Here is a 144,179-nt window from a genome sequence, read left to right on the forward strand (position 1 = left end):
AACCTCCTACTTAAAAAAAGTACTATGGAACATCTGAAAGGAACAGATTCATCATGCAAAATTTCTTGTGATCAGTGTGTTTCCATACAACTGTCTTTTATCGCCAAAAAGGGCATGTGCAATGCCGTAATATCTGGGAAAATATCTGTATCATTTACTCCTTCTTTGCTTTCATTTAAATTAGATTTATGTCTATTATTGTCGGGATGGGGGTGGGATGTTTATTTTGGTCTGCCAGATGAAGCTAGTGAGGAATTTGTACAGGTGAAGGCCGGCAATGGGTAAATATTTAGAACCATGTGACAGCACCGATTGGAGTCGGATTAGTTTCTCCTCATGGAAGTGGAGGCCAGGTGAGGTGCTGTGTGAATTTGGTAAAGCACTGAGGCATTCAGTTCTGAAGGCTTATCCAGCAGTATATGATGTTACCTGAGACCTACTTGCCTGAGATGACTGTATTGCCCATACAGCTAGACCGGCAACTTTAGAGGGCACCCTTTAGAGGGTACCATTAATAACCATTAGTTACCATTAATACCATTAATTTGGCTGTTGAATTGGAAGTAGAGATCTAGAGCGTAATGCTCCCCCTCTGAGTATGAAGGCTTGTTGTGTTAGTGGTAACACCAAGTTAGTTAGCGAATAGTGACATTATTTAGTGTTGTGGAAGGACTGTCCTAGGTCCTGGTCAGTTGCTAAGTTGCCCTCGCCTTTCACACTGACAAGATACTACCTTGTTATCATAGCAAATATTCTTTAAGTAAACATAAAATCTTCCACTACATCTAAATGTATAATTTCCAGTACAAGCTGCAGGTGGAGGTCAGATCTAGGTGGGTACTATGGTGATGACTTGTAGATAATGGGGGTAAGATGCAAGATATTGGGAAGTCCTCTCCACTGTAAATGTGATACTGTAAGTAGTCAGTCATTTGTAGTACTGTCTAAGCATTGAAAGTCAGAAAAGAGAATGCATACCCCCTATGAGCACAGCTATACAGGATGCTGCACCTGGGTCAGAGAACATGCAGACCCTGTACGAGAGCAGCTATGGAGGGTGCTGCACCTGGGTCAGCACAGACACCACCTTGGAACCTGTGTATACTGTGGGGGTGCAGGTCCCCATCCTGTTTGCCTTGCAGAGCAGCACTTTCTGCTGGCTGCTAATTAAGGAAGTTCTTATTTTGCATTAAATTAATTCCCTATAGAAATAAGGAGATGCAACATATTCACCAGTCTGGATTATATTTTTATGTTTTGTTTTATTTAGCAGTTGTTTTGCATTTGGAATAGAAATGGGTAGTTTCTTCAAAAATAGAAACTCCTTGCAGTTCTGACTTCTATAGCCTACCTTGGTACAAATTAACACAGATAAAGAAAACAGGGGGAAAAGTGAAAGCACTCAATAAATGCTGAAGTGGTCAGTTAAATGTGTGTGTGTGCGTGCGAGCGGGTTTACCTATCCTTATGGGGACACAATGTCCCCATAACGTGATAAATATCCATTTTTTTTCCCTTATGGGGACCGGTTTCCTGGTCCCCATAAGGGAAAACTCTATTTTATAAAAATTGGTGACTGCTATGAAAAAACTAAAAATGCAAAAACTCTTGTATTTTGTTAGGTTACTTATGGTTATGGTAAGGGCAGGGTGGGGGTTAAGGTTGTCATAGTTAGCGTTAGCATTTACAGTTGGCTGTAATCTTTCCTCCGACACCTCGTTGGTTGGCTGCAGGTCCCCCTGCCTCCCTCCTCCTGCGGTCCCTCCGCCTTCCTTCTCGCCCCCTCCGCCTTCCTTCTCGCCCCCTTCATTGTCCCCTCCGGCACCGGCCTCGCAGTCGCTGAGGATGTTTATTTAGGAATTCAGGCAAACTGAAGTGGAGTGATTGGGCTGGAATCGGAGTTGGGGTCACAAGTCCAGAAGAACCGAAAGCCGGGAGAGTCAATCATACACCAACACAGGAAACGAGGAACAGGAAGAGATGGGCAAGAGCAGGTCAGATAGAAGCGGGCCAGGCAGGATCAGGCAGGCCAGGAACAGGTAGGGCCGGAATCAGACAAGGGAAACGGAGGACAGGGTTATCGTAGTGCTTGATAGTGCACATGAGAAAACAACAATACTTTGCAAAGGGCAGGCAAGTCCAGTTTTTAAAGGTGGGGAGGGTGAAATCTTAATTGGCTTGCCCCATCCCCATGAGATGTGACAGCTCTTAGTCAGTGTCATGATATCACTTATAATGGATTGTTTTTATTTGGTTTTGTTAAGCTGAAACTTAGGTTCTCACCCTGAGTTTGTTAAACTGGCTTTGTGATACATGCTCCCTCTGTTCTATGTGTGTTTTATGAAATACATGAATAATGACTGTTTATATTGCCACTCATCTTGTTTTGTGTATTGATGGGTTAAGGGAAGTCCTGAGTTGAGAAGTTGTTGGCCTTGTTACAGCTCACGACACTCACATGTACCTATATATAGCCGAAAGGTCTGGTGAGGCCTACCTGCATAACAAACTGCTCCACTGCTCCAGATTTCAGCAGAGTCCCAAGTTCCCAAGTCTCACCACTTGCACATCTTGTGAAGAACATGAATACTAATATTAAAGAGGGGTGGCTATAATGGCATTATTAGGGCCATTGTAGGAAAAAAAATGACTAAGCTGTGGCAGGGATGGTAATATTGTGAGAAAAAAACTAATTAATGACTAAAGTCATAAATATACAAGAAAAAACTCTGAAATTCACTGAAATTGCATAGTCATAATTTTGTGAGAAAATACCCAGTAATTCTCTGGATCTTTCAGGATTTTTGTAACCGATTAATCCGCATGTTAGTGTCAGTAGAAAGGTGGCACCTTGAGAGTGGGTTTAATGGACTAGTTAAATATAAACATGAGACAGGAATTTTGATGCCTGACCACACACACACTAACACACACACATACGCACACAGTGACAGACGGAGTGGTGGAAATGAAATGAATCTGCACGTGGTGAAAGGTCATGTGACTGTATCGCAATGAATATAATATCAGACCAAATGGACAACAGAGTTGGCAGTATGGGCACACTGCTGGTCCAGTGTCAGTAGGGTGTGGCAGATAGGCACTGGGTCTGAGCTGACGTCCAAGCTGATCCCACACATGTTAGATTGGAGACCTAGTTGGGCACAGAAGGACCTCAACATGACATAGGCAGTCCATAGACACACGTGCTATGTGTGGATGGCCGTTGTCTTATTGAAAGACTGTACCAGGGGTAAGACATGCGGACGCAGTGTGTCCCTGACAGCACTGTGCCATCAAGGTCTGAATCACTAACAGAGAAGATCTGAAGTCATACCCTATGGCTTCCCACACCATCATGCCAGGAGTAAAACCGGTGTTCCTCTTCACAACATTGGCAGGATTGGTCTTCTCCCCTTGGCGCTGCCATACGCGCACACAACAGTAATGCAGAACCGAGATTCATCGCTGAACATGGTATGATGCCACTCGTCATCAGTCCATGCCTCCCAGTTATGGCACCACTCCAAACGCAGCCGTCTCTGTGCTGGTGTTAATGGCAGCCTATGCATCGGATGGTGAACCTGTAGTCCGGCTGATGCCAGTTGTCGAGACACGGTGTTGGGTGACACGGGGTGTTGTCGAGAGTCCAATACCTGTGTCCGGATGGCAGGTGCAGATGTCATGGGGTTCTGTAATGCTTGACGCACGATACAGCGATCCTCCCTTGGTGTGGTCTGTCTTGGGTGACCTTCATGACATGTATGGGTGCCCTCATGTGCCCATTGGCTCCAACATCATGTGATTGACATCTGCATGCCGGCAATTGCCTGATACGATGCCTCATGCAAACCCACAATGTGACCCCTATCAAACTCCGTCAAGTGCTGGTAATGCTGTCTAATGCATCTACGAGGCGTCCTCAGTGTCTGGTGAGTAGACACACCAGCTCCTTGCAAATCAAGTCACTTACATTCCCATCGCTGGTCTGCACGTGTATCAAATTACATCCAAATTGGATCATTACTTCTGGGTGCTTAACTTTTTTTTGTCACTGAGTATATATCACTGTACGTTGGGTGGGAATATCTCACCAGATCTGCTTTGCACTTTCACATACCAATTAATCGCATTCAGTATACAGATATATAAGCACATGATAATTATATTTAAAATCCTTAGTGATTTCTAATTGTCTCAACTCGACATTAAGTGTCCAAGACATTATGGTTAACAACCTCTGAAAATCAATTTTTGGTTTAGTCAGCACTTTTAAATTAGATTCAGTGCTATTCATTCTGACCCCAGAAATACATTTGACTATGATCGCTGAGGTCTGCATCCTCACATTTCTCAAAATAGAATAATCTATTACCAGGAACTATTCAATATATTTCTTAGCAGGTTTGTTCCTGAGAGGTGGTAGGTGTTATAATGGGGGTGGTTGTGGACTACACCCCCCAACTCTAACCCACTTGTATTTTTGGGAATGACCTGATAGAGAACAGTGACTGATGCAACCAGTGCCATAAAATAATCGATGAGCATCTCTTAATCCCCTCATGTAAGTGCTATATACGGGCATCAATCTGGGTTTCAAATGTTGCACAAAAATCGGAAGCAAAGGGAGGAGAAGTCAGGAGTTAGAAATGGGGCAAGGCAAGCACTAACGGCACTAACGAGCCCCACGCACTAACGGCACTAACGGCACTAACGAGCCCCACGCACTAACGGCACTAACGAGCCCCACGCACTAACGGCACTAACGGCACTAACGAGCCCCACGCACTAACGGCACTAACGAGCCCCACGCACTAACAACACTAACGAGTCCCACGCACTAACGGCACTAACGAGTCCCACGCACTAACGGCACAAACGAGCCCCACGCACTAACGGCACTAACGAGTTCCACGCACTAACGGCACAAACGAGCCCCACGCACTAACGGCACTAACGAGTCCCACGCACTAACAGCGCTAACGAGCCCCACGCACTAACGGCGCTAACGAGTCCCACGCACTAACGAGCCCCACGCACTAACGGCACTAACGAGTCCCACGCACTAACGGCACTAACGAGCCCCACGCACTAACGGCACTAACGAGTCCCACGCACTAACGGCACTAACGAGCCCCACGCACTAACGGCACTAACGAGCCCCTCGCACCAACGGCACTAACAAGCCCCACACACTATATATTTTTAACAGTAATCAGTCATATGTTTCAGAATGATTTCTGCTTCTTTCACTATGGAAATTGTTTCGATAACTTGTTTTGTATCTTTACAGTCTTTGCAAGGGGGTATAAGCAGTCTCACAGTTTGATATCTGGGGTCATTCAGTCATTTTCAGTTGCGCATGCACCTTATCTTATTTGATTTTCTCCACTCAAATAAAATGGGTGACACTGGCTTTTTAAAATTCTCATGAGTCTGAAATCTAATTGCAATTATTTGCATTGATTATGATCAGAATTCTAGCTATAACAATTTTGCTAGTCCAGGGTAGAAAAAAATGGAAATATGAAAGTTTCATAACACTCTTTGTCAAGATTGGGATCTGTGATAATTTTAGCAATCTGGAGTCCGTGCTGTCAGTGAGCTTCAACTAGTGACTACTCTTCCTGTGCAAAACCAATTGACCGGCTTCCCAACAAATATTCAATTATTTCTTTATCATCTTAATGGAGTGAAATGAAACCTCCATTTCTTCCTGACTTTCCTCCATGATCATAATTGATTATAATCTGCTCTGTCTCTGCATTCAAATCATCAACCAAGAGCACTAGGATGTCTTTAGTACTTTTCCTTACAGCCTTAGTCTTCTGTCCAGGCCTAAGCCACCTCTTCCTCTCCTAAGGATTCCTTTCTCCACCTTGTTTTTTACTTGGTACCAGAGGGTGCAGTAAAAGAGAAAATTGAGTGGTGCCTTTAAAAGCGGGTTATCCCTAATGTAAAAATGTCTCGCATAAAAACACACAATATAATATGGCATAGGAAGCGTACTGTTCATCCATTAGTGAAACTGGACCACTTAAAACAAGCATAAGACTTGTTTATGTTTCTGCGACAGCCATTCTCAGTCTCTGCCAAAAGGGTGCTTCTAGTGCGAAGTGGTGGAGATAGAAGAGGTGGAATAAAGCACCAAAATAGCCGACTACCCCACCCTGGGGTTTTCTCCTAGCGATATTCACACAGTAACTCTGCTCCTAGCCCACAGCTAGAGGCACACAGGTTCAACCCACCTAACAGCAACAAAGACGTGCTGCCAGTACATAAATATTGTAGCACTGGTGGGACGCATGTCCCAGTATGCCCCGCGTGCAATTGCAAATAGTCCTTGTTGTGTTGTTGTTCTTAACGTTAATGGTTGCATTACCCTATTGTTGCGCGTGAGTTTGCCTGTGTCTTGTGTGTTTAGCTTGTGTAAATCTCCCACTGTGTGTGCATCTTGCAATTCGCCGTCTGACAACCTTGTGTTTCCCGTCCGTGTCTTTGGTTTGGTGCTCATTGGGTGCCTGTTGTAGTCCTTTTAAGAACTGCTAATAAAGAGCGTGTTTTCCCCGGCAAGTAAGTCTCCATGTCTTTCTCTGCTCCTGCGATGCTTCGGTCCGCCCGATGAGAACTGGTGTCAGACGTGGGAACCTGGAAGCGATCCTGTTGGTGCAGCTGGAGTGGGCGCCGATCACCGTGGTCCGGCAGGCTTGCCCCAGCTTGGCAAACCTCGAGGCGGCAGAGAAGTGACAACACCCCAAGAGAGATGCAAAGCTCATCTGCTGGTGCTGCGGGAGAGAAGGGCAGCAGGCTCGCCACTGCCCAGAAGCTCGCACCAGAGCCTCTGGCAGACGAGCAGGGGACACCGGGGAAAGAGAGGCACCCTCCACTCCATCCAGGACACACCGGACCCGCACAGCGTGCCCTGAAGCCGCTCTGGCCTGCCCGCCAAAACCTCGGCAGAGACGAACGACATTGGCGACCAAGGAGGGCAGGCAACACAATGGACTTCAGGCGCTCACCGGCCGTCAAGGGCTCCCCACTGGTCAGTGACAAGAAGCTGCAGCGTGACTCCAGCTGCGAGCACGACCAGCAGAGGCAGCAGCCGGTGGCAACTGGAAAGGCCAACGCGAGCTTGACGAGCAGTGGGAGCGGGACCATCACAACCGGGAGCAGCGGCGGGAGTCCGTGGAGCAGGAGCATTGGCTAAATGACCAACTGGGAATGTACCCTATCAGCCACCTTCACCCCACCACACTTCCATCCGTCGAAGAAGCATCTCTTCATCTCGGACATGTTTAAATCAGATTTGCTCACAAAGTTGCTAGTGTGACTTCTGGATAAACATAGTTCCCCGATTCAGACACACAAGAGCGATTGCAATACTGCTGCTTCCAGTATTTCCCTCCATTTATATCTGTGAGCTATTGTTTTATCCAATGAACATTTTTAAAAGCCAAAAAAGGAACAGACTCTCCAATACACACCTGGATCAGTGCCTTTGCATCGCCACAACAGAACACCACACCAACTTCCGATCTCTTATATCTTCAGGCTTCTGTAATTAATTTGGGACCTCGGACCTATTTGTTTGTATGCTTAACAAGCTTGTAAGAGAAGGCTGAACAGAAAATGAGTGTGGATCACATGTGTCTCAGTTGCTGTTAAAGGTACCACATAATCTATTTTCATCAGTCCAACCAGATATGCATCCTAACTCCGTAAGGAGGAGTTTAGTCCTTAAGCTGATGAGTGTAAAGACAATAAAAGTCATCGACTAGAAACACTACTCTTCAGGCACATGTGACTATGAACCTCCCAAGCAAACTGAAACTCAAAATCCAGAGAAGGCGGAGGAGTATGTTCTTTCTGTGACAGTGTTCAGCAGCATTTCAATCAATGCATAAATTTCAAGATGCTGCTTAAAGACCCAAAGAATAACTGGATCAGGTACACTGCAAAAAATTAACTTTCAAATTTAAGATAAACTTTCTCTGTTTTGAGGCAAGATGGCCTAAAACTAGCAAAATTAATAAAAAAAATAATAAATTGTCCTTGGTAAGATTGGTAAGATTTCCAAACAACAAGCAAATTAACCTTATTCAAAAGATCTGCTGTTAGTCAGTTTATTAATGAAATTAGAATTTTGTTTAAATATAAGAAAATTATACTTGCTTAGATTTTCATGTTTTGCAGTGTGAGAGGAACAGGAGATGCACACCTAACATTCAGTCTTCCTCTGAGTTGACTTTCTTCGGCACGGGAAGAGCAGCCTGCCCCTTTGTTGGGGCAATTTTTGGCCACCAGCTGTGTCCTCTTGACACGTCTTCTAGTGTAGAAACCATGGTTTCCATCATGGTTACACTTTTCCCCTGCTTGTGTGCAGTGGATTTTCAGTGGGCCTTTGCATCACACCACCCCTCTCCGCCCCCCCCCCCCCCCCCCCAAAAGCATCATGCTGGGACCCCGCATTGGCTCTTGAGGGGGACTCAAGGGGGACAGATCGTGAGGGAAGCCACTGTTCGTGCAAGAGAGACTACCTGCAATCCCATGGGGAGTCCAGGATGACCTGTTCAGTGGTGGATGTCTCCTTTATCTGCTGGAGCAGGGGCTGGCTAGAGAGGAGAGATTGAGAACAAAGTAACCAAAGCATCCAGCCAGTCCCAGGAATGCTTGGGGTGAAGGAAAGTCTAGATGGTTCTCACCTTCCTCTCCTCAGCCAGGAGTGCCGGATGCTGGGTGCTGGCAGGTGCCCGCTGGCAGGTGCCCGCTGGCCCTGGCACAGGCAGGACGGCTGAAGATCTCCAAATCAGTCAGATGGGAAATTGCCATCTATTGCATTCATTATCCTTCAGGACCTGATTGGTGCAACTTCTGCTGGGCCTTTTTGGAGCAGAATCATTATTGCTTATTAAAAGTTTTCTGAGAAAGAGTAGAAAATTTGTTGCTGTAATTGGTAGCAGAAATTATGTCACAGAATAGCACATTTGTGGACTTTCCATGTCTTTCTGTATGAAACAGTAGGTGTTATGTTTTATATAATGTTATCTAGAATAGGTTTGTATTCAATTTACATTCTAACAATTAGCAGTGATAGTATTCGTGGCTCCAATGGTAATGTGCTAATTAACTTCATATTGTCTATGTTCAGTTCTGTATGTGTAGTTTTTGTACTCTGAGTACAGGTCTGGTAAAGAGAATAATTAATTTATGCTTGTTACTTAATGAAGTTCATTTAATCCTGTGTTCGCTTCCTGCAATTTATATCTGGCTTATTATTGATGTAAAAGTTTGAGTATCACAGTAGGTAAGTCAAGTCAGGTCAAGTGAAGTGGGGCTTTATTGTCACACCAACCATGATCAGTACACTTCACACAGTGATGCAAAATAATAATCGGACGTACAAAGGGTGGGGTGGGGTGGGGGGCTTCAACATTTTTGCAACATTGACACATGAAGTAAAACTAAACAATGATGGAATGTTTAGAATGGGTAATGATGTAAGCAGAAGAGCATATAAGTGGTAAGTACTAGTAAATAATTAATAAAATGAAAGATAAATTATGATAAATAATTTTGGAAATAGTGGCAGTAACAGTGCAAATAGCAACGTGACGCTGCTTTCGGGCACATCGTGTCATATCATCAACGAAGGGCGGAGAGGTCCAGGTGATCTTCTCAGCTGCATGCCGGGTCTTGTGGACACAGGCGTAACAGTTAAACCAGACAATAATTAAGCTTTACATATAAAATGTATATTTTATTCCAACCCCACAAAAAAAGGTCAAGGATCATGGGTGTCTAGAGCCTGTACTGAAATCCAGTCTCTTAACTAAAATTATATGTTGTAAATAGTGTTGTATGGTCAGTTTATTTAAATTGTACTGATTTAATGAACATGCATGTAGAATAAAATTACGTCAAACTAATTATCAGTATTGGAAAATATGTAACCCAATGAAAATAAATGATAGACAGACTATGATCATGATTGCATGATCAGAATTTCTTGAGTCTTCTTGCCAAGACAATTTTTGAAAAAAAATGATGAAAGTGAGCGCTTGCTATTGTTGAGTGAGTCAAAGTTATAAACACCTTGACGATTCAATAATAAATTTCAGGTTATAAAGAAGGCTATTTATACATGGTAATCTAGTTTCATTATATTGGTTCTCTTTTGCCAGTGACCACTGAATTATGAACTAACAGAAAATCTGTTTGGACTGTATATTTTCAGCTTCAGTAGTTTTGTTAGCTATATAGTTTTTCAGTGATTGGAAAAAGGAATGTCACATTGTTAGCTATTCACTCTTTTCATTTGCGGGCTTGACTCCCCCCGCTGTTCCCCCCGTGTGAGTTTGCGTCTCCTCCCCGTGTTATGTGAGCCTCCTCCTGCAGTCCAAAGACACGCGGTCAACAGAATTTTTCTAAATCACCCAAGGTGTGCGTTTGTGTCCCATGTGTCCTGGCACCCTGACTGAGAGTAATAGTGAGGAGATGCACAATTAAAACTTCTTTATATTAACCAAAACTTGAGCCTATTATGTTTTTATTTTATAGAACATATCATTGTACAAGAGAGAGTATGATAAGTATGTTTTTGTCAATAAGAAGAAGATTCCCCTACAAATATAGAAACTAAACCTGACTGCAAACATGGATATGAAATGAATCATTATTGATATTATATTATTGAAAATAATGTCATACACTTACATTTTGGTTTGGTAGTTTAAAATGTGCAAAGATCACTGTATATATGTATATACAAGCTAAACATATACACGATTCCATATATATATACATACACACACACACACGGGGTACTATGTCTCAGGCAGTCAAAGTAAATGATGTTCAGTTGATCCTCATGTTGGTTTAAAACATGTTTGTCAAAGTGTGTCAGCTTATCCATTTCAGTACCTCTCCTAAAGTCACCCCAGGATTTGCAGTAACAATCCAATGCACCAGTATTTTTTGACTAAACCACTAACGCACGTTCTTTGGCTAATCAATACTTCATAAAGATATAAAGTTAACTAAGTGAGCTGGTGGTGAAATTTAAGGAATACACGGAATTGCTGGGGTGCCCCTGAGGAGAAGGTTTGGGAACTGAAGTGATGTTCTTCTAGCTATCCAAGAAGATATCAGTAAATTTTTGGAAAGTAGAAGAATAGTTAGTTTTTATTGTGTTACTGTAATTTTGCATACTGTAGTTTTAATTTTCTGAGCAAATATACACTTACTACCCAGATAAATAGCAAACATTTTCTCTGAGTGCCTAAGACTTCTTCCCAGTACTTTATATATGGAACTGTGTATTACACAATGTTTGGGTTTTACAGGAATACAGTAACAGTCAAACGTTTGGACACACCTACCCATAGAAAGGCTTTTTTGTAAGATTCTTGACACTTTAGCATAGTTATAAAAACATAACAAAAGCCATATATGGAATTATGCACTGACCAAAAAGTATTAACCAAAAAAAATCATTTGTTGGGGTGGGGGCAGCTCTGTGGGTTGGGACTCAGAAGGTTGCCAGTTCGAATCCTATGTTCAGCAGATTGATCCCACCACTGGGCCCTTGATAAAGGACCTTAACCCCAGTTGCTCCAGGCACTGGCTGACCCTACTGTCCCCTCTATGCCAGTTCCATGAGGTGGCCTCCTGGGATGCTTCTCCAGCTGTCCTGAAGGAGGACCCACATATGCTGAGCACTCATTGGCCACTTTTCCTTCACTCTCTGGTCAAACTTCTCCAAAACCATTTCTAAAGCATTCAGGTCAGGTGGCCAGGTCATGTGATGCGACAGGTGCCTTGGCGTGTCTGAACTTTTGACTGGTAATGTACGTCCCCAAAAGATTCTCTGAAAAACCAGATCTACATATTTACATAAATTATAAAGGTCCACATAATTCTATAGTAATCCAGAGATTAGTCAAGATATGTGCCTTAAAACGTATTCAATGTACTGTGCAGAAAAGTAACTGTTCCTTTAGTCATGCACTCCATGTTCCTCTCTGCTGTTTATTCCAAAAGAGTCATGTGAAGGGCTGTTGCTTGCTGTCCTGAAGTTTTCATCACCAACATCTTTGTTCTGCAAGGAAAACAAATGCATTGTAAACAGTCTGCAAAGTTATAAGGAACAAAGTACATGCCAAAGCGAGTAACTCGCACCACAGAAAGCAGGCTTCTCTAATCTTCCTGAAAAATCCTTGATTCCATGACCTGGTGAGGTCACCTTATAACACAATCCTTATTGGCCGCCTACCTGCAAGGACCTGTCTGCACACCCCAAGATAGGGGCAGAATGTGTAGGGCAACCTGACCACATGTGTAAGCTGACCAATCAGAGCATGCTGGGCATACGGGGTGGGCCTAAAGCTCTAACAGTGCGTTTTGGATAGAGGGTGAATAGAGATCAGCAGTAAGAGAAAAGTAATGTGCTTTTGGAACACTGAAGGATGTAAATATACATCCAATTGTTTGTTTTGTTTATTTTTGTTTTATCTATTTTGTTTCTTTTATTTATTTGTTATTGTATTGTTTAATCTTTTGTACTGTGTGTTTTTGTCTTGTAAGGTGACCTTGAGAGTTTTGAGAGGCGCCCACTAATAAAATGTATTATTATCAGTTTTAAATCTAGTAGACCCCAAAAATAAAATTATGCACAGTGAAAATGAGCGTAATAGGTCCCTTTAAGATATTACTGCTGAAAGAAGACTGTGCCCATGCAGAAGCTCACCTTCGGTTTATGTCCTTTTTGTCGACCGTTGAGGTAGCCAGACACATCTTCTGTGCTCTTTAAGCTGGTAGATGACGATGGAGTTGGAACAGATGAGCCCTCTTCACTGCTAGACCTCCGGTGGGATACCGTGTTATGCCGTAATGTAGCCCTAGCTACTACCTTGAAGGCATGGGCAGCTGTGCTGCATCTGACCTCCTCAATAGTGTTCCGGGATGGTTTTAAAAGGATGATGTACACTTTGTTGAAGAATATACAGGTCAGTAATCCGAAGCTGGAGGCCAGTATTGCAATGACTTCTACTGCTGACACAAACTTGCCATAAGTGCTTATGTAAGCGGGAATAAAGGAAATCCAGACAATGAAGAAAATTAGCATACTGAAAGTGATGAATTTGGCTTCATTAAAGTTCTCGGGTAGCTTCCGTGACTTGAATGCAAAGAAAAAACAGACTGCAGCAAGAAGGCATGTGTACCCTATAAGGGACCCTAGAGCCATTAGTGATCCTTCATTGCAGGTAATGAAAATGATTTCATCCATGTCATGGTTGCTATAGCTTTCAGGGGGTGCATTGTACAACCAGACCACGCATATCATAATTTGAACCAATGTACACATGAATACTAAAAAAAACTGCAACTTTAAACCCCACCAATTGCGATGCAGGCTGGTTGGAATCTTAGCCTCAAATACAAGAAGTACACGATTTGTCTTTACCAGTATGCATGAGATGCAAAGAACGAAGCTAATCCCGAAAGCAGGCTGCCGTAAACGGCACGTCCAATCTTGAGGCTCCCCAATAAAAATTAAAGAGCTGGAGAAGCAACAGATGAGTGAGAAAAGAAGCAGGTAGGAAAGTTCTCTGTTGGTGGCTTTGACGATTGGGGTGTTGCGATACCTGACAAAAACTCCGAGTACAGAAGATGTCAAGAAAATCCCGAGCATAGCAAACAAAGTCAATGCTATCCCAAATGGTTCTGTCCATGAAAGAAATTCAATGTCCTTAAGAATACAGGACGTGTGATTGTCATTTGACCAGGAGTTGTTTGGGCATTTGGTGCATACACTTGCATCTGAAACAAAAAATTCCAAACATAATATGACATTTTTTAAGTGTAAGAATGTTCAAAGCATTTCAGATCCTGGCGTCTCACCTTTATGGTCACTGTATTCTCCATCTGAACATTCTGTGCATTCAAAGCAACAGGTCGGCATGCTTTCTATAATCCCCTTTCTGGTTCCTGGTTCACAATCTTCACTACAGTTAGAAAAAGGCACCTGATTTATGAATGAGAAAGAGGTGAAGATAACACTAATGATCAGATTGTCACGTCAATAAGCACCCAGAGCGCAGACAAACCCATCAGAAGCCAGACTTCAGGGAACACGGGGTGTAATCGGACGAAAAGGCAGGCAATAAAGCATAGACAATACAATGACCGGACTGGGGAAACAAACGGAAACACGGACTAAATACACAAGACAGGCTGAACATAACAGGCAACAGGTGATTACAATCAGGAAGTAACACGAGGTAATGGGGGGGGCGTGACACACACGAGGATCGGACGAGCCGGACGTGACACAGATCAAATTAACTATTTACCAGTTAAAATCTGTATAAAACAACAAAGCACTCAGATGTTTATTAATTTGAAATGTATTTCAGTAAAATGTCTTGATTAGATGAATGCAAATGTAAGTCCTTAGCGAGGTTTGAAACAGATCTCTGTGGCTGCTGGACTGTAAAGTGCTTAATGAATATAATTTCAACCTCTTTATTATGACCTATCCACAGTTTTATATCCTGAAAGAGATAATCCTTTATTCAAATTAATTGCTATTTTTGTAAGTAAAATGATCTTTTTTTGTCTCACGTCCATTAAATCTAATAGCATGTAGTGTCTCCATCCATCCATTTTCTCTAACCACTTGTCCTATTCCGGGTCGTGAGGGTCCACAGCCTATCAGACGCTATGAGCGGATGGTAGGGAACAGTCCACTGAGTATGCAGCTTCTCTCTAAGTGCAATTTCTAGTTAAAAGACGCTCGCAAGAGTATGATGGAATTAAATGTAAATGCTAAACCTATTAAGTAAAATAGAAGAAAAACTGGAAAAATATACTGTAAAACATTTTGAAAAGAAGAGCTGGATGAATATATATAAATATATTAAAGAAAAAATACATATACATAAAATATTTTTAAATGTTTCACATGACTCATGGATCCAATTTATATTAATATTACTAAAATGAGTCAGTATATCATACCAAATATCAAACATAAAAATCATACAAGCTTTTTAAAGGAACTGAATGTATTTTAAGGTCACACTGCACACAGTTTATGCCGAAAGGGGGGATCGACAAAGCTCTCAAATGGAGGCTGCACATGACCAGTGCTTTGACCAGTGCACCACTTCAGATAACCACATTTCATTTGGAAGGATGGATGACTGATGGAGTTATTGAATTAGGCCAAATCTACATCTTAATGTAATTCAAGCACTGCAAATTTAGTCAAAGATGCTACCCAATAATCATCTTGTCGCCATTTAAAATGCATAAAAACACTGGTCTAAATATTCAATACAAATTAAAAACTTCATGGTAACACTTTACTTGAGGAAACATGAATCATGTTGTAGTACATTGCATTAATGCATTAATTAACCAGTAACTAAGTGTTTGTTTAGTACTGATTCCATGTTCATTCATCATTAATCAATCATGACAGTTTATGCATTTCATGGGGAAACCTATATTAGTTCATGATTTGTTCTTCAGTAGTAAATGAGTTAAGTAATTTTTGCTCTCAAGTGAAGTCCTACCATTATTAACTAATTAGTTATCTGTTAACTAATATAGTGCCTGACTGGAAAACATGAACTGTCATGATTAATGAATGATGCAATGAACAAGCATGAGATCAGTACATAAATAACATTTAGTTATTAGTTAATTAATGCATTAAGTAAGCATGTACTAGTACATTATTCTTGTCCCCTCAAGTAAAGTATGACCAAGTACATTTCATAAAAGTTACTGAGACAACTTTTTTGGCAGTGTGAAAATCTATACAGTTCAAGTTTGTCAGTATAAGTAACACCTTTAGAAACTGGTTTATGATCTGTTGACATTTCATGACTGTCAGGGTTTAAACCAGACCATGTTTATGAATGTAGTAGAAGTGGTTTAAGAATAATAAGCATTTCTGGTAGGTCCTATTTTTGTAATCTTTTTAATTAGTTGGTGCTTGAAATGTGGAGCCCATCATAACTGCAAAATCTGTAATATTATAGGATTTCTTGGTGCCCATAGTCGTACCTGCTTTAGATATCCATTCCATAATATTTTAGATGTATTAATGAAGAGCCGAGCTCCTTTCTTAGCAAGCATGTTGTAATAACCGATCTCTTCAAACACCACACTGCCATCTAGAGGGGACCGATGCCAGTTGATGATTGTGTAGTTCCCGAGTATATCTCCACTCTCGTCAAAGTCTACTTGCTCTCCCATGCTGTTTGTGAAGTTCAAGTGTCTCAGTTGCTTGAGTACCTGGGAAATAACTGGACTGTTATTGAACATAAATAAAAGAGACGAGATAGGTAGCACCCACCTATAATTAGGTAGGATTATTTACTTATAGATTCTTTTTAGTAGATACATTAACATGGAAACTATATTACAACTGCTATATGCAATAATTAAAGAATGTGCATATTGAATAGAATTAAAAAGACCTTTGTAACTCATTACTTGGGAAACTTTTATGTTTTCGTGAATGACCATGTTTACCTGCCATGCTTCCACTTTCTTTATATCGGCACAGGAATTGTTGGTAAATGGTCCATTTCCTGGAGTGCAAGTTAGAATGTCTTGCAGGGCTTGTGCAATGGAATAGACAGCCACATACACATTATAGGAGATGCGTAGATGAGTGTAATCCAAATATGGTGTTTCTACACTTGTAATGTCCTCTTCACCAGTACAAAGAGGCCTGGACCCATTTTTTATGTTATCACGTCTTGGACTGCCTTCCAGATAACAATTAAAAGTCTCTTCCCAGAATTCCCTAACAAACTCATTGTGAGATGACTTCTTTGGTTGCACTTGTTGCAGGAAGTTCTTGAAACCTGGTATCGTACCTGCTCTGAGTGCAAAGCCAATAGTGCCGCCCACAACATGGAAAAACTCGGGTCTTGCAATTAAAGAAGAACTAGCCCAAGCTTCACTGGCTAGCCATATACGGTCAGTAATGTTGCGTTTGACAATCTCTTTGATGAGTGGCTCCATGTCTGGTCCACTAGCGAAAACCGCAATAACTTTGGCGGAAGAGTTCTCAATGCGGTCCACAAGTGCTTGTATGCGCTCCTCCTCAAAGTACTGTGAAATTAACTCATTCAGGTGAATGCAAATGTCTCGTTCTTCCACCTCTTTCTCAAATTTTTCAATACCTGGTCGTCCATAGTCATCATCTGAGGCAACTGCTATGACCCAGTTCCACTGGAAGAAATCGATTATGTCAGCCATGGCAGTGGCCTGGTACTCATCTGTCGGGATGGTCCTCATGAAGGATTTGTACTGGTTTTTGTTGCTGAGAAGGCGGCTTGAAGAAGCGTAGCTGATCTTTACCGTGAAAAAGAGAGTGATCAACGAAAAGGACAACTTCTAATAAAGTTAAAAATAGTTAACGCAAATCAGTTTACATAAAGAACCGGAAACACTCTAACAACATGCCACTAGAATAAAAGACCAATTCCCTATCAGGAATCTGAAAGAAAAAAATAGATTTAACAAGGGTTACTGCGATTGTTGCTACTTCCTCAAACAAGTTTTATTACATGGTGTGCCAACCAAGTCTAAACTAAATTGTGAGAAAAATGTTCTTAAATGAAAATGTGATATGCCATTTGTCAACAATTATTTCAGGTTTGATTGGTTGGTAACGCTTTACTTAAGGCCATGTTTTTTACTAATTTATAAACACATTCATAACAAATAAAACTGCATTCATGAAGCATTATAAACATGGCTATAAATATTTATCAAAAGGCATAACACATTATAGCCATGTTTATTATGCATTATGAATGCTTTATGAGACAACCTATTATGAATGCATTATGAAAGTGCACTGAATGTTCAATGAATGCATTATAAAGGCATTTGAAGGTACAACTAATGCAATGCATTACCAGATAAATTAGGCAGGCAAACATGGTGTCCAAGTTAAGCTATTAGGCTTTAGGTGTATATTCTAAGGTTGAGAGAAAAAAAATCCAAATTTTTCCTAGGGAATAAATTCTGGAGCACTGGAACTTCCAACCGCCATGTATTGACTGACTCAGAACAAACCCATGTTGCATCCTTCGCTTGCACGGCTGCATCCACGAGACTCTTGCTAACCTTTGTTGATGTTGGATAGTATTTAACGTTTTTCAACAAGTGATCAACCATGTTTTTAATGGTCATTTAATTATCAAATATTTGATATATATATATATATATATATATGAAACAGTGATTCTAACCGTTGGGAATTTTACCGTGGTTCACCAGTAGCTGATAGGAGACGCTTATTTCAAATACCCCCCCGCCCCCCAGGGTGGCTCACCATTCAATTAAAATTATACTTCCTCCAGATCATCATGACTCTACTCAGATAGCCATTTATTGCACATGAATGGGTGTATGACAGAATGATATCCATTTTTTGCACTGTTAAGTATCTCAGTGCACATTGTATTTTCATTAAAAGTAAAAACAATTGGCCTTTTGCTTAGCTGGTATATTGATATTTCAAATTATATATGGTGAAAAAGTTGTACTTACCTGTGGGATGTAAAACAGGCCCAAAAGGTTGGCCACAGCTGTAGAAACTCCTGATCCCGTAGCGCCTACAACGGCAATAGTAGAAGGAATATGCTCTGTGCAATTGCAGAACTCATCCAAGTTGAGGGAGTCAATTTTGTTTTGTGCCACAAAGCTAAGAGTAGCCTCCAAGGCCTTAGACACAGTATTGCAAGTGTCAAAGATACGATAGCCGAGAGTGATGTTAGGCAGGAGTTTACTGCTGTTGTTGATCTCCTCGATAGCAAAGATCATTGCTTGCAGCCAACGGAAACCACGGAAGTTATACCTGTCAACCAAAGCATAGAAATAACCTTAGAAAATAAGGAAATTAAAATAAAATACAAATAATAATTAAAATTATATGGACAAAAGTTCTGGGACACCTGGCCATTACACCTACATCAACTTTTATGACGTCACATTCTATAGGCATCAGTATGAAGTTGGTCCCCCCCCCACACACACACACACACACACACACACAAATTTGTTTCCTCACTATGATATGTTACTTTGATATGCTAAAATGTGGGCACATTTTACTGCATAATCTGTTTGTTGCCTAATGAATCACTTTAATTTAGGCCGCTAGACATCTGCATCTGGTTCAGGGTTGCCAACCTTTTGAGACAAGTTTGTACACACATGCACACACATTTACATGTATCTACCCCAACGCTTTTGAGCTAGCTAACTTTAGGTTTGTAATAGAATCATTTGGATTTGCTGTAAGACTTCTTGCATGACCATGGGAGTGTGAAAGTATGAGTGTCATGCCAGATACCAGTTGGTAACGCTACTGCTGGTATGGACAGAGATAGTTTAATAGAATTTTATTGGTTGGACTAGAGTTGCCACAAAATGTTGTGTCCTGTTTTAAACCAAGATTTGAAGCAATTTGTCCCGTATTCGCGATTTGACAGTTCCCACCAAATTTAATTGTATCCCCCCCTGGCACGGTGTATTTTATTGTGAGGTATTCAGGTCACAGGCAGTAATGTTGTAGTCAAGGTGTAGCAGACTATATCTGAACCTGTTGCTAAAGTGCACTCTCAAGCCCTTGCTGAAGAGTACACTAGTTGGTAGATCTGTTATAGTGGGGCATCATGAAGGAGAGACAATCCACTCAACAAAGGGGTTTAATAACATGATAGAACATAAAGGCAGAACCAGAAAATAAAAGGAAAGAGAGTGGTCAAAAACAAAACACGCAGAACAAGAAATAACTAAACAAACCACAAAGAAAACAATCACTAAAACTACAATTAAGACATGTGGGACTGAGGAAGGGGTGTAACATTAAATGACACAGGAACTAACACATAGTAACAACCACAATGATCCAATCAGGAACAGAACAAAAGCAGGCACACCACTAACACACTACAAGAACACTACTAACAAGAGAAGACAAGTAACATGTGAGAAATAAGCAAACTATCCAATCACTAAGGATTCAGGGCAACAAGGAAAAGGTGGGGTATACTACAGTTACCAGGCGCTATAGATGAGGAAACATTAGCAAACACTGAGGGTTTTCTACACAAGGAGAGACTAGGAACAACAAACTAAAGTAAAACAGAATATAACAAGTTTTGTGCAGGGTTAACATAAAACAACATAAAACAAGAAATCTACCAGCACTGCATTCAAAAATAGACGTTTTGCTTATCATCTGAGTTACATTCTATCCAATACGGTATATAGTGGTGGACATTAAGCGATGCATAAGTGTATACCAATACAGCTTCTAAGATTCCTCCATGAGAATCACCAGCTCTCAGAATTGTGGTCACACAATCCCACATTGGTTTGGACATTATTATCACTGTTATTATGTACTGCATTATTATTGTTCTGATTTACAAATTCTACATAAAGCCAAAGCAGATGTAGTTCATAACCTGGGGACTGCCTGTACTGTAGCACCTACAGAAAGAAGTTTCTCAACAGAAGCTTCCTCAGAATTACCTGCTTGCCATAATAAGTCAAAGGCATCAATAGAGAGCTCTCCCAGCAGATGTCATGTGATGCCGTAATTAATGACTTTGCATCAAAAAAGTCCCAGATGGTTCCTTTATAAATGGAAGAGGCGGGGGGGCTCCCAAATAAAGCTATGCCTAGGGGCCCATGATAAAGTACAGCTGACCCTGGATGAGCCCGTGAGAGAAGACATCTGAAATTTCCTGAGAAAATGATACTGTCCAGAGGAGGGCCACTCCAAACATAGTGAATTTTTCACAATTGATTTGTTTTTGTATTTGGTCTGAAAACCAAATTCAGCAGACTCACTCCATATGAAATGCCAAGCACCAAACAAAAAGACAGCAGCTGACTTTGATTTAAAACAGTAAAAGTTGTGGTCATAACAAATTACTATTCAAACTAGCCAAAGCAGTTAATTTTTGAAGTAATATCAGTAATGAATCTATTTTCACAAGACTTGATATACAATGTATAGTCTTTACAAAAGTAAAGGGCATTTTGCTGGTATAGACATTTAACTGAAAGATGAAATCATCTACCTAAGAGTTTATTAGTGTGTTAATGAAAGGAAGGGATGTGAGTAACTGGGCCATCACTGTCATCATCAGCAACTGGGCCATTAGTGTCATAATCAGCAACTGGGCCATTACTGTCATAACCAGCAACTGGGCCATCACTGTCATAACCAGCAACTGGGCCATCACTGTCATCATCAGCAACTGGGCCAATACTGTCATAACCAGCAACTGGGCCATCACTGTCATAACCAGCAACTGGGCCATCACTGTCATCATCAGCAACTGGGCCATTACTGTCATAACCAGCAACTGGGCCATCACTGTCATAACCAGCAACTGGGCCATCACTGTCATCATCAGCAACTGGGCCATTACTGTCATAACCAGCAACTGGGCCATTACTGTCATAATCAGCAAGTGGGCCATCACTGTCATCATCAGCAACTGGCCCATCACTGTCATCATCAGCAACTGGGCCATTACTATCATAATCAGCAACTGGGCCATCACTGTCATCATCAGCAACTGGGCCATCACTGTCATCATCAGCAACTGGGCCATCACTGTCATCATCAGCAACTGGGCCATTACTGTCATAATCAGCAACTGGGCCATAAGAACATAAGACATTTACAAACGAGAGGAAGCCATTTGGCCCATCAAGCTCATTTGAGGAGAACTTAACAAATAGCTCAGAGTTGTTAAATCCTTATCTAGCTCTGACTTAAAGGAACCCAGGGTTTTAGCTTGCGCTACACTAGCAGGAAGACTATTCCATACTCTAACTACACGCTGTGTAAAGAAGTGCTTCCTCAAATTAATTTTAAAATGTTCTCCCGCTAATTTCCATTTATGGCCAGGAGTTCTAGTATTTAAACTAATATTGAAATAGCCATTTGGCTGAACAGCATCCAGACCTGTTACAATCTTATAGACCTGGATCATGTCCCCCCTTAGTCTCCTTTGCTCGAGGCTAAACAGATTCAGCTCAGCTAACCTCTCCTCATAAGACATTCCTCTAAGACCAGGAATCATTCTCGAAGCCCTAAGTTGCACCTTTTCTAAGGCAGCAATGTCCTTCTTAAGGTATGGTGACCAAACCTGCACACAATATTCTAGGTGGGGTCTTAGCAAGGAATTATATAATCGTAGCATCACCTCCCTTGACTTAAATTCCACACACCTAGAGATGTAACCCAACATCCTATTGGTCTTTTTAATTACTTCCCCACACTGGCGAGAGTGGGACATGGAAGCATCAACATACACACTGAGGTCCTTCTCATAATCAGCTACCTTTATTTCAGTGGAACCCATAAAATATCTGTACTTCATATTTCTGCTCCCTGCATGGATTACCTTACATTTATCTATGTTAAATTTCATCTGCCAGGTATCAGCCCAGTCGCTAATTAATTCAAGGTCCCACTGTAGCCTCTGTGCTGCTAGATCAGTATCTGCTACACCACCCAGCCTGGTGTTGTCTGCAGATGTAACCAGTTTACTGTATGTATTCATGTCAATATCATTAATGTAAATCAGGAACAATAGTGGTCCTAAAATTGAACCCTGTGGTACCAGTGACAATCATTTCATGACATGGAATTTTTTGCTATTACCTTACACATTCTGTTGATTCTGGTCGTGTTGCCAAGTCTTGATCTTTGGATGCAATGCCGAAGTGAATTGGAAAAAGTCCTCCCAGGATTATATCCCCCTTCTTCTGAGCCCTTTGGTAGGGGCCGTAAGTAGAGATGGCACCACTGAACCCCAAAAGGATCAGGGAATACAAATAAAATCTCATTGTTAGTTTAATATTCCAAATAACCAATGTTAAATTAAGCAACATTAGAAGTCATCCTTAGAGCTAAACATTAAACAGATGACCAGCGTCTTCCATCCTTCACAGAATTCAGTCATAGGAGTATGACAGGAGCTTATGAGACTTGGGAGCAGTAAAATCCAGCCGTTTCCCTGCTGATGACCAGGTATCCTTTGCCATGTGTCTGGCTTGTCACATCAAATTCACTCTGTTAAAGAAAAAAAGAAAAGGTAAAACAGAGAAACATGGGGAAAACTAAAAATCGCATTAGTAAGCATACTTAGAAATAATAATATCTTATGTCTATCAGAACTGGCCCCCGTGTACATAGTACGCACATCACTGGCACTACAAATCCCAGATTGCAAAGCGATAGCTGGCGCGCTGCCATGTTTTTTTTTCTTCCAAACTTTATTTAGACTTTGGAGGTTTTATACAGACATAAATGGCATGGTACAATTCCAAACAGTTTTGAGCAAACCTATCAGACATTGGACAAGCAACTAAAGGAGATCACATATACAACAATAAAGGATGGGAAATAAAATAACTAAAATGAAGACAAATTAAATAAATGAACATAAGTAAAGCTCACTCTCAATATTCAAGTCTAGACTAAAAACACATTTGTTTAGTCCAGCCTATAGGGACTCTAGTTCTAGCTCTAGCTAACTGCTCACTCCCAGTTAGACCTATAGTGTGAGGTGTAGAGCTGGGTGGGGATCGGTGCCATTGGCTTTGGATGAGCTGAACTGTCAGTCTGTCACTCTAGCTTCACACCCCCTTGTGGAATTGGAGTGCTGACATTTCAGGGACTCCCCATGCCTGCGTTCCCACCTGCCTCTCCCTCCTACTTATGCTGCCATAGCCTTATCTGCTGGAGCTACAGTACATACTGCACTCACCTAACTGTTTGCACTGCCTCTAGTCTTCCCTGCTTTGGCTAATTGCTAATTTTATTTCCCCTGCTCTCGCTGGGGTGTGCTTCCTGGAGACCCCAAATTATCAAGATATCCTGCCTACCCCACTAGCAGCGACATCTCCACTACCAGTAGCGTCTGTCCGGCCTGCTCGCCCTTCTGCCAGTGCCATCTTCCCTGTATGCCCTGCTGCCGTACCACTGTTCATCCTGCCATCTGAAGCAATACCAGCAACTGCCTGCCATCATCTGCCTGCCCCCTGCTTTAACACTGAAATGTTAAAATTGGGACAGTAAGAATTGGGACTTTGCCATTTGGCTTCGTCTGCTGGTCCCGGGAGGATGCCCCCCCCCCACACACATTAATGTGGAATGTCCATAATTTAGATTACTGGCTTCTGAATCCTCCCCCCAAAAGAAAATGGTACGAGTTTTAAATTAAATGATCTATCACACTCTCCTGGTACAACATTAAGTGTAATTCTGTCGCCAGTGCACCCTGTCACCCGGGTGATGGTGTGATTTACGCCTTGCAGCATGACACTAATTATACTGGAAAAATGCATGGTCAGGAATTTCACATTGCAGTGCTCAGTTGAACAGCAGACCCTGGAAAGAAAAGATGAAGCATAGATTTGTATTGTACTGCTGGTTATTTTCTGGTTTTCAGCTTTACCTGGAAAACATTTTGCAATATTTGCCTAACTTTTAATAACTTATCATGATCCTCATCACTCTTAGTTTTTGAAAGAGGCTCCAAATGGCTCATGCTTAACATTTAAACATTAACAGCAGTCACCATGGTTAGTATTACAATGACAAGGATCAAAGGAGAACACTTACAGTGATTTTAAGCCTGTTAAATGGTCAGAAACACGGTGCACATACCTCTTTCTATGTCACACACTCCTCTAATGAATAGTTACAAATTCACCTGAAATATCTCACTAGACTGTGGGGTAAATCCATAAAACCCTAAACACTTATGCGGCTGTACTGTTGCTGTTAAAACAACTGATTTTTGAAAATGTTATTCCAAGTATTACTTTACACTTTATACATTTGATGAAGATAGCAGCAAATTAAACATAACACATTCTATTACATTTGATTATGACATAAGATAAATATTCAACTACTTCATATACATATAACAAAATATTCTGTTAAATAAGAGATAGGGTTTGATGCCTCTTTGTAGAAATAGTCCTTATAATTTTTTTTTCTATGCTCATTTATAATGCTTATTGTTCACAGTTGCCTTTAACAAATTAATTTTTTGGATAGGATGCATCAGTTTTGAAATGCATAGAAACTTAAATAATTATGGATAGCAATGGGAAACCATTAGCGTTAACGTTTCATTAGTGCATATGCTTAAATGTTTTTAGAAAAAAATGATTTTAGAAAAAAAACAAGCAACAAAACCACCAACGCATTTAACCAAATGTTTTATCAACCAAACATGGAAGGGGGGCAGTTGCCCTCTAATTAATCTATTTATTCAAGCTAACAATTCACACCAAGGCATTAACAGCAGTCTGGGTGAATGACACAGTACATTTGCACACTATGGGCCATTTAGAAATATTAAAATGCTGAAAACACTTGTGATCTATTGTTCAGATGTTTCCATCGACCCAGTGTGAAGAGTACAACTTTCTTAAATACATAGAACTGGTTAATGTACTGTATAAGCACAAACAGAGTAGTAAAATGAGCACAGTGCACCATAGCTGTACACATACTTCAAATGTACTATGTGTATAGGCAGTTTTCTCTTCCCCTCAATATGTGCTGTGTTCAGTTAAACTACATGTTAGAGTGCATAAGTGTATCATTATTGCTGACAGGTTTGCATCTGAAGTACATAGCTTACACAAATATGATGCTAATCACAAAACCAAAACGGAAATGCCCCAAATAACATATTTCAAGTGGCACAGCATGTTTGTGTTCAATACACATCAGTTTCTAGTTAGAATATCAGTGGTAATGGTACAGTCATCTTGTCTTGTTCTTCAAAAATACGATGTACAACATCCATCCTTGTGTTCTATGAATAAGTATTCAATGCAGGGTTTGAGTGAATCATCCCAGCAAGCTCAAAGCACAAAGAACTGCTTCTCAGATCATCACAGGGCACAGACCTGTGTACAGTGCATACAATGTAAAGAGATCATTCTAGCTTAACTACATGTTATCAGAAGATTGAAGGAAACTGAGAGAAAAATGGGGAGAAAATGCGATCTCCACACAAAGAGTCAACAGCAAGATTCAAACCCACAACCTTCTGACACCATAGTATTACCTCCCCACAGTGTCTCTCTTCTGTAAAACAATTTATGGCAATTCTGCAAATTCTACATTATATGTCAGTTTTATTTTACAAATGAATGAGTCTTAGAATTCATGAATGCCACCACTAATGAGGCCAATCTTACAGTAAAAAACTGGAAACTGATTTATTTGAAGCCAGAGGATCCACGGTGTAACATGTCATATATTTTATCGCTCACCAAAATGCAGTATTTGCAATATGTTCATGTATGTATGTATAACAGTGGAGAAAGTCTTAACAAAATGCAGAATAAATGCAAGTATTCAAAATGTCGGTTTCACTATAATAATACGCAAAATCAAAATGACGCAGTTTTAAAAAGGCATCTATAAACCATTGCACACAAAGGGATAGCTTAAGATATTTGTTAATTGATTTGACCCATTTAAAAAGTAGAAACCATGAGTAACCCTACATAAGTATCTGCCTTGAAACGTAATTAAATGAGAGATGTCTTACCTTTAAAAATTTGACTTGTGAGTTAACCAACATCTACAAAACTCCAGAAAGTGTTTTAGAAATTTCTGGGTAGAATTCCGGACTTACATTAATTCTTTGCACGATAACGCCTGCCCAACTTCTCTGAGAACTCAGTTACACATTAACGAGAAAAGAGGTCTGAATGATCCTTATTCAACCTTTATTGTACTGCTCTGTACTGATTTGCCTAGTAAGGAGATTTCATAAGCCTAATATTTGTATTATAATAAGCATTTCATCACTGGCATTTCATTCTGAAATGTATTGTATGAAATGCATGAAATATTGAATCATCCAGGGTGAAGAATCATTCATCTTTTATTACTTAAATGCTTCAAAAAAATCTTTAATATTCGCAAAAAAATAATATTTTCTTCACCTATTTCATGGAAATTATCAGGTAGCAGGCAGACAACTTCATAGCTTTAATAAATAATTTGTCAGCAAGATGGGTTCGGGGGGGAGTGCATTTCAGGGGGGTGCACAGCAGTGTCTGGCTGTTCCTGAGTCTCTCATCAATATTTGTCTACCTCAGTCAGAGTGTATGACAGGGTTCCCTAATAAGCGGCCCCTGGCCTGTTAGAGTGGCCTATGAGATCGATCCCTCCCTCTCAGTGCATCGTATGGGGGGCCGTGGCCCATGACTTTGTGTTGCTAAAGGAATTTGACCATTGGGGAGCAAGTATTAGGGAGCCCTGGAATCTGAGCTTGGGCTCATTTCCTTCAACAGTTGCTTTTTTGTACCATGCCAGGTATATCGCCTGTTTAACAGCCATTAAATCCAGCCATTCTGTCCAGCCTAATCTTAGCACTTAGCACGCCCACTTTTCTGCCCAGCAGCCCCTCTGATCAAAGCTGTTTACATTAGCAGAAATGCTAATGGAGCAGTTTTGGTCACCCTTACCACCCATTCCCGTCATGGTATGTATTGTCTGTATATTACGCATGTCACCCAATTGAAACATATGGTAACTAAAACAAACTGAATTCTGTGAATTTTCAGTATTTTTATTTGGAAATTTACAGTTTTCAAAATTGCATCTGTGATGAGTATTGAATGCGCGTAAGGGAGAATTTCAGTTGCATTCTTCATCTCTGCCCAGGATGGTACAGCAAGCTCCTCTTCTTCCTCCTCCTCGTCGCAGGTGTTGGTACCCATACCAAAGCCCTCTGTTACCACCACCATGACGTCCTCGTTGGTATCAGGCTCTCAGCATTACCCTCAGGGAGCTACCCAGCAGTTCTTCACAGGTTCCTTCGAGGCAAAGTAGGCCAATCAAAGTCAAGTAAAAAAAAGAAGAAAAAAGAATTGCTGTATTGTAATTTTAGATGTTTTATTTATGTGTTTGTCTATTTATTCGTTCTTATTTTTTTCTATTTTCATTCTTTTTTTTTTTTTACAAAAACACTGTAAGCGGACTTCTTGATTACTATAAGCAATTTATTTTAACAGTATTTGTATAGGATTGATACTGTCCCAAGCCTTTTGATCCTTATAAGTAGTTGATCACTATAACCATGATCCCTATAAGCGGGTTCTACTTCAATTAGGAAACAAAAACCTCTATGGGTCTATGGTCAACTGGCTGCCTAACCCCTCCAAGGGCATGCTAACATTAGTATACATAACTCTCCTTCTGATTCACAATAAATATTAAAAATTGCACATTTCAGCAGTGTAATTAAAAAACTATATGCTAATAGATGAGCGCTTCATGAAACATTTGCTATAATCCATGACCCCACCAGATGATGCCCTGTGTTGGCTATGGGGCATGCTTTGAGCCTTGTTTTGAACAGAGCACATCAGCTAGTGGGTTGAGAAAATTCAGAAAATGGCTCATGAAGCATCAACCTGACTATCTTACCTAATAGGTAAGGTCATAGACATGTACACATGAAAGACAGAGTGTTCAAGGTTGGACCAAATTGAGTTCAAATTGATAATGGTTCAAATTGAATATTTCAAAAAGTGAGAGTTGTAAACGTGTTTGCAAGAGGATTTCTGGGTAATGGAAAAGACCCTCCGGAGTGCTTTGGAATGCTTAGATGGGGGCATAAGGCACTTATATTTTGGCCCTGCAACTGTTTGTAGATGAGAGAGATGGCATCAGTGTAAATCGTTTAAGCCGTAGAACTTACAAGTGAATGTACGGGGAGAAAATGCACTTGGTGTAAAGCGTTTGGAAACTGTAACTAACCTGTAATCAGATGGAGGGAGAAAAGGTGGGTACTGCAACTTGTCATTTTATTAGACAGGGACATAAGGTGCTCAGTGAAAAGCATTTCGGCCCTATACCTTACCTGTTATCGAACCTGGAGTGACGTCACTAAGCGCCCTGCAGCTTAACATATTACCAGATCAGGACATAAGGCACTTGGCGTGTACCATTTAGACCCTGTAACTTACCAGTTTTTAGACGGAGAGAGAGGGCATCAGTGTAAATATTTTGGCCACTGGAACGTACCAGTTACTAGATGGGGTGACAAGGCCTTAACTGTAATATGTTTGGGCCATTAAACTTGCCTGTTATGAAATGGAGGGAGACAAAGAAGTAAGTGCAAAAGATTTGGGCCCTGGAACTTAGCAGTTTATCAAATGGAGCATAAGGTACTCAGTGTAAAGCATTTTGGTCCTGTAACTTACCTGTTATGCCATGTTCTGCTAGGCACGGACCGGGGAAGCAGGAGAAGGAGATGAGGACTGGAGTAAAAAGGGTTTTAATTGGCACACGATGGGGCATACATGACAGGAATGCTGAAAACAACACAACAATGCAAAGACAGAACTAGGGAAACATACTCTGACGTGGACTTAAATACACAGAACTAATGAAGGCAATTTGAAACAAGTGGTAAATACTGGGAATCCACACGGGGTTAACTAGGGGGGCATGGCACTCAGGAGGATGGGACAAGCGGAGTGTGAAAGAACCCCCCCAAGGCATGCACACTGGGCGCGTGGATGCTCCGTCCCCCGTGGTTCCTGCTCTGCTCCCCGTGGTTCTTGACCGCCCAGCTCCTGCTCTGCTCCCCGTGGCTCCAGACTCTCCGGCTCTGGTTCCCCCAGCTCCTGACTCTGCTCCCGTGGCCCCTGTCCCCGAGGAGGTCCCAGACTATCAGACCATCACTCCTCCTCCCTTAGTGGAGATGGAGGAGGATATCTGCGCAGAGGTCGGGTCCCACCCGCCCTGCCTTCTGGCTCACCTTCGCTTCCTCTGGTTTTGGCTCAGCAGTTACCTGCGGCTCCCCCTGTGACACCTCATCGGGTGCCGTTGGTCCCGCCTTCGACGCCTCGTCGGTCGCCTGCGCCTGGGCCAGCTGTGGCTGCGCCTTCGCCTGCCGAGGATTCACCTCCCTCCTCTAGTGTCCCCTCCATCTTCCTCCTCGCCCCCTCCATCTGTCCCTTTGCCTTCCTCCTCGCTCCCTTCGGTATCCACTCCGGCTCCGGCCTCATGATCGCTGAGGGTCCCTCCTGCTCCGCCCCACGGTCGCCCGTTGCCCCTGAGGCCTCTACGTTTCATCAGCTGGGGTTCTCTCCAGCTCCCTGTTTCCCCCCGCCCTTTGTCTCCTCGCCTCCTCCCTTTGTGCCCCCTGTGTTTGTTCCTCCTCCCTCTGTTTCCCCTGTGTTCACGCCTGGTCCCTTTGTTCCTCCAGTTTTGCATATCAAAGCTAAGGTAACTTGTGTTTCCTCAGCACATCTGCCTCCTATCAAGAGGTTTGAATCCGCAGAACTTCCCATTCAGTCCGCAAACAGACAAACAGACTCAGATCAGCAGACCGGACTGAATTTATTACTAAATCCAAGAAGCATAAATAACAATCACCTCTGATGTGTAACTTTCATTGGCAAATAGGTCTTTTACTGGGTACCCCTCTAGCGCAGGGACATAAGCGGCTGCTTCCCTCGCTTATACAGTACTGTATGTTAATCCGCCTCTGCCCTTGACCTCAAACCGTAAGAGTCTGAGCGATAACCAAGAAATAATTATTAAAAAAAAAAAAAACACATGTGCCACGATTATTAGCACTCCTGCTTTTAATACTTTAATGCACAGCCTCCCTTTGCCAGCATAACAGCTTTGATACCCAGCTTTGATACCCAGCTTTGATACCCAGCCCTACATATTTATCCTCTACTGTGTTATCAAAGATACATTTCATTAAAACCCATTGTTACAATTCATGTATGACATTTTAAAAATAATTATCTTACATGGTTTCTGGAGGTGACTAGAGCAGTATGCTCATATGTTATGCTTATGTATTGTTCCAGAGTTATCACCTAAAATATTTCCTCATATGTAACCCCAACAACACAGCCACATCACAGCTGAATCAGAAGTACAGTAAAGGGAAAGGAAAAGCAAAATGTAATATTTCAGCTGAGGTAGTCTCCAGTATGGTCTTTCATATATGTTCTGGGACAGTTAAAAGAGCCTCTTCTGGGTCCCTGGTGACATCCACATTCTACAACAGCAACCAAGAAGCAAAGTTCATAGGAAAGCAGGTGGATTTCACAGCACAACAACTGCTGGTAGATTCAAAGCCTTATTCAATATCGTGAATTATGGTGACTTCATAGTTTACTCCATAATGAATGAATCAACACCCAATAGAAAAATAACCAAAACATATCTGCCAGAAAGGATTTCCCACGGCTGAATCACATGGGCCCTTGTGGTCACTCCTAGTGGTTTATCATGTTCATCATTTCCCTCAGAGAGTAATAATAATAATAATAACAATAAGAAGAATAATAATAATAATAAGGTCCTGGGTTTGTAATAATTTATGGTGGATACCTTATAGCTTCCAGATTGTTCTTGGTTAATTTCATGCTAAAAGACTCCACCTTCTATATGCACATCTCTGAATCTTTCTATCACTCTCTCTGTACTTATTTTTCCCACCAGTGAACCCCTCCATCTTCTGTTTCAAGCAAAGGAGAAGCTTACTATGGGTCTGTCTCTGTGTGTGTTCACAGCTTCCACATTCAGGAAGATGGACTCCACTTTGCACCCTGCAAACAGGAAAAGAGTTTACAGTGAGGCGCATATGGACACATACAGAGCAAGAGTGTGTAGTAGGGAGTGGGTGGGACGGCATGCAGCTAGGGGGGGGGGGGGTAACGCTACACAAAATTCCAGGTTCGGTTAGACCCTCAGTATTGACGTTATGGTTTGGTACAATTTCGGTACAGAATTTGTTTTGAAATTATGTATTATTAAAATGCAAAAACAAACACAATCAAAAACAGTTGTAACTAAAGTCAATGGTCATAGCTGCTCTTCACAGATCCCTCAAACATCTGGAACAGCAGAACACATATATAAGGGTGCTGTTTATGGATTTTACTTCAGGCAATAAACACAATAATCCCTCATAAACTGGTCAGTAAAATGTGAAATTTAGGCTTTGGGAAGGTCACTGTGTGCTTGGATCCTAGTCTTTTTAAGCAACAGGCCCCAAAATGTCAGCACTGGAGGCCACAGCTCATCAGCGGTGAAGCTGAACACAGGAGCAACGCAGGGTGCTTCCTCAGCTCTGCTCTACTCCAAACTCACACACGACTGCTCCCCCATTCAATAACAATAACCAACATGAGCTCTAACCAACTCAGTCTCAAGTAGCAAAATATTTTCTGTGTTGAACTAATGAATTTAGGTGCCACCTACGTCGAGCAATGCATTCATTCAGTTTACTGTGTGTACCGAACCGAAAATGACGTAAGCGAAGAGCACAAGACCGTTTCAGCCCTAGAGATGATGCTGACTAACCATACGCCACAGGCGTGAGCTTCAGTACTGTGTGAAGAGGGCACTTCAGGTAAGGAAGCTCATCTGAAATAAATACCCAGAAACAGAAGCTGTGAGTTCAGTTTAATTTAGTTGTAATCATTAAGACACTTTTGTTTGACTGTTTTGCTATTAGTCACTTGTGATTGGTACTGAAAAGACATCCTTACCTGAGCTCTTGTCCAGAAAGTAGGCCAGTAGGCAACGCATGACAGCTTGGTGACACACGACCAGCACGTTCTCCTGCCTCTCCAGCTCCATAATCACTGGCTCCAGCCGGTACACTAGGTCCTCATAGGACTGAGAGCACAAACAAGCACAGAAGGTAGAAATCCTCTAATGATTTGCTTGTAATTCCAGCCATGCAGGTAGACACTAGGTAACGTTAGCATTAGGAGTCAACTGATGTGCTTTTTTAGGGCCGATACTGAATATTAGTAAAGGAGACTGATAACCAGTATTTGGAACTGATATACATTTGCAGTAAAAATGAAAATCCTGGTGTCAAAATTTAGAATAACAGAAACACAAACAAAAATCAAATGCCTTTAAGCAAACATTTAATTAGAAGGAAACTTTTCAACATTATGTTAAAAAGTACAGGGAGTTCCCAGCAGCATTTCTTATAAAGCTAACTGAAATTTTTAATGGACAGATAGAGAGACAGACAGATAGCCATGCAGACAGATAGACAGACAGATAGATAGTGACAGATAGAGAGATGGATAGATAGACAGACAGGCAGATATAGAGACAGACAGACAGACAGAGTTGAAATAGCTCCTCAAAGTTTTATGAAGTTTCTCATAGGCCAGTTGTAATTGAGTTATTGTGTTTACATGACATTTGAGTAATGGGGTGACTGACCATACACCAATCTACTAATAACCTTAATCTGGTTATTAAATACATGTAAATGCACTGACTGAGAGTATGACTGGCCCTGCTAAGTGACGTGCAAGAAATACCATTATAGTCTATCAATTTTTTTGCCAAGCATCTAGCTACATTTTGGATCAACTAGTGAACTTTCTGACATTCACTATCACATCCCAGTTCACTCTATGAGACTCAAAATTAGCTTATGTTGTGACAATTGGCTACCTAACACCGGGGCTGCTCCAGTCTGCACATGCCGTCCTCGGTGCACGTCTGTGTTGTTATTACTTGTGACTTGTAACTAATCAGATTGGCGGGGTATTGCTCGAGACCACAGAGTGGTTACTACAGATGGAGGGAGGCGGCTGCATCAGAGCTAAATTAGCACATTTTTAGATTAATTTATTTCATCAGCGATCGGATAAGAAAAAAATAACTGATCGTAAAAATGCTGAATATTGGATACGATAATCAGTCACCCCCTAGTCAGCACTATGTTGTCATAGACGGGTACGACGAGGTCCGACCTTACCTCACCCTTGGGGTAGCGATAGCGATACTTGTCCTGGTCTCTCAGTGCAAACTCTTCTGGGTTGTGATCCTGGATTTCCTCATATGTCAGCTCCTCACACACTCCCTGCGTGCAAGCAGCAAGATGTTACACAAGAGAATATGTACAAGCATGTTAAAGCACAAGCTGCACAGGCAAATATAACTGTCCACATCAATAATATAACTGTCCACATCAATAACATAACTGTCCACATCAATAACATACTGTAACTGTCCACATCAATAACATTACTCTCCACATCAATAACATTACTCTCCACATCAATAATATAACTGTCCACATCAATAACATAACTCTCCACATCAATAATATTACTGTCCACATCAAAAATACTACTCTCCACATCAATAATATAGCTGACCGCATCAATCTCATTGAGAGCCTTCCACTGCTCATAGGGCACACCCAGGGCCTCAGCTGTCTGAATGGTCCTCTTCATGTGGCTGGTCCACACCTTGAGGTCCCGAATACACTGGCTCCGGATGAAGCCCGCAAGGGAACATGCAAACTGTGAGGAAGGGGGTGTGGTGGTGAAAAAAGTAATATTTTACAGTCTCATTTGACACACTCAGTCCACTCACCTCATCCACCCCACCTGTTTGCCCCGAAGAGAGAGGCCTGAGTCTCCCCCAATACGACCCAGCAGATTGAGCTCACTCTCGCCGTGGCGGCACAGGTAGATGGAGCGTGATGTCACGTGTATGTTCATCAAGTAGTACACAATGCGACTTTGGATGTGGTCCTGGACCTGGTTCACTAGGTACCGCAAGCCCACATTGAAGATCTTGATATAAGACAAGTTCCTGTTGGTGGGGGCAAATATACAGCTGCACTAGATACTTGAATAGGTTAAATGGGTCCAAACCCTGATTCTCTGAAGGTGTTTCTCTGAATGTGAGAATCTAAATCATTACTTTGGTAAAGCAGCAAAGACCTGAGTAAAAAAACAAAAACATCACACTTTGTAGCCTTTAATGGTGATAACTGGGCAACAATGCTGCTCTATTTACAAAATATATGATTATATATGAATAATCGGTTTTTATTCAATATTGATTGGACTGTGCTGGTAATCCTGTGTTTTAATGATAGGTCTGGTTCATGTAAGATCTTCTACCAGGTGTCACCTGTCCATTTCTTCATCCAAGGGCACATAGGTCATCTCATAGCACTCGATGCGTTTCAGGAAGTCCTCCAATGCCTCCTCCTTGTCACAGTCCTTGTAGTCAGGGCTGCTAATCTTCACCTGCTGTGCTCCATAACACAACAGAGTCTCTCACAGCGATCCGACCCCCAAACATCAGTTTGCCCTGCATCTGGGTCCCCTGTCCCTGAGCTATCTCATTACAATTGTTCTGTTCTGGTACGATTATTGACCTTTTGTGTGATAAAACCCTACGTTTGGATTCTGTCTTTCTTATTATGGTAGTAAAGCACTATGGATCTCTGCATCTCGACCTCTGCATAATTCATTTAACACTAAAGCCTAATTAAGGCACCTGTTACAAAAGGAACAGAGTAATGTGGGTTTCAAGAGGCTTAAAATATGATCCTCACTAGTGAGTAATATACTGTATAAACCAAGCTGCATGTAGGATAAAGTAGATTTATTATATTACCATTATATTTGCTTCAATAATGTCAGGATCATGACAAATGGATTCCACAAAAAAGACCTGCAAGAACATACCTGTAAGTCAATTCAGGGTTGAAGGAGAGCAGTGACAGTTCATACAAGCATTTGTGCAAAAACCAAACTTTCACTAATATTGCTATTTGAGAATAATGTGTATATATAGTATATATGTATAGATGTACAGTATATATAATTTGTGCATCTGTAATGCAGGCAAATAGAGCTGGTATGTCATGTCACATTTATAGTGTAAGCATATGTCGAAGAATTAAGGCTTCAAAACTTGTGCCAGACACATAGATTTAGATTCACTATCAGTCTCCACCTGGTTTAATTCAAGTGCAACCAGTGAATCCCCAGTTTGATTCTATGTGTAGTGTGTGGCATTGATGGAGGAAATGGGGCTTTTAAACACAAAGTGGGTGGTAGATATATGGCCCACATAATTTAACCTACTGGGAATCGATAAATTAACCAATGCAGTTACACTAGTTGCTTACCTTGTAGCCATTCTCCTTGGCAAAGCTGAGAATGATCTCCCGACGGTCCCGTGTGCTGTTTGTCGCATCAAATACCTGGAACAAAAAGTGCCATTAACATGAACCATTACAACATATCTGCAAAAGGTTGGAAAAAGCTGTCAAATGCTTTTTGAGTTGTCCCGCTAATGGGATCAAATGTCTGAAACTACCTCTGACTTACAGGGAAAATTTGGGGGTTGGTGGCAGGACTGGCACTGCAGCCACTGGGAAAAACTCACACTGGTCCATTTGGACTAGTGTGGTGCTGAGGTATCACTCACCACATGGCTGCACTCAGGTTCTCATCCCTGAGGTGGTGGGTGTGGCAACGTGCTGTAATCAGCGCACTGATCCTTACAGCCCCCACCAAGTAGTGTTACCGCATTGATAATTATTATTGATAAGGGTTGTAACAAAAGTACCGACTTAAGTTGATTATACTTTCTGAGGAACCACACAAGCTAACTACAGCAGACTCCTCCTATTAGATTTGCAAGGAGCATGAAACCCCCATTCAGTGAAAGAGAGACAAAGGAATGATTTTTTCCCCCCATTTTCGTTTTTCCACTGTGAAGGTTTAGTTTGGAAAGCAACAATTTGATTTGGTTTTTTAACTTTAAGTGGGACAATTAAAAACATAATTCAAAATGATCAGATGTGGTCTCTTCATTATTCCAGAGCTGTGTGCATCTTGGATAATTGTGCAGAATGTCATTCAGAATAAAGATACTACAAGAGTAAAAAACAACATTCACTGGCTGAAAATCCAAAATTAGGAAATGACATCTTAATACTATTACTTTTGCAAATCACTTAATATTGGCTCTAATTGACACTCTCCTTAATTGTAAAGTATGCATTTGTGAAGAATTTGAGTAAGAGTGAGTGGGTTTTTTATGTAATTAATTTCAGCAGAAGGCAAAGTCCTGAAAAATGTCTTTTCACTTAAGATTTTTCTCTTTTTCAGCCTGTGGTGTTTTGCTTGTGTGATTTGGCAAATGCAGCCAGTGATTTATTACGTTTATCCTCATTGATACCCTGGCTATTCATTCAAGGTAAGACACGCATCACCTGTGACCAAGCAGAAAGGGAGTACATTCTGAAATGTTGGATTGTTTTTTTTACTGCATGTGATTCTTTCTTATTGATAAACTCACAAACAATAGCAGTTAAAATTGACCATATACACCCCCAATGTAACATAATGGGTTTTCTGCACCATTATTCTCCCACTATGTGTAGCAGAAGTTCTGAAAATGTTTTGAGAGTCTTGCTACTCACTGCTACTTGCCCCAGCTCCAGCATGAAGTAGGCAGAGATGTCCTTCAGGGCTGTCCTTGCGCAAGTTCTGGACACACAAGCAAAACCCACCTATTTCACTATTGAACAGCAGTACTGAGCAAATGCCATGCCAATGGTCCCATTACAGCATGGAACATGCATGGAGAACATGTGGTCACATGCCTTCTGAGCAACATTTTCTGGACCCCCCCCCCCCCTTCAGCAGCGGACCAGAGGATTTTATTTGTCCTTACTTGCGGATAGTCATGGCCTCCTCATTGTCTGGAAGAAAAAACTCATAGGTCTTGTAGGTCTGGACAGCATCTCTGCGGTACTGACCCAGATTGAAGACTGATAAATAAAACAAAGAGAGAAGCCACGCATTGAGGACATTCTCATGGATCTAATATTTTGCTGGCATGCCATTATTGTAGAAAATAATAGCAGGTGAATTCAATAGTTGGTGAATTGAGGGACAGATGCTGCAGTGTAAGACAGATGTCTGTAAGTACTGCCAGGGACAACAGCAACATCCGTGTTACTACTACAACCATTTCACATTCATCCACGTAAAAAACACGTTATCTGAATTCGCTTTGCCATTCTTTGTTTTGCATGAGTCACGATGATGATCCTGTGAGGACGTGGAATAAACAGAGCGACTTCAACCAGGTGGTAGTCACCAGGAAACTCACCAGCATATACAATCCTGTGATTGGAACTGCATATGCAAGTGTATCTTTCTGTAAACTCCAAGTCATAATGATGCATAACAAAAATGTTCTCTTTTTCTTGTCATGCTCTGTCAATTGATAGCTATGACTGTTACATAATTGTGCCTGGTACGGTATACTGAGACTTATAATAAAGCGTAAAATAAAGCGTTTTAAAAAAATGTGTAGTTTGCGGCAATCTGGAAGATTCAAACTTATGTCCACCAGGGAGCAGTATAAACCGGCCCTAACACTCACACTAGAGAAAGTCAGAGAGAGAGTCCTGGAAAATCAAGTAACTTATGTCTCCAGCCTGGAGGATGACTGCCCAGAGGGGACCCTGTCATCTTATCAAATTTTTTGTGCCCCCAAATCTCCTGTGACTCCTTCCCTGCCACATAGCTATTATCATCCATTATACTGCTAAACATATTCGTTTGAAGGCTGTGTTTTTGTTTCACGACAGCTAAGCCAAATTGCTGCATTACTGTCAATTGAAGTGCTCAGCACGTGTAGGCAAGTGCAGACTGACCTTTAGTGGGAACTCCAATCCAGTTGAGGTAGCGGGTGAGTTTCGTGGAGATGTAGGTCTTTCCCCGGGCTGGAAGCCCCACCATCACAATAATAGTGGGGGAGTTGGTGAATTGAGGGACAGATGCTGCAGTGTAAGACAGATGTCTGTAAGTACTGCCAGGGACAACAGCAACATCCGTGTTACTACTACAACCATTTCACATTCATCCACGTAAAAAACACAAGTTATCTGAATTCGCTTTGCCATTCTTTGTTTTGCATGAGTCACGATGATGGTCCTGTGAGGACGTGGAATAAACAGAGCGACTTCAACCAGGTGGTAGTCACCAGGAAACTCACCAGCATATACAATCCTGTGATTGGAACTGCATATGCAAGTGTATCTTTCTGTAAACTCCAAGTCATAATGATGCATAACAAATTCAGCATTCTAGTAGAATCACACAAGGATGGGTAACTTAACTCCCTACTGCAAACATTTTGGCTTTGCATGGTAGCTCATTTAGGACCACTTTTATTATAAAAATGTACCCCTAAATATTTTGTTGCGTCTAGGAAACAATGTGCCACAATGATAGTAAGTCACATAGAAAATGCCAGAAATTCTAGACTACTGATTGATCAATAAATGAAGTAACAAATTATGAAATCATACAATATATTAGGGCTACCCCTCGAAAGCTGATCATTCGAATAGTTAGTCGGAGACCTGTGAGGTGAACATGATTCTTAAAGACAGTTTTTTGTCATTCAGAGTGCATTACAATACCAGAATAATATTTTTATATTCTTCAATACCAGAATAATATTTTTATTTTCTTCAATACCAGAATAATATTTTTATATTCTACTATACCTGAATAATATTTTTATATTCTTCAATACCAGAATAATATTTTTATATTCTAGCTGGGCACTCGCTAATTCGGGTCAGCAAACCAGAAAATATTGTGGGTGCAGGTGAGTCTGGTCAGTGACAAAGCAATGTTCTGGTTAAGTTCTGAATAACTTACATACTGTAAACGTTGCGTCCAGACGACTTTGCCTTATAGGCTCTGAATTGCGTACAACAGGCAAGACTGTGATTATTAGTGTACCTATAGGTGAGCAGACCCGCTGAATTTCAATTAATCTTGGAAGGGAGTTAAATAAAGGATGAAATAATAGATAAAAACCTATCTGCAGCATAGACATTAATTTATTGTAAGCATATCGAGTGACGGACGAGTTTTGGCAACAGGGACCAAAAACTGACGCCCCTGTTTAGCACTAAGCCGTTTTCAGCACCTTACCACAGTAAAGATGGCTCAGCGTCAAAACTCGTCTGTAATAATAATGTAGGACGCAATGTTGAAGCGTTAGAGGAGAGAATAGGTCGCTCTGAACAGAAAACATTAATTACATCTCATCTACCTCTTATTCACCCAGTGAATTCAGGAGCAGGTTAGCAGGATATACACAGCCATAGAATTACATATTACTGCAGTTTTATTTAAATGAAGGTGTGGATTTGACTCCAAAAGATGCATAGACTGTGCTGTACATGGCACGTATAGAACGATGGCAACAATTTAACATGTCAGAATAATGAATATAATTTCAAAGTTATTCACTGATATGGTTGTGCATTGCCTTGTGCTATTATGTGGCCATACTCTGTGTGCTTGGGGATGGTAAACGCAGTGCTCGTCTGCTGTACGGTGGCCCTGAAAGCCCAAAGCATGTCAACATTAACACTATGCAAAAACATTAAGAGAACACAAAAACATCAAGACAAAAAATTAAGCAAATTAAATTTTTAAATGTGTTCTCTTAATCTGTTAATCTCTTAATCTGTTGCGTTTTCTTAATCTGTTGCGGTTTTCAAAGCTCGTGATGTTGCACAGAATCACAGAATCACAGCTACAATCAAACCAGGGTGCTTTCCCCAAAAGACTCATTGCATGGCAAATTGGAAGAGGTGCAGGCCATAATTAACAGGCACTAAAGACTAGGAAACACTAACACAGGAGATACACAGAGCACAAAACAACTAAGGCTGAACACAGGCAGGGAAAACCAGGAAGTAAAACACAACAACCAGAACCAATACTAAAATACTAAAACACAAGAAAACAAATAACATGCAGAATAGAAAACTAATCACAATATGTCCAATGTAGTTGACATGCAGGACATTTCTTAGTCACACGCTCAGCCCATTCAGCTACGTGGCAGCACAGGGGGCTGGAAAACACACTAGGGTGCAAAATCAAAGAGCACAGAAATGGATGGCCAGCAGCACCAGCTGGGCAAACAGGGAAAGGACAGAACAGATCCTGATATATCATTGGTTGAAATGATTCAAAGAACCATATTGTGAAATCAAAGGCTTAAAACTCCCTGAACTCCCTCAGTCTACTCCCACTGGTCCTCACTGGTCACTTAGAAAGGTCAAAATCAGACTCCTATGCCCTTGGCAAGCCTCCCACAGCCGTGTCTGCTGGGCCTGCGGAGGTAAACCACCTACAGGTCCCTGGCCCAGAGGGGTCTGTCAGCAGATTGCTACTACTGAATAGAATACTAAAGAACAGCTGCTTTGCAAAAGGTCTAGTTTGCAGCCTGAATCGTATGAGTCCTCAATATATATATATATTGCAATACAAAAAAATACAATATGATTCTATCATTGTACAAATTTCAATATTTAGTTATGTCACATAGTGGATTTGCAGAATCTGCATTTTGAGGAGACACTTATTTCACATATCCCTTGTGCAGAGAAGCTACGGAAGATGGAAACCACTGTTGCCCACTGCCCACCTCTAGCTGATAAGCAGCAGAAGTGCAATATGTCATTATTTGGGTTATAAACCAACCGAAAAGGGTGAAACCACAAACGCAACAGCCTCAGTACAAATGCTACTATCAGGGACCAACATGTCTAACCTGGTGAAGCTTCGTGTCACTCGCTCACCCTGATTTATATAAGGAGTTTAAAGATCATCATGCACCATAACTGATATAAGATACATGAAAGTGATGTGATTCAGAGGTTATTACATTTAGCCTACATGCGACTGCATTCAAATCCTTTTCCCCAGTGATGCAAAAGTAAGGCTAGGCTAAATGATGAACACAACAAGCACAAAGATAGACATAACATGAGTATATAATCAACGAGGTTTTGTAACCACTAAGGTAGGCTTGAGTGGTATCTAATTTTTCATACAGTAGCACCATGCATTATATCACAGCATGCAATATTTTGATGGTATATTCAAAAGCAGCACTGTTCCGGTATTACGAAGTCTTCGCAATAAAATTTGCGAAGCGGAGTGATCCCTACAATAAAATTCGCCAAAGAGTTCCGAGCCTAATCTGAGGCCAAACTAATACCAAAATCTGTTTATTGAATGGAGTTTAATGTTTTCATGAGTTAAAACTATATTATACAGTAGGATATTTTTGTTGGTTTCATAAATAGCCTGTTTACAGCCTATCGAGGCACCAAAGCTGGTATCAAAATCAAAGTCAAAATTTTAGAATTGGTCCACTTCTACCTCAGGCGCAAAAAAAATAAACTAACTAGGTCTTGTGTGCATGTAATGAGGTTTGATGGTGACCCAAACACTGATCAAGCCCCAAAACACCACAAAATACACAAACAGAAGCACATAAATAATTCAGTTAGAAATCCTTACTGTTTTCTCTCCTAAATGCTACAGCAAGCCCCCAGACATATGTGGATTACAGCACAGTACTGATTTCAAAAACTTTAAACACGCAGCAGCCAACTTGACCGATCCCAAAGTGTATTCACAGTATTGATGGGTGAAGGTGAGTACCAGTGCAAGAGGCTTGGTGGGGGTAGAATCTACCATAGCGGTACTTAGAGCCTTAGTCCATAAGGGGGGGATACAAACTTCACCAAGCAAACTGCCAACCACCTTGCAGCCCTGATCTATGGCATCCAACTCCCATCTAATATTTGTTTGTCACTATGTGGGCAGTAATTACATTGCACACAGGCTGCAGGTTTTGAAAAGAAATCGTGTGTTTTAGAGAATTATGTTAAAGTACCCTGCATCTGTCAACTGCACAGGGTTCTCAATTAGTATTCTGTGAAAATCACTGCATCTCGAAACTTTGACTTCCTTTGGAGCCAATACTGTGAGAGTGAACGGTGAAGACAAAGAGGATCAACGACACTTACACCCCCTTCTCTGCGTCAATGAACGGCTCACCCAGGGCACCCAGATCTTCTGCAGGGGTGTCTGGGTCAGCTCTGGCTGTTCTTTCGACATTTTCTCACCAAGAGGCCGTGGAGAACGGTGTGCTGCGTATGTCCTCTGTCACCAGTCCTTTGAGTAAATTTATGTTCAAGCAAGCGAGGTCAACCAGATAGAGCTGTAGCGGTCCTTGACTGAGTGAACTTTGATCGGATCACCTGACGGTCACTACAAATAACAGCAATCGGGGTGGGGGCGGGGGGGGTAGGTGCATGGGGATACTCATGGATTTAGGGCTGCTTTTTTCTTTAAAAACATAGATATTAGTCTCAGTTTTTGCCTTTCATTCACACTACCCTGGAGTTTTCAACTCATCAGCAAACCAAAGTTTCAGCTGTTCTGAATAAGGGTTGAACTGTTTTTTTTGTCAATGTATCGGAGTGCTGGGTTAGTCAAGCGATACTGTAGAAATCAAGCTTACAGAGTCTCTATCGTGCGATGGAATGTTGGTGGTACATGGTACATGTTTTCTGTTTTTTTTTAAATCTGTTTGTGTGTGTCTGTGTGTATGTGTGCTGTACTGTACTGACACACTTGTTAATTAATCGTAAAGCTGTGTGCAGAGTTTTTTGGATTTAGTCACTGCCCAGGGTAACCAGGTAACCAGTGGTGCGGTTCATCCAATCAATTTGTAACCATGACTGGTTACATTGAACAATATGTTTTTAATTCAATGTAGATTTTTCATTGTAGTCCCGTCAGCAATACATCTGTGCATGATTCAGTTTTGGAACAAATTAAGACACCATTCTATGTTTTTTAAAAAGTCTGCATTCTTAAATCTTGGTTTAATCCCGCTTCTACTGGCAGAAGGCTACACTGCGAGGCAAGCTGCTTCCAGGCTCAAAGTTTCTAAGACAGCAGTACACAGGAACAAAGTGAAGTAGGAGAAACTGGCAAGCAACTTTCTAATGCCAGAGATGACTGTGAACTTCTCTGGCAGTTGAAAGCAACTTAATGTTCACTGTAGCCTTCTGCCAGCATAACCAGGATTAAACCAGGATTTAAAAATGCAGATTCTTAAAAAGTATGGAGTGGTCACTTACTTTTTCCAGAGCTGTACAGAATGTATAGAATATATATACTTCACTCTTACAGACATATGTTTATTCTAGTATTTATATATTTTAACATACATATTCATCCATTTTCACTCACATTCATGCACATGCAATCAACGGATACATATGTTATTATAAATAATATGTCTATGTAAGAAGAAAATGTCTCTGTGTGAAGAAAACAATTGTATGGGAGAAACGCATATATGTATGTGTAAATTTTTTTTAGAATGTGGTGATCAGTGATCATTGCCAACACACCACAGCACACAAAGGAATGGATCCTCTGTATTTAACCCATATGTGACATCGTGACATAGCAGGGGGCAGCTAATTCAGCGCCCGGGGAGTAGCTCTTAGGGGCGGTACCTTGCTGGCGCATGTATTGCAGCAAGCCACTGGGGTCCTGAGAAATATGTTATCAACCCCTGAAAGAGTCATATTCTTGTCCTCATCCCTTGAGCGGCAGAGGACAGGTTCATCTGCACCTACCGTCACTCAGAGCACGGGGGTAAGGAGATCAGGGACCTTTTCAGACCTGGGAACTCCCAGGTGGCTTCGACAAGCCGAGCATGATCAGAAGTCCAGACTGGAGGATTACAGCAGCCTCTGTGAGATCAGACTCCGCAGCACTTTGGAAACTGGAAAAAGGTACGAGCAACATACATGGCAACTTTACTGTAAGCTGTCAATCACCTAAATTAGGGGTCTAACAGTCCTCAGAATTCACACGTTACAAACCTTGGTATTGGATTCACGCTTTGGTTTTGGTCTCATTAAATTAATATATTCTTCTACGTGAATGACTTGTACATACCCTCGCTTATCTTTTCCCTGCTCCTCTCAGTTGTGTTGGGATATAGTAAACATGGGAGAATATATATCTTAATAAAAGTAACCCCCCAATTCATCAATCAGGTTCATGTAATGAAACATTGCTTTATTTGCTATTTGCACAAGTATGAGTACAGGTACACTGGAATGCTTCGTCTTGCATATCCCGTCTTTCTCTACTTTGAGACAAACATACTCATATATATTCAGTTGAGAGTGAAGCTGAGGGTCTGAGCACAAGGTCAGGCCATTTATCCAGCAGCCCTGGAGCATTCTGGGAGGTTAAGGGCCTTGATATGCTGAATTTGTGGAGATTAATTGTGTTGTCATTGTTTTTGTCTCTTTTTTTTGGCAACAGCAGTTGATCGTCATTTTTATTTTCATATTCCTGGTAATATTCTAGCATGACTATGGTGACATTTATTTATAATTTATTTAGGCTCTTTAATATAGAAGAGCATTAGTGACACCTAAAAGGAAAAACAATTATAAAACATTTTGTGATTAAAGGTCCCCACACACACACACACACACACACACACACACACACACACACACACACACACACACACACACACACACACACACACACACACACACGCACACACACACACACACACACACACACACACACACACTTAGGGAACCGCTGTGCAGGGAGAAGCTATCTGTAGAATTCAGCTTCTACCTCTGGAAACTTTAAACTCAAAGCTTTTGACTTCAACTTAATATATAAAACTTTTTTCCTTTTAGGTTGCCCTAAAACACTTCCATACTTTTTAGAAATTGAGTATAATCGAAGTACTGAATTTGCACAATTATATATGACTTTTTAAATTACACATTTTTTAATCATTCCGTGGCATCCATTCCTGTGTTTTAAGCTCATATTTCTGTTGTTCACACCCTCTATCCATCTTTTCTGATAAAATACAAGGTATTTGATTAATTTCTTTTGAAGTGCATTTGCATGTTTAGCAGGTCACAAACTCATAGAGATCCTTCGGGTTTTTAAACAGGTGATGTTCAGTCTGATGGTTGCTGAGCACTTTGTACTGAATCCTTAAAGCAGGAGCAGAAGTCATTGCTCCGACTACTTGTTGGTGGTTAGAAAAGAACTCAGAGTTATGAGAAATAAAGAAATATGAGAAATTGGGATAAATAAAGTCGAAATTCTGAGTAATGAAGTTGCAAACTCTTTTTTTTTTTAATGTGACAGAAATGGGTTTCATTAGGATGTCTAAAAGTAAGATGCTTCGTAATTTTGTGTGTGTGTATGGAAGTGAGACATTTACAAAACCCTCACTACTATTATTTTATTTGGAAGAGAGTCTGCAGTTCTGCAGCTATAGTGGCAGGGGAGAGTATGTCAATGTATAGCAGATAGTTTAATACACAATAACATGGAGACAGAAAGGCATACAGACCACTGCACAAAAAAAGGTGAAAGAGAAAAAAATCTGAGAATAATAAAGCAAATTCCTGATGTGTCAATACAGCATTAAGGACAAAAATACCCATAAGGAAAGTGTCTTCTATTATCTATGGCTAAATAGTCAGATGTCCCTTTTATATACATTAAATTTGTAGTATTTGCCTACTGAGCTCATATTTTTTACCACATTTTTGATAGTCTGATATAAAAGAAATATTTTAATCCATCCTATATCTATACAGTATCAAACTTGGCGGTTGTGTTATTAAAAATATCGCTCAGTGAATTTGTCCTACATTGATACACAGAAAATTAAATGCCAATATCTACAATAAGGATCCATAAAATAAAGTGATTGTTCTGAATCTTTTTATATAAGTATATAGTCTAAATTAAACCCGGTCGTATCAGCTAAAACATATTTTGAATGCAAGTTTTGAAACGTAGGACAGGTACAAAAACATTCAAGATTGTTCTTACTTTACAATGGTAAACACAGATATTTTCTAATAAGACATACTGTGATTTTCAAGACACTTAAATGGCAGATAGTATTTAAAAGAAATACACCACTTTAAGACATCCAATCTATAACCAACAATCTTTAAACTACATTGTCTCTATACTCATATTGAACATGTTTCAGGTCTCCATGTGTCAGTCTGTACTGCAGCTCTCACATCTTCTTTGTCCAGCACTACAGGCTACATTCTTGCAATTAAGACATATTTTTTCTTCAGTCACCTCCATTGAATGTTGCCTTTGTAATGGATTCCGATTTGATTCTCGCACTTTCCTAATCGTGGTTTTCAAGATTTAAAGAAAGGCAATATAGATATGAAAGTATTATGAGTAAAAATGGAGGGGAGGAGAGAGAGAACAAGACTCATTTGCATTTCTACTACTTGATGAACGTCAGGAAGTCTACAGCCCTGCTTGGAAGGGATTAGCTTTACTGGGAGGCATAATGTAATTTAAGCAATTAACGGCAATTTTACACAGGCCTGCCATGCCTGTAATGATTACAAACGTCCACAGTAAAAACTCAGGAGTGAATTACCTTATGTATTTCAGTGAACATGGACCTCTTTCAGTAATAGTAGTCCAGTCTTTTTTTTGTGAGACAGAAACAGCATTTATCTGCTAAATAGGTAGCTTGAATGGCTACTGAGGATTCCACATAAAACAACCTGCAGCTACAACCTCTCCTGCATCAAGCTATTCTGTAGACACAGAGAAGTACAACACTACTGAGCACCCCGATTACTCTGTTATGGTCGGAGGGGGGAAAAAGTCATGTTTTTGTGTTTGATTAGTATGTTAAAGCATTGTTATAGGTCACTCAAAAATGAAAATTCTTCCCCATACGCTTTAGATGCCTTAACTCTGACGTTAACATCTGGATGGAATTAGTTTTATCTCCACTATCTTTGGTAATTTGGGGACATTACACACGTTTTTTGATCCAGTCCAAACCGGCCTTTCGAATCACTTTGCGAATTAAATACCGAACCTCACTGGGTAAAACTAATCCCTTCTGAATAGGGCTTATGAATTATTTCCAGAATACAACCCTCTGCATGTGGCATGTACATCAGCATATCTTTCCGTCACCGCAATTACGCACAGGCGTCAGTGCAGTGACTGATTGCCACCCTATATCAGTAAGACTCGCAGTCCATGAAGACAATGTCAGTCCCGGTTGAATTAGAAAGTGCCCCAAAGCTGATGTATAAGTCACCATTTCCACCAAGTTTTTGTATGAGTGCAACAGTTAGTGTATTTGCGGGTTGGGTCAGTGTGTTGGCATGCAGGTGTGTTGGACTGTGGATAGCTACTCTATTTGGTCCCATACACTTAGTCCAGAATTCCAGTGACAGAGCTAGGAGCAGCTTGGGTAGCGGGCGGCTCAGCTGATTGGCTGACAGGGGCGGGAGGATCTGTCACACTGCTTTGTGCCTCAAGGCCTGAGTCATCTGTGTGACCGTCCACCTGGATGACTTCAGCAAGTCCAGTCAGACTACCTTCACTTCCCACCTTGCTCTCCACACACAGGGAGCGCTGACTCAGCGTCCTTTTCTCTTCGATGTCGCTGCGAGTGGGAAAATGTTGGTGAGAGAGAGCAACAGCACTAAAGGGAGGCCGATTAAATAACTTGAAGGGACTGAAAAATACAGAAGCTAGAATCAGAAGCATAGTGAGAAGGAAGAGGAAAGGAAGGGAGTCAGGGAGGTACAAACGCTAAGCGAAAGCAGAGGGTGAGTGAACAGAGGAACCACTGTGATAATGGAGGTGTTTAGGGGTGATGGCTTCCTAAAAGCACAGACTCACTAGCAACGCAATTCATACCTGTCAAGAGATCTGCAAACAGTGCGAGAGCATTGGAGGAAAGAAAGAGAGTGTAAGTCTGCACATTTATTACTACTTCAATGAATTATATTAAATAAAATGATTTATCTAATTTCCCAACCCAGTCCTCAGGGAACCCCGGCCAGTCCACGTTTTTGCTTCCTCCCAGCTCCCAGCCAATCAGGGACAGCCGATACCTGGTACAGGTGCGCTGGGAGCTGCGAGGAAGCAAAAACGTGGACTGTCCGGGGTTCCCTGAAGACTGGGTTAGGAAACACTGATCTAATGCCCTATAATTTTGTTGACTTGTAACAAAACATTTGATAATCCTCAGGCTGCATATTTATTAGGGCTGCACATTATATCGTTTCAGCATTGTCATCGCGATGATAATCACATTGCATTTGTCAGCACTGGTTTGTGTCTGTTGACACAACTCGCGGCAATACCACCAACTAATCTGACACACTATATTGGTAGATAACCTTCCATTTAGTGTATTTATGGTTATTTAATCTCCTTTTTTGTTTTATAAATATCACAATACTGCCCCAGCCCTAATATTTATTTTAGAGCTTTACATTTCTAATTGCTAGATTATGCATATTCATCCAGTCGTCCATCTTATCCAGTACAGTGTGTCATGGGTATCTATGGTTGTGTGTGTGTATATATACACACACCCCCAAATATGGTGTACAATCATATCAATAGTCATAACACACCGGTACTCCCCAAACTGCTCATCCTTCATAGGGCGGGCCTCAGAGTCCACTTGACATTCTTCCTTATCTTTGACTGAAAGAGAGATGGAGAAGGAGATAAGATGAAGGAAAACCTGCAAAGTTAGCATTACAGGTAAGTTTAAGGCTGTATGTTAGGGTAAAGGTTGCCTACTGTCTACACCCTTTGTAGCTGTGCGAGCTGAAACTCACCCGGCCGGCTCAGTGGCATGTCATTGGCTTAGCAATGCAGCCATGAAGGCATGGAGTGATTTTATGTGGCTGTGATACCTGAATACTTGCCCCCTTTGGTCCTTTTGATGATGCAGAGAATAATCAGTACCAGCAGCAGCACAACAATGACACTGATGAGTCCGATGAACCAGCCCTGAGTGACAAAAGCCTCCCGAACCGGTATCATCCCTTCAGACAGGAGAAAGAGACAAAGATATTTATGACACATTCTTTGAAGATACATACATCCAGCGGTAGACATTTCAGATCCAGAAAGTAAACATCCAGACCAAGATTATATTTCAACCAACCAGTTGAGCATAAACAGTCACAGTCACAAAGCACTCAATGGGTTGCAATGGGAAATATACTTGTACTGTTTACAAATCAGCGCATACTATACTGTGCAAAAGTCTTAATAAAGAAAAATTTTAAAGCTAATTTTCTGGGTAGCAAGTCTACAATTTGTCAGAAAAGAAAACACAATTTAACATTAGAATGTGTGCAAATCAATAGCAACACGAAAAAAAGTTACAAGAATTTCTTCTCTTCCAAAAAGTTACTGATATCGTATCGGACGATTGGAAGAACACCGCTTCAGTTCCCAAACCTCCATCCTGGGGCACCCCAGCCATACCACGTAAATTTCACTACCAGCTCAATTAATTCATTAGTTACATAATTCAATGACTGATTAGCCAAATATGGTGTGCCATTGGTCAAGTCACAAAATATATATTAGTGTATTGGATGGTTGCTGCAAATCCTGGAGTGACTTTAAGGGAATTTGAAATGGATAAGGTTTCACTTTGACACATAAAATCATAGCTTCATACTTCATATACTTCAAGCTTCATATACTTCAAGCTTTTGCACAGAACCATATGTCCAGACTTTTGACTGGCGAATCTCTAGTGATGCTGTGATATAGTCCAAAAACTGTACTGATGAAGACTCTCAATTTCCTTTTTGTATGTGACAATGTGGTAATATTCTGTCTGTATTTGCATGATAAACTCAATGATAAACTCACTATACATTACTATGAGGTTCCCATCGCATCGCTTCTAGCGTAACAGGTTTATTATAATATAGTATTTCTTTGTATATTAGCTGATATCTGTGTAAAACAAAGCAGTGTTAGTGTATGATGAATAGACAAATATATAAATCATGTTAAAGGTGTAAGCAAATATTAGTACTGAGGGACATAATGCCACTGAAAATGTAAAGAATTTCAGAAACATCAGTATATAAAATTATATCAGATTTATATTTGCAGAAAGTGCTTAACATTTTAATCATCCAGAGTCATCCAGAGAATATAAAAATGCATGCAAATATTTTGCTTCCATCACAGCATGGATTTTTTTAATTTATAAAGAATAAGATAAAAATTCTAATGTTTTTTAAAAAATTTTAGACGTTTACCATTTACTCAAAAAGTAAACTACCCCAGTGATGGCTGACCACTCTGAAATTTAAGAAGGACTTTGAGCGAGTACCTTCTCCCTGGGTCTGAATAACCGTGTCCCAGAAAGTTTTATTGCTGATGAAGAGTAGACGGTATTTGCATCCAGGCTCCAAACCCTGCAGCTGGTAGAAGCGTTGTGTGGAGTTCAGCGTCTCGGACCGAGTCCACTTAATGTTAGCTAAACATAAAAATTAAAAGACAGCACACAAGCCCACCTTTAGCACAGGAGTTCATTTACATTATCGGAAGGCACCACATGGGCATGCTTCATGCTTCATGCTTCACGACCGTGCGGAGCAGCAACATGGAATTCCCCTCTCACTTCACTTTCGCAGCATCTCACCGTTCTTGTTGATGTAATGGATGTAAAAGGCAACATTCCGGTGTCTATCCCCCGACACCCAGCTGATATTGGCGTATGTTCGACCAGCAGATATGCTGATGTTAGTGGGAGGACCTGGAAGGTGGAAATAAGGGCACAGCAGAGAATGTTTAAACTATACACAGTGACAACAAGCAATGTCAATGATGTTCGGGAGTTTGGATGGCTTACAATGCTCGCGTTATGTGGTGATAAACAGCTTAACTTACTATAAACTCCTCTGGATATTGTTTACTTTAGACTAATTATTAAAGGTATATGCATACTGTACATCAAATGATATGATACAAAATGCTGTGGACTTAATTTGTTGGATTTAGTGACTTTTTCTATGGTTTTACAAAATTACTTCCAAATCATACAAAACATTCAGATCTGAATAAACTAAACAAAAAAAGAATAACATCAGTCCCAGTATATCATTTTCTTCTACTTTTGATGGACTAAATATTTTACCTTTCAATGTATAATATTCAATAGTATTTACTTCTGATTTTCTTCATTTTTAGTTATAAATTCTTTTAAAAAATAGTAAAGTATGGAAAATTGTGACAATTTTCCTCCATGTCATAAAATGTGCAAATATGAAATAGTCCTCATGAAATTTTACTTAAAGACAGACTTAAGGAACAGTTCTCGTTCATAACCTGGGGACTGTTTGCACATAAATATGTTTTGAATGAAAGTTGAATTATTGGGCTAAAAAATATTAGTGATCTTAAAAAACACCCAATATTGTTAAATATAATGTGTCCTGCTGTTTTACAACATCTTACAAGGAAACGACTTCAGTGGCTTATATTCATACCTCCATCCAGCATGGTAGCCCCCTCCTTAATGATAACCTCTCCTTTTCCTGCCATGGTTTGCCCCCGGAGATAGAACCGGTACCGGCTCTGAGGGTCCAGTTTGTGCAACATGATGTGAGTAGCTGTATGGTTGTTAATGGTCTCGCTGTGCATGGTGCCGTCCTCGTTGTCTGAAACTGCCACACAAGTGAGAGGAACACACTTACTATAGTTTACCACATGATTGGCTAAGGAAAATATTGTATACTTACCATACTCATTTCTGGTTGGTTGTATCACACCTCACACAGGTGACACCGAGAGATAATCTAAGTGAGTGGCTGGCAGACAGTGACTGACTCAGTAACTGACAGTAATTGAAAGGAAAGGTTCAGATTGTTCAAGGGATTCAACCTCATGGGGACACAGAAGTATTAAGAGGCAGTCTGGCAGCAGTGCTTACTTTTTTGGTACTGCAGGAAGTATCCAATCAAGATTCCATTAGGGTGGGCTGGTGGTGTCCAATGGAGGGTCAGCTCTGTGTCCGAGGGGCTGTCCAGGTGTAGGGATGTGGGCGGACTGGGCACTGGAGGTGCATAGGCACCTGTTAGTTAATAGCTGACCGGGCCACAACACAACAGAAGGATGATGCCCCTTTTTGTACTTATATATATATAATCCTCCCCCCCCCCCCCCCAAATCCCCTTCTCACCTCCTTCCGGGGTGTGGAAGTTTATGGGCTCTGAATGTGGCCCCTCCCCCTTGCTGTTGAAAGCGCTCACGGAAGTGGTGTAATGGGAGAACGGCTGCAGGCCCCCAAGCACCTTGTGCTCCTCACTGGCCCCGGTTTTCACTGTCACCACATTCTCCTTGTCCATCTCTCGTTTTCCCCGACGCTCTCGCCCACTCCTAGAGCCCAGTCTCCTCAGATGGACCTGCAAATGGGGGCAAGACATTATGGGTTTGGATCAACAAAAACAAAGGAAATGTAAATTTTACTTTAAAAATATTTAGAAGCCTCCATTAATGGCACATATATGTTTTCGTGACTCAAAATTCTTAGATGATTTTATAAAGCAGCTTTTGGAAGCTGACGCAGCAGAACGTGAGCTCTAGGATGGTTCCACAGACACCCCCTGATTCCCCTCCTGTACCTTGTAGCCCAGCAGATGCCCTCTTACAGACTGTGTGTTCACAGGTGCCCACTTCACCTTGACTGCAGTGCTATTCATCACTTCCACCCCAACACCAAGGGGCGCCTCCAAGGGAACTAAGGATGAGGACACAATGAGGAGAAGAGCATGAAAAAAAGGAGAAAGAAGGATCTATTTGGCTGTGAGAATTCCATGTGCTGAATGGTCACAATTAAGGTTGGGGGCATTCATAAATTGAACTGACAATTCATGGTAAATTCCTATTTACTTCCTGGAGTTGGAATTGAAATTGGACTTGCTCCATGCTATAAAGAAAAAGAATTGGAAATGAATTGGAATTACAGGAAACAGAACTGAATTCCACTAAATTCCAAGAAAATCTATATCTAAGAGGTTGACTTGATTTGGCAAATGTTATACATGCAATATTAAGTATTTTTTTAAGGTAGATGCTACAGATATGTTTGATCATAATTTATATATTACAAGTTATGGAAGACAGTTAATCAAATAACCTTTTTTTTGTTGTGAAAATGTGAATCATGCATTGTTCACACTGGCTTTTTGAATTTATGGGTTCCCAAGTTATCTAAGCCTCCTGTGCCATGATGAGGAGTCTCATCCTCTCCATTACTGGACACAATCAGAACCAGTTCCTTTCCTTGGTCAAACTCGCATCTCAATTTCTAGCCATTCTACCTCATCTGCACCTGAAGTATGCATTTTCAGAGTTGGTGGGAAGATACAGTACAGATATTGAGGTTAGACAAGATATTGAGGTACGACAGATCTTAGTGATGTGAAATTTCTGCAGGTAATGATGATTTTATGCAATAAGTGAAAATATATGAATATGAATGAAGGTATATCATCAATAAAAGGACATTAATGAATCAGTACAAATTTTAAGGTTTGAGGCATCATGGATTACAGAAGCAAGAAAGACAGTACGGATTTTGTCCACTTTATGTAGTGACGCCAACATATTTATCATTTGCAATTTTTTTATGCTCTGTTTTTTATTTTACATTACACAAACTATTCTTTTATTTGTAAGATAGCATTAACATTTGATTGTATTCAGGAAGGGAAATACTACTTGTAATTTGAGATACATCTTAAGTTTTGCTATGTCACCATTTATTTCTGTAATAAAAGTATTTCATCAAATCCAGGGTAAGAGTTACAGGGTAGAGAAAAAATGACAAAACTAACCAAAAATTCATCAAAAATACACATCTCATCATACAAACTGATTGTTTATTGTGGGTTACTGTCGTGATACGTGCTGCTACTGCTGCCATGTTCCCATTTGGCCAGCAGGGGTCTCTAGTAGTGGCCAAAACACTACTCTAGTGTTTTCTATTAGTGTTCACATTCAAAAACCTAAATTTGGCAAATGACTCCAAAAACACAAGCCTGACAATCGCTGAAAGAGCACTTTACATGAAAGATGGTAAGATTTTGAAGCATAAGCCCTCAATATAATAAATACTGCAAATTATAGTATTTTTATCCTATACAGTACATACCTTTCGTCTGGCAATTTCATTAAAAGTAATTAAACCAGGAAAGATCAGCACGAACGGTTTGATTTTAGCTTTGAATTCTGAGGTTCTCTGCAATATCATAAACGAAACACTTGTGTTGTTTACATCCAGGAAAGAACATTATGGTTCTCAAGTAAAAATATTTGCTCAAACTAATCTAGCATTTGGATATCGAAATACTGCATGTCTTTATTTGAGAAATAATAACAGGTCATTAAAATTAACGCAAAGCATTAGGTGATACATTTCTCCTAGTTTTAAACATATAAAAAGAAGTAAAAAATATACCAAAAGATGGATAACTTACCATCTTCCCCAGAGTACCCAATTTCAGGGTCAGGATCTGGGGCCTCCCCAAAGTCATTGATGGCCTGCACTTTTATGTCAAAGGGGGTGAAGGTGCCAACATCTGGGACAATGAAGGGTGGCATACTGGTGTAATTATGGTGCCACTGTGGCCCCTGACCAACTGTACGTCTCCACATCACCCTGTACTTGAAGCCAGGGCCATTGAAGGTCTGTGGGTCCATTTCCTGCAGAGACAAGTGCAAAGAAGCATCCTGTAACCAAAGGGCTACAAAAGTATCTGTCAAGGTACAGATTCACTTAAATATACGCAGGCGAGTTTCATAACAAACATCTGCAGATAAAAATCTGAATGTTCTGTGGTTTCTCTCGATGTTTGAATTTAGGAAACATTCACAGACCTAACAGCCACCAATGCATCAATAGTACAGGTTTCAGTATAGTACAGAGCAAGCATGGTATATATGCCATGTTTGGTATATATACTGTATGTATTCAGTACGCCCTCTCTATCCACAGGGGTTTGTTTAATTTTGTCTTGCTGTCAGCTAGTTATGTTTTTCTCTTTATTGCTTTTTTATCTGTTAGTCACTTATTTTATCTTCTGTTTTAAATTATATATTTTTGCGGTTTAGCCTCTTTTTATCTGTTTAAATGTTTGTCTTACCTCACATAACTCTGTTGTGCAGTACTTTGGTTATCACTTTCTGTCTTTCAAATGTGCTATATTGCTATGAAGATGACTTTACTCAACTTGACTTGGGTCCAGGACACCCATGGATATCAAAATCCTGCAGATGCTCAAGTCCCTCATGTAAAATGTGTAGTATTTGCAAATAGCCTACACACCTCTTCCTGTATTTTAATAAACTCTACATTCCATATAATACCTAATACAATGTAAATAGTAGTTATACCGTATCATTTAGGAATAATGACAAGAAAAAAAAGTTTGTACATATTCATACAGATGCATAGTACGCAACAGCAACAACATAACATTTCCTTTCTTTCAGCATTTCAAGAATTAACCTGAAACAGAAATACATAAAACACAGACTATTTATAATACAGGCAGAGGTTTCTGGATTTTTTTTTTCTTTGAATATTTTCAATCTGTGATTGGTTGAATCCACAGAAGCGGGACCCAGGGATATAGTCAACTGTGTATTCTAAAAGAAATATTTTATTTGTGTAAAAGACAAATATGATGAGGCCTTGAGAGTTATACAGATCAGCGATATTTTTGCTCAGGTAATAGTTAAAGTACTTTTGAGGACTTACCTCCCATGTGATCACCAAGATGTCAGGGTCAACGGACTCACTCCTAACATCCTCTGGGTTCATGTCTGGTGCTATGAGGAGGAAACAGGGTAGGTCAGTCTGATTAATGAAAAGCGATTAATTATACCCCAGTACTCTGCCATTGTGCGCAGGTTCTAGCTCTACGGTAAGTGATGGTGTACAGGGGCAGGAGGTGCTGTGGTAGATCCTGAAGGTCTCCAGTTTGAATTCCAAGAAGAAGAAACTGGAATTTAACATAAATTGTAAAATATCCTGCTGTGAAAACTGCAATATTTTTGATGACATATTAGCTGCACTACAGTGTACAAGAAAATAAGGGTGGTCTGTGTCAAACTAACCAAATAACACTATATAATACATAGAGAATAAAAGCACAGTATACTGCAGGCACAACAGTATAAGGGAGTAATACCAGTTTAATCGCAAGGAACTGCCACTGACTGTACTGGAGGATGCACAGGTCTTACCAGCAGGGGGAGTTCTGTGAATGTCAGTTAGAACGGTAGGTTTGCTCTTTCCCACTTCATTGACGGCCGTGACCCGGAAGCGGTAAGTGCCAAAGGGCCTCAGCGGAATGTAGGCTTGATCCATCTCCCCGGAGACACGAATAGCCTCTATCCACTCTCCCTTTCCAAACTGCTCCTCCTCATATTCCACCATAAACTCTGAATCGATAAACAAGGATGAAGCCATGTGGCATCGTTACAAAGGTTAGCCTTTTGATGGTGATACACAGAGCAACTGGCAAAGAGCAACTTATCTGCATCTGGATGACTGCAAAAGATTGCCCATTGCCTGACAACATTGCTGAAAAATCTGCCCTGTGTATTGTCACCCTTTGTCTTAGACACAGAAACAGAAGGTCTACTTACCCAGGGTCTACATAGAACGTTAACGAATAAACAGTGTTTCTGGTGGCCAGAGGTGAAGCAAGACTCTTACCAAGAACAGGGCTGTTGTGGTCATCGCCTGGTTTCCAACTGAGCGTCAGGCCACGATCTGTTATATCCAACATTATCAGATGCAAGGGAGGATCTGGTTTGTCTGTGGGCACAGCAAATATCAGGGATCAGCAGGGTTGGGTAAAAGTATCACCAAGTGTAGACTTTCTCAAGCAATTACTGCTACATAGTAGCACCTAAAATTTGTCATTAGAGATATATGGGATTCCTTGTGTAGGAGTGAATCATCTCCTACCGATGATGATGATGGAGCCACTGGCGTGGGCCATGTCCAGACGAGTTATTACGTTACAGGTGTACATTCCCTCATCCTCATGTTGAATGTGAGACACTATGAGGGTGGAACCATCCACTGTATACCTGAAATTAATGTTATAGTTTTTTAATCATTTAATTCAGAGTAGATGCTTTAGTCAGGAACAATATCCAACCACAATGACATACATGTCAAATACCATGTAAACAAAAAAAACAACTGAAATAATACTACTTACCGTTTATGGAGACTCTTTAAACATACATCTAATTGCATATGCTTTGTATGAGAACCGATGAACATTTAAAGAAAGCCTACAAATTTATCCCAAAAGTCATTACCTCTAATTGAAAAATATAAATACATCACAGTAAAAGTGACATACATTTTCTTCTTAGAAAACACGGTAAGACAGGAGCAAGGAATGACCCAGAATGGGGCACCCCCCATCACTGGAGCAGGTGGGGATTAAGAGCCTCGCTTAAGGGTTCAGTGGCAGTCATGTGGTCACAGACACAGTGTCCTGACATGCTAAACCACAGTCATGCGGTCACAGACACTGTGTCCTGACATGCTAAACCACAGTCATGCGGTCACAGACACTGTGTCCTGACATGCTAAACCACAGACCACCTTCTTTGCCAAAGACTACAGGAGAGATTTTGTTTCCCTGTCATTGGAGGTTGTATGACCAGGTTCCCATGTGACTATGTGACACTAATCTCAGCTCTCCGATTGACTATGCTGAGATACGACACAAGAAGTCAATGACTTCTAAGGAAATGTTTAGCTTCTGAACAGAAAAAATATTCAGTATTGCAGATAACAGATACCAGATTTCTAATATTTATTCCAGATAACTTAGATTGCAATTTAAAATGAAAATTTCCTTGCTAAAATATGTATACAGTATAAAATTGCAATTAAAATGTAGAATTTTAACTGCTTGGCTAAGAGGTATATTGTACCTAAACTATAGATTTTATAGTGTTAATTTTAAAGTCATAAAACATTATTATTCGTTGTATTGCATTCATGCATTTTTTTAACAAAATGTGAGCATATCGTGAGGATATCTATCTATCTATCTATCTATCTATCATATCAGTATAGCTATTTCAGAGTTATTTTGTTCTTTATAAATCCCCTTCACTCTTACTCTCCATGAAGATATGTAGCCCTCTTTTTTCACTGTTTTTAAAGCTGAAAAAAACACACAGGGATCATACAAACAACAAGGAATCCATGGCCTACTTGTCATCAGAGGGAGAATCGAAAATCTTCTGCCCATTCTTCCTCCACTGAAAGACAGGTGGCATCAGCTTGCTGTCCACCTGAGCTTGGCAGTTCAACACGGCCATATCTCCATGCTGAACACGGAGCGATTCCGGTGGAGACACTATCACTGTTTTATCTAATAATGAAATTGATGTTAGTTAATTTGCTTATAATAAAATGTGACTAATATGTGTATGTTTAGGAAACCCATCCGCAGTGGAGCTAATTCCAGTGTGCATTTAAGATCAATATTCATGGACGTCACTCACTCAAAACCTCGAGATTGGCAGTTATAGACAGGTTTGTACTGAGCACAGAGCAGATGTAGGTAGCTTGGTCCTCCTTGGAGACTTTTGTGATCTGTAGGGAACCACTGGCCAATAGGGATGCCCTGGGATCACTCAGCAACATGTCAGAGCTCTCACTCTCCCTGCGTGGCCATAAATCACAATGAAAACCAGCATCACTGCTCTTCCTCAGGCCACACCTCTGCAAGTATTAGCATCCAGGGCTTTGGCAAGAATCATAATCACGTTCAGTTACTCATTGACTTTAGAAATATCATGCATTTACTGAACATTTAACTGTTTAACTGTGGGTTTCCATGAATTGTAAATATAATTCAGCTGAGAAACAAATAAAAAGGAGCTGGAAAGGGGTGCACTGGATTTATATCAAGACAAAATGGGAGCATCACTGCGAAATGAAATGTAACACAATAATCGTTTTACCTCGGTTATTTTCTTTTGATAATCGTTGGAAGCCAAAATTGTAATTGAAATTAAAATTCAATTAATCGCCCAGCTCTAGTAACTGCAACATAACCCAGCACTGCGCAGAAAATTCACTCACCATGTGACTCTGGGTTTGGGAGAGCCAAAAGACTCACAGTTGAGCTGAGCTGTCTGTCCCTCCGTCACACTGTAAGACAGTCCGTCATCTGTGAGAATCTGAGGGGGCAGCTCTGGGAAGGAGAAGGATATCCAGGGACATTTTTAATACTTGCCATTACATAAACATATAAAAAACTGCAAATATACCACCTAGCAAAAAAAACATATAAATAGCAAAAAAATGTATGCAAAACTTAATGTAAGATAGCTTAAAGAATCTTGCGGAGCCCTAGAGTCAAACAATCACAGCGGAGAAAAAAATTAATTTCTACAAAGCTGAAAGATGACATTCTTGTGACCTTGTGGAGAATTAGTGAGTGCTTACCAATGACGTAGATATAGGCATTGAGGAGTGCAGTGCCGTGAGTGTTGGAGGCAGCACACTGGTATATGGCAGTGTCAGTGGGCTGCACATCTTCCAAGATCAGGGTGCCCCCCTCCACACTGCGCCTGGGGTCCAGCTCCACGCCTGCAGGCACACAGCTGGTAGCCTCTTATCACAGCCGTAAGGGGCCAGAACACTACTAGGTGTGTGTGACAGCGCGTGATTTCACACAGTACTGTTCTGCACTGACCTGAGGTAGGGACTCCATTGAGGCTCCATGTGATGCTGGGGGTGGGGATCCCTTCTGCCTGGCAGTGCAGCCTCACAGTTTCTCCGGGGGCATAAATTTGGCTCTCGGGCTGTTTTATCCAATATGGGGCAGCTGCATTATAAAGGACAGGCATGAATGGCTGTGCATTGGAAAGCAGTGATTCCCAACCTAATCACAAGTCTCCCACTGCCTCCATCACTGTCATCAGCAGTGGCCATAGCTGTGAAACTCAATGCAATGATAGCATTTCACTCACATCAAAGAAGAGTGTTACAGTATATCGCACATTTACCTAACAGTGTCATATCACATGCCACACACATCCAGAACTTTAGAACCACAGAGCAGTATTCAGGCAAGAAAGTGATAGAAAAGCATATAAATATTACACACAGGGGTGCTGGGCAAACCAATTTTGCAGAGAAGCACCATCTCAAACACACAGTAAGCATAAAAATACACAGGTTCAGATATTAATGTTCTTGAAACTTTATATAACTATTATACATTCAAATAATGATGGACAGTGTAATTTGTATGGGCAAACCAGCAAGCTGAGTTGGTCTACCATCCACCTTGCTGTTGTGTTATCTAACTAACATTAACATAAATTCAGCTTCACCGTATGCCTGCCTAGCACACTGATCACACAGCTACTCAAGGAAACACGTCCCTGATATATTTTGACAGTCTTAGGCTAATGCCGCATATGTCTGTGGGACAACATCACAGATTCTATTCAGTTGATATTCTTATACTTGCAGTGGCACGTTTACTTGGCTAGCAGTTGTAAAACCTAAAGATAGCTAACCTGGTTTACTGCCGCTGGGATGTGAGTCGCCAGTGTCATGATGTGACAACTCATTGATGATGTGCAAGATGAGAATGATGAGGGATGGGGATAAAGAGGCGTGATCTGACGGAGGAAGCTCACTTATTGGCCATATTACCCTGACTGCAATGTAGTCAATGTAGGTACATTTTGGTTTACTGAATAATTAATTTATATGTTACATTTTTACAAAATCTTGGGTAGGCACATGCCTGCCTAAATCGATTGCCACAACACCACTAATTACACATCTCTGTCTATATTCATTCATTCAGGAGATATTGGTACAGCTCTCGTTATTTCTGGTTTGCAGCAAACGTATCGTGTGATAGTCTGCAGGTCCTGGGCCTCGTACCTTCCACGGTGATGGTGTAGCTGTGCATGGCTACGCCTTGGCTGTTGGAAGCTGTGCACTGGTACTCCCCATCATCACTCTCTGAGACATTAGTGAAGAGCAGCAGCCGATTGAAGTTCTGCTTGGAGATGCGCGACTCAGACAGAGCTCCATCTTTCCTCACCCATTGGATAGTGGGAGTGGGGCTGAAAACAGATGCAGAGCGTCACACTATCCACACCAAGGAACAAGGAAACGAGGGTGAATTCTGTTTGTACATTGTGAACCCAGAGGTGAGGGATAATCCGACTTCCTCCCTCCATGCCGGGCATGAGGGGCACATGAGGGGCACATGAGGGGCACATGAGGGGCACCCACACTCACAGGCCCTCTGCAATGCACTCAAGCTCCAGCTTCTTGCCACGGAGGGCCAGGTGGGTGCTGTGGGAGTTCGTGGGAAGCAGCAAGTGAGGTCTCCGGTTTCGCACTACTGAGTTTGCTGCATCCAGAAGGAGGGAGAGGAACAGAAAGGAGAGGAACAGAAAGGAGAGGAACAAAAAGGAGAGGAACGGAGAGCAGGAAATCAAGGTCAGGAGAAATCCTCTACCCTTATCCGCCACAAGCACACACACAGGGCACTTAGAGCTTTTTGCTACTGAATGGGTGTGACTAAGCGTGAGGATCACTCACTGGTGGTGACAATGAGGGAAATAGGCTCCTTGGGCAGGATAGTTCTGGCGCTGATATACTGGGCGTGGCAGATGTAGTCATTGCGGCTATCATCAGCTTTCACATTGGCGAAGTAGAGGTTTCCATCTTGACCCTGAGTCACACGGGCACTTTGCTCTATGTGGCGCATATCTGGAGTCAAGAAGCATATGAGCACCAGTAGGAGGTTAGAACACAGCCCACATAACAGCACACTTCTGATATGCAAAGGAATCAGTTAAGTAAGATGCAGAGATGGTCCATCCATCCATACATTTTCCATAACTGTCCTATTCAGGGTCACAGGGGGTTCACACCCTATGGGGCACACAACCATTGCAGGGCACACTCACACACCATTCACACTCACACACCATTCACTCACACACCATTCACACTCACACACCATTCACACTCACACACCATTCACACTTACACACCATTCACTCAAACACCATTCACACTTACACACCATTCACACTTACACACCATTCACACTTACACACCATTCACTCACATATGCACACCAATGGGCAATTTAGTAACTCCAACCAAATTTTTGGACTGTGGGGGGAAACCCGAGTACCTGGAGGAAACCCCATGGAGACACGTGAAGAACATGGAGGACATGGAGGTGTGAGGCGACAGTGCTAACCACCTCCTAGCCCCACCTGCTAGCACACCTCCCCTCCCAGCCTAGACAGCCTTACAGAGCAAAATTCAAGCAGTAATCGGAGACTCACTCTTGTCCATCCAGTGAATGTTTGGGGGCACAGTGCTGAGGGGAGGGTTACAGTTCAGAACTGCACTGTCCCCCTCCTCAGCTTTCTTCCTGATCTTCTTCTCTTTCACATGCATTGGGGCATCTGAAATGGTGAAAACTCCGATTCATACACCAGACAGCAGCACACCGTACCTGAATGTCCCACAATGCTACACACAAATACTGGTTATATGACACCTACAAAAGCCTTTACACTCTGCCGGAAATCTGAAGCATTAAAGAATGTTATCATCACATGGAAAACTGTGTATATATGATTAAGAGATAAGGTGTGTGAACCTAAGTTAGAAACATGACGCAAATGGGAGGATAATTGAAGGAAACAGAACAAGAGAGGTGGTGTCCAATAAACATTTAAATCTATCCCATGTTTGACAGAAATACTTCATATTGTGGAGAGATGGGACAAACCTCTAAGCTGAAATACAAAGAAAAACAACATTCATACATACATACACCAAAAGCTCATGTCAACTATACAGCGTAACAGAGGCAACTTCAGAATTTGGCATGTATTTACAGGAGAATGTGAGTATATGTCTGTGATCTGAAGCTTTTTAGACAATGAGTCAAAACATGAAGAACCGAAAGCACAGGTGCAAATGTGACATGCAGTTGAACTAAGTTGTTCCCCCAGGACATCTAAGAGATATCAATGAACTTTACAGAACATTATAGAAACAGTTCTATAAAGAATTATGTATAAAAATACATCCTAAGCATTTTACAGCTTTGATCTGGACCTATAGGAAACCATTGAGATTGAGGTTATTGCTGCTCAATTAAGAAATGCACTTTTTTGCAGCCTGTCAGCAGTTAAACTGTGTATTTGAGAAAGACATGAAAAAGTAGCATATAGTTTAACGTTTTTTAATCCAACTGTGACCATTATTATGACTTAAAGATCTGTTCAGGTAAAATTTTAGAAACTTTATTTTATGTAAATTAAATAGTTAAAAAAAACGACAAATATTTTTCTCACTCTGTTTTTCATTCACTTATTGATCCCATTGGAATTTATGACTCTACTAAGATGGCAGAATGACTTCACTTCACCTCTGAGGTAACTGTTGCTAGGGAAACAGGTTAAAAGAGTGGAAAATATGCAAGTACAAAGATGTACTGTATCTAATGATATAGACTGGATTGTTATGATGGTAAGGTCAGTGCATGTATATAGCCTTCAAATGTTTTTGTGTAAATAACAGTAGGCCTAATTGTTTTTAGAAAAAAATTGTACTAGAAAGTGTTACACAACAATAAGGCCTTATACTTAATTGTACTCAGGGTACAGTTTCACATAACTATAATGGAAAACAAAATGAGAAATTGAGAAAGGGTTTCTGAACCACTAATTCAACGGCCCAGTAGCAGGGTACAGAACTGTTTGGTCCATAATGGGCACGCAAACCCGATTGCCAACCAGGAAAATTCCAGAGTCGGTAAAATTTACTGAAGGAATAGGGCTGGGCGATATAAATGATATATATCGACTTATTGTCATATAAAATCAGGTTCTGAATATATTTAAGGGCAATTCGAAGGGAATTTTAAGCTAAAGTGAAGCCCCGATGTACAGAAACAATGACAGTAATTATTGATATCGACTGATATGAACATTGTGATAAAATATTTTGCCACATCACCTAAATCGTCCCCCCCCCCCCGCACCCGTTGGCCACCAAAATAATATATGATGAATAGTCAGCCGTGTGGTTGGAAAGGTTGGGAAACCCTTGCCTTAAGACACTGCTTCTAAGCTATGAAGTGTTCTGCGTTCCCAGTCTTTATGATGTGAAACCATAATGTCAGCACAGTACAGTGTGGTCTTTCAGCAAAGCTGCTCCTTCAATTTACTAGTAACTAGAAGGAAAACTCCCTCTCTTCATATCAATTAATGTACAAGACATAAATAATATATAAACATAAATAATATATACTGTATGTAAGCTTGTTTCGTATATATATGCGTGTGTGAGTAAAGGTTAATGTACGATAATGTACAAGCCGCGCCTTATACGTTTTTAAATGCACGGCTGCAGAGGTGAAGAACCAGCCCGAGGCAGAGCTGAAGATGACGGCAGTTTCCTACATAACGAATAATGCACAACTTGGAGTGCATTACCCACCTTATACTATAGTCACCTAAACTGGTGTTTGTACTTTAAGATATTATTTTCACATTTATCAGCCAAAATGCGTTTATTACTAGGACTACTATTTCGGCTCGAGTGACATTTTCTTTTGGTGAAAATGTATCTTGGTGATTTTCCGGGCCAGCATTACATGTGCAGTTATAGAAAATTAATCAACACCCTTCAGATTCAAGAATGTGACAGCCATGGTGTGTGTGTGTGTGTGTATATATATATATATATATATATAATAACTCACTTTCTATTATTATCTGCGCTTCGTTAGAGACGGCGGTGCCGAGGCTGTTAAAGGCATAGCAGCTGTATTTGCCCTCATACTGGCTGATGGGGTCATTCCCAGAAGCAAAAAATGATCCAGAATTCGGTGATGTCGTCAACTGGGGATCGCTGGTGGGGTCAAACTCCTCCCCATCCTTCACCCAACGGAAACTACAAAGGAAGGAGAGACAGGAAAAACCGAGAGATACGAGTGTCTGCGTTAACGTTATAATTTTACATCTCATACATTTGTGATTAGGCAGTTCATTCGTTAATTTATTATTAGCCTGCTCATTAGTTCCTTTTCAGAGTAGAATATAGAATCTTTGGTCGCACAATGAGACACAAAGGTCACATGTTCAATGTGGTCCATTCAGACATTCTTGGAGCTTTAAGAACATGATGGTGGCGGTTTGGCCAAGCTGTGTGGCAGAGGATGCCTGACCTGGGCCGCGGATTCCCAGTTGCCTCACAGGTCAGGTTGATGTCTTCAGGTGCGAATGCGGTCAGTGACTCAGGCTGTACTGTTATTATGGGAGGCTGCTTGACTGTAGAGAGAATGGGAAGTTTGACCCACTGTTACTGCCCTTTGGTCTGAACATCATCCAGACAGAGAAAGGAAACTGCAACAACACTGGATAAAAAAACTCATTTCCCATTGGGTAAATTTTTCTCCCACCCTGGTGTGAACCTGCCATTTACTGTACTCACTACACGCACACAATTTCTGATGACTGTGTGAACCACTGCGGTCACTTAGGAGCTCCGTCATCATAAACTGATGGAAAAATAATTAGCTGCGGTATTTGAAATGAGCCCATCAGGGCTAAGGGAAGATGAGCTGAAAAGGCATGGGCAGGAGAGGATGGAGTGGATAAACACGACAAGGTTCTGCCACGGGATAATTTGTAGCAGGAGAGAATAGCAGAGACACAGCATCTACACTGGCAACTGGGCAGCCAATCAGCTAATACCTGTATCTGTTTGACACATCTACTATACGTCACTATGAATACAGATAAAATGGATGACTCATGATTTAGTCTAATGTGTGTTTGCCTGTGCATAAGGGTACTTGATTTACTATTCGCAGGTCCTACGTGCTTATGTTTGCATAGAGCTTTGTTTTCCATTCCAGTTCGTTGTCCTCTGTGCCAAATAAAAACACAACCTCCTCAGGTAGCTTTGCCATGTTGCTAACAGAAGAGTGTCAGCCGTGTCTGCATGCGATGGCTGAGGTGGACTGACTGGTGGTCAGGAGAAACTAATTTCAAATCAGAGAAGCTGGGGGGGGGACAAGGGATATTCAAACGGAGAAGGCAAATGCGAGAGTGAGACAGGGAGCTGTCAGCCAAGGAGATTAAAGAAAAAGAGGGAGGAAAAGATTGAGGCAAACTAATGAGTGTTTCTCTTTAATGGAGATAACATGCTGGTTCTCACAACTGATCAAATTTATTTTCCCTGCCACAGGCACTTCAGCATTATTGTTATCACAGGAGTTCAATTTTTTTCTCCAATATCTCATCGCCCTGGGATGATATTCCTGGTTTCTACTGAAAACAAGCTTTGGGAAAAGGGGAAGAAACACCTGAGACTTGCCAAAAGAGTAATGAAATAAAAAGAAACCCACCAAGGCAGTAGGTATCGCTGTACGCTGTGCAGAACTGCTGCATGATACCATGTTAATGAAAATACTGAAAAGTCTCTGTTGTTAAGGGGCATAAAGCTAAGTCATAAAATACTGTCATATTTAATAAAATGGGGAAAAGTTAAAACACTTACATTCACTTATTTGGTCTATTAGTCCAGCATGAAGCAGAAAAAGCAAGAATGTTACTCTAAATAAACAAGGGAAAATGCACTCTCAGACTTTTGCATCTCACAAACACACATGCATGCATACGAATGCATGCATGCATATACTGTATAGAGACTTATACACACAGATATACACAAATTCATGAAGCTAAACCGTAAATATAGAGATACACTAGTGGCCAAAATTGTGGAAACACTTCCATTTTTTAGAGATTGTAGAACTTTATTCCAGTAACTTCAGTTAATTATTTAATTGTTCAATGTATGATATTTTAACGTTCTTTGATTGTTTATGAACATTACCAGTGATATCCGTTTAGTAATTTTGAAAGCGTAATGCCAAAAATGCTAGGTGTTTCCACAATTATATAGTATATATAGTATATATGCACCTTTTAAGACATACACAGAGTTAAAACATGATGCATAGAAAGCAACTGTAAAACTCAACAGGTTACAAATTAGAAGTATTTGACATGGTTGAATTAATATTGTGTTATATGATATATACATTGTACATCAATAGACAGCTGTATATGATTATTACAGGGTTACTGACCATGACACTCATGCAGAAATATCTACATCATTACTAAACACAGTAAAACCTATGGAGCCACAAACATAACTGGTATATCCATGAACACTGTCATCAGTATATTGTGATTGATATTTGTCCAAATGAGGTTCCTATGACCACACCTTCTTTTCAGGGTCTACTGTACGGATCTGGAATTCCCTGCTGAGGCTCCATTCCACACATGCAGGTAATTTTATTAAGCACTAGGTAAAGGTGCCTTTGACTAAGACAGTTACAAATTTGTTTCCCCTAATCAGTGAAGATCTCCAAGACGTGGGGTGTGTGTGTGTGAGAGAGAGACAATGGGATAAAGGGGAAGGATTACACACCTAAGAAGAGGTATACACCACTGTATGACACATAACACAGCACTGCACTATTATATAACACCCCGACTACTTCATAAAATAATAAAAGAAGACAGTGCTAAAACTGGCAGTGAAACCAGCAACTTACATTTAGCAGGGATATGCATCACAGCCTGGCCTGGTTCCAAGGCAAGTGACAGGAGAAGGAGAAGCAAGCCTAGTGGGAAGGGGACGCACTGTCCCCTTCTGCCAGCTTGGTGACACTGTGCGGAGGGCATTGCTCACTATTCCATCAAAGCAGCACCCACTCGAATGCTCAGTGACAGGCAGCCAACATACAAAAAAAAAAAAATCCCACGATTCCTCCTGAGCACAGGTAGAATGAGGTCAGCTGCTGAACACTGATTAAGGGTACGGCACGTCTGCCTGGTCACTGCGAGCAGCCCGGCCTGGTCACTGCGAGCAGCCCGGCCTGGTCACTGCGAGCACCCCCTGCTCCCAGCCCTGGAATCCGCTGCTCACTGTCTCTTTCTTCGCCACTCTTGCTTTTCTTCTCTCACATATGCACCCTGCTGCTGGATTGTCTTGCTCTGGAAGAGAAGAAAATGAGAGAGTATGGGAGTGGTGGGGAGGGGCGATAAGGAGAAGAGGGAAGAGGGAGTCCTTAAGAGAACAACAGAAGCATAAAACGAGAACAGATACAGTCATATCTGAATAAAATTAAAGAAAGCAATAACATCAACTGTCAACAAGAAATGAAAAGATCCAGATCACTCAAGCTAAATAGTATTATAAGTAGTATAGTATTACTACAGGAGGAGTATTCAATTGAACGCAATAAAATACAGCTAGAACAATCAGGACCATGATGTTGAGAGTCTTCTGGACTGTTATGTTACGTACCAATGAAATTGCTAAATGACCAAGCAGGGCAGCCGCCTACTGACAATAGTCTTCAGTGACACAGGATCACATGCTTAAATTGTTGACATGTCTAATATCCCAGAGTGGAAAAATAGATGCTGTTTTTGAAAAAAATTCAGGGTTTGCTAACAGGGAGGAAATTGATAGAATAGGAGGCAAGATTTCCTTCCAACTTTTGTTTTTATTTTTTACAAGCTTGCAGTTACTGCAGCCTGCTCAGGAAGAGCCCTGGCATTAAACCCCAGCATCCTGGCACAGAAGTCCGACCTTGAAGGGGCAGAGAAAATGTGAGAGAAGGATACTGAGTGAAAATAGGATGAGAGTCAACACTTAGTGTGATTTTTTTTCCCCAGTTATTTTTGCACACTTTCAGCAAATTTACAACAAATTTTGATTTTCTTTATATATTTGCCAAAGCACAGATGAGATGTGAAAAATAATGAGTGAGTAATATAGGAAACTCTTAAAAAAAGAATTGTACTGCTCTGTCATAATCAGGGCATCAGCAACTATATCCAGCACAAAAGACCTGCAAAGACCAAGGCAACTCTATAGACTCAGACTCATCTCTCCCTCATGACACTGGAGCATCTGGTAGATGATGGAACTTGACGACTGCATCAGTAATAAAGTCCTCAATTTAATGTCATGCCCAGTATTCCAATCAGTAGATTAAATCTGTTCCACTGTCCCTCCCTCTCTGTCTATACCGCTCCACCCCCCAGACTAACAATATCTGGAAAACAACCCACAGCCGATAAGGGGTTTTCCCAGAATGGCCGCAGTGACTAACTGCCGATGAGCTTGTTTATGAACCGCAGACCAGAGAAAGCAAAGAAAGTTTCAAGGGCAGCTTTTCACAGGCTCTGTGCACGTGTGCCTGTGTGCTGTATGTGTGAAAGAACATGAACACAAAGGAAAAAAAAGCATGAAGAACAGAGATCCCTCCCCCCAAATTAGCACAACTGTGGCATGCCAAATCTATGGGATGCCCCCCCCCCCCACACAAGCACCATTCTATCCCTTGCCCTTTGCCAAAGAGGATGGCACACTCATCACTTAGTCCACGGTTCTCCAGCCAGGAGATCAACCAAGTGCATTTGTACCAGATGGGTGATGGAGAAGTAAAAAAAAAAAAGAAAAAAAAAAGGCTTAACAAACAATCTGTGGTAAACATGTGATAAAAAATAATGACAAATATGAGAAAAGCAGAGGAGCCAAACATAGACTTGCCCCCAGGGGGAGATTGTGGCTGCTAAAACAATGTTTCCCAACCTGATCCTCAGAGACCCCTAGATAATCCATGTTTTGCTGCCTCCCAGCTCCCTACCAGACAGTCCACATTTTCCCTCCCTCCCAGCTCCCGGCAGGGAGCAGAAACGTAGACTGTCTAGGGGTCTCCAAGGACCGGGTTGGGAAGCTCTGATGTAAAATACCCAAGAGCCCAAGGCTAACGAGAGTCACCTTAGATCTTCTCTTTGCATTTAAAACGGTGCACTCTTTTATGCGCAGATGTGTGTATATTTGCATCCTGTCATCTTGGTACCTTGAATAATTCATTTGCCCCCCTCCAGCTGAGAGGATGTGCAAGAGACGAGGGAAGGGAAGGGAAGCAGGGGCGGAGGGTGAAAGATTAAACATGTTTATGCCTCTCCATCTCTCCCAAGCCTGCAAAGAGTCCTTCCATCGTTGAAGGAAAAAGAAAGTCAGACAAGGGCAGAACCAGGCAGATCACAACAGACAAAGTGGCTGGATACAGGCTGGAAAAAGACGAGTCCAGATGGATCAAGAAAAAATAGAGTGACTCAAAAGACAGTCAATGAGAGAGGCTTTAAATCACAGACCCCATGCAGAGTTAATTATTTATAGCCACCATCTCCCTCTCTTAAATTTAATAATACTAAGATTCATTATTCAAATTCACTCATCAATTTGAGGTGTTACGATCAAGGATGCTGGTTTAACCATAAATCAGCTCAACAATACCTCCACCTTCCTTGGTATCTGCATCTCTGCACGGCTGCTCCCGTGCTTCATTTGCTAGACTGATTTTGTGACCCAACTCTTGTAGAAGAAGAAAAGAAAAAAACTACTACTCAATCGAGCCTTCTCTCTTACTGTACTTAAACAGTTGTTGAAACTCTTGAGAGTAATTCAGCTTGAGAATAATCAGCAAAAAAAAGCAGTGTCACCGTCCACCAAGTGAAGAAATTCACGAGCTTATATACTTCATGCTCCAGTTTCCCAAAAGGGCATAACATTTGTGATTGGTCATTACTTCAAGAGGTACATCACTTATGTTTGGTTGTCGTGGTTACCCCTAGACACCCCACCCGACAGTCATCACATGATTTAACTCCTCTTCCACATACAATTCTTATCACCCACATTCTGCACTGCCTGACCTCTTTCATTTTCCACACTCCACATTTGTCACAAAACCCGCCTTTATTCACCCCGTCGCTCAATATTATTGCTGCTACTGTTATCTTAAGCTTATATGCTTATATGTCCCTTATGCATACAGATTCTTCTCCATTAGCACAGTTTATCGTATTGCAATACGTGATTAAAAGCATAGCTTCTTCCTCTCACAACAGGTGCTTTCTTTTAAACCTCGACCCCTTTTCTCATCACCCTCAAGTACACTTTCCTTAGCCTCAGCAGATTATTCTGATCTCAGCAGGCTCGAGGTCTACCCTAGGGTTGCCAACTTGGGTCAGCTGACTGGCATGAGATTTTCAAATCGAGACAAGTCTGCTCACATGTATGTAACAGTTCTGTTACTTTGTAAATAGTATGTTGGGTTTGTGGACTACCCCAATAGTTTTGATGTAGCTAATTTCCAGTTTATAATGGAATAATATAAATTTGCCGTAAGATTTCGTGGCTGAGCATGAGAGTGAAAGCGTGAGTGTCACACCAGATGTGTGAGAGCTGGCAACTCTAATACCCACAAGTCTCCTTTTATACATCTGCTCGTTTATCTGCAGTCCTCATCTGCAATTTGTGTTAAATAGGAATAGGTGAGCTTGACCGTCTATAATTTCCACATGTATCTGTATTAGGCAAAACTTAGGAAACAACAATTAAATACAAAATACCACCCTTTTGTAGGCAATTAAATGAGGGAAAAAAATACATGTGAAAATGAGTAAAACCATGAACATGAACAAAATTATTGCATAAACATCCCCCCAAAAAAGCAGAGATCTAAAATCAAGTGAGGGTATACTGGTGAAAAAGGAGAGAGTCGGTGCCGCTCTTTATAAAAGGTAATTGATGATGATAAAGTTATATTTGTTATTTTCCAAATGGAGGAAGGACATCAGGCCTTTTAACTAAATATTCAAGATGGAGGCTTAAGGTCATTCCAATGAAGTAATAAACATCTGCGGATTAAAAGAGAAGCAAATGCAATGACGTCACACTGTAGCCTTCATATCAGTTAAGTGCTACAGTCCCAGATGCCCAGTGGAGTAGAAGGGAGAGTCCAGCAGAGAGAGGGAGGAAGTGGGGAGAGATGGAGAAGGAGGATAAATTAATTTATTTGGAGAAACAGCAGTATTGCCAATATGCACTAAAGAGATGGACAGGTGACTGGAGCGGAGATAAGATGGGGTGATTTCGATACAGACAGGTCAATAAAATGGTACTTTTATGTCTGCAGATGCAGAGAAGGTCATTCTGAAGTTACATTACTCACTACTCAGAAAGCCCAAAGTTGAACATACCTGCTCCTCCAGTTATAGATGCTTTGTTTTTAAGAAAGTCCTGTGTAATTTAGTGAATTGCTGTCATATTTTTTCTTTCTCCCTCCCCATCTTCTGTGTCTGTGCTGTGCAACAGTGAGGATTATTTATTTATTGATGCTTTTGCCCTCTGGACATAATAAACATAGAGGAAAAGGAAAAAAAACTCAAGTGCTGAATTATTAAAATGGAGGCATGGACTTGTTAAGATGACTGACTGTGGGATTATGGGAAAAGGGTGTGTAAGGGTGGAGAAACAGACAGGGCAAGCAGACACCCAAAATCATGCAGATTTTCCTGACAGTTCATTTGACAGCTGAATCTGAAAAGAGATTGGGATTTCCTTATTTTAGTCACTCAGTGCAGTTATTAACAAAACATGTGAAAAGACTGGAGCCTGACATCAGTGCCGCGGTCACGTATCAGACTGTCTGAACGGCAGCCTTGTTAGTACAGCCAGCAGCTAGTCAACCCACTGTAATGATGAAGAGAAGCGCTGTGCATCTTAGCTTGCCGACCCGCCTCGCATGCAAGTCAACCGACATGCAAGAAGGAAGCCAATCAGAAACCGACATGCAATCAGGAAGCCAATCAGAAACCGACATGCAAGAAGGAAGCCAATCAGAAACTCACTCTTTTCATCCCTGCTTCTTTATACAGAAAACTAGAAAACTGGAAATTCTGAGGAGAGATTGCATTTATTTTTCTTTGCAAAAGGTACCAATAAACCAAAAATTAAAAACATTATAAATAATTAATATCAATCTGTCCATTAACCCTCAAAATCTAATCAACTAGTATATCAAGAATCACAATTTAAAAATTAAACCTTAAAACTCAGTACACCCGAACACTGAAAGACACTTCAATAATTCAAAAACAAATATATAAAAAAAAATTTAAAAACCCACAAACTAATACAAATCTTTTGAAGTAAAGCACTAAAACACTCATTGGTGGGATGCTAATGAGAGAAGCTTTTGTTAACATGAGATATATAGTCACGAGTCAGAAAACACATGACTAGTACGTTATTCAGTCAGGCACGAATGTCCCTGTCACACAGGCAGTCACACACTAACATGCACACTGCACACTGCACACTGTGGGGAGGACAATGACGCTGTCGCAGGCACACAGTCATCTTATGAAGACTCAAATATAGGATATTAACTTGAGAAAATAAGAGCAATCATGACATCATGAAATTGGGTGTAAAAGCTTTTATTGCCTTGGTGCACCCCCTCCCCCACCACGCCTGCTTCCTTGTGTGCCTCATCCAGCTTTGACCTTGCTGCTTCCTTTTCATGTTCCACAATCGCTCCCTGTGTTAATGGCTTCTTCAGGCAGAAGAGGGAACCTATGCTGGACAGCAGGGGTTGGGGGTAGGTTTACTGGACAGTGTCTAATGCTCTACTGGGCAGCGGCTTCCTCACAACCCATCTGAGAGGAAGAACGAGGTGACAGCTCACGAAGCACAGCAATTAGGGCTCGATTGCGGTCGACACATGAGCCTTAAAGGAGGACATCGTCAGACCCGTCTTTACCCTCAGCCCCAAGACAATCCTCTGTGACCTTATGCTGGGCAGGTGGTTCTCTGTCAATATCAAGAACTGAATTTGAGTTCCTCCCTAAGTGGAGGAGGGCACTGCATTGTGTGGCCACCCTGCTTCGGAGAAATGACAGCGCAGTTGGGTCTGATCCAATGAAGGCAATGTTCCCTTCAGCGGACAGAAAATCCCATAAGTTAAACATGAGGGTTGAAGCATCCAAAAAGACACTCAAGAAATACGCCTTTTTACTGTAATAAAAAAAAAAAGAACAAGGCTTTCTGCTTGACTGGCAAGAAACTGTTCCCCTATATTCCCCCCAGGCTTACCCCTCCCAGCAGTGCTTGCCTTATTTCCACATCCTTCATATTCTGATTCAGGCTTCAGCCACCAGGAAAGAGTCACCTAGCAGCCGGTGAAGGGGGGGTTCTGGTAGACAAGGGCATGCCTGGTGAGGAGGCCAGCAAGGGCCACGTGGCCTACATCTGGCGAAGCATTGCGGACCACAGAGCAACATCTTGAAAATTACAGCATTATATCATTTACTAAGAGAAGGCAGGTGCATGTAAAAAAAATTCAAAAAAAAAAAAGCCATCGGCACTACAGCACATGTGAGGGTTGTGCTATTTTCAGGATTTATGGCTCGTACCCCAATCCAATCATGAACTGGAATTTGAGCTGAATTGCCCACACTGGAGATTGAAATGCAATGTGAATTGGAATTGCGGGAAGAATTTTATTCATTTCTATTCAAAGAAATTCCTATGTTGTTTGTTTGCAATGAATGTCATTTAAGCTGGCAAATAGAATAGAAAAGATTAGAATGGTACTGTACGAACCCCCTGGGCAAATTCTGCTTTCTCCTACCCCGTCCTGCTCTCAGTGAGACACCCACGAGAGCAAGCTTGGGGATCACAGTGAAGGGCAGCCAGCATGTGGCACCCATGGAGCTGGGGGCTGAAGGCTGTGCTCAAGGACCCATAGACATGTGACTAATCTGCTGAGGCTGGGCTTGATCCACCACCCATCCAGAGAGCCTGGACAGCCACACACGTAATTATACGTGTACTGAGATTGTACACTCCTCAAAAAAAATTAAAGGAACACTTTTTAATCAGAGTATAGCATCAAGTCAATTAAACTTCTGGGATATTGATCTGGTCAGTTAAGTAGCAGAGGGGGTTGTTAATCAGTTCCAGCTGCTTTGGTGTTAATGAAATTAACAACATTTGCACTAGAGGGGCAACATTGAGACGACCCCCAAACAGGAATGGTGTAACAGGTGGAGGCCACTGACATTTTTCCCTCCTCATCTTTTCTGACAGTTTTTTTCACTTATTTTTGCATTTAGCTCTGGTCATTGTCACTACTGGTAGCATGAGGTGATACCTGGACCCTACAGAGGTTGCACAGGTAATTCAACTTCTCCAGGATGGCGCATCTACACGCATCATTGCCAGAAGGTTTGCTATGTCTCCCAGCACAGTCTCAAGGGCATGGAGGAGAATCCAGGAGACAGGTAGTTACTCTAGGAAAGCTGGACAGGGCTGTAGAAGGTCCTTAACCCACCAGCAGGACCAGTATCTGCTCCTTTGCGCAAGGAGGAACAGCCTGGAACTGCCAAAGCCCCACAGAATGACCTCCAGCAGGCCACTGGTATGACTGTCTCTGAGCAAACAGACTTCATGAGGATGACCTAAAGGGCCTCCAGTGAGCCCAGTGCTCAATGCCCAGCACTGTGGAGCTCGATTGGCATCTTCCATAGAATACCAGAATTGGCAGGTCCACCACTGGTTTTTCATAGATGATAGCAGGTTCACCCTGAGCACATGTGACAGACGTGAAAGGGTCTGGTGAAGCCACGGAGAACTTTATGCTGCCTGTGACATTGTTCAGCATGACCAGTTTAGTGGTGGGTCAGTGATGGTCTGGGGAGGCATATCCATGGAGGGACACAATGCCCGGTCTCATGTGGTGAGAGTATGCAGGCAGTTCCTGGAGGATTAAGGAATTCATTGACTGGCCCCCATAACCTAAATCCAATAGAACACCCTCTGGGACATTATGTTTGGTCCATCCGACGCCGCCAGGTTGCACCTCAGATGGTCCTGGAGCTCAGTGATGCCCTGGTCCAGATCTGGGAGGAGATCCCCCAGCACACCATCCGGCGTCTCATTAGGAGCAGCCCCGACATTGTCAGGCATGCATACAAGCATGTGGGGGTCATATGAACTACTGAGTACGATTTTGAGTTGCTGCAATGAAATATCGGCAAAATGGACCAGCCTGCGGCATCATTTTTTCCACTTTGATCTTTGGGGTTTCTTTGAATTCAGCCCTCTGTAGGTTGATAATTTTCATTTCCATCAAATGATGTGGCATCCTTTCATTCCTAACACATTACCCAGTCCATATCAGTATAGATATCCAGCATGACTTTTCCCCATTGAGATCTGATGTGTTTTCAAAGTGTTCCTTTAATTTTTTGAGCAGTGTGTGTATGTCTATATATATATACTGTATATAGACACACACGAGTGGGTAAAGTGTACTTCATATGTGCATGATTGTACATAACTTTTAGCCTATGCTATCAATATACATTTGTTTTATGTAGACCTGCTAAGTCCTTTTCCTTGGGCACATAGTTATTGCCTTGCATATTGAACTGTTTATGTGTGTTTCCATTGGCTGCAGTGGTACCTGCAAGGCGCAGGTTGGCCAATAGCGTCCCGCGGGCCACACCCAGCCCACCTAGAAGAATATTTGGCCTCCTGAAAGAGGTTTTCCTTTTTAGTTTTCCTTTAAAAAAATTAAAGATAGTATCTCTATCTCAGAAAACCTATCAGGTGAGGATAAATGTTTATTAATATTATTAATTTTAAAAACATCATTTGTAAAAAAAAATAATATTCAAATAAAACCGTGGCTGAAACTCATTACAAACCCCACTGTATGGTTTGAGTCATGTGTCAAATGTATTATCTTTCCTTGTTATTATTACCAGATTACCAGTTTGTTTTTTTATATTCTTTAACATGAAATGCAAATGAAAGTATACGTATAAAAAATAAATCCTTTAGTTCATATAGCTGTAGCTGCTCATATTTATTTTCCTATGTACAATAAGTTTTGTCTTTTAATTCAACTATAGCACTGTAGCAAAAAGAACATCTGTGCCAAATGCAGTTTTGCTTTTACTGCAACACATGATTAATTGTTTTATTAATTAGATTGCAATGTTCTGGCCTGAAATTTTTTCTGGCTACGCCGAAGATTCTCTTAACAGGTGCAGTGGAAGCTGCGCTAGCAAGGAATTTACAGGCAAGTTGTTCTAGCTTAGCGAAGTTGGTTTTGTTCCCTGTCCAGTGCTAAACGCAGTTCACGCAGGTATACAGTGACATAATGTGAAGCTTTGGTGACAGAGACTAGTTTTTCAATGTAAGAAAAGAGGACACTATTGTTAAAAGATGAACCTACAATATGTATATAAATTTTTCTGAACTTGGATTATAATTCTTCCCATGGTTTTCAACTGCAATTCAAATCCAATTCAGATTCATAAATATTCAATGTTCAATTCAATTCTGTATGGTGCACAACCCTGGTACCTGACATTCAGTTATATTTTCTAGGTTGTGCTTTATTTAGTCACACATTTACTGCTTGGCACATGGAAATTCTTGAAATCCTCACTATTGACCTACAGACCACTAAATTAACTGTTCTTGCTCCATGCTGTTGTAAAACATTCAAAGAAAATAGGAATTATAAGTACATCTATTCAGCATCTGTAATTAACCCATGAGATCTCTGATATAGAACCTTGTTATCATCACTGTCAGAATGCAAATCAGGTTTTTCAGAGTATTAAGCACTCCACAATTCAGACACGCTGCCTCTTGTTCGCCGTCCAGAGACCCCCCTGTGCAGAGATCCATTAATGCGGACAAAAGGAACACTGAAGGCAGCTGGAGACACTTAAGTCAAACCATTTACCTCAGAAAATCCTGCTAATGTCAACTGAGTTACTCAGTGCAGAGACACTTGTTGCCGCACCTCTGTCTCCACATCACTGTCTAACAAATGGCAACACACACCATGTATAACCGCATGGATGTTACTGCTGTCTTCTCACTCTGGTCTTCAAAGCGGGAGATGGAAAGGCCAGTGTTTGTGTTGAAAGCATCAGCTCTCTGGACTACTCTGATAGCTCATTAGCTCTTGATGACTTGCTTGCATGCATGCAAGATACCAGAGAGAGACAAGCCTACGGTTTCGATGCAAGAATCACAAGGATATGATAATATGTGAGTAGATGTATCAATATGTTTCTGTGTATTCTCTGTGAGTTTGTGTGTGTCAGAGTGTGTCTGCACAGTGAGTACAAGCATAAGGTGCCAATGGTTCTCTCTCTGCCTGCCTACCTCCTTTCCCTTGTCTCCATGGCAACTCCTGACACCCGCAGCACATAGCAATATTTCTCCCCTCCCCCATCGCCTGTGTGCTGCTTGCTCTCCCGTTCTCTTCTAGCACATCTGTGCCTTCTACCTCTATTTTTCTATTTCTTGTTTTTCTAAATCTTATCCGTGATCGAAATTCGACCCTTTTGTTTTTTTTGAGATGGGTAAAACAAAAAAGCACGAGAGCCCCAAAGCACGAGAGCGCCGTGGTGATCGCACGGCTTCTTTTTTAGCTCACAGCCTCCTCATGTCAGCATACTGGTACCACCACTCCTATGCTGTGTTTGCATTATGCATTAGATACAGTAAAGAAATTATCACTTGAAACATGTGCGGACAGACACGCATAGCAAACACACCATTACTGGTGACAATGTTCACTGGGACACTGCTTGTCCGTATGCTATAAATCTCGCAGGCATAAGAGGGTCAGCCGGGCTTGTGGTGGGGGTCGGCCTCAGAGCTCCTCCCCTGCCTGGCCAGTCTCCATTAAAGCTCCACAGTGATATCCAGTGAATTTTCGACACATTTATCTCTCCGAGTTATATCAGTCATCATCTCACCAGGCAATAAGAAGGAAATATGAAACTCAAAAATTAACAAATAATATTACGGAAAATGTCATGAGTGTCGGCAGATCATAACATTAGTGAAGATATTCGCAGGCTGGGCAGGAACATGGGAAACGATCTGGCATCCAAGAGCGAAGACCAAAGACTAAACACAAATTTGATATGAATCAATAGTCTCGCCCATCTATACATCTGTCCATCTCAATCTTTGATGTGGGGACATATGCAGCATTTCTATCTGCCTCACAATATCGGGTGTTAATTATATTCAAAGCGGGTAAAAGGTGCCTCTCTTTGACCTGAGCAGTAATTCCTCCAGACGTTCTCCACAGAATGGAACAAACCATTTAACCATCTCCCCTGGATCAACCTCCCTCTCTCTCACCCACTCCATTTGCACCTCTCCTTCCCAAAGGTGGTGCAGCTACACACACACGCTCGTTTACCCCTCTCTTCCTCTCTGCTGTAGATCAGCTCTTGGAGTCTGAGAAGAAGGGTGGGGCCAGGTTTCCTACTGAGACAAGAGAAGATGGCGCATCACAGCCATAAACCCCGCCCTCTGCAGGGTAAATGTCACCCTGCTGACAGGGAACTAAGATGACTGCATACACCGTCCTACCTACATGCAAACACACTGGTATGACAAACGAGAAACAATCAACTTTTAATTTATTTTATTATTCTAATTAATAGCTGAAAATTGGTGACTTTTTCATGACTGTCTTTATAGCGTTGCTTTCACAAATCCCCAAGCAAAGCAGCAATTTGAATTTACACACACACACAAAAACACACTTACATCTCAAGGGGGAAATGTGTCAACACAGATGGCAGAAAGACTGAGGTAGCAGTGGATGGTTTCCCAAATCAGTTAAGGGGATTGGACTGGCTGAACATACATCTGATTGAATGAGTCTGTTTGATTTGAGGAGCAGTTTGCCTCTGTAATGCAATTTGTCCCAGGCAGGATAGCCTTCGTTCACATCCCACATCAACAAGTCTGACCCACTCAATACCCTGTTGGTGGGGATTAACCAAAGACTATGTGCTAGTGGTCCACAAATTCCTAGGTATATTGGATCATTATTGCAAATACTGGGGACTTTCGGAGAGGATTTGAGCTGATATGCATTGACAGACATCATATCATAGTTTTACACAAGCATGAAGCCAATTTAAAGAAGGTTTCAGACTACTGGCAATCTGTGCAGACCAGACTCACCAAATTCATCCCAAGAGCTTGGGTGCAAGAGGCGTACGCCAGTAAGTCTCAAAGAACCCAAGGGTATCACAGGATCTACAGGCAGCTCTTGCCAGAGTCAATGTGAAAGGGCAGGACTCAACCATAAGAAGGAGACAGAAATTTGTTCCACATGGGAGGTCAGAACACAATAAGTCTCTGCTCTCGAAAATTAATGTCAACGCACGATTGAAGTTTGCCAATATACATCAGCATGAAGTAAAGACACTTTGGAAACAATGTGTTGTGGACAGATTAGTCAAAGGCGGAGTTTGTTTGGACACAATTCCGGATGTCATATTGGGTGAAACAAAAATGGCATTTGAGAGTAAGAAGCTTGAAATGTCATAGAAGAACTTGAAAAAAGCCATACAAGAAACCCCGCCTTCACAGTTAAAGCAATTCTTCATGGAGGAATGGGCAAAAAAATCTCTACAGAAGAATTTATGAATCTGTAAATTAATTCATCACACAGACAGATAGATGATTTGAGCTTTTCTTTCACACCTGCAGCCAAACAGAAGCACTGTATTCCCGTAAATTTAAGGATGTATTTGGCCACTGTGCCTGTGATCAGAGAGCTGCCAGTTCGATTTCCAGGGTGAGCAGAGCCTAGAATAGAACCTGTGTGACCCGGTGTGTGTTTGCCTCAAAAACCAACAGAAGGACAAGTCAGAGGGTGAAATTCAGGATAACACTGGTAGCTCTCTCTCCGTCGTAAGATCCTCCTTAAAAGGGTAAAACTGCAGTGTGTACGTACACTGTTCCAGAATTTTGAAAAGCTTCATTAAAAGCGGCTTTTGAAGTTGGAATATTCTACCAGCCACAAGGTGCGAATCCACAGGCACAGATTCTGATCCCACTCCTTTGGTCCCAAAATCTATTTCTATCTCTTTCTTATGAGCAAATATGGTATAAAGTTGGCAAAATAAAAACAAGGCTTTACCATTTATATGAAACATATGCCTCCTAGCCATCTAACTAATTACACCATTTATCATGATGCCCAGATCTGTCTGCTATTCTCGTCAATGGCTTTCCCCATCTCTCATCGAAGTCAAGCTCTTTCTCTACCGGCTCCAAACACCTGTCTTGGTTTCTTATTTGCTCAGTCTCCCTTCTGCTATGTGGTTAGCTGCATTTTTTCCCTTTCTGTGTCATTAGTTGATCCCTCTCACCCATACATAGACACTCAGCCTATTCTGTATGGCTGGTCTTGAATAAATCACACCATTTTCAAGACAGTTCAAATTTCCATATTGTCTCAACCAGTGAACTAGCTGATTGTTAACGATAGTATTTCAAGCTGTACCAGTGTGGGTTAAAAAGTCACAGTGACAGATGGCAGAGGGGTAACAGAAATCAGAGCTCCTGAACTCATTCACTCAGTGAGCGCTGATTAGCTCAAACAGACCCCCCAATAGGAGAGCAAGACAGCAGTTTGTTGGGAGCAGCCAGCTTGTTGTTTAATGAGTGTAACATGCAGGCATACAGACCCAACAACACAGAGACAGACACACAGACCCAACAACACAGAGAGCCTGATGGACAGAGACAGACACACAGACCCAACAACACAGAGAACCTGATGGACAGAGACAGACACATAGACCCAACAACACAGAGAGCCTGATGGACAGAGACAGACACACAGACCCAACAACACAGAGAGCCTGATGGACAGAGACAGACACACAGACCCAACAACACAGAGAGCCTGATGGACAGAGACAGACACACAGACCCAACAACACAGAGAACCTGATGGACAGAGACAGACACACAGACCCAACAACACAGAGAGCCTGATGGACAGAGACAGACACATAGACCCAACAACACAGAGAGCCTGATGGACAGAGACAGACACACAGACCCAACAACACAGAGAGCCTGATGGACAGAGACAGACACACACCCAAAATCACAGAGAGTCCGATGGACAGAGACAGACTGCACTCTCTCTTCACCCATAATTAAGAAGCAGGTTTTCTGATCACCAGTATCAACTTAGAGGAACAAGGTGGCAGAGATGGTGGAGTGATACCACGACAATGACCACACCCAGAATATCCGAATAACAAAGGGGGAGGCATGTGACTCAGTGGGCTAAGCCTCTGTGCCTGTGATCGGAAGGTTGCTGATTCAAGCCCGGCTTTGCCACATTAGTCACGTCTGTGGGCCCTTGAGCACGACCCTCATCCCCTGGGCGGCACCGGCACCGTGGCAGGTGGCTGCCCGTTTCTTCCAAGCTTGCTCTCACCTACATGTGTGTCAAGAAGAGCAAGATGGGGGAGGCAGAAAGAGAATTCCCCTATGGGGAACTATGAAAGTGAAAGAATTCTCCAGTGGAAACTGTCTGCAGTTTCAGGATCCTCTGCCTTCAGATCTGAGTGGGGCTGATGTGGACAAAGGACACTGGATCAATCCTCATGAAAGCATGTTACTGCCTGTAGTCCCTGAGACAGTTAAGCCAGTGAAGGATATACAAGGTCACACTTACCAGCTTTAATTTATCAGCTGCAATACCACTGAAAGTGTCCTTACCAGCAGTTTTACAGTATAGTATAGTAGACAGAAGACTGCACTAAAATATCATTCATAAACAGGATATACCTCAATTGCTGCTGGAACTAAGCACAAAATATATCATTGGACACAAGGTACCCCAGGCTCAAGTTGTTCTAACTCTTGGTGTCTGATAGGTGAATTGGTGAATTTAGTATTCAGTAACAGAATACTGAATACTAAATTCAACAATACTGTAGGACCTTGTAACTCGAATGTCTCTTAATGCGACCAGCGGACGTCAAACAGGCCTGTCCAATTTTTTTCGATTTGTACCTCGACCGATATCCTGGTACTCAACCGCTCCTGCTAAAACTTTTATAGGTCGAGATGCGAACGGGTCAGTCAGAAAAACATCTAGCCACCCAAAAACTCGGAAGACGACAAAACAAAACAGACCTGATAAAACTTGCATGGCTCGAGGTGCGTCTCCCCTTCCAAACAATAACCTCACCATCCCTCTTCCTCTCCACCTGCCACTTCCAGTATGCCATCAGCTCACCTCAATACAGGTAAAGTGCACATATTGATTGTTAATGCTTTTTAATCATTAGGTAGGTAGATAGGTTTAAACAGACAATTCTTTGGGGGTATGGAGCAGATGAAAATCATTTATATTATTTCTTACGGAGAAATTCGACTTGGACCTTGACCAAATCGCAACTCGACCAGCCTTCTGGAACGAATTAAGTTCATGTTCCAAGGTACCACTGTAGTTCCTTCCCTAAGCCATTCACATCATTAATAGATAATTCTGGATAACAGCAATAGTACTTGCAGCAGCAATTTATGTGAATCATAATGTCATTTATTTCATTTTAATGGTCTTTCAGATGGGTGTAGTTACATTCCAATGCACTTGAACGACATGGTCAATCAAACATTTTTGTGCATAAATTGTGTAGCAGTCTCCAATCTAGATAAAACTGATATGAAACATGCCATCATCATTGGTTGGTCTTCCTATCTAAATGGGCACCATCCATTCATTTCTATGGAAAAAACCCGAATCCCAATCACGACATCCTTAACCCATCCTACCCATCCCTAACCTTAACCATAAGTAATCAACCCAAATACAAGACTTTTGGCATTTTTACTTTTTTGATTGCATTCACAGATTTTTTATAAAACTGAGGTTATCCAAATGGGGACCTCAAAAGATGTCCCCAAAAGTAGGGAAATGTCAGGTTTTACTACACTTTAGGGACAATTTGGTCTATGTGATCTATGCAAACCCACACACACCTGTCATCATATCTTTGTGGGTTCCGCTCATTCATTTATATGGGAAAATTGCTAATGCTAACTATGACAACCTCAACTCCTACCCAGTCCTAACCAAACTGGTCCCCATAAGGTAAAAAAAAATATTTATCACGTTGTGGGGACATATTCTCTGCCCTCCCACACTCACCTGTCAGTCAGCAAGTCAGTAAAACGGTAGCATCACGAACTCTCTTAAACTGTATGCTGTTTATAACACATACTGTACTGATCCCATCTCACTCACTTTTTAATTCATTCACAGAGCTCATCCTACCTCTCTCTCTCTCTCTGACAGTGTGATGGGCTGTGATGCACACCTCATAGTCACACATACATACAGGAAACCCGCATGCAGACACCATGTGACATATATCTTGCATAGTACTACTTGTGTTACACCTTAATCCGCTGTATTGCCCAAGCACAAAAGATACATACGTGTATACTTGTCAATAACACTCTCTTACTGTGTGGATCTGAAGTAGAGCACATTTCCTTTTGAGGTGGAAACATTTCAAGATGCTATCAGTTGGCATTCTCTCCCACACATACTTATTGCTACTATTGTGTCATTGGGTTGGTCACAACTATCATATAGCAGTAAAGAACTGAGTGGAAACTGGAGCACATCATTAAATGGAGAACAGTTCAAACACCAGGCCTGTAACGGTTCCTACCCTCTACCTACTGTGACCACACAAATACAGTGCAACATAATGAAGCACATATAGTTTTAATCCATGCATATTTCAATAGGGTGGTTTCACAATAACATTATACTTCTAAACTGATTAAAATCACTTAAACGCTAATCGGTCAGTAGATAGAGTGTGGCTACATTTGTTGTACATGAAAATGCTGTTTTGCTGTCCAACATCAGCTATAGGTAGATGAGGAACCCAACAAACCGACATGAACATCTCCATCGCAGCCCCACAGCTAATCATTTCTCTTTGTTGGCTTAGACCTCGCCTGCGGCCTTGCTGCAGGTCGCTGCATTGCACCAAGCCAGATTGAGGGGGGGCAGGTGGGCAGATGCTGGCAGACTGGCAAGCACAGTGGTGCCAGAGCAAATGGGGCTATATGCAGGCATGTCATATCATGCCCTGCACCCCTCACCCGCCTGTGTCACATTAACGAGCTGTTCCAGGCTACAGCAGCTAGCCTGAGGCTAAACGGTGAAGCGGATTGACAGCAGTGAAGGAACTGCCATGGGACATTGAAGGATGTCCTAACATATGCACAACCTTTCAACCCCCTTTCAATTTCCTCCCTTGCAGGGTGAGGGCATGGGATTCTTAGGAGTCAAGTGAACTAGGAATTTAAGAGCAAATTTTAAAAACTCAGTCCATTTTCTTGTTGTTTTTGAGAAGAGCCATTGACCTAAAGTCAGGCTTCCACATCGTATGTTACAGTATTCAAGACCAAAACTGATTCAGTCCAACAAGGAACTTCCATTAAATTTCCAAGACTTGCTAAATCCACAGAATTTCTCCTGAATAACTGCGAATGAGTTTTGGAAATTTGCTCTTCAATTATTTGTGCTCATTCAATCCACCTGTCTTTTATTCATGACTAAAAGTACAAATTGATGTCTTTAATTCTGTCTCGTGAAGACCCAGACAGGACATTCTGGAAGACATCAAATATGAACGCAAGAGGGGTATTTGAAGACTGAATTTCATTGTACAATAAACGCATGACCCCATTAGCTAATACCTATAATCTGGAAACGGGAAGATACCGTTTTATTCTGCACACCATTCCTATATTGTATGGTTCACAGTCCCAACGGGAACAATTTTCACACCTCCACTACTCTCCACACAGGACATGCTCTCTCTCCACAGCCTGGTTTCACCCTCTTTGCCTTCTGTGGGCATTTTATTCTGCAACAGCCCAACACATCCTGCTCTCACACACTTCTACAGACCAAGACGCTGGCATCCACACTAAAACCTCTTCCCATCCCATAAACCCGTTTAATACATATGCTCTCACAATCTATGGTGCTTTTGAGAAGAACTGAAAGGGCTGAAATGGAAGCAGGCAGTGAGGCTGGAAGAGAGAGAGAGCACATAAACAGGAAACAGACTGTATAGCTGGTCAGATATTAAAGGCCAGTGCTGTACAGAAAAGCCTTTTGTTTCACACCAAGAATGAATCCTGTTGCATGTCTCATACTCAAGATCAGAAAACCACATTCAGCATTCACATACAGCGTTATGATATAAAAAAATATAGTTTCTGAACGAGCATCTTAGAACACATTTAATTGTATATAAAACATTCAAATAGAAAAAAAATGTTTTAAGATTTTAATAATTACTGTAATTTGTAAATACTGTATACTTTTCAAATAACCCTTTTCTTCAGGAAAAGAGAGCTATTGTTTTTATTCAACCAGCAGATGAATCAATCAACGCAATCAAAGATACTACACCTCATCCACAGGTAATAAAGAAGACTCTACCCTTAAATGCACGTAATAAAATAGCACAATTCAATAATTGATGTAATATCCAGACACAAATACAGAAATGGAAAAAATATATATGTATGTAATATATATATATATGTATAATATATATATATATATGTATAATATATATATATATATATATATAGAGAGAGAGAGAGAGAGAGAGAGAGAGAGAGAGAGAAAGAGAAAGCATATGGTGTTTTGTCTTACCTTGCAGGCTAAACAGCGATGGTCTGCAATCAGCTCCCTCTCCAACCTCAGCAGCACCTTGAGTCTTCCTCCTGCTTCCCTGATTCTCCTTATTCTTCTTAGAGGAATAGATTGCAGCCTCTGTGCGATATTGATGGTGTACCAACAGAAAAACACGCCCTCTCTGAGCCGCTCTCGCTTCCTCCCTCCTTCACTCTGATTCGCTGATGGCCAGTGGTGACGTCACTCCTCTCTCCTGCTGCTCCTCATTACCTCTTGGCCCCACCCCTCCCAGCTCCCTCACCACCTTATTAGGACTCTGCAGACAGTATTTCTGCTTGACTGGAATAACACGATAAGCATCAGGTCTTGTTATTGCAGAACCTTCATGACGATCCAGCACACATTCATTTTTCTATCCATCATGCATATGCATACACATACACACACACACACACACACAGGTACAAATGTATTTTATAATGTGTGTGTTTGCATGCGCGTGTGTTTGTTCATGATGGATACAAACATGAATGCACGCTGCATCATCATAAATGTTCTGCAATATATACAAACATATTGACATGCGATATTTAACAAATCTGCAATTATTTTCTACTCAGATATTTCTGAAGTGTCAATTTTTTAGGCTCAGTCTTGTTCTTTACATTTTCACATAAATTGCTATTGTAGTCACTGGCTCCCAATGGGATGCTAGACACAAATGTTTGGTGCTTTATGTTATTGCAAAGGTATCACTAATTTAAAAGTACCCAATGAGACTGCTTGTCAATGAATTCTGTACTTCAGAATAGCTTTTGGGTTTTAATTTATTGCTGTGTGTTATGTGTGTGTGAATATATGTATGTGTGTATATGTGCGTATGTATATATATATATATATATATTTTTTTTTTTTTTTCTCTCTCTCTCACACACACACACTTACTTCTAAATATCAAGCCTCTTAAAAGTTCTCTCTAATATTAGACTTTTAGAACATATAATTTACAAAATATACTCCTGAGACCCCACCCATTCATTAATGTTCAATGTAGTGGACATTTTGTTTTTGAATCTATCTTTTCACTGATTTAAGGAAATATATGTATTCCTGTTGTACACTAAAGAGGACATGCTGTGAAATTAAAAACAAAAATACATTTGAAAAAATCTAAATAGTAAGATGTCTTATTTCCTCCAAAGACGAATAACCTACAATTGAAGGACACTTTTTTCCTTGGGACTCGGTAGGATATAGTTGCAGAAGTGCAAGTCATAAATGCATCTGCAAAATTGAATTTGGTAACTAGCAAATTAAGCTTTCAGCAGATTACTGAAGTTTTCTTTAGGGTGAGAGCATTGTTTCACTGCACAACGCCTTGTATTTGCAGGCAGTTGCAGTTAAGATATCCACTGACTAATGTTTACAAAAATGCAGAGGAAGCACGTGCTCATAGTGCAGTGAGAACGACATGGCTTTGTGGTGCATGCACTGGACTGGAGACCCACCAGCCTCACTGCTTCTCTCACCCTCGTCACAGATGCTCTGGTTCGGAGGACTGCTTGTGGATTAATTAGCAAAGAACAACAGTCTGTCCCAGATGTTCATAATGCATGGAGGAAGTGTCAGGCACTGGGTCAGATTCCCAGCATGCAGAACCGTGGCTGCAGTGGCTGCATGGCCGATGACCTCCTCCAGGTCCCTGTGAGACAAACAGTGTGTTCTCCTGGCCGCGGACGACGCACAGCTCTCGAGACACTAAAACCTGGCCAGCGGCCATTTCAGCTGAGAAATAAGCCTGGAAACAAAACAGGGAACTTCATTATTAAAAAAGGACATAAATAGACACTCAGGGAAGGAAAGGAAAAGCCCATGGGGTCTCCTGTGCACATATTAGGTGAGGACAGGAGTCTGTGTGAATATTCAGTGGTTCATAATTCTGCATCATCACTTAGAAAAAGATACAAAATACCTAATATTGGTTGATAGAGGGACATTGCCCTCACTCCAGAGTTGCATATCTTCCTCCACTGACTTGTGTCCTGCCTCCAGAGTTGCATATCTACCTCATTAGCAAGTTAAATTAAATTCCTGAGAAATGTAATCAGCCAGTGTCTCATTCCAGCCTTTTATTCCTCTTGTATTTCTTTGCTGTTAGTCTAACTCTCTTTCTATAGAGTGGTGTAATAGATATAATTCATTTACACCTGAAGGGAGTTTAGCATAGGCGGGTCGATCGGGATGCTACCGCAGTGCTCTCTCAGTGATGTTCCGTATCTCCCACCAGAACCTCTGCCGCTTTTGTCCTCTGCTTGCTTCCCATTGCATCTGCTCCAGGTCCATCTCCATTCAGCAGTCAAGCCTTTTATCTCATTTAACGTAGCTTAATGCTCCCCGATTAGTGCCTTCCTTTTTCCAAACCACACCCATCATAATCACAGCAATTTTTTTTCTCAACAAGCAGTCTCTCAGCTATGGATTTCATTGGTCTGCTGGTAACACTTTACTTGAGGGGGCATTAATACTTCAGTAGTAATTCAGTTACTACTGAAGTACAAATCATGAGCAAATAGAGTAGCTACTTCACATAAAAGATGAGTCGTATCAACGGTATTTCACTTGTGTTATTCGTGACTTGCTCCTTCAGTAGTTCACAAAGGTTTATAACATAAATAGTAACAAATATAATAACTGTTTAGGATTTTATATGGATCACAATTAATTGATGATGAACAAACATGAGTTTATGGTTAATTAATACATAAACAGCATAATACTGATTTTGCCCCTTCAAGTACAGCATGATAGGTGTGCCTTCCTTCCTTTCTGTTTTTTCATTCCGACAAGTAATTCCATTTAACAGTGACTCAGCATGGACTAATGGGAACACAGTTTGGACACATCTCAATAATAAATAAGGACAAAGGGCTGGAGCTGGAGAAGGGGGGGGGGGTGTTAGAGAAAGCGACAAAAAAACAAGGAGCAACTGGGGAGGGAAATGCGGAGGGGGGAGAAACATGAAGCAAAGGCAGCAAGCGAAGAGAGTGAGAAATGAAGAATAATAAACAAGAAGGGAAGAGCACAGAGTCAGGAAAGTGCTGACAGCAAGACGGAGCAAGGCAGAGCAAGACGGAGCAAGGCAGAGCAAGGCAGAGCAAGCCAGTCTCGGCGTGGGTCCACACGAAACGAGATGGAGCTCAGCAAGAGGCGAGAGAGGAGGGGAGACAGAGGGTGCCAGTGAACTAGGAACACCTCCACTAGGTATGGTTCTGAGCCTAGCTGAACATCACTGCACAAGACGATCCGATGTGCTGAACAGGGATCCAACCTGCAGGGCAGTGGGTGGTGCTGGGGGGGGATTAAATTAATAGACAAAAGTCTTTATTTGACCTTATGCCTGTGAAGGGAGGCTCTTGGACATCAGTGTGGTGGTAGGGGGGGCGATATGCATTTTTCAGACTGTGCTGAAAACAGTGAGGATGCAACAAAGCCAGAGGTGCTGAGAGAGAGAGAGAGAGAGAGAGACCCAAGCCTATTTTTATCCAACTGATGACATGAACTGCAATAGTGTTCTCAAGGAAGATATGAGGTCTGCCACATTCACAGGGCACTTACATGCAAATATAGCTGGATCGCATTTTCCCACCCAGAGCAGCAGAGGTGTTTAACCCCCCCCCCCCCCCGCATCCATAACCCAGGCAGTGTAAGACACAATGCAGCGTCAAGCACAATGAAATCACACAGTTCACTCCAGCATCAGATGCCCTTAGTGTCATTACACATGTGCTCACATGGGTGGAAGCCGGCATGTGGCCTGACGCCACTAATGAGTCATGCTTTGGCAAAGACATGCTCAGATAAAGTTTTAAATAAAAATTGATATGCATCATTGATAAATGAGCCCACAGTTTCCTCATCTATACAGAAGCATCTGCTCTAGCCAGCAAATGCTAAATAAATTAAACAGGCACCGTGCGGCTTTCAAAGCTGTTCAGAACTGCTGTACGGCATGATTATTTTCTGTAGGTACAATGACACTCCAAACAGACGCGATCCTGTCTACTGAATGATTCCAAGGCTGCCAGACAAGTTAACCAATTAGGAAACTGGTACATTTCTACATCTGCATTTCTGTTAAGCCCCACAGAAAGTGGAAGGGGCGGGGGGGGTGAACTGCGAGTCAGGCAGACAGAAAATAATGTTCTTATTTTATCACAATATATTTTGTGTCATTGCATTAACTCTTTTACTCCCTGCTTGTGAGCGTGTGGGTGGTAGTTGAGGCCTAGCCCACGTGTGGAGTCTTCAACGATAATTCAAAAGTATAATTTCAGACCACCTGGAAAGATTCCCCAGACTGATAAACATTCCCCTTTAACTCCTGAGAACTAAGGAATGTTATATATGCCGTCAGCTATCATGGTTAGCAAACTGATCTTTAACGTTTCTTTGGGTTTTAAAAACTTTATACAAACCAGGAAAAAGGCAGGCAGAGATCAAATACAGAGAACCCTGAATAAAACAGTTAACCACTTTCACAAACTATCATCGAAAATAAAATGATTAAACCAATTACACTAACTAAGCTTTGGCAGTCCCACTGCAGCCTGGTGCCAAAAGTATATTGAACCTCACTGCCCTTTGTCAGCTGTCTTCTCTGTCTCTAAAAGTCCTAATACATTGATTTACACAGGGAGCTCAAATGCATCCACAGTTTATTAAGCTAATAGCTCTCTGGCAGTTCTGCATCACTTCTGCTACATTACTGAATGAAGCTCAGGGAAGGTATTAAAAGTGTTCCCCGTGTCTACTTGTATTTTACATTATTCACCCGTTTTAAATCTTTTTCATTGGTAAAGCCCCCCTACCCCACAAAAATAAATGTAAGCAATTTGTATGGAAAATAGAAATTGCAACAATGTACTTTTGGAAGCCATGGATATAAACACTGCTAGTGACATTCTTCATTCAACAACTGTGCCTAATTATTGATTGGTTTTGTCAAATATGTACCCATTAGACACATTACCATAGTGCTCCTTAGAGGATATTTTACAGAATGCTAATTAAAAAATTAGTGAGGGTCAAACAAAGCAGCCTAACAATTTCTATCCTTTTTTCTATGCATTTCCAGTACAGTCGACCCTTCTGCATTATGACTTTTCCCATCGTAGTTTTTATATATTACAGAATTGGAATAAGAAATTAAACGAGAACGTTTGCCTAATCATCCAAAAGAGCATCTGTGAGGTCAGGCACTGATGTTGAACATGAAGGCCTGGCTCACATTCTCCGTTCTAGTTCATCGCAAAGGTGTTCCATGGGATTGTCAGGGCTCTGTGCAGGCAAGTCAAATTATTTCACACCAAACTCACCCAACCATGTCTTAATGGACCTTGCTTTGTGCATTGGGACACAGTCATGCTGGAACAGAAAAGGCCCTTCCCCAAATTGTGCCTACAAATTTGGAAGCATAGAATTGTCCAAAATGTCATGGTATGCATATCAAGACATATTGGACAACTGCATTTTACCTTTCTATCATTTTTGGGGTATTGGTTGATAGTGTGAAGGTGAAATTTAGAGAAGTGAAGAAAACAGCAGGAAACATCTGGTGATCGCCTGCAAGGGGCATCAGTCATAAAAGAATATAAATTGTCTGGCATTTTGTGCCTTGGGAGCTTCTCCCTTCTGCTGCATTCTGGGGGACCCCTATGCGCGTATACTTGGAATAAAACCAAACCTTTCCTACATACTGGTGTCAAGAGTTTTATTTTGTCTGTCTAGGTCTCTTAGTTTCTAGTGGTTGGTGATGGTGGGGATCTACCTAAATACAGGTAAACTAACAAACTCAATTTATAAATAAAATTTCTGAATCTGCATTTTTTTTCCCAGATTTGAATACTTTATATATTTTTAAGATTCATCATCTCATCCCATTGCCAGATAGTGGAAAGTTCACCCAAATCTGACTGTATAAGGTATCTGTCACTGCTACTAAAGATCATTGACATTTAAAAGTAAATTCAGGTTTCTGACTAAAATATCCCTCTTCATTTGGCTCTTAGTGTTCCATAGTCAGTCATTGTATGCTCTCCAGTTTAATTATGCATTTATATAATACATGTCTGCCTTAGAGCATATGATCACTCTACCATCGATGGTATTAAAACTCATGACCTTCTGGACACGGGACGAGATCCATATTCTGCTGAGCTAAGCACCACCTGATCACAGAACTAAGAATTACGTATTCTACCATCATATTCTGGGGACATTACCTACACACACAGATCAGCCAAAACCCTACGACCCAATAGCCTCTCCCATACAAAGCAAGTAATGTCAACAGTGGTCCACAGAACCACTGGCAACAGCGTGTTAGGCAGTCGAGACTCAATGCAAGATGTGCTATCCTGTCTGGTGTCAACCTTTGCTTCTTGCTTTTCCTTCTCTGGCCTTTTATGTCCCTAAATAGCAGACTTATCCTGAGGCACTGAACACCCTCGAATGCAAATACAGCTGGAATTTGTGACTTCAAGTATAGCGAACTGGATGGTATCGTGCTTTAAACCTTATGGAGTCTGAGGCCTATCGGCCATTGTTGAGGTAGTCTGACATGCCTTGACATTTATAGATATTTCACTTTAAAACATTTATCCCAAAGTGCTAAATATGGATTTATTCAGCACAAACTCAGTACCAATAACCTAAACCACACAAGTCTGTTCTCCCATGCTCTTAATGCAAAGAAGCACGTAGAGTGTTGAAGGCAAAAGACACTTGCGTACATTCTGCCACTGATTAAGCGCTTTTAATTGCATTTTTTGCTATGCATTCTGCAGGGCTGTATTTAGTCAGGTGGCTCAACATGGCCGAACAATATTGCAGTGGTCAGATAGCCAAATATGTAACAAAACCTTTTTATTATACATTTAGAAGTAAATCTTACAATCCACAACGCAGGTGAATAATTCATCGAATTATATCAAAATTATATACGACAAGAGTATATAGAAATATATTACCATTAGGCAGGATTCAAGTGACTTGTCAACACACCAGGTAGGTGAATCAATTAGACGTAATGACTGGTCCATTAAAATAATAATAATAATGAAAATTAGTTTAAAAATAAAAAAAAAAACGATGGAAGTAGGGTGCCCTCGCTAACCTAAGCAACAGAGAAAGTACCTTCACTGCAGTTAGAGTGGGACAGACAGTCACTCTCATCTTGATGTACTTCATTTGAGCAACACTGAATGCCTCATATATTTCCTGGTAGATCGAGAAACGCTCCGCTTTGAACTAATATGGGACGCCATTTGTCCCAATTTTCGTACCCGCACACTACACAAACTAGAAGAGGGGCCCCCAAAGATCTACCTAATCAAGACATTCACCTAACTGGAAACCATTCCACACATAATGGAGTACATGTGTGGGTTTTGAGTGGCAATGACTAACAATTGGTTTGGAATAATATATCGCAGCTTATGCTGTAGAATATATGTTTCATTTGGACTACGAAGTTAAGCACATTAGAATGCATCGCTGATAAAATACTAAACATTCAGTTCATGCTACTAATAACATTTACACTATATCTATTTTTAAGGCATATATGCTTGTTTACAGAGTTGTTCAGAATGAAGGGGGGTGGGGAAGCTGAAATATACGGAGCTATTCTTAAACACAGCATTCTCATAAATTACCGATTAGATATTGCCAATTTGATAAAGTAACTGAAGAAATTAATGTATTTATTATACGGTCTATAGTGGATAGACCATTTGACAGACAAACATTTTATCTAGTTTTACTTTATCTGATAATAAAACTGCTGCAGTACTGCTTACTTGGGAAAAATGGTTGAGGGATCATCAAATAAGACCTATAAAATGACAATAACAATGTCATTGCTCTGCCCAAAATTCAAACTTGATTTCGTTTTTGTCAAAGAATTCTCGTGTTTGTGACAATGACCAAACATAAGTGCAAATAGACTACCACCATGATTTCATTTTCAAAATGATTAAATGTCAAAATGTAAACGAAATGGTCCATGTTCCACATTTTCCTTCTTGCCAAAATCACCGGAGGGCATAACCCTTTTCCTGCTCGATGTATCAATTATACTTCCTGCATGGCCGCAATGGATGTGATCACGCTGGTGAAGAGAATATGCACAACTCGATAGCACACGGCTTTTAAGTGCTGTTTTGACTTAAGTGCTTCACAGGAGAATAGATGCCATAGTCTATGAGTTCATGTGTGTGTTTCCAGGGATGAATTGGCATGTTTTGCAGAACACACCCCTACCTGGTGCCCCATATTCCTGGCATAGTTGGCAGGGCCCCAAATTATCTTGATCAAGATAAACGGTTATGTAGACATGCAAGTCATGTGAATACGTCAAATCTAAAAGATACTAACAAAATGAAAGACATTTGCTACTAAATAATGTTCATGGCTTGGAAGAAGTTGTCCAAGTGGTCAAAAACAGACAAATGGACACTTGCATTGTTTTGATCCATCTTCAGTGTTTGTTGTGTTGTGTGGAAATGAGGATTATACCGTATTGTGATGACCATGCCCAGTTTCAATCCAGAGCATCCATATCAAACCCATAACCTCAGGCCCTCTGCATCTCTGGTCCAGCACAACCTGCTAAAATACAGTGCTTACCTCCCATAATTAATCCCTACTGATAAACTGACAGTCAGACTTATGCCAAGGTAAGCATACTTGGTGATCGGAGTCAGGAAATTCTCCATGAATGGACATTCTTTCACACAGAAGCTTGATTCGAAAAAAAAAACTTGCGGCCAGAGCACATTGCAACCCTTAAACACAGCAGGGTTCATTGATCAAGCAGCAGTGCATATGTACAATGATAATCAACAAGTGTGAACTGATAGTCACCAAGTTGGTTATGGCAACTGAGACAAGATTAATGGGTGATTAAATGGGTCAACTACTACTAAGGTCAGAAACACTGCAGCAAAAGCCAAGTCATCGCTTATCACCATACAAGAATAATAAATCTACATGTCAAGAGCTATGTCAACTGCAAGACACCTTTGGACCAAGTGCTTGCAGAATGACTAGCAATAATGTTTAATGCATAAGATTCTGCAGTATATCTTGCTATATGCCCTGGAATAGAATAAAAAATTTTGGTCTAATGGAATTTTAAGTGAACTCATAGCCTCATGGGACACATTTAAACAAAGAACATTGTGCATATTTTGAAATGTTTATCAAATGTCTCTGTGGTGCAACATCACCTGTTAAACTTGTTCCAAACAGAGCGCTGAAATTTTTTAAATGCTCCGGGAATGATCAGTGAACATAGTATGGTAGAACATTTTATAAATCCTGTGGAACACAGTGTAACTTAACAAGGGTTCACATACTAATTGTACTGGGGACTATTTCATGACGAATTAATGCATTCTTTCCAGTACTAAAATGTTTCATGCATGTAATGTTCAGTTTTTTTTTTTTCTTCAAACTGACTTTCCAATGCAGCATAAAAAAGTAAAGCCTAAAGCAATGAGATCATGAACACACTCCCATCATTCCAAAAATATATATTTGCACTCCATCAGTGAAGGAAATGGAAAAATTGGGTAAAGTCAAGAACGCCTGCTGCGTAAACCCAGCAGATACACATTTACGTGGAAGTAACATCCACAGGAATCATATGCCTAACATTGAGGAAGGATCATCGGAATTAGATACAAATTTATATAATATGATCCTAATGCATGACAACGAAACCAAGGAATACCTGTGAAAACCCCGCAAATTAATGAACAATGGTTTAGCTGTGCTTAGTGAATTAGTGAAGTTCAACAGTGCCATCATTAAGCAGAGGGTGACCCAAACACTTAGACTAATTCCAACCAAGCTGATCAAATGACATCTACTCAAATATTAGTTCTGCTCAAATAAGCAATATAGACATTTTATTACACTGTTTTTGGTACCTTTCCTCAATGTAAAAGGCACACTTCTTCAAAAGATTGCCATTTCGAAAAGTCTCCAGATTTTAAGAGGTACATCGGATTATTTTACTAACTGACAGAATATTTTGTCAGAAAGAAATGTCAGGCATACCTGTCCTGAATTGATTTTTCTATTTGGTGTTGTAATCACTGATGAATTTAACTTGTGTCAAACTCGAAACTTAAAACTGCACATGCATTTACAGTAAACAGCTTGTCACAATGACTGTTAAATGCATTTCAAAAACATGACATACAGGGGGAAAAAAAACATTTTCTCAATTTTATTTATTCTTGAAGTAATTATTTAATACAGCCCCCTTCTCCCAGCATGTTAAGACCCAAGACAAGCTCCAAAATGTACAACCCACCTACCCTCCATTCTGTAGCTGTGAGAAGGGCTGTAGACTAGGACTCCAATCTGCAACAATCAGACTTCTGACCAGGACTTCTCCATCCTCCTCCATCACACATTTCCTTATCGCCTTCAAAAATGCCCAGAACTTTCCCCATATGGGTGCAGTTTGATGAGTCTCTCCATTTATTTACTCTCTTCAGATAAAAGCTCCCCCCCGAAAGCATTTCCTATTTTCAAGGCAAGTCACTTCAATGTTTCAAATTTGCAAAAGGAAAAAAAAAATTACAAAGGCTATTTTTCTCCAAAAGTTTTATAACCAGCCCATTCACACACACAAACCCCCTTTGCTACTTTATACAACCAGAAGAAAAATTAAACTTAAGTACATTAAACTCCCCCAAACCTTTTGCAGAGAAACAAACGGAGTGGGAAGGTGGTGGGGGGGGGGGGGGGGGGGGGGGGGGATACATTTTAACATTAGTCCAAGTTTTATCATGTTCTCTCTTCGCAGGTTTGCAATTTTACTGAGGGAGAGAAAAAGCAGACACAGAATTTGCTAAATTGTTTTGCGCGTCAGTATGTAGCTCTGTGTCTACAAGGCAAAAATACATGTTCGGCAATCTGCTGCACTTCCTCTTATCTGACCAGTTTGCCACTTGTAGGTATGTGCACCCCCCCCCCCCCCCCGAAGACGTGTCCGCCTTTACCTCCCTTCTGAGTGTGCATGTATTTTAATCTGTCTCTGTACAATATTAGGCGAGTCTTAGCCAGTCCGACGCCCAAAGGAAGTCCTTTACTCGGGGGCGCCAGTGTTAGAGGTTCAGTGTGTCTCAGAATCTGGAACGGTCTGTATATGTGAAAGTGCTGGTGCCTAGGCCAACCCGAAGCCCTCCGAGCACTCCTGAATGGCCAACAGGAGCATGTGTCTTAATTTCTCGTAGCTTTCGTAGGCCGGTAAGTCCAGCTGGTTAAAGCTGCAGGAGAGGGAAGAAAAAGGTGTCAAAACGATGACTGTCAGTAAGCAAGTCCCAGGATGGGCCCTGCCGAGATACCCTTGGGCAAGGTGACTAACTTAAACTGTTCAAATAAAGCATCCAGCTGAAAAAAAGCACAAAAACCAGGTTGCTTTGTGGTAAGAGGGTAATCACAGCAAAAACAGGTACTCAAATGCAACATAAAAACAACAAAGGTGAAATATACTTTTTTTGCTTTGCAGAATTGCAAATTAGTATTCTGGTTGCACACTGTACTATGCTTTCCTTATATCGGTGTATATTTGGTATATAGCTTTATAAAACTTGATGGGGTACTGGGGGCAATACCAGCACCTTTGTGTAAAAACTAAACAAAAGCAAGTTGTGTGTGACTGACCAGGTGTGAGCAGAGGGCAGGCGGTCTGTGGAGCGGTCATCTCGGTGGATCTGGAACTTCTGGATGCCATTCATGCCTTCCAGGGCAGCAAAGCCCTGTAGGGGCACCTTGGACGTGCCCGTCACGAACTGCAGAAACTTGGCCCGGTCTGCTTGGTCGAAGGACCTCAGGGCCCGCCAGAACCACTGGATCTGAAACGGATAGTGAGACTGGCTCAGAAGAGAAAATACTAAAAGGCAAATTATTTCAGCAAGATGGTCACACTGAGATTTAACAGACATCTTTAGATCTTGGATATGATCTTAGCCAAGTCTGGGCAACCACACACATTTTTTTTTTTTACACTGACATCCTTGGAATACTGTTAGGTTACACAATGCTCTCCAAAGATATGGTCTGACATTACTGCAATTCAGAAAATTCCAAAAGGTACAACAGACTGACAAGGAGGGGGGTGATATCCTAAACAAAGACAGGAAAGATGCTGGAATACAGAAGAGCAGAAAACATACTTCATCACACCACTTTGCCAAAAGGTTTATGTGACGGATGCTTTCATTCAAAGCGATGTGCAACCGGAAAAGCAAGTTTCGCCAGTCTGGGGCTAAAGGCCTTGCTCAGGGGCTCAACAGTGAAATACTGACCATGGAATTCAAACCACTGACTTTCTGGTTCATGGACACAGAAGCCTAACTTGCAGCGCCACACACCGCCCCAAGAAAAGAGTGGGCGAGCCCAAGGTTTGAACCTGGGATTTTCCATACAAAGGTACACAAACACACAACCAAGAGAGCATAACATGACCCACAGGCATAACATGCTTTAGAGAGAAACTTCTGGGACATTCGACGTATCAAAGAGGTATAGAAGATGGCTAGTACCTGTATGGAGCTAGACTGGTATTTGTGGTACTCCGTGTTGGCTTTGAGATCATCTATGTCGATTGTGGGCAGACCCGATATGAGCAGCTCCAGCTCCTGCTCCGTGAAGATGGAGATGAGCCGTTTGGGGATGATCTCATAGAAGCCTTCCAGGAAGGCAGCCAACTGCTTCCGAATTGCCCCTGAGAGGCAGAAGGAAAATTAAGATGCACACAGTCAACTCATAGAGAAGGTCAGAGGAAAAAGGAAAGAAAAATCACTGCGCACGGTGTTGAGGACTGCAGCAACTTTCTTGGCTCACCTGTCATTTTCATTTGGCAAACCAGATGCACATATTCCTTTTTGTTCTCTTCTGTCACTAGGATGTTGGCTCCATTGGGCTTCAGGTCCCTCACTTCACACACCCCAAACTCTTGGACCTAAAGCAAATAAAGGGATTAATAAGGGGATTCGGCGAAGCCTCCTCTTCATGCTACACGTCTGGCACACATTGTCCCCCCCAAACTCTCGTCATCTGCGTCTCATTCCCAGTCACCTCAGGTTTTCTTTTTGATGAGTTTGATGGAAATTGTCCTGCATCCAACAATTAACTTGCTTAAGGCCCTGACATAGGGAAACAATGGCGCTGAAAAAACTGGGTGACAGAGCCAGTTCAATCTGTCTCATCCACATAACTATGACAACAGCAAGTATATATAGAGGTTCAATAAGAGGCCCTAGGATAGATCCACAATTAATGAGTGTGCACCTTCATTTATAACTGCCGATTTCAACTGCCTTTTAGGTATGCCTTAAAGCACAAGACGGTTCCAGTGAGGCTCACCCAAGACTCCAGCCTATCCAGGAGTATTTTGTGATCAATTTGTGTCAAATGCTGAACTTAGATCTAATAAAACCAGGACTGATACTTTGCCTGAATCAATGTTTAGCTGGATGTCATTCAGAACTTTGATAAGAGCTGTCTTGGTGCTATGGTGAATGCGGAAGCCTGACTGAAGTCTGTTGAAAGCCACTCTCAGTAATCTGTAGCAGTTCTGGCAACATGAAGAATGCAAGGAACGGGGAGCCATTCTTCCTTTTACCGAGATACAAGCTCCACTAAAATTAATAAAGCTTCCTGCTATGATAAACGGAGAATGTGTACTTGAATTTCTAGTCCCAGGCAGAAAATCAATTTTGGCTTTTTGATTTTAAAAAAGCAGTTAAAGTGCAGAAAAAATTTTCAACTAGACAAAAGTTCAAGGCATGAAAATGAGAAGTTAGAAGCAGCACAAAAATACAGGAATGGCGGCATGTTGCTGAGCAATCTCCTTATTGAAAATACTGTATATCAGTTTAGTGCTAAGTGCGGAGTTTTTGAGTAATCCTAATGTAGAGAGTATTAATGTTAAAAAAAAAAAGGTGTCAAGATGATCATCTCATTGTTAGCTGAATATGTTGGTATCACAACAGAAAGGCAGACACTAAATTAGCTGAGCCTGGAGGGCTGGTGGAGTGAGGAGTGTTTTGTTCAGTACACATTCCATGGAAGGGCTCCACATAACTGAAAGGCCTGAGGTTTGGGAGGTAGCCCAGACTGGGGGTGATGTGGTTTTGGATCCTTCCCATTGTGAACTTCAAGCCTGAGTGAAAGTTCCTTCATTTGAGATTGTGATACTTGCTTAAGAGTGCATTTGATGAACTTGCAGCTCACATCTAAGGAAGAGAGATATGCAACACTGGCAGAGTTGAACTGGAGGGTGGAGGTGTGGATGGAGCGTCAGATTGAAAAGGAGGCGGCTCGAGCTGGACGCAATGAAGGTTGCTACAGTTACAGTTGTATGGATGATTGTTTTAATGAATTTGGGCACACTGCATCTCCTATGCAGTGGTGTGATAATGCTTTGCTTTACTTGCAGGTTTGTTGGGAAGGCAAAGGAAAGCCTGTGCTGCTCTGTCACAGGATAACTGCAGTATGAAGCTGTTGTAAACAGCTTTTGCTGAGTTCAGGAGAAAGGGGACTTTGATAAATGGTATGACACCAGTAAAGTGACAGACCTTGCATATCTTTGGGAGCTGATCCCCTTCGAGAAATTTAAGAATTCTTTGTCTGACTATATGAGGTCATCTTAATGAACTAAGCAAGCTCATTATATCATGCTGCTGCATTAGCAGATTAATTTAGTTTAACTCACAATGCGTTTACATTTTCACCCATGGCATCCCAATATGGTAAACGGATGGTAACAATCCAGTGCACCATACTTGAAAGCCAAGCGCATCTTCTACTATCATAGGGTAGTTCATCTAATCGTCGATTGTTTCAATCTAAGGAAACAGCAATGATACTGCACACAGACTTACTGAAGATGCAGTGGACATAAAATCTAAGCCCAACCCAAGTCACGTGGAATTTCTGTAATAAGGGTTTGTTTCTAAATCAGGCAAAAAGGCAGAGCAGATTTTGGTAAGTAGTGTACAACACTGGTGTAATTCAAGGTTTCATTTGCTCTGACATGGCAAAGATACTTTTTAAAGTTATTTTGTTGAGGATGTCATGTTTTTGCACATAGGGAACCTAGCTGTCTCAAAGTCATACCTTCGGTACTGTGTTGGCACAACAGTCTATCATATAATCAGCATGATGACCAACTGTCAAGGCACCTAGGAATTATCAAGTGTGACAATGGCCAAGATGCGAACTGCACGGCCAGCAGGAAGGTCACGACCCCCTAGAACGAGGGCCTCCGATCCAGGGGAATCATGCAGGGCTGGACTACAATAATGCCCACAGCTGCTGCCACCTCCTTGAAGCAGATGTCATATTTAAAGGGGGGGGGGGGGCTGGGCATGATGCTGCCTAAAGCTCTGGCTGTGGCAATAGCATATCGAAATTGTATCCCAGACCTCTGCCCTGTAAGTTGAGAAAGGGTCCAGATTGGGGACCAAAACCTGTCTGTTGGGTTGTGGTTTTTCCTCTCACCTTATTTCTCCATGTTTCTCACAGACCAACCTTACTGGGCACCAGGAATTGCCTACCCTTCCGGCACCCATAGCTCCAGTCTTCCCAGTGCAAGAAATACCGATAGCAAGTGAAGACCCTAAAGAGCGGTAGAAACCAGTGGCACTGGTTCTGAAGCAGTCACTGAAGGAAGATAATGGCGCTTTCAAACAGCCCATTACTTACTTTCTTTTGGTTCCACTGGGCTTCTGCTGCCTTACTTCATATACCTCAAACAATGGCAAATCAAGGGAGTAACCAGGGAATTCAGAGAAAACGTCCATGTCAGGTTATGTATTGTTTTCACTCTAAAGCAAGGATTACTCCTGAGCCCGACAACCTTCGATAGTGTCTGCACAGCTGAAAATCGACTGTTCAGCAATTGCAGAACCCAAAACAGTGGCAAAGCAATAGAGCTGTGTGATTGATGGAGAGCTACTGCACATAGAGATATCGGGATACAAAGATTACAATTCATTTACCTGTGGAACAACCCTGTAAATACTGTACAGATCATCCTGCTACTACACGATTATCACATCGTAAATCTGTTCTAACACGACTGAATTATTAGTACCCAAGTCCAATACAACAGGAATCGCATTTGCATTTACGCGATTTTCAGGTTGGAGAGAAAAGCACTATATGGACTACAATGCGATATAGTCTTAATGAGACACACTACTTCAGCGGTGGCCAATCTTATCCGCAAAGGGCCGGTGTGTATGCAGGTTTTTAGGATAACCTTTAGGTCAGCTGTTCAAACCCAGATGTGAGGACTCTTCAGCCAATCAGTCCTCTAATTAGTAATCTAATTAGGGAGCTGCAGCAAAAACCCGCATACACACCGTTCCTTTGCGGATAAGATTGGATACCGCTGAACTACTTGCATGCAAAAGCAGCAAACCAAGTGACGAATAGTGATGTCTGATTTGTGAACGAATCATTCTATTGAACTGTGTCTTTTCAGTAAATCAGTCAAACCAGTTTTCAAATATAAAAGAATCTAACATTTAGTACATCCACGCAGTGCACAAGTCAAAGTCTTAAGTTGTACAAGTTTAAAATTTTGAAAAATCATATGAAAACCTTTTCCTATCTCATATCTGCTTTTTGTATACTGTCTGTAGCCATGTTGCCTTCAGTGCCCAACCACCGTAATCCTGTGGGTTGGTACAGTGTGCATGCCCAGTCACATGGTGACTGTCAGTGCCCCACCACATACCGTAATCCCAGTGTGCATGCCCAGTCACATGGTGACTGTCAGTGCCCCACCACATACCGTAATCCCAGTGTGCATGCCTGATCGCATGGTGACTGTCAGTGCCCCACCACATACCGTAATCCCAGTGTGCATGCCTGATCGCATGGTGACTGTCAGTGCCCCACCACATACCGTAATCCCAGTGTGCATGCCCGGTCGCATGGTGACTGTCAGTGCCCCACCACATACCGTAATCCTGTGGGTTGGTACAGTGTGCATGCCCAGTCACATGGTGACTGTCAGTGCCCCACCACATACCGTAATCCCAGTGTGCATGCCCGGTCGCATGGTGACTGTCAGTGCCCCACCACATACCGTAATCCTGTGGGTTGGTACAGTGTGCATGCCCGGTCGCATGGTGACTGTCAGTGCCCCACCACATACCGTAATCCCAGTGTGCATGCCCGGTCGCATGGTGACTGTCAGTGCCCCACCACATACCGTAATCCTGCGGGTTGGTACAGTGTGCATGCCCGGTCGCATGGTGACTGTCAGTGCCCCACCACTCCCAACTCCAAGCAATCGACAAGTTATCAAGTTCAGCATGTTCGGTTGAAGGGTTTACTAGGCAATTCTCACAAGCCTCATAAACCCATAGGAGATGTGTATGATAATTTATTAATGTATAATTTCTTATATAAATGCATATAATTGGGCCATTCCACCAAACGGGTGCCACTTGTGTCCCCAGGACATTATATGTTTAAATATGCATGAAAAGTAGCTTTATAATACATGCTATTATCAAGCAAAGTGTCCTCCACAATGTCCTCATTGCAAATTTAACAAACAATGTAAAACATTAATGAAAACTACCTAGAACGCTGAAGAGTGTCACCTGTCACTGCTCACTAGTGCAACACTTCACCATGAAATATGAGTAAAAACCTTCAAAAGTCTTATCCTGTTGAAAGTATTTCACATTTATGCTTTAAATACATTTTCCTTATATTAAAATTAATATGCTAATTAAAATATACATTTTACTAGTGCCCCCAGGTTTTCACTTAGTCCCGTTACCCGAATACATTTCTGCCCCTAAAAAAAATTTGACACATTCCATGTGTCATGGTCAACTGCAACTTCCATCATCTCAGTGCCCAGAAGACCACAAGAAAACCAAAAGTTCTCTCTCTGATAACATTGTGTGTCTGAGGTGGTTGAACTCAACGCTCAGTCCTGTTAAAATTATTTCTTGGATTTATTAAAAAAAATATTTCTGGTAAGTTACTGTTATGTACTCAATAGTATTACACTATCAGGTTTTATGACATGTGGCTATGGTTCATGAACTTACTAATGTTATGATAAAACTCAGTCCTGTTACTTTCTGCCCTGTTACTCAGATTGAGAAAAATAAAACTTGCACATATATATAGTGATTTTTTCCCCCAGAAACATATATTTTGTGACCATGTGACTAATCATTTCTTTAAAATAACCACTTTATTGAGGGGGGTCACAAAAGAAGTAGCTGATATGATTTTCAAATGATATTTAAACAATTTACTCAATGTTTTGGTAAAGAAATTGAGAAATATGCAACCATGTTCCAAAAATGAGATGTTACCTGAGACTGACTAGTGCACATTTTAAATAGTGACATATGTTACTAGATTCAATGTAGAAAAAGATGAAAAAATGGAAGCTTAGTTTTGAAGATTTATAACAAGCAAATGGCACCAATTCGGTGGAATCACCTAGTTACATTATTGTTGATGGTTATCACTGTTTTTATTACTTAATTTTTTTTGGTGTAAGTTACTAAGCTTTGGTCTTTCATTCCCCTAACCCTGTTTTCCCCATTGGATATGCATATTTCAATACACCATTTTAGTGAACACAAGGTTTTTCAGGAACACTTTAGTTAGGATGGATGGACTTTAGTAGTAGCAAGACTGACTATACTAATTCGCATACATGTAGATCTGACTGCCAGACTTTTTTTCTACGCCAAGAATGAGTGGGTTACTTTTCCTTTTTTGCTACCTCTGAGGTCTTTAGAAAACAGCTTGCATCAGGGATCATAACACAAGAACAAGACTGAGGTATATCTATGTAAAGCCCAGGAGTGAGGAGTGTCGGGTGAAGTGGACAGAAGGCAGGGGGGAGATGTCTTTAGTGAACAGGCCATGGTACCTCTGTGCTGAAGGTCAGTTCGTAACCCAGGGTGGAAACATCATTCTCCAGCAGGTAGACCAGACCCTGATAGAAGTGGTAATCCTCACTCTCCATGTCCGTGTACCTGGAAAAACATAATTCAGGCATTATGCATGCTAACCTATAAACAAAATGTTGGCACATTCACAATGGAAGTGTACTGACATTCCAGTGCATATGAATCAAGTAGTACTGCTAAAACTGTTCGTAATATAGAAAATCAGCGCTCTTGTGGTTAAGGATTCTGGTCTTTATATCCCCATTAAGACAACAAACTGACAGGAGAAACAAAGAAGAGTGGAATATGGCATCCTTGATTGACCTGTTGAGGTGGTAGGCAAATTGCACAGGGCCCATATGGTCAGGTACGATGTCTTTAATGTGTCCCAGCACTTCATGACAGAGTCAGTGCTACTAAGCAGCGATAATTAAGGCAGCCCACTTTCTTCTTCGTGGGGACAGGGATAATAGTGTTTAAGATACCATTTAAAATCAAGTAATATCTGAATCAACAAATTGTAGCACTGAAAAGTGCATCGTCGTACATTAACAATGTTCATGGTAAGGCACAACAACGCATCTATTTTCTTAGTGGACTGAGATCTTCTGACCAAGCAGCCTGATCTTTTTACCCCACATCCATTAATGCATGCATTGCATGCTCTGAGCACTAAGTTCTGGCTCAAAACCAAAGACTGCAGACACTGCATTTGCTCTGAGATTGCGGGCAGGCAGCTTGAGCAGCGTTTCTCCAGGGCTGCCGGAAGGGCCTGATAAGAATTGTGTGCAGTATTTACTCAGAACCCCTGGGTGATAAACAGGAAATATTATTAGGTTAATGCTTTCAAACAATTTCCATGGACACACAAGAGCTGCAGAGTTCTGAGTAAAATGTAAATCATGATTTTTTTCACAACTAAACAACTGCCTATCTTTATAACACTAATGCAGAGATGTGCAATATATCGGTTAACATTGGTATTGCCTGACACTCATTAACAAAACTGACATTGGCGTGTCAGATGTGTCAGTCTGGGCCAACTTCATTAATATTCAGTAAGCAGCACAAGGAGTAAAGATTATTAAAATAATGGAGATTATTGCCCTGGTCCATCAGTCATTTGCAGTAGTGGAGGACAAGGGGATTCGTACAAGGGGTCTCAAAATGCTGTTCTGCAACGTGTTTATAATTCATTATTAAATCTAACCCACAGACTGATCTTGGTTTTCACAGAATAAATAAAATTAACTTCATTCCTTTAAATCAGATAAAATCGGCAAGCTTGGTGAATTTCACCACCAGCAACCAACCCCGAGTATCAGCGTCTGTGATATTATAAAGATAACAGTTATTGGTATCGTTCAAAATTGCTACATCAGTGCACCACTAATATGGTAATTTCTAACATGTGACTGTTACATGAACTTTGTGGAAGAGTAAGGACGCTCCAAGTTTTCAACAAATAACTCATTTCCAAATGCAAGATATGCTAAAGATGCCAAACTTAAACCAAACTAAAACCAAACTTAAACCTAGTCTGCTCTTTATGTATTCCCGTTTCTCTGCCCCCTCTTCCTGTCATATGGTGTAACACAGCCCTGTTATTCAATGTTACAGCTGAGAAAAGGGGAGTGCTTAGTGTCATGTAGTGGATCTCCTGCAAATGCAAGCACGGCAGAATCCGTGTCATGCGAGAATGAGCTTACATAGGGGTACGAATAGAGATCATAATTCAGCCCTGTAACAGCAAAAATGTCATACAGAAAGTGTACTGTGGCAGAAAAAAAGGTACGGAAAAATTGCTCTAGAATGAAATCACACAGGGGTATGAATCTGGATCGTTATTCAAAACCCATTAATCATGCAACCCTACTCAGCAGGTCTTAAAATTCATTCATTCCACAATCGTTCTTGTTAAACACAACGGGCTATGTAAAAGATGTTTAGGAAAAAATGTATTCCCAGGATGCCTCATAACCCCTCCCCCCATCTAATCCCTACTCCTCCCAAAAGCCCCGATACCCTCTCCCCACCTCTCCAAAAATCATTATTAAAGCCCAATTGTGTGACTTGTCCCAATGCAAAAGTTCACAATCTCTGTGTCTGTCCTTTAATGTGTCCCCACACAGATTGTTTCAAAGTAACACATATAGATATACAGTACTGTGCAAAAGTCTTAGGCAGTCCAAAGAAATGTTTAAAGCTGTTTATCTGGGTAGCAAGTGTACTTTGGCTTAGAACAAAAAACACAATTTAACATGCAAATTAAGAGTAACACAATAAAAACTAGTCATTTCTTCAGTTTTCTAAAAAGTTACTGATATCTAGTTGGATGGCTAGATGAACACCGCGTCAGCTTCCAAACCTCTCCTCAGGGACACCTCAGCCGCTCCATGAGTTTGTTAAATTTCAGCAACAGCTCAATTAAATAAATACTGGGGTGATTTTAGCAGAGGTTCTGAAATGGCTAAGCTGACACACTTTGACAGGCAAAATATCAGTTTTACACCAACGCGAGGATAATCTAAACATCATTTTCTTTGCCTGCCTAAGACTTTTGCACCGTACTGTAGAAGTTTTTTGTGAATTGCATGGAATATTGTGCAATCTACAGCTGCTTTGCCAATTGGAAATACTATGTGGCACTACTTCAATTTTGGTGAGATCTGTATCAAAATAAAATTTCGCTCCATATCCATAAAACGTTTTTGTGAAGTGGTAATAAAGTCCATCATACATTTTGAGTTCAGGTTCACAAGGCCAAGTGTCTTCTGTGGTTACCATTCCCTCTGCTGCCACTAAGGGGTGCTGCATTAATTTTGGTGCTATTTGTCTCAAAATTCAATCAGTTCCAGACCTTCTCCTACCCAAAGGTTCTGTCAAGTTTTGAAAAACACCTGTCAAATACTTAGAATTATTGTGCTGATACGTTAAGTGTCTGCTGTGGTGGACAGGTCCAAAAACCATATGCACGCAACAAATGCTATTTTCTGATTGATTGGTAGGTGGCTAGTAACCAACTCAACTGGGACAGCTATGAACTTGGTGGAAAACTCCTCTTCGTATGCCTGCGTCTCGTACAGTAATTATATATAACGGGGCACCTCAGTTATCCCTTCTCAGAGTGAGAAACACAAGGTGTGGCGTGTGAGCGTGTGAACTGGTTGAAATACGTGTGTCTCACAGTCAATGCCCTGATTGAGAGCCCTGATCTTACTTATACTACCTGCGACGTTTATAATTCATAAGTAAATCTGGACAGCAGATGGATCTTCCATTTTCCACAGAATAAGAAATAATGTAACGTTATCCTGCTAATAAGCGCTGGCACGTTGCTCCGCCGACACCGGCTGGAGACGCATGCAAAAGGTACTCAATTGTATTGAAGTACACAAAAAAAAACAACAACAACAACAACAACAACAACTACATCATCTACTTTGTCTTTTTTTTCTTCACTTCCATGCAACTTCCACTTTAGCCCCAGTGCTTGTGGTCAAGAAATTTATTCGGCAAATTTATTACTGCAAGCGTTAAGATAATTTATTTTTCAATCCTCGGTAGGATTGGAGCATTTCGGTTGGTAACACAACCCTACCTATTACGATATTTAGACGTTTAACATATACTTACGTACCGTTACGAATTTGCACAACTGCACTTTCATTTTAGAAGATATATATTGGATAACTGCATTAATGCAAGTCAAAAAAACAGCTAAAGACTGAGCACTTTCTGTACCTGACACTCTTTCCCAGGATGTGCTTGTAGAAACTGCGTGTGAAGTAGCACTCGAGCAGCCGGTTGTCATACACAGCCTTGGCGACTACACGTCCCACGAACTTGAAGTAACTGAGGTGGTTGGGGTTGCAGTGGGATGATGGATTAATGGTGTAGGTCACTCTGTCTCCAGGAGAGGTACGGAAGAGCGCGTACATAGGATTGAACATCTCCCTGGAGATGATCATATACCACTCTCGCAGTAGTCCGCCGGCATCCTGACCCTCCTCTCCCTCGAATACGATATAGCTGGAAGACATGGTAAGAGTTACCCTCAACAAGCACTCAAGGCAGTACCATCAGTACACAGTCAAAATGCAGATGAACATTCCTGCGTATTTAGTGAAGTGTGCATGAGAGAATGTGTAATTCAGAATTAACTCACAGTCTGTTCTTCATCTCCTCTGGGCTCTTGCGGTGCAGCTCCCGATAGGAGTCCTCAAACACGTGGTCCCTACGCACATGCACCGCCATGTCCTCCTTCCGCAAGCCCTCATCCAGACGCTCCAGCTCCTGGCGGAAATACCTGGGGCAGAAAGACGCATGACAGGATGCGTTAGGCACAGTTCAACTAGTATGCATACATGAGTGGAGACAGACTGGGTGAAGGGTGGGGTCATACTTGCGCTTGACGTCAAAGTCTAAGATGCGGATATAGTCAACAAGCACGGCAAAGGGACCGTCTGCCAGGTGTGTGGTGGACTGGCGGAGGATCTGGTTCAGCACAGTGCGGTGAGTCTCTGTCAAACAGGAAAGACTGTGAGCACTGCGAGATGGGGCTGAATACAGTGGGGAAATACACAACACAACATTAACGACCTCCAAATGAAGCGGAGGAGTGTGCACTGACTCACCGGCAAAACGCAAGAACTTCTGCGTGTCGGAAGGCAGGTTGGCAGAGATATGCATGGAGGATGGCTCGCGGGAGAAGAAGGGGTCTAGGGAGGAGGGTGTCGCTGGCGTGAGCGGCGCTGGGGATAAGGGCGGAGGCTCATCCTTGATGTGGGACAGCTGGCTCTCCCGCGTGTCTCGCACCGGCGGCTTGCTCTCCCGCTCAGTGGCATGCACCAGGAAAAAAGCTTCCACCGCTGGCTGCAAAACTGCAGGGGCAAGACAGTAGCACAAAAACCAGCATTCATGACATCAGCTATCAGTCTGTTCATCGTTACTATAAACATTATATTACCGCTATGAGAACGTTTATCCGGCTTCCCCTGGCATAGTGAGTTATAGTATGGAACTCCGTACCCAGCACAGCATGTTGGTCATGAGACTCCTCCAGCTCCTTCAGGCACTCGCCGAGCATGTCCCACAGCTCATCCAGGAGAAGCTGCTCACTCAGCAGAGGCAGATCTGGCAACTTCTCCTCATGTTCCAACTGACTGCTTGCTTCTCCACCTACAGAAACATTCGCAGCAATGATACGAAATGAAGATCCATACTGACTGCATGCCACCATTTTTAAAAGGAAGGAGGGGGAAAAAAAATAATGACAGGCATTTGGGCAAAATGCCAAAAGTAGAGGTGCCCACAGCCTCACCCAGTGCCTGTGCTTCCTGGCCCAGGGGGGACGGCTGATCCACATCCATCGGGGAGTCATCTCTCTGAGTCGGAGGAACCTCTGATACAGCTGGGACGTCCGACTGGAGAAGGGGAGAGATGGAGACAGATGGGGCCAGGGATCGGAAGAGAGAGCACGAATAAAAGAATGGGAGAAATAAAAACAGAGTTGAAGTTAGGAAACACACATACAATAAAAGGGGTTTCTGAGGGGAGTGGGAAAACCCCCAAATGACTGACTGCCATGCTCCAATAAGCTAGCAAGAGAAAGGAGTATGGAGGGGGAAGGGGGGCAGCTGCAAGCAACACAAAGTCAACCGGGCAGAGAGAGAGAGAGAGAGCGAGAGAGAGAGAGAGAGATAGACAGACAGAAAAAGCCAGTAGCATGTTCACAACTGAGTCAGTCAGCCAGGAGAGCATGATGTATGTATGTGCGAGTATGTTATGCAAGACTGTACAAGGGCAGGCTGCATGTGAGCAAATGCAGAAATGTATGCAGCATAACTTTCTTCCTTGGATCAGCAATAACAAGGTGAACCCTGATGTCAGATTCCAGCTGGCTTCGAAGGGGGGGTACAAAGTGCAAAGTCATGGCTGGTTCTAATGGCGCTTTTCCACTGCCACCAGGAACCTAGCTGGACCCGACTCGTACTGCGAAGTGACGGTTTTCCGTCAAAGTATGTGAGCCGTACCCGCGCTGTACCCGCGCTGTACCCGAGCTGACAAGGCCCTGCTTAGTAGAAGAGCCAAAAGCGTGACCAAACTGAGTCGGCTGCGTTACCACTGGACGAAATGCATGGAGATACTGATCTGAGTTGATAAACAAGGATTATCTGAAGAAAATATGTTCTCCATATTATTCATTATTAGTAATATCGCACATCGCGTTGAGTTCCCAAAAATTCGGAACTTGAAAATTTCCAACCTACTTTAAAAAAAAAAAAAAGTTCTGCAGAACTGAAAGGAATGGATTAATAATGCAAATTTACACAATCGAATGATAATTGCGCTAGTGTTTGTGATATTTCCCGTGTTATGCAAGCATCAGACATGCCAACGGAAATTAGCACAGTAAAAATAAATAATCTGCACGTGGAAAATTATGATGTATACTGTGTGAACAGTAAATAAGCATCTCTTTTACAGTTCTGTGTCATTGTGGCTCTTCAAATCTGGCAATGTCTTTACCGAACCGACCCTTCTTCAGTGGAACCAAGCTGTAAGTAATCTCTCTGAGGTACGGCTCGGGTACCTGGTTGGTTCCTGTATGCCGGTGGAAAAGCGCCATTAAGTGCCCTCCCGACACCTCCCTACAAACGTGACTGCACTACTGTAGCATTTTTCAGCTCAATGACAGAAAACACATTTATATATTAAAAAATAAGAGATAGTACTTATGAGGACAAAATGTGCCATGGTCAAAGTTTCACACACAATCATAGGCAGGGGCCGGGACTGAGTATGATGTGTAATGCTGGTTAACGCCCATGCTAACCGTAGCAATGCTGGCCGTGCTGGCAGGGGTGACGCTGGCTGGGGCCGTGCTTGGGGGATGGGGGGCAGCAGCGGCGGCGGCGGCAGAGGATGATGGGGGGGCCTGTTGCTGTAGCCGGCGTGCCCGCTGCCCCTCCCTCACCATCTGGATGATGGCGTCCGCTTCAGCCTCCAGCTGCCGTACTGCCGCCTGGATGCTACTGGCTGAGCCCAGGCTTGAGGAGCCCAGACTGGAGGGGCCTGCGAGGGCGGGCGGATGGAAAAGGGTCACCAGACAGATCCCCCCAGCATGCAGAACAAATGAGGGGTGTCCCCATTCAGAAGCCGAGGGTTTACGCATTTCCTCCTGCCACAGATATGTACATAATTCAGAGACAAAATATTACGTTGCTGCAATAATTAAAAATATACTCAGAAACTAGACAGACGCTCCAGACCCACAGTTAGTAGTTGGGGTTTTAATCAGAATTGTTGCAGAAGCTTCAATGTATGAGCATGACCCTCAGAGGGGGCAGGTAACTTATGTTTTTTATATTTTTAATTAATTTAACCTTTATTGTCCCTCATGGGGAAATTCTTTTTACGCCTCCATCAACTTGCTCTTTGTAGAACAAGCTGTCTGCGAAGGACAGCCACCTATTTGCATTTATTTAATATACTTAGCAGGCATCTACAACCAGAACAAAAAAAAAAACTGCATTCGTTGCCTTTTCAAAGGCAGAGATAGGGGGTCTGCGACAGCTACTTAACCATCCCCTGTAAAAGCGACAGAGTCCGGCCACTGAGGACTCACCCAGCCGGCCGGTCTGCTTGGCCTTCTTGTTGGCACGGCGTGTGTCCTCCCGCAGCTGGATGATCACCTGCAGCACGCGCAGGAAGAACTTCTGCGTGGAAGTCTTGGAAGTCAGGGAGCTCATGGAAGGGAGCTGCAGCTCCCGGCCTCCTAGCGTGCGCTTCTGGGCTGCGACGATGACCACGCTCTCCGCCCCATCGAACCTGCGGTCCCGCCAAGTGAGGGCATTGCGGGAGACAGCAGGTATAGTTATAACAGTGGAATGTAACTGATGCACTTATACACTACTAGCTGCTAAACCACACTGACCCACGCACTGATTGTCAAACTTCACCCTAACCCTAACCCTCACCTGCTGGTCATCTTCCCCTTGAGGCGTGCCGAGTGGGACGGGTCATCAGGCATGGCCTCCGGCGAGTGGCTGTCTGTTTGGGCTCTTCTCTGCTGCTCCAAGTTGTACTCCCGCAACTCAGCCAGCAGCGTGCCTGTAAAAGAAAACACAAGTCAGAAGACTGATCGATCAAGGACAGATAAGAAGTCACTGTCTAAGGGACGGTATCACAGGAAACACCGGTAATTGGTATGAACTTCCGCTCGCAGCTCAATTATGTTTTTTCTGCAAAGAAAACAGAGATTGTCCTGAAAGAGATACATCTATCTCTTTAGCTACTGACTGTTGGATCAGTGTTTCCCATCCAGTCCACTGGGACCCCCCAGACGGTCCATATTTCTGCTCCCAACACCCTACCAGGGAGCAAAAATGTGGACCATCTGGAGGTCCCAGAGGACTGGATGGGAAACACCATTAGAGAATCAAAAGACCAGAGGAAAAAGATGAAAAGAAAGGTGAAGGCTGAAGGGCAGCAAAGGGAAGACATTCAGATCCAGGGCAACAATGCAAACTCACCGATCTGCTTGCATAGTGTGTAGCCCAACTGACGTGCTCCACTTAGCAGCAGTCTAAGCACCGTGTCCCGTGTGGATGCATCCCCTCTGGATAACTGCAGGAGGATGTTGGCGGCATCCTCCAAACCCTCTTCCGAGCAAGAGTGCGAGGTCAATACCTGGGGAAGGATGGCGACAACATTCGGTTGACAAGGTCCAGTAAGGAAGCAAACTTATAGGAGCAAACACTGGGCCAGATGACACATTTACGTCAGCGTGGGACTGTGGGTCCACACTAAGCCAAAAAGCCCAGTAACTGGCACCTAAAGTAGAAGCTTTGGCAGCAGCCTCAGATTACAGGGCAAAGAGGCCACAGTATGAAGACTCACCTCCACAGACAGCTGCAGCTGTTTCTCAGTCAAACCAGTGGAGGCCAGCTTACTGTCACTTTCTACACTGTTCACAGACACTCGTGGCTTCACTGCTGAAACAGAACACCACAGCCATCAGAATGCACCAAATTTATTACCAAGTACTCAAACTGAAGTACTCAATTACTCAAATTGAAGTACTCAAGTACTCAAACTGAAAACAATTTACACCTAAAATATGCCTAAACATGGGAACTTTATTGATGAGCACTGACTCATGGCTGATCTGTAAGCAGCACTACAACCCATAAAACAAGATGGTTTAAGATGACTCCACCCAGCTGAACATGCCTGATACACAACCAGCTATTAAGCCAAGGTGCTGAAGACATCTAGACTGCAGTTCAGCAGCTTTTTAACAGGGCTGGATCAAGGAAGAGATAGATATTATGATTATACTGGCCCCAGCGGGGATCAAACTCTCCACATACCAGCAGATGAACCTGTGGTAGAGGTAGAGGCAGATGGAGCGGCATTCGCAGAGAGCTGCGCCGAAGTCTGCCCCGTGCCAGGACCTGAGGAGACTGGCTGTGCCGTAGCCGGGGCGGCCGTACCCGGGGTGGGCGCGGGGGCGCCCGCTGCTGGAGGAGCCTCGGTTGCCTTGTTGTCAGGGAGCGCGATAGAAATGAGCGAGAGTAAGCGCAGCAGCTTCTCTGTCAACAGGGAGCTCCGGCGAATCACCGGATGGGACAGCATATTCATCAGCTGCCCCAAGGGTGACGCCTCTAAACTACCCTGGGCCCCCTCTGCCTCTCCAGCGCCCCCTGGAGGCACAGTCTTCATTGAAGCCTTGCCCTTACGGCTCACGTTCATGTTGTCGAGCTTCACCAGCAGATCCCAAAAGTCTGTGGAGATGCCCAGGGACTGGGGTATGGATGAGCTAGTGGCAGAACAGGCAGCCATGGAGTTGCTATTGGATGTAGGGCCAGAGCAGGTGACTGTCTGGGGAGTGCCGAGGCACCGGCCGCCTCCGCTCCCTGACCCCGAAGAGGACCCAGTGCACAAACGAGTGTCCAGCTCAGAGGACGAGGAAGAGGACAAGTCTTTACATCGTTGTTGAGTGAAGTGGCTGGGGAAGACCTGCAAAAGAAAAAGATACAATTCTCATAAATCCTGCATAGAAGCTCATGCATGCAGCAGTGTTTTCAAACTCCCACTCACCTTGGCCAACTGGATGAGCGTGTCGAGTACATGTCTGCACACCACTGGGGCGGCCTGCGGATGGATGTGTACCGTGGAGCCCCCGCCCGCACAGGCCACTCCTCCCCCTCCGCCCCCCATGCCGGACGCACTTCCTCCGGTACCAGCTGGGTGGCGCTCCGAGTGCTTGCGGCCCACAGCGCGCTGAATCTGAAAGATGTTGGTGCGGCAGCCTAAGGCTGCGTCCATGGAGACCGACAGCCAGGAGAGCTGCCCAGAGCTGCGTGCCTCCATCCGGTTCAACAAGTCCAAGGAGGACGACGTGGAGGGGGAAAGCGATGAGGAGGACGACGATGAAGATGACGAAGAACCCGAAGACAGCGGGGCACCTTTGCCGGCGGCCGAGCCCAGAGCACGCTTGCCTCTGGCTTCGTCGCCGTGGGGCGAGCGGGCCATCTCCACGCACAGCTCACTCTCACTGCTGCGCTGCAGGATAGACAGCAGGCTGCGAATGACCCAGCCACGAGTCTGCGAGTGGTAGCACAGGTTCCGCAGCACGCGGTGCAGCCGGCTGGTGTTCAGCTTAGGCTCGTCCACGAACAGCAGCACCAAGAGGCAGGAGAGCGCCTCGTGGTCCAGCAGGAGCCTCCCCCGAAGGCGCAGCAAGGAGTCCACGTTGGAGCTTGATGGACTGAGGGAGGGGAGGAAGACGGAAAAACCATTTAGTGTTTACACACCCTCTGTAATGCCTCATTTCCACCAACCGGAGCTGGGCTGGTTCTCGTTTGGTGCCTTTTGAGAACCTGCCCGCATTTCCACCAGTTCCAAAAAAGAACGGAACAGAAATATTACATAGGCGGAAGGGAGAATAAAGTAAAGGTTCATATTTATTCCATTTTTTCCGTTGTGTTTCAGATTTTAAGTTTCTTTAAAACAGCTGAACTGGGAAAAAAAAAAAACTTCAGAGTAGCCTGTATCCACTACAGTCTCCATAAAGGCTCCCCTGTCTGTGTTTGTTATTCTCTCTCGCTGTTTTACTGCTGTCCCTTTAAGGATTGTGCAATAAACGACTAAAAAATTTAATCTTGCTATCCCACACCATGATCTCTTCGCCACTCGGGTGCCACAATAATTTATTTATTCATCCTGCAACATATTTATAATTTATTAAATGTGGCCAATCTATTGTTTTCCACAGAATAAAAAACAATGCAACCATATTCTGCTAATAAGCTGGCAAGTTGTTTCACTGCTGGCACTGGTGATATAAAAACTATATGGGTTATAGATTGAATATTTTGGGTATACAGAAGATCTGTGTGTGAGAACTAACGTTACGGTTCCAAACTCTGGTTCCTGCTTTTCTGTGGTGCTGTGCCGGAGCTGGTTTTTCCTGGCCTAGGGCCATTTTTTTGTGGTGGAAACACACGGAACTAGTTCTGGATTGGGACAAAGTCCGGCATTGGCTCTGGCACCGCGCTGGGGGAAGCGAGGCATGGGTGTACATATGCAGCACCATCTGATACTGAGCAGCCTGTGTATTACAGACAAGGAGACTAATTTTAACTGGCCATCTGAAACAGAACATTGACATCAAATCACTTTTGAAGTCTCCCATCCATCTGAGCACTCCATCCCCAAACCATGTGGACAATTTTGCTATTCAGTTCCTTTCCTCTGTCAGCTCAAATGTCACAGACCCATTACCTGAAACAACCTCAATTTATCTGAGAGTTGTACTTCCTGACCTCCATTACTCGCTTCCTCTGAAGCTTTCAAAACCCTGAGCCAGCATATCGTAACACACTCACCCTGTCCCAACCAATAACCGCTTTTGCCAGTTCTCGTCAGTCATAACCAGTTTGCTCCCATGTGCTACAGCTGATCAACCTGAACTTCCAACTTGTGACAGCACTGTTAAAATGCAGTGGACTCTCACCGGTTGTGGTTAGCTGTGCCACCCATCTGGAAGGCCCCGCCCCTCTGCACAGCCAGGCGGGTGTACTGGACACCACGGTTTGCTCCCAGCCGGCTGTTAAAGGCAGGTGAGCGCAAGATGGCCGAGAGGGCGGAGGACGAGCTATGACCGAAGAGTCGTTCGTGCATCAGCTGGCGATGTCGGGCTTCCTGCTCACGCCTCAACGCAGCAGCCTCTGCCGCAATGTCAGGTGGCATCACAGCCAGCACGCTGTCCTCCATATCCTCCAACACGCTGCGCCGCAGCTCAGAGGGCAAGGTCTGGATGAAGGTGACAGGGTCCAGGGGCTGGTCGCCCTGTGCCGGCTGCTGGGAGAGTTCTCGTCGTTGCTGCTCGGCGCGCTGCTGTGCCAGCACCTGCAGGTCAAACCCACAACCCATCAAGCATTAACCAACTACTCCAGTTTGCGCAGCTAACTCCTCGATGCAGACGGATTTCTACACCTTATGAGCACAAAGCTACTGTTTCACCTTCTACTAATCATGGAGGTTCACCCGACAGCAGAAGCACCAAACCCTATACTAAGCTCGGTCTTGGGTTACCCAGGAAGTCCCAGATATACTGACCTCTTCTTGAATAGCAGGAGGCAAGGCAGCCAAGAACTCTGGGCTGACCTCAGTGACCCCGGGACTGCCCCCGAGCACGGCCGCTGTGGATGTGGGCAGTGCCGGGGCAGCGGGGGGCCGGGAAGGAGGCCTGATACCCAGCTGGTTCTGAAGAACCTCCCGGCGGATGTCTTCTGGAAGAGCAGCCAGGAAAGATGGGTCTACCCCTTCAGGTAGACTGATTCCTAGAGAAGAAACAAGAGACCAGCAACATGAGGACATAGACAGATGGTTTAAGGTGGGAAAGCAGCCAGTTTTCTGGCAGCGGGAGACTAACCAGCAAGAGGGTCCTCTTCCTCATTGCTGGTGGAAGGCAGCGGCTCTTCCTCAATGGCCTGGGCTTGGCCGTCTCCACTGTTACTCTGAGGTACTGCCTCACTGGGAGAGGACACTGCAGCTCTGTTGATGGAGAGCAGATTACAGTCACAGAAATTGCTTCCCGCTCTGCTGGATTTACCCATCAGTCATTTTTCTGTGAGTATCAGGAAGGAAAAGGCAGATGGTCCCGCCAGCTCCACCTTCTTTTCACACATGAAGTACGTGGTGCTAGAGCTGAGTGCTAAATGGGAGGAGCTGGCAAGCCTCAGTCTTGGCAGCCAGCATATAACTGTCCCGATCTCCCTTGCACTGCAGCGGGGTTTTCGGTTTGCGGAGAAAAACTCCAGACTGAGTCCAGAACAAAGCAGAGCCACTTCGGGAGGGGGGGGGGGGGGGGGAGGTTAGCAAGACAGACAACCCTGTTACCACATTTTACATATCAGTCCTTGTTCATAAATTAAACACTCCGAGCTTTTTAAAGACCTGCTTTGTGATTAGTCATAGTTATTTTTAAATCCTTGACGACTCACCCTGCCTCCCTCTCTGTCTGCCTGTCAGCCTGAGCTCCATCCTGACATGCCGGCAGCTCCTGGGCCGCAAGGTCGGCCTGGGCTGTGCTGGACGCAGGCTCTTCCTGCATGGCCGACGCAGGGCTGCTCGTGTCCATCGGTGAGCCCTCCCTGTGGGAGGCACCAGCTGCTAGGGGCTCGGAGCTCTCCACCCTCTCCGGGCTGAGGGAGGCTGATGGACAAAGAGGGCAGAAGTGAGGACAGGAATCGGGAACATGAATTAAAATTAACATTCCAAGATGGGGGAAAATGGATTCAGTCCCACAACACAGTAGTACCAATATCGTTCTACTACTTGTTTCTAAATTTGCCCAGTTAATATATAATAAATTCCTGTTAAACAACAAAACATCTTCACCTATGAATCACCTGCCCTTTGCATAGCCATTGGCTAAGGAAGCCCAAGCATTTCACTTTCACCCCCCCAGCACCATTAAAATCTAATGAGGGCTTTGCAAAAAAATTAGGTTTCACTTCTAATGCGTATTTACGGCAATTATATTCTTTATAAATGTGATTTCTTTCTTTTGTAGGAGACAATATAATAAAGCAGTGCTTAGTCCTTCACGTGTCGTTCTTCCAAAAAAAAGGATGTCTTCTTAAAAAGGCGTGTTTATTTCAAAGCAATTAGTCAAATTTTTTGCTATTGATCCAACCGTACTGTACGCATCCTAAAAGAACGACACATGAAGCACAGATGAACCAGTTCTTGGGGGGGGGGGGGGTTAGAAACTTGAAAGATTTCTGACGTGATGATGCATGTACCAGAGATTCACATACAGCAAAGTTCATGACAAGATGACATGGTGATGCCATAGGATTATGGCTTTTGTATGAATGAGGATGATTGACTTGCCATGCGTACCGATGGTGGGGGCCGGAGACATCTCCATCTGAGAGGCTTCTACTTCACAGCTGGGCCTGTCCGGCGCAGACACCTCGGGCAGGTCGGCCCTGGCAAGTGCCACCAGTGAATTGGCGTGCGGCTCAGCCAGCAGCAGCTCCGTCATTGGCTGGTGCACCTGCTGGTTCACCGCAGCCTCCAGGGAGACCAGGGCCGGCTCGTGGGAGGGACCAGAGGTGGTGGGTGTGGCCTCTCCTGACGGCGGCGCGGTGAGGAAGCCCTCGGTCGAGCGGGGCGGATCCAGGCACGAGGAAACCCCGCACTGGGGCTGCTCAGCTTCTGAGACGGTGACATCACAAAGAAAATTAATTAAGAGAATGAGACTGAAGAGGGGGAAGTGTGTTTGTGTTTTTGCTCTAGTAAAAGCAGCATTAAACCATTTTTATAGGAGGGTAAATAAATGCGGCAGTGGGTGAAATGAGGAAGGCAGTAAGTTGTATAGTTATCTCCAGTGAGGGGCACAACATCCCAGTCCCCAACAACAACACAACTTACTACCTCACCCCAGCACAGACCAGAATGTCCCAGCCGAATTCTTACAGACTGCTCAGCAAGACACAAAAACACTTATGTACTTTAAATACCGCACACATAAAATATTAACAGGAAAAAAAAGTCACCAATTTCCATAAGAAAAAAGCACTTAATTCAAGCAGGTTAGAAACTGCAATCTTGCATAACAGTGTTCATAACAGCTCCCACAAAAGCGCAGGAGAAGCACTCGTGCTCAGCAGCTCCCACAGACTTACGAGGATGTGCAGTTACCGTGGGAAAGACAGTAGACTGTATAGTTATCTCCCAGATCTGGTATGATCCTAAAACTATACAAACTACTACCTCAGCCCACAGTATGCAACGTGACACAGAAGGGCGCCGCACGTCCGGGATCGCCTCCATTTCCACTGCTCTATGAGAGAAACGGCGGCTGTGCCCACAAAAAGGAGCACCTGAGATCACTCCACAAAAGTAACATTTATTTCTTTATTCTTCAGCCTTTTAAGACTCTTCACTTTCAGCTTTAAAACAAAACATGAAGCAGCCAGAAGACGAGCGGTCATACCAGCCGATCGTCCTGCACCATTAACGGCTCTCAGCGCTGAACCCTGCAGAGAAAAAGAGGACCGTCAGGGCTGGGGGTCATGACCTCCACTGTGTGCCCCTTACACTCGGCTGGACGCAGCCCACCCCCCCACCTGCAGACTCTGCTCATGGCCTTCCTCTGTTCCAGTCCCGGTCTTATCGTTCTGCTTGGCCTCCTCCTCTTCGACCAGTTGCCGCCGCCTCTTTTCTCTTCGCTCCTCAAGCTCCTCGTCCCGCAAGCTCTCCAAGTGCTGAAGAATGGGCACCTTCACCACTGGACACAGGATGACGGTAAATGGCATTACATTAGTAAACAAATGTACCCTATTCACGTCATAGACATTCGCAGATTTATTATGAAAACCTGCTGCCTCGTGGACTCACCAGCCACACAGTCATGCATGCTCTCGGCATCCAGGACCTTACATTCATCCGTCCATCGGGTCAAGGCTGTGGGTATACTGGAGAGTGTGCCTTAGAAAGAGGCAGGAAGTGAGATCACAGCCAAGCAGGGGCACTTTTATTAAGGAAAGTACTAGGTTTCCTTCAGAAGTACAGGCACCTATATAGCATCCCACTACCAGCTTACCTGCCTGCCCTCCAGTGCTGCTTTGCTCATGAAAGAAATCGTCCAGCAGCTCGTCATCGGAGCGTGCGATGATGTGCACGTCCTCGTTGCCCACCAGCAGACGGGCACGGCCACGGGACTGCAGGGGCAGCGAGCTGGACAGCTGCAGGATGTCTGCGGCTGCACTGGGGCCCAGGAGCCTACGGCACAGGAGCAAAGGCACACTGCTCAACATCTCTGCATCTGCTCTGCATCTCTGCATCTGCTCTGCATCTCTGCATCTGCTCTACACTATACAACACACAGCTTTCACAAGAGTTACTCTGTTTATTAACCAACACAGACCCAAAGCTGGGGATGGACCGAGCAAGTGACCATTAACATAAGCTGACCTCTGCAAGATGAGAGGAGGGTTGGGCTGCCGGTTGCCGGGGTAATGTACGTGGATGGTGTGGCCAGTGTTGGCCGTGAGCTGCCGCAGAGTGCGCTGGCTCCGCCCCACACCCTGCGTCAGGCGGCCACTGGCCCCCGTGCCCCCGAGGGTGAGCGAGCCGTGGTCTGCGTGCCGCACCATCAAGGGATGGGAGCTGGGGATGTTGCCCGGGGAGGGAGGGATGTCAGCTGGGGGAGAGGAGAAAACGTCGATGTGAGACCCATCGAGAGAAGGGAAGGGGTTACAGTCCATCCGATCAGTTCACGGATCCCATTAAAATGTGCCCATAAAAATGAGCCGTCAGAAATAGCTAATTACATAAATATTTAAAAAGTGACCAACTGCAGTCAGGGTAATCAAAGTGAAGAAACGCACCTGTTGTAGAAAACATGTTATCAAATTCTATGATGAGGTCATCATCACGATCAAATCGCTCAAAACGAATATGAGGGGCGCTATTGATGTCGGGATAGTCTTCATCCAGCTCCATCTCAGAGCCTTCGTCATCATCATCCTCATCGCCCTCTTCATCATCCTATAAAGAATTTATTTATTTTATTTTATTAATATAAATTCTCTGTCAAATTTAACACGTGCGAATAATTTACTCAGCACCAACCTGATCATCCTCTTCCTCCTCCTCCTCCTCTTCCTCCTCCTCCTCATCCTGGCTATCTTCATCTTCATTGCTGCCACTGGAGTCTTCCTCCTGCGTGTGTTCCTCATCTTCAGGCTCGAGGATGTTCATGGAGTCTGAGGCGGGAGAAACCCCAAAAAATGTTTAAAAAGCTGCAGCATTCATATTTGCAATGAACACAAAAGAACGTTGCACATAAAAAGCAGAGAACAGACAAACAGCTACAAACTCAGCGCACAGGCACACACACACACTCGCAGACACACACGAACAAACAGACACACTCGCAGACACACACATACACGTGCAGACACACGTGCAGACACACACAAAAACACATTCACATATACCTTCTCTGTTCGCCTGCAGTGTTGATGCCTGGCTCAGGTTTGATGGGGCCTCATCCATCAGCACATCCTCCTGAGATTCGTCCTCGCCAGTCCGTCCCACTGAGAAAGTGGCACGATATAGAGTGTATCAGATTCGGGTAACTCGGGAGAAGAGGGGCACTCCACATGTGACCTTCCCATTTCCTGAGCGGAGCCTTACCGATGATGGTACTGTTGAGAGTTCCTGCATCTCTCTCCAACAGCTCATCTATCAAGTCGACCAGCTCATTCTCCACCTACACACAGCGTAAATGGAAGAACGACCGTTGGGACTCCTCGGTTCCAAAAGCACTCTGTCTAAGCTTTGGCAATATGATATGTACTTCATTTCTTCTGCATTATGACATGAGAAACTCCGTGCGTCAGGGAAGTAGTTAGCCCTGCTGAACGTTTAGCATATTGGGATCCTGAGAGTTAATTGCTTTTATATTCTAGAGATGGGTTTGTCACCCTTTCCAACCACAAGGCCCGGCTATTCACGATTTATCATGCCGGTGGGGGTCCCCCTCCACAAATTTTGCCGACCCATTGGTATATTTCGCAAATTTTCCTGAGCTGTGATTAGGTCACTGTGGCAGCAAATTACAGAACAAACTGTTTTCCAGCCACACTTAAAATGCTTCAATATGCAGCTTTACAATGTTACATTATACTAAAACATCTTGACAAATCCACACCAGCTGCACCTGCATCTCCTGGGTGCTGAGCACCTCTGGCTGCCCTGCAATGACCACGGTGTCACCCTCAGTCTCCCCATCCATGAGGTCGCCATCTGTCCCTTGAACAGGGGCAGTGCCCTCCACTGGCTCTGCCTCTCCAGTATCACCTAGAAATGAAGTGGGAGACAGGTAGAGAAGATGGATGGATGGATGTGTGGATGGTTTAATGGTGCAGTATGTGGATGCTTCCCAGCACATAAAAGCGTACGTGTGTGTGCCTGTGGGCCCATGCCTTACCTGGCTCCTGTGTGGCACTGTTACTGTCCCTGGCTGTGCCCACTACTTCGTGCTCCGTCTTGCTCTTGCTGGAGTTGCCCTTACCCCCAAAAATACTGCTGGGCTGGTTCACAATTCGGGACAAGGTCTCCAGAGGTTTTAATGCTGCATTCACTGTGTTGGCCATGTTGGGACTGGTGCAGGGTGGAAGACACATTATTCAGAATAAAAAGACAAGAAACAAATCTGTCAAGTTTAAACATCATGGTGCCTAATGCTTCAGTAAAGCCACATTCAGAGGGATCCAGAATGAAGACACACACAGGATGGAACAAAATGCCCTGAACAGGGCACATACAGTGGCTGGAGAAAGTATTCAGCCCCCAACATGCATCACATTCTGTCGCCTCTGATTCTGAAGTTCAAATGAATCGCATTAGTTTTCCCCACTGATCTCCGAAGCCTTGAGAGCTGCGGCAAATCAAAAGGAACTCCAACACCTTCAATACACTACAAAAAATATGTATCAAATTAAAGGACTGATACCCTTAGTAAATTCAGCACAAACGTGCTCACAAGATCTTGTTCATGGATCAACCATCACCAAAGTATTCCATAAAAAGGACCTTTACAGGAGTGTGGAAAGCAAGAAGTGCTTGCTGAAAAGAAAAATGCCATATGTTTGCCCACAAATTTACAAAACGTCACCTGGAGGACACTGCAAAGATTTGGCAGGTCTCGATGAGCTAAAAATTAAACTCCTTGGTCTGAACACTAAGTGGTACGTGCGGCGCATATCAATCGCTGCACCCCAGCCAGGTAACACTATGCTGACTGAAGTATGGCAGTGGTAGCTTCATGTTTTGGGGATGTGTTTCAGCAGCTGCAACTGGAAATCTCATCAGGACTGATGGGGAGAAGTCATGAATGAAAGCCTGTGCTCCCGTGCTCAAACACTGAAACCGGGGAGATCTGCCTTTCAACAGGACAATGATCCGAAACATAAACAAAGCAACACAGGACTCGAAAAATAATAATAATATCCTTGAATGGCTCGGTCAAACTCCAGACTTTTATCCCATTGAAGAACTGTGGCAAGACCTCAAAATTGCTGTTCATGGCCATTCCCCAACTAACCTTTGTAAGGCAAAGCAATTTTACAAGGAGGGACAGGCAAATATTGCTCCATGACAGTTTGTGAAACTAAGACTTTTTTATTATGAAGTTCACTTAACACTATGCCAGTAACCAGGGCCTATGGTAAACACATGGACAGAAAATCAGATTGAACAAGAAAAAGGCTAAAAACGTCATAATTAGAAATTGTTTTGCCTCTATGGAGCAATCTAAATAAGATGCTTAAGATAATTTTTTGATAAATCTAAAACTTTACTAAAAACCTCAGTTAAAGAGCCAGGAAAATAACTACACCCAAGGGATTTTTAATTATAAAAATATAATTTTCATTACAAAAATATAGCATTATAAAATGATTAGTTTTAATTATTTTGTTACGCTGTGGGTATATTCTCTGTACAGAATACTGCGGAAATAAATGAAATTTTCAGCTTAATGCGTCACAGTCCCTGATTTTGAGACTTTAGGGGGCTGAATATTATTTCCAGTCGCTGCATATGCGAGGACAGAATCGGTACCTGGAGAGGTCGAGGCTGTGGGGCACACGTGCCAGGTCGTTCACCAAGCCCTTCTTCAGAAAGAGGCGGATGATGTTGTTCACGCCGTTGTGCTGCGTCTTAGCGGCGGCGGTGCTGTAGAAGCTGGAGCTGGAGGGGCAGGACTCCATGATTGTGCTTATGATGCACATTACAGCCTGGAGCCTGTGATGGAGATGGAAACCAGACGTTATGGCACCTAACGCTTGACTGACACACACTTCTGGCAGATTCCTAGCCTTGCATGTACAGTGCTGGGCAAAAGTTTTAGGCAAAGGAAAAAGTTTAAAGCTACTTATCTTGGTAGTAAGTGTGTATTTGTTCAGGAAAAACAACTTATTATAACATATGCAAAGTTACAAAAGGAATTTCTTCTGTTCTCAAAAAAATGCTACCAATATCTTGGATAACTAGAACAACTCTTCAGTTCCCAAACATCCCCTCAGGGACACTTTAGCCATTGCATGTATTTGTGAAATTCCACCACCAGGTCACCTAATGTAATTAGCTAAATAACTGAGGTAATGATTGGCCAAAGTACACTAGGGGTCGAGTCGCAAAATATACTGATGAATATACTAATGGTTGCTGCACATACTAAGGTTTCTTTAGAATAGGTGTTGAAATAGCTAAGCTGACACTTCAACAGACATCATTTTAGACCAACATGAAGATCATTTAAACATTTTCCTTAGCTGCCTAAAACTTCTGCACAGTACTGGAAGTTCTGTCTATAAAGGAGAAGTGTTTTTCATATACCGGTATAAACAGCTATACAGCAGTACACAGAATTTCAGCACAACATAAGAGCATCCCTGTGACAGACAGAGATGGGGACAGAGGACACAGATGGCAGCCTCACCTAGCATGCTTCTCTGTGCTCTCCGTCATGGCCAGAGCGCGGCTGAGCGCTGCCTTCACCTCATTGACCAGGGCTACCTGGGCATCCGTGCCTGTGCCAGCAGCCGCCAGACTGGCCAGGAAGAGCCGCGCCAGAGCCGGGGTGTCCTTGTCTTCGGAGCTTTGGGTGTTAGGCAGTAGGTGGTCCAGCACGAAGGCCAACACGCTGCAGTCCTGTCATGGGGGGGGGGGGGGGGGTTGCGTTATTCAGGGCACACAGAAAGTAGCCAGAAACTAGAAAAGATGCTGTCAGACATGGAGGAGCACAGATGTTATGAAATAGTGAGAAAGCCTTTCGTAAGTCAGTAAGTAATTGCTTAAGAGAGGAATTAAAGATTTTATGAATAAAATATTAAACTATCATAGTTCAAACCGACAAGATCTGTTTAGGAGTTAAACTGACCTTCGCACTAATATTGAAGTAACACTTGAACACAGCTTATAATATATTTATTTGTTGAAATTCAAGACATTGGCCATGTGTCAATCTTTGCCGATATTTCAACTGCAACTTCAACAGCAGCACAGCTAACGACATAAATACTGAAATAATGGAGATGATTATATTGGATGTCCAGTCATTTCTGTAGCGGACGAGGAGGGGTTTTGCTGGCTCATTAACCAGTTATAAGGAGTCTCAAAGCACTGGACTGCAACATGTTTATAGTTATTAATTATTAAATCTCCCCCACAGATCAATATTCTTTTTGCCACAACATAAGAAACAATGTAACCTGATGCTGTTAATCTGTGCCAGCATGTCTCACCACCAGCAACCCCCCCTCCCCCCAACTTCGGGGGTGAGTGCAGAGGAGATTCAGGCCATGTCACCAGTTTCACTGGATCTGCACCAGTTCCTTCAGGTGCCACCACTGACCAGGACTAGAGCTAAATAACACGATCAAATTCCCCCACAATACAATTCGTCAGGCGGGTGGGGCAAGTTTGCCACATTTTTCAGAATGCAAATACCTCTCCTTAAATCCTTAGCCCAACTGGCTACCAGAATACTACTGGAAAAATGATCAGAGTGGGGATACCAGCAACGAAAAAAAATAAAAACACACAAATATGGTGGGAATACAAAAATACAGCAGACAACGTAAGAGCAAGCCACAAGAGAGGGGGAGAAAAAGGACAGCGAGAGCCATAAGAGAAAGGAGAAAGAGAAAGGAGAGAGAGAGAGCTGCACCTCCTTGATGAGCTCAGACTGGCCGGCAGTGTAGCTGTAGGACGCGATGAGTGTGGCGATGCCCACGTAGGAGCGCACGAGCTCAGCCAGAAGCCGCAGGATGCTGGAGGTGGGCATCAGGGGCTTGCTGGCCTTGCCCTTAGTGCCCCGGCCATCGTCTGAGGGAGAACCGCGCTCGCTCTCACGCTCCTTCCTGCCCTCCCGTGCCTCCTCTGGAGTGGAAGCTAAAAAATAAAACACATGGAAACTAGTGAATGACAGGCTAGATGTCACCTTTGGGGATTTTAAGCGTTACAGCTTCATTTGAATGACAAATAGAACCTCACAACAGAGCGGAGCTAGAGGGCAGGCATTGTACACTGAGGAGGGGGGGGGAAGATTACTGTGAACCAATGAAGGTTGCTTACCCTCCCCCTGGGGAGTACCCGACTGGGACGACTCCGCCGCACCTCCATCTGCCGCAAACACCTGGCTCTGAAGATAGGGAGAGCAGAGACCCATAAAAACCCTGCCCCCTGAGTGCATATGCGCTCACACACGCTTACTGCAGCCCAGCGCAGCCGCAGACACTCACATTGATGTTGAAGGCGGTCTGTGAGTCAAAGTCACTGCCCTGCCGCGTCAGGCGGTAATGCTGGTACACGTCATCGCCGACATCCTGCAGGATCTGGCTGAGGTCTTGGCTCCCAGGTGTTGCCGTCAGCCGGCTCTCCGTTCTCTCTGCTGGACGGACAGGAGTGAAATGGATTTAGCGAGACAAATTAATCTGAAACTCAAGAAATCTCCCCCATTCTTCAAAGCAAGGAAAATCGCTGCAGCTTCACCTTCCTCTGGAGCATGGTAGGCAGCCAGGGCATTCAGCATGTCATAGATGACCTCCCTAATAGGATCAGGGATGGGGGGCAAGGGCGAGAGCTTCAGGGTGGTGGTCTTCACGAGCTGGACAGCATTCGGCCCCTTGATCCGCAGGTTCTCGAACTCATCATCAGAGGCTAGGTGAGGAGACAGCACAAAATGTCGGCTTAACGTCGTCAGAGACAAAACTTACACTCTCGGCTTAGCCTAATGTTTTCTAACTTCCAGTACTCCTTGATCAGGTGGATAGTTCAGGTCCAGAAAGTAAAAACCCATACCACAATTTTATTTAAACCAACCAGTTGAGTATAAAGAGTCACTGTCACAGAGTACTCAACTGATTGGTTGAAATAAAATCTGGATTTTCACTTTCTACACTTGGATTATCCACCTCTATCCTTGATTAACTTAAGGTATTTGGCATGTCTTGCTGGAATAGGAAATTGGTAGAGTGTGTAGTTCTGCAATTTAGAACTTATTTGCCCACGCCCAGATTAAATCCTATGGTCGCCAAAAGAACCATATTAGCACTGGGCCCTTTTGATTGGCTGTTAGCCGTAATTGCTGCGTGACCCTGCACTGACTATAGGATTTCATCTGCACAATGACAAAGACTTTATTATGACTAGAACTGAATGCAACACAGTAAGCAAACCGTAAGTTTCTTCCCTACTTTTTAATGTTCAGTTGAGTCACTGGAGAATTGTGACGACATGCAGAATAAGCATGTTTGCACAGACTGAGCAAAGAAAGAATTGCACAAATTGTTAATGCTAGGAGAGGATCTCTCACCAGTTCCTGTGCCCCTGGGTGCCGGCAGCGCAATACGCATGCAGCTGGTCGCCGTGTCCGTGAAGCACTCAGGACTGCGGCAGGCTGCCGGTCCGAGAACACGCAGGATATAGTTGATCTCTCGTGAGCCAAGGCTACCAGACACCACACCCGAGGTCGTGCTGCCAGCGCCGCTCGTCACCGCAGAGCGCACCACCTGGGGGGGAAGGCATGACGCCGATGACTCACCTGGGTACTAAGGCCACATATCAATTTGCATTTACAAAACCTGAGTAACATTCACTCAGATTTTTCCCCTTTATAGTAAATGATACTGCCATATCACATCTTTCCTTTTGCATAAATATAAATATTTTAAATCTATCACTGCCAGAAACCATTTCACAATAAAAACAAAGACCTTTTATTTGGTTTGCTTGATTTTGTCAGAGGTGGATAGTTCAGGCCCAGAAAGTAGAAATCCAGACCAAGACTTTATTTCGACCAACCAGCTGACTCACAGTCAGATCACACAGCTGGCTTGTGGTCTACTTTCTTGAAAATCTTGGTCTACTTTCTGGACCTGAACTCTCCACCCCTGCTTTCTGGACAGAAGTGTGTGAGGCCACACCTTCTCCATGGTGTGGCGGAGTGTGGCCGGGTCCTCGATGATGTGGCGGAAGAGCAGCGTGACCAGCGGGGTGAAGCCGCTGAAGCCGGAGCTCTGTGTGAGGCCCAGGATCATGCGTGTGCTGCGCAGCTCAGCGAAGGTCATGGCGTGACGGTGGGCGCGCGTCAGTCGCAGGCAGAGCCGCAGCGTGGCGTGCAGAGTGTCCGGGTCCACCGGCACGCCGATCATGCTGACGCAGGCGCGAATCAGCACGGTGATCATGTCTTCGGACAGGCCCTGGATGGCCGGCTCCAGCGCGGCGGCGGGATCCCGACTCGGAGGGGGAGGCCCACCGAGGGCAAGCGGCCCAGGAGTCATGGGGTCCTTTTGGTCTGGGGCAGCTTCTTTGGTGGCTGACATCTCAATGGCAAAAGACGATGACTCTAGACAATGGAAGATTAGTCATGTCAGAAGTGACAGCAGTTTCTGTTTACCACAGCTTAGCACTCCTGACAAATGAGTTCTTCACATAGGATTGATCTGTTCCGTTTCCGTGCTGTGAGACTCGCAGCCTGGTGTTTTGTGATTGTGTGCATTCCTTTCTAGAATTCTCGGGCTGATTTTCTGCATGCATCACATGACCTTGAATAGCCCACGGTTCCCTGGAGCACCTGTCTCGGCCGGGCCATCCTCAGTCCGGCTCCCATGTTCATCCTCCACCTCCTCCCTCTCACGCTCCGTGTCATTGGGGATGTCACTCTTGGAGGGCCTGGGGATGCGGGGAGCTCGCTGCACGGTCAGCATCACAGGACGGCGATTCCCCGTCTCTTCATTTACCTGAGAGGTGAAAGGGGAACAGATTACGGCTCCTTGAATATAGTGGAAACTGTAATCACAATTAATTCGGCCAATATTGCGCATCACAATTATTTAACACGAATACTTATTGATTTTGGAAACATGAATTATTTGAACTTCAAAAAAATGTCTAACAGTGAATTTCCTTGAACAAAAATAATTAAAACAAAAATGGAGGATTACAGCAAAACGAAATGCGGAACAATAATAGTTCTCAGTTTTGTTTTGAGGATCAACAGAAGCAAAATTCATGATTGTAATTAAAATTCAACTAATTGCCCAGCCTTAGCACAGACAGAGGTATAGAGCAGTGCTCTCCAGTGAGGTGGCCCACAGCCTCGTACAACCAGACCATACCTGCACCATGGTGTTAAACTGCACGGTGTAGCGACGGCGGCCAGCAGTGAAGCGCACGCTGGTCTCTCCCGCTCGCCAGGCTGTGTCGATGGTGCTGTTATTGCTGGCGCTGTAGCTGCACCAGCGACCTGAGCGGTCATCAAACCAGCGCCAGTTGTTGCCATTTGGCTGCAGGTACTAGCAGAGGGCAGTAGAGAAGCGGACAGGCAGGAAGTTCAGAAGACAGGACAAAGGGAATGGAAAGACATCTCACTGCTTGCCCTTCACTGTACAAAAGTGCAGCTGATTCACATTATTTCTTAATTTCAAGAACTTTTAAGATGTACTTAAGAAGTTAAATACTGAGGGAATTTCTGCAACAAAACTGAAGTTAAACAATTAACAGTGCCGTGTTCCAGTCCGACTCAAGATCGTATTTTTAACAAACTGAGTTTGAGTCAAGAGTAAAAATTCACCTGAGTGCATCGCAAGACCCAGTCCATTTATATGTGGACTCGAGACTGGACTCAAGTACCACATCTGACAATTAAGGTCAAAAGCATATTACCTTGTTCATATGGGCTCTCCGCTTTGAAGAGACTGCTGTTTTCTCATAAAAGTCAATCAGCAAAAGTACTGGGGTGATCCACCTGTGAGAGGAACAGCACAGCAAAGAGACACTGTGTTCATTTCATGTTGAAAGGTGTCACACAGATCCGGCACCAACACCTGCCGGCGTGCGGAGTTACAGTGCCAGTCGCTGTACATTTCAGCTGGGAAGTGATTCAATATTCTTTCATATATAGTTCATACTAAATCAAGCAGAGTTCCTCAAATCAATTAATACCGCTAACAAACAAATGTAGAGCATTTGTAGGGCAAAGTAGCACATTCACTACAGTAAACAAGAATTATATTCTTATTTTATAAACACCTGCCAGATATAACTTGTTAGACCTTGTATTAGTGAAAAACCTGGTAAAACGAAAACTCCTACGCAAGTTTCCATAGCCAGAAAAACGTCTGGGGTTCTGTGGGAGACTCACTTGGGAGTTTGGACATCCTTCTGCTCTTTGGCTGCCTGCAGACAGGGCTGCACGACCTCCAGCAGCTTCACCAGCACGCTGAGTATGCTGCTGCTCTCCACAATGCGAGCGCATGACAGCTTCAGCTCCTGTGCAAAGTGTAAGAACGGAGTGAGCAAGGCACTGCTCTGTGCACAAATGACACTCGCAGAGTGACCATCTGTGGACCACATGCCAGAGCCTGCATACGCCTGTGGGTGTGAACGGTGCATAAAAGCATTATGGTTGCGGAGGCTAGCAAACCTCGAAGAGCAGCGTCAGGAGCAGGATGCGGGTGGCCAGGCTTGAGGCTTGGGGCAGCGTGCTCATCTGGCTGCTCCACTCCAGCACGGTCCTGCTGTCGCTTGTGGTGAGCGGCATGGCAGCCTTGATCAGCACGTCGGCCGCTTCCCAGACCTACCACACAAAGGGCGTCGGGTAAAGACTCACGATCCTGGCAGGCAGGGAAGACCGGCAGGGTTCCGAGCGAGCGGCTGAAGCTGTGCTCACCTGGCCGACCACCTGTCTGAGGATAAGGTCACGGAACTCAGGACCGCTGCGTTTGATGGCGGTCATGAGCAGGTCGCACACGCGGTACACCGTGTCGGGGAGCTCGTCCAGCAGGTGAAAGCAGCCAGGCAGCATAGCATCCGTGAAGGCCTGCAGCTCCGTCCCGTCCAGAGGTTCAGCCTCGAGGCAGCGCTCGAGGCAGCGCGCTTCCTCCTCCTCCGCCCGCTCTCGTGCTCGCCTCTCCTCCTCCTCACGACGTCGTGCCACCTCCTGCTCGTTTGAAAGAGAAAAATTTCAAAATTGTATAAAAAGTCAAAATAGGGCATGAGCTGGTAACCCCTAATACTGGAGTGCCGATATCAAGCAGGTTTTCTATCCTACCTGGTCTCTGATGAATCACACCTGATCTCAAGATAAGATCAAGATCAGATAAGACAGAGAACATGCTGGATACTGACACTTCCGAATCAGGGTTGCCAAACCCTGAGATACAGTCTTGTTGAAACTATTTTTGCCTATCGCATCTTGCAGTCCATCACTGTCACACACACACACACACACACACACACACAACTGCAAGTTACACAGCATCCCTAGAGCAACTGGCTTTAACGGCCTTGATGAAGGGCCCAAAGGTGGCATCACTGTGGCAGTCCAGAGGATTTGAACCAGCAACCTTCCAATCACAGACAGAGAAATAGCATTCCCTCGGAGACTGAGGCTGACCCAAGACACCGCCATCTTTTTTGAGAATTGATTGCCGAGCACCAAATCTGGAAGCATGCTGCCATTACAGGATGCTAGTGTAGACATCAGGTGGTGGCGCACCTCTGGTGAGTCAGAACGCTGTTCCATGCTAACCTCCTGTCCCAGGGACATGGCGATGGCTCTCATCATCTGGTCTTCCTCAGACATGGCGAGATCCTACATAAGAAAGTGCAGAGCTTGATGACTTAACAAGACGTAGAATAGGAAGCCTCACAAGAATCAGAAGCTTAAATGCTTTCAGAAGTATGGCCATTTCAAATCCACTTCATATTCTAGGTAAAGAAAGTTTAAGACTGAAGAGGTAGAGTATCAGTAAGGGGAACAGGAGTGTGTTACCCGGACTGTGCCACTTAGCAGGGGTGGGGGGTGTGTCAGCAGGTACTCTGTGGCCTGCTCCATCGTGTTGGTGTTCAGCAGGGCCTCCATGGCATGCTCTCTGGAGAATCCCATATCGATCAGCTGGAGGACAGGCGAGAAGAGGCATCATAAGACATGCTTACTCACTCCCTGTTCACACCTGGTCTTAACATGCATCCTGGGTGATCCGATCGCAAGCGACCATAGGCCTGGCAGTAACATGCGTCTCTGCACGCATCTCAACCGACCGTTTGTAATCACTTTCCCACAACTTAAATAAGCACATAAATCACTTCTGTATGTAGAATCTGCCAAACATTACAAGGAGGAGAAATCAAAAGCTATTGGCACATTCAAGGGTAAACAAACCTCCTAAGACATTTGTAATGCCAAAATACTCAAAATGAAACAAATATATGCCTAAACAAATGAATAAATATTTCAGTCATTGATGTCCTTATATTTTTAAATAACTGCATAAATCTTTCAACTGTCTTTCATAATAACGTTGTGATTTTCGTTTGACAGTATTATAAAATATTTCACATAATGCAAATGTGATTTCTTAATTCAAACTATATTTCACAATAAAGCTAAACTTTTCACATTGTTGGCAAGCATTTTTATACCATGTCAACACAATACAAATGTACGCATTAAAATTTAAATTTTAAAATTAAAATTTGCACGGAACACGCGCACTTTGACATTTCTATGCGAAAGGGTTGCGACAGTCTGATATTAAACCAACTTCCCACTAGATTCAAATTTATTTTTAGATGTTATAGAAAAAAAAAAAGGTGCGCTGTTATTCACAATGCAGTTTACTACACCAGTGGCTCATTCTGCACCGACAGACATTCTGACATCAATCATATGCCGAATACCGTTCACGCATTTAATGAGTACGTACGTTCTTCCGCTCACGTTTACGTCAGCCGAGTAGGCGGTTCTTCAAGTGGCCCAGGACACATTTGCTTTCATACTGCTATAGGAATGCGGCCATATGTGCCCCTGACCACTTTCGAATGTGTTTTGAGAGATCGGATCTCGACGTGTTATCAACGCGTTTTGGGTGCATTCACACCAGAATTTAGTGCTGTCCACTTGTGTTCGGATCACCCAGGACGCATGTTAATACCAAGTGTGAACAGGGCCTATATCCTTAAGCTCTGATTCAGCACAATGTTCCACCATGGCACCTGTCATTTGCCTACGCTCTTTTATGCTGCAGTGTGAAAATCTCCATTTTTTATGCATTAATTGAAAACCCTGAGTAGTATCGGGGGAAAGATCCTCCATTTAAAGTGCAACTTCAACCCCAGTTGTTTTGTTGTACACACACTGCATTGAGAGATTTTATTGTCTTTTTCAGACACCTTGACAACTGCCAGACCAGTGAAGCAATTTTAGCCAGCTCCTTTTGCTGCAGAGAGATGTCTCTCACACATTTTATCATCTGATTGGCTCTTCTGATTGGCCTTTATAGAGAGCTCAGATCAAACTAATGAGAATATCAGCAGATAACAAATCGGAGCATCCTTAATTGTACATAATCCACAAAATCGGTATTTGAGATCGCTCCACTTAAAAGTCGATGAAGTAATTAAGTCTGATTGGCAACCAATTTAAAATTGTCCAATTTTCAATCAGAGCATCTCTATAAAACATTAAATCTTACATTCATTACAAGCCTCAACTGAGGCAGCATCCTGGCTGCTACAACTCATGCATTGTGGGAAAACATAAGTTGCAACAGAACAACATGTGTATTCTACACACAATCCCAGTGCGACACTGTTAATGCTGATCCTAAATCAGCAGCACATTACCTGAGTAAGCTGCTGCTGGTTCACCTGAGGTTCTCTCCTTGAAGCAGAGGACCCCGCCTCTTCAGTTGTCCCAGTCCCAGACCCAGTCCCTCCAGTAGTGGGCCCAGCACCTGCCGCACTAGTCGTCCCAGTTCCGCCAGGACCTGCTGCACTACCAGTACTGGAATCCTCCTCCGGACGGGCCCCTCCTTCCCGCTCCTTCGCCAATCGCTCCTGGATTACAGGTTCTCCCCGAAGGATGTGGCACAGGATTGCCAGCATGGACTCTGCCATGCGGCCGCCGTACACCTTCAGGGGCTTGCGGTTCCACAGGTTGCGGATGCAGCCGAACGCGGCCTGTAGGAGAGGTTTACACGTAGGCCGCAGGTCAACATGCATCCTGATAAACATCCAGCAAAGCCAAAAAACCCCACCCACTGACAGTTACACACCATCTCCAGAGGGTCCAAAAAGGAGAAACAGCTTAGGATCCATTACAAGGCAAACATAAACCGCAGAAGATAACAGCTGTATTCAGGCAGATGTGCTGTGTAACAGCGAGCATTTAAGCCAAGAACATACAATCGAAAAACACTCAAAAAGATACAATGCAAGTTAAGCACAATCAGTGCTCCGTGTACAAACAGCTGGTGGTTGGATCTCCCCAACAAATTCTCATTCTGCCAAATCAAATACAGCTGCTAGATGGATTTTAAACTTGGATTTTAAGTATAAAATGGCAGAAGAATACTCAAACGGGCGTGGAAAAAGCTTTGGCGTGAGGCTACTGATATCATACCCACCTTCTGAGTGACTATGAGGAAACGCAGGGCGCTGAACTGGGGTGTGACAGGGCCCGACCCGGGCACCTTGGCAGGCAAGGCGTGGGGCGAGTCCAAAACTGTCGCTGGATTCACCATCTTCTCCACCAGCATGAGCCAGGCGTCCAGGAACTCGCCAGTGCCATCTGGCAGCTCCGGGTGCTCCAAGCCTTCAGATACTGGTACCTTACCTCCCATGGACAGTGCCCAGTTAAACGTCCTACAGAGGGAAGGTGCCACGAGCCATGGTCAAAAACGGGCTGATGTTTGAGTTTGTACAACAGGGTACAGAAAGAAGCACACATTTGGTTCTGGGGTAAGTGCTTCAAAGTAGCCCCTCAGGGAACAGAAAAGGCCATAATATGCTACAGAGTGTGGGCTTTTATCTCCATGGCTCCAACACCCCCATCCCTCGCAGCAGCGTATCGATATGCCGAGTTCTGAACCGGCTGATACCAGCAGCACTCACTCGAACAGGGCATCGTGACCCCCGGAACAGAAGAACTTCTGCAGCATGAGGTGGTAGGGGTACTTCCTCTCGTCGAACAGCATGGGTGAGGTGAAGCCCACTGAGCAGATGAAGAACGTCAGCCTGGGGAAAGCACAGATGCAGCAGGTTCAGTATTAAATATGATCTGACTGCCAGAGCAGCCGCCCTCTAACAGTCACCAGCTGCCAAAGCTATATTACATAAGGCAAACACTATAATGCGATCAACAAGTCCACTTACTCACACTTGGCCTGCTTGCCTTGTACTGTGCCCGAGCACGATTACCCCCCCCCCCCCCCCCATTCCCCTCCTCGTCTGTGCTCACACTACGCTTATTATTCAGGGCCTGAACATGCTTTTGTCATCACTGTGCGACTTTTGTGTGTTGAATAACTAACAGGAACGGCTAGCGCACGGCACAATGCAATTCCAGATAAATATCCTAATTTTGCAGCTTATTGGGAGTCTTTTTGCCGTTCGATGACACACGACCCGGTCATAGATTTATCGAGTATGAAACCCAGTGTTTTTCCAAAGTGATTCCTTCGCCGCCATGTTTGTAAAATGGCCTGTCGCATCACCGACTTCATATCCGAGTTCCGTGCTGAAACACGTTTAGCAATCACACTAGATGTGTACCGTGCCCAAATCTATACCATACCCAGACCCACCTCTACAGGAAGGCCCAGGCACGGTACGGAGCGGTTATACTAGTTAAAATTGACTGGACTTTGGGGGTCAAACAAGCGAGAATGGACTCGATTCGAAATGGCAACAGAAGAGAAGAAAGCAAACTTTAAAATAAAAAAAATTAAAAACGAGAAAAAAGAACTTTCCTACTGCCCAGAACTAACCGGAAGCGGGGCGTGGGTGTATAGGGAGGCGGCTGCCAGCTGAGCCCCTTGGTGAGCAGCTTGGTGAGGGAGGATGCGGTGGCACGGGCGGCAGGCGTGGGCACAGTCCCAGCGCTGGCAGCATGGTGGGAACGCCGCTGCCGCACCGGAGAGCCGACACACAGCTTCACTAGCAGGCCAAAGAGCTCCGCCAGGGCCCGGCCTAGACGGGAGGAGGCTGGAAACAGAGGCCACAGATAAGAGCAGGGTTTGGAAGTCCTCAAGATGAAACTCGGGTACACAATCAGCAGCAGCGGGAGGAGGTCAGATGGGAAGCCCTTGAGATAAAGCACGAACCGGAGAGCAGCGGCTTGATCTGCTTGATGCGGGCAGCCATGGCAGGAGTCAGCTTGGACTTCGTGGCCTTGGGGTCTGCGGCAGCCGTGGGCTCGTCAGTCTCCATGGGGGCCAGCGTGTCTCCATCCAACCCCATGCCTTCGAGCAGAACCTGCGCGGAGGGGTCCACACCTGCCCCGCTGTCGCTTTCGCCCTCTCCTGGTGGCGCGGGGAAGAGCACCCGGACGTGAATACATGTGTGTGAATCATCTACATATTTAGGAGATGCTTTTGTCCAAAGCGACACACAAGTGTGGCAAATAGTACATTGCAAACATTCAAGGAGTCAACCAACTAGGCTGAGCTTTCAATGAATGTCAAGGAATAGGTGAAAGCAGTTTTGGAGCAGGAGCTACACAACAGCTATACAACTACACACAACTATTAAAGTACTGATACTAAACTAATAAGATAACAGGCCAGTAAATATTCTTCGAATGCTTTTGTGATGCAATGAGGCAAGTAGAGAAGCGAATCCCTGAGCAAACGTATTTGACATTTGATTTTGCCAAGTGCTGTAGTTGCATGTTAAGTGTCTTAGCAACAGAACCCCTCACCAGCTCTGCGGACTCCAGCGGTGGAGACAGGGGTCGTGCTGTTGGTGGTGCTGCTTCCCGTGGGTCTCTCCTCCTTGGGCACCAGCTTCTGCATGTCAGCCTGGCCAAACTCACAGCCTGGAGGCAGGCTGACGAACACAGAGGTGCAGGCAATCACACATCAGCCACCATTTCAATTCTGTTTACAAAACAAGAATGTCAAATATATTTCCACAACGTGCGCTTTTTTCTCCAAGATGTGCGGAAACTGAAATGTCTCTATAATGTAAAACACATATTATAGATCCGCACATTTTTTGTGCAGCTGTTAATCAGATAAGCAAATTTGACGAGTATTCTGACACCACAGGTAATACACATGCAGGTTTATACCACCACTTCTGTAACGCTGAATATCAGTTCACAAACCTACATACTTATTTTAATTACTAAGGACATCACTGTGACAGTGAACATATACTGGCTTCTTATTTTGCCACAGATCATCATGATGCCATAGCACAGAATTTTCTCCAGCCCAATTACGTGGGCTGTGCCATTCCAAGGACCTGCAGCCAGGTCGTAGATGGGGGGCTGGAGCTAGCAGGCTGGAGCTAGCAGGCTAGCATCTGTTTTGCGTGTGTATTGTGACTGCTGACCTGTTGGGTGTGCAGAGGGACAGCAGGACTGTGCTCTCCCACACCAGGGAGCAGTACAGCTGGCTGAGTTTGCTCAGGACGTTCAGACCCAACTGAGAGCCCCACTGGTTGACAGAGATGGCCCGGATCTCACTCTGCCATCAGAAGGAAAGACCGAAGAACCACATTCAGTATAGGAGTCTCTAAGAGTACAGAGGAAGATGACTAGTAAACAAGCACGACAAGCACACTTAGAGTCTCACCTGACCGACTCGGCAGGTGTGCACAAACATCATGATGTAGGCGTGCGCCGCGGTAAGAGCGTGCAGCAGGGGTGTGGCCCCAGCAGACAGCGTTGCGTCAGTCACATGACCTGCCGTGGCCAGCTCACGCAGCAAGACGGAGCCACCAGGTGCCTCGATGGGCCGGTGCAGCGGCTCCAGCAGAGACAGGATCAAGTCCAGCTGACACAGGCCCTCCTGTAGCACCTTGGGCTCATGGGACAATGTCTAGAGCAGGAAGAGGACATTCTTTTTCAGAAAATACAACTGCTTAAAAACGTTAATAAATTGCTGGGATCAAAATTTACCCCAAGAATGGATGAGGAATAAAACAGTATCTATATCTGCCCCACACTCCCACTCTCACCAGAATAGACTTGCACACGCCTGCGACGGCTTGGCAGGCAGCAGAGGTGGGAAAGTCAATTGGCAGGTTAGGCAGGCCCAGGATGGAAACCAGGGGCAAGAGGCCCTTCTGCCTTACAAACTCCTGACAGTGGTCATCTGTAGTGTTGTTGCTCAGAATGGACTCCACGAACTTCATCTGGGGGGGTAGGACAGGAGTCAGGACAGGAGTCAGGACAGGAGTCAGGACAGGAGTCAGGACAGGAGTCAGGACAGGAGTCAGGACAGGAGTCAGGACAGGAGTCAGGACAGGAGTCAGGACAAATGCTACAAGGAGTCTGCCGTAGGGCTGGGTGATATATCACAACGGAAACTCAAAAGATCTCAGAAGATTATACAGTTCACCACACTTGATGATCAGTTTTTCTGTAGTTAAGGAAAGCGGCTTTCAGCGATTACTAACAACTAAGTAACATAATACATTTCAAATGTGTAGCTAACAGCAAATACTAAACTGCCTAACTAGTCTAACAAGTAGTTATTTTAAATGTGTAACTAAAAAATGTTATAAATTTCTGATGGATAAAAATCACAATTTCCTGAGTTGGTATTTTCCTATAAAAAAAAATATTTTGATTTCTCATATTTTTGGAATGTAATTTCCTTATCAGTGCATCACCAATGCAAATAAAAGAAATTCCAACCAATCATATGGCAGTCTTAAGAACTGACAATGCACAGCAAAAATGGACTTAGTGAAGAACTGAAGGACACCTCATGCTGCCGTGTTGCCAATATGGAAAAGATGGGCTCTCCAGAGGAGACTTCAGTGTTGGTGAAGTAAGAGCTCAGCAGTCATAACATCTTTTTTAAATAGAGATATTGCGAATAAGGTAAAAAGACGTCGGCGGCACAGCAAACTGGTATTGTGTACTGTAAACTGTCAGAAACTTGTGCCAAATAAAACAGGAAATACTACAATCTGAAGCACTGCCAACCAGTAGACAATACAGAATGCAACTGGACACAGCATTTTATTTTTCAAAATATGGGATGGGTGGCAGCTGTACCAGTAATGTAAATCCCATTCCCAGTCACACAAAGAGCCCAACAGCAAACCACAATGATTTTTTTTGGTGTTACACCCTGTGCCGAAAAGGTTTTGTATGATTCATTAAAATTAGAACTGTTAGCAATCCGCTCAACCGTAGCCTTTTTCTCATATTTAGAATCAGTTTAATGGGAATTCCAAGGGAATTTTACGCAAAATGGTCCCCTGAAGTAAATGACAGCGTTGTCAAATAGTAGTGAAACAAAAGTGAAAATTATCGATACTGAATAACATGAAAGCATTGTCATGGTAAAATATTTTGCCATATCACCTGCCCTAGTCTTGAACCATCATTTTCGTTGCCTCACTGTCAAACAGTGGCATTTCCACAAAACAATAAGCAATTTAAGTAATTTTATCTGTAAACAGAAAAGATGATTCTATGCACTTGTAATGACAGTTATGAAGAAGTACTGATGGATAGGTCATGATGTCATCTTAACGTTCAACCTTCACTTTTGGCTTTACTGCTGATCATGGAGCATTTATGCCAGTGAGAGAGGAGCAGAAAAAAGCAAACCGCCAAACAAGAAAATACCTGCCACACCTCCTGAGGACGTGAAGGGCAGGGAAAAGCTGGTGGCTTACATATGCATCACTCCTATCTGTGAACCTCAGACCAGCCTTGCTGAAGTTATTCTGTTCCCTGCTGTACTCTATATTTCAGCAGTTTTGTTTGAGTTAGTTCTCATTTGATTTCGTTTTATTTCACTACCAGAAACCACTAGAAATAGAGAAGAAAACCTGGAGATTTTAAGTAAGGCATTATTTTCACATTCATCATTTGTATTCCCCAGGGATATGCTGTCAGGAGAACACTCATCTGAACACCAGGGGCAGGTATACCAAATGACAGATTCCTCCCAGAAGTGGAAGCAAATGAGGTTAAAAATATTATAGACAGATTGGCGGTAAAAATTAATAACAGCTCAAAAATGACCAAGCATGAGGGTGTAAACCCTTAGGTGTTTATCCTACCCTGACAGATGCACAGCTCCTAAAATCTGTGAAAACCTGTCAAATTTAGACACGGTCTGAAACAGAGCAGTGCGGTGACTGGCCTCTCACAATATACTGGCCATCACTCGCTCAGAGAGTTTGGCTGCTCCCTCAAGCCCACTGGCAACATGCCAGAGTAGCAGCGGAAGCGGAACAATATGTAATTATGATATCCAATAATTCACTAGCACTATTTAGAATGTGTTTCAATAGCGCAGTGTAATAGGTATAGTAGTTATCAAGCATCTTCCTTCTGAACAGAATGTTTTATCCAACCGCAGGTGGTCAGACACTCACCACATTCAGTATGTAGTCCATCAGGGGAATGGGTATCCTATCTTCTGTGCCAACAACTCTGAAGATTAAAAATGGGTTAGTTAAATACATACATCATCCTTCAAAACCACAAGCACACAAATGGAATGATTCAACGTAAACCCACTGTCGATTGCTCTCCAGCTCCCCCTGCTGCTGCGTGAAAGAGTGCAGAGCTTCCTCCTCTTCCTCATCTTCGCTGGAGGCCTCCTCGGCAGCATGGCTGGACCGGGCTGGTGGTGCTGAAGTAGCACCATCCGACTTCTGGATGGAAGGCTTCTGGCATATGTACTCCGGGGCCCGTCCCAAGCTGCAGATCTCCTCCAGCAGCTACGGCAGAGATATGCCGTTTACGGTGTGGTCCAGGTGACCGTCCCCGTCATTACACCAATTCGACCAATGCATCTTGCATAGATACCGAATCTAATTTGGTAACAGCGTTTACACTTGACAAAGGTGGCATTCTCACCTTGATTATTGCAGCCGTTGCATCTGTTTTGAGAGTAGGTTGGTGTCTCATCAATTCATCCACTGCACTACCTAAGTTTGAAGCAGTATCACCTGGAACGGAGCCAAAGATGAGCCTCAGGACTAAGAGGCCAAACAAGGACTCAAGAGGCAAGGGTCAATAGCGGGTCTCAGACTAACCCAAAGGATCTGAGCTCCTACGGCGCCTCATGGCAGGAAGATAATCTGGGGACAACAACACCTTGAAGAGGCGCTCAAAGGGCTGGCACTGAACAAAGGAGTGCAGGCCACGGGCGTTGAGGCACAGGGCACTGAAGACATTGGGGAGCGAGCCCAATACCTCCCGTGTGGCAGGGACCTGCAGAGAGAGAGACTGTGAGAGAGAGAGGAAGAGAGAAAGCAGTGGAGGAAGAGAATGAGAGACAGATGGCAGGGAAAGGGTAGACTTGGAAAAAGCCAATATTTCACA

At 43.0% G+C, this 144,179-nt stretch overlaps 4 protein-coding genes across 27 annotated transcripts in view; all 4 read right to left on the reverse strand.

Moving 5' to 3' along the window:
- Positions 1-9,424: 9,424 nt before the first annotated feature.
- Positions 9,425-26,745, reverse strand: casr (calcium-sensing receptor). Of its 3 annotated transcripts, none has more exons than XM_072702336.1 (8): positions 26,649-26,745; positions 22,727-23,137; positions 18,583-18,889; positions 16,546-17,376; positions 16,075-16,305; positions 13,900-14,023; positions 12,746-13,818; positions 9,425-12,097 (listed from the first exon to the last, which is right to left on the reverse strand). In XM_072702336.1, exons 2-8 carry the CDS (start codon positions 22,954-22,956, stop codon positions 11,996-11,998), a joined length of 2,898 nt encoding a protein of 965 aa, XP_072558437.1. In that variant the 5' UTR covers positions 22,957-23,137; positions 26,649-26,745; the 3' UTR covers positions 9,425-11,995. The 3 variants fall into 3 exon arrangements, with proteins under 3 accessions (XP_072558437.1, XP_072558438.1, XP_072558439.1); XM_072702337.1 differs by lacking the exon at positions 26,649-26,745 and adding an exon at positions 23,953-24,019; XM_072702338.1 differs by lacking the exon at positions 26,649-26,745 and having other exon boundaries at positions 22,732-22,826.
- A 3,945-nt stretch (positions 26,746-30,690) lies between these two features.
- On the reverse strand, positions 30,691-42,987 carry LOC111855228 (6-phosphofructo-2-kinase/fructose-2,6-bisphosphatase 1-like). Of its 2 annotated transcripts, none has more exons than XM_072701868.1 (14): positions 42,801-42,987; positions 38,604-38,729; positions 37,613-37,709; positions 37,359-37,425; positions 36,057-36,131; positions 35,540-35,596; positions 35,048-35,169; positions 34,516-34,723; positions 34,282-34,428; positions 33,879-33,983; positions 32,638-32,767; positions 32,450-32,512; positions 31,628-31,692; positions 30,691-31,139 (listed from the first exon to the last, which is right to left on the reverse strand). In XM_072701868.1, exons 1-14 carry the CDS (start codon positions 42,889-42,891, stop codon positions 31,080-31,082), a joined length of 1,413 nt encoding a protein of 470 aa, XP_072557969.1. In that variant the 5' UTR covers positions 42,892-42,987; the 3' UTR covers positions 30,691-31,079. The 2 variants fall into 2 exon arrangements, with proteins under 2 accessions (XP_072557969.1, XP_072557970.1); XM_072701869.1 differs by having other exon boundaries at positions 42,900-42,932.
- Positions 42,988-44,851: 1,864 nt separating this feature from the next.
- l1cama (L1 cell adhesion molecule, paralog a) lies at positions 44,852-87,421 on the reverse strand. Of its 5 annotated transcripts, XM_023834194.2 has the most exons (29): positions 87,264-87,421; positions 68,382-68,823; positions 67,310-67,324; positions 65,973-66,075; positions 65,508-65,698; positions 63,073-63,195; positions 62,312-62,482; positions 62,006-62,120; positions 61,643-61,827; positions 60,435-60,566; positions 60,185-60,328; positions 59,819-59,930; positions 59,236-59,396; positions 58,943-59,102; positions 57,668-57,792; positions 57,413-57,514; positions 56,938-57,135; positions 56,450-56,520; positions 55,167-55,392; positions 53,310-53,425; positions 52,868-53,090; positions 52,619-52,741; positions 52,176-52,352; positions 51,329-51,442; positions 51,017-51,163; positions 49,569-49,700; positions 49,281-49,353; positions 48,556-48,567; positions 44,852-48,298 (listed from the first exon to the last, which is right to left on the reverse strand). In XM_023834194.2, exons 2-29 carry the CDS (start codon positions 68,509-68,511, stop codon positions 48,064-48,066), a joined length of 3,816 nt encoding a protein of 1,271 aa, XP_023689962.1. In that variant the 5' UTR covers positions 68,512-68,823; positions 87,264-87,421; the 3' UTR covers positions 44,852-48,063. The 5 variants fall into 5 exon arrangements, with proteins under 5 accessions (XP_023689962.1, XP_023689965.1, XP_023689966.1 ...); XM_023834197.2 differs by lacking the exon at positions 67,310-67,324; XM_023834198.2 differs by lacking the exon at positions 48,556-48,567 and having other exon boundaries at positions 49,581-49,700.
- A 10,106-nt stretch (positions 87,422-97,527) lies between these two features.
- huwe1 (HECT, UBA and WWE domain containing E3 ubiquitin protein ligase 1) overlaps positions 97,528-144,179 on the reverse strand; it is a 64,717-nt gene continuing 18,065 nt past the window's right edge. For 5 of the 17 annotated variants that reach the window (XM_072702046.1, XM_072702050.1, XM_072702043.1 and 2 more), the window contains 63 exons: positions 143,891-144,083; positions 143,712-143,803; positions 143,370-143,572; positions 143,225-143,282; positions 140,840-141,016; positions 140,455-140,700; positions 140,213-140,346; positions 139,575-139,702; positions 138,979-139,176; positions 138,643-138,859; positions 137,768-137,890; positions 137,281-137,518; positions 136,499-136,834; positions 134,646-134,768; positions 134,370-134,465; positions 133,542-133,811; positions 133,296-133,448; positions 133,014-133,141; positions 132,536-132,617; positions 131,989-132,165; positions 131,445-131,610; positions 130,795-131,216; positions 130,185-130,380; positions 129,362-129,529; positions 129,112-129,260; positions 128,945-129,011; positions 128,538-128,761; positions 127,308-127,519; positions 126,428-126,610; positions 124,794-124,966; positions 124,524-124,663; positions 123,998-124,073; positions 123,799-123,897; positions 123,431-123,564; positions 123,187-123,346; positions 122,771-122,999; positions 122,400-122,578; positions 122,195-122,284; positions 121,924-122,084; positions 121,791-121,833; positions 120,683-121,009; positions 119,788-119,998; positions 119,217-119,338; positions 118,901-119,124; positions 118,296-118,690; positions 116,378-117,047; positions 115,648-116,296; positions 115,175-115,269; positions 114,808-114,964; positions 114,252-114,385; positions 113,901-114,114; positions 113,109-113,347; positions 111,594-111,696; positions 111,302-111,451; positions 110,908-111,153; positions 110,676-110,793; positions 110,439-110,579; positions 110,015-110,302; positions 106,252-106,357; positions 100,170-100,287; positions 99,869-100,050; positions 98,988-99,178; positions 97,528-98,590 (listed from right to left, as the gene is read on the reverse strand). In XM_072702046.1, coding sequence (XP_072558147.1) covers positions 98,488-98,590; positions 98,988-99,178; positions 99,869-100,050; positions 100,170-100,287; positions 106,252-106,357; positions 110,015-110,302; positions 110,439-110,579; positions 110,676-110,793; positions 110,908-111,153; positions 111,302-111,451; positions 111,594-111,696; positions 113,109-113,347; positions 113,901-114,114; positions 114,252-114,385; positions 114,808-114,964; positions 115,175-115,269; positions 115,648-116,296; positions 116,378-117,047; positions 118,296-118,690; positions 118,901-119,124; positions 119,217-119,338; positions 119,788-119,998; positions 120,683-121,009; positions 121,791-121,833; positions 121,924-122,084; positions 122,195-122,284; positions 122,400-122,578; positions 122,771-122,999; positions 123,187-123,346; positions 123,431-123,564; positions 123,799-123,897; positions 123,998-124,073; positions 124,524-124,663; positions 124,794-124,966; positions 126,428-126,610; positions 127,308-127,519; positions 128,538-128,761; positions 128,945-129,011; positions 129,112-129,260; positions 129,362-129,529; positions 130,185-130,380; positions 130,795-131,216; positions 131,445-131,610; positions 131,989-132,165; positions 132,536-132,617; positions 133,014-133,141; positions 133,296-133,448; positions 133,542-133,811; positions 134,370-134,465; positions 134,646-134,768; positions 136,499-136,834; positions 137,281-137,518; positions 137,768-137,890; positions 138,643-138,859; positions 138,979-139,176; positions 139,575-139,702; positions 140,213-140,346; positions 140,455-140,700; positions 140,840-141,016; positions 143,225-143,282; positions 143,370-143,572; positions 143,712-143,803; positions 143,891-144,083 — 11,826 coding nt within the window. In that variant the 3' untranslated portion in view covers positions 97,528-98,487. The remainder of the gene's footprint in view (positions 98,591-98,987; positions 99,179-99,868; positions 100,051-100,169; positions 100,288-106,251; positions 106,358-110,014; positions 110,303-110,438; positions 110,580-110,675; positions 110,794-110,907; positions 111,154-111,301; positions 111,452-111,593; positions 111,697-113,108; positions 113,348-113,900; positions 114,115-114,251; positions 114,386-114,807; positions 114,965-115,174; positions 115,270-115,647; positions 116,297-116,377; positions 117,048-118,295; positions 118,691-118,900; positions 119,125-119,216; positions 119,339-119,787; positions 119,999-120,682; positions 121,010-121,790; positions 121,834-121,923; positions 122,085-122,194; positions 122,285-122,399; positions 122,579-122,770; positions 123,000-123,186; positions 123,347-123,430; positions 123,565-123,798; positions 123,898-123,997; positions 124,074-124,523; positions 124,664-124,793; positions 124,967-126,427; positions 126,611-127,307; positions 127,520-128,537; positions 128,762-128,944; positions 129,012-129,111; positions 129,261-129,361; positions 129,530-130,184; positions 130,381-130,794; positions 131,217-131,444; positions 131,611-131,988; positions 132,166-132,535; positions 132,618-133,013; positions 133,142-133,295; positions 133,449-133,541; positions 133,812-134,369; positions 134,466-134,645; positions 134,769-136,498; positions 136,835-137,280; positions 137,519-137,767; positions 137,891-138,642; positions 138,860-138,978; positions 139,177-139,574; positions 139,703-140,212; positions 140,347-140,454; positions 140,701-140,839; positions 141,017-143,224; positions 143,283-143,369; positions 143,573-143,711; positions 143,804-143,890; positions 144,084-144,179) is intronic. The other 12 variants (XM_072702053.1, XM_072702051.1, XM_072702056.1 and 9 more) reach the window with 10 other exon arrangements.

Source organism: Paramormyrops kingsleyae, chromosome 18 (assembly GCF_048594095.1).
Source record: "Paramormyrops kingsleyae isolate MSU_618 chromosome 18, PKINGS_0.4, whole genome shotgun sequence".
NCBI classification, from domain to species: domain Eukaryota; kingdom Metazoa; phylum Chordata; class Actinopteri; order Osteoglossiformes; family Mormyridae; genus Paramormyrops; species Paramormyrops kingsleyae.

Excerpts from the sequence above, each read along its gene's own strand:
- casr (XM_072702336.1), bottom strand. The coding sequence starts at position 22,956 with ATGTTGCTTAATTTAACATTGGTTATTTGGAATATTAAACTAACAATG. Across the intron at positions 16,306-16,545 it reads AGAAAGTGGAAGCATGGCAG|GTACTCAAGCAACTGAGACA; the intron begins GTAAACATGGTC and ends GTTATTTCCCAG. Across the intron at positions 12,098-12,745 it reads AAAAAGGACATAAACCGAAG|AACAAAGATGTTGGTGATGA; the intron begins GTGAGCTTCTGC and ends TTTTCCTTGCAG.
- LOC111855228 (XM_072701868.1), bottom strand. The coding sequence starts at position 42,891 with ATGTCGAAAGAACAGCCAGAGCTGACCCAGACACCCCTGCAGAAGATC. Across the intron at positions 35,170-35,539 it reads TTATTGAAGCAAATATAATG|CAGGTGAAGATTAGCAGCCC; the intron begins GTAATATAATAA and ends TATGGAGCACAG. Across the intron at positions 33,984-34,281 it reads CTCTCAATGAGATTGATGCG|GGAGTGTGTGAGGAGCTGAC; the intron begins GTCAGCTATATT and ends GCTTGCACGCAG.
- l1cama (XM_023834194.2), bottom strand. The coding sequence starts at position 68,511 with ATGCCCTCCGCACAGTGTCACCAAGCTGGCAGAAGGGGACAGTGCGTC. Across the intron at positions 60,567-61,642 it reads CTACACCATCACCGTGGAAG|CTGCCCCATATTGGATAAAA; the intron begins GTACGAGGCCCA and ends TTTATAATGCAG. Across the intron at positions 57,793-58,942 it reads GATTCTCCCTCTGATGACAA|GTATACAGTGGATGGTTCCA; the intron begins GTAGGCCATGGA and ends CATTAATTTCAG.